This window comes from Copadichromis virginalis, linkage group LG15, assembly GCF_057382275.1.
Source record: "Copadichromis virginalis isolate Kocher_CV1m ecotype Utaka linkage group LG15, C_Virginalis_male_GT1.1, whole genome shotgun sequence".
NCBI classification, from domain to species: domain Eukaryota; kingdom Metazoa; phylum Chordata; class Actinopteri; order Cichliformes; family Cichlidae; genus Copadichromis; species Copadichromis virginalis.
In genome coordinates this window covers 34,807,430-34,935,146 of record NC_140632.1, presented here as the reverse complement: position 1 = coordinate 34,935,146, position 127,717 = coordinate 34,807,430, and the positions used below count along the sequence as shown (strand labels likewise).

General features: G+C 41.1%; 7 protein-coding genes and 2 long non-coding RNA genes across 11 annotated transcripts; 6 read left to right on the top strand and 3 right to left on the bottom strand.

Moving 5' to 3' along the window:
* The first annotated feature begins 19,791 nt into the window (after positions 1–19,791).
* Positions 19,792–38,973, top strand: LOC146692870 (uncharacterized). Its single transcript, XM_085433112.1, has 10 exons — positions 19,792–19,840; positions 19,961–20,110; positions 25,102–25,241; positions 28,177–28,275; positions 28,568–28,699; positions 35,496–35,582; positions 35,675–35,716; positions 35,819–35,881; positions 36,589–36,667; positions 36,781–38,973. Exons 2-10 carry the CDS (start codon positions 20,041–20,043, stop codon positions 37,185–37,187), a joined length of 1,119 nt encoding a protein of 372 aa, XP_085289238.1. The 5' UTR covers positions 19,792–19,840; positions 19,961–20,040; the 3' UTR covers positions 37,188–38,973.
* Positions 38,974–39,515: 542 nt separating this feature from the next.
* Positions 39,516–56,491, top strand: LOC146692869 (uncharacterized). The gene is made up of 16 exons (XM_085433110.1): positions 39,516–39,627; positions 45,238–45,898; positions 46,749–46,863; positions 47,331–47,386; positions 47,536–47,573; positions 47,877–47,911; positions 48,402–48,501; positions 48,618–48,780; positions 50,675–50,822; positions 50,946–50,962; positions 51,317–51,377; positions 51,586–51,628; positions 51,766–51,928; positions 53,628–53,661; positions 55,523–55,560; positions 55,672–56,491. Exons 1-16 carry the CDS (start codon positions 39,625–39,627, stop codon positions 55,695–55,697), a joined length of 1,701 nt encoding a protein of 566 aa, XP_085289236.1. The 5' UTR covers positions 39,516–39,624; the 3' UTR covers positions 55,698–56,491.
* A 3,909-nt stretch (positions 56,492–60,400) lies between these two features.
* On the bottom strand, positions 60,401–62,906 carry LOC146692868 (uncharacterized). Its single transcript, XR_014915304.1, has 4 exons — positions 62,794–62,906; positions 61,723–61,892; positions 60,905–61,386; positions 60,401–60,787 (listed from the first exon to the last, which is right to left on the bottom strand). It is a non-coding gene; the product is annotated as an uncharacterized LOC146692868 (long non-coding RNA).
* Positions 62,907–63,157: 251 nt separating this feature from the next.
* On the top strand, positions 63,158–66,866 carry pex11g (peroxisomal biogenesis factor 11 gamma). The gene is made up of 5 exons (XM_085433111.1): positions 63,158–63,998; positions 64,349–64,546; positions 64,629–64,807; positions 65,363–65,425; positions 65,539–66,866. Exons 1-5 carry the CDS (start codon positions 63,627–63,629, stop codon positions 65,765–65,767), a joined length of 1,041 nt encoding a protein of 346 aa, XP_085289237.1. The 5' UTR covers positions 63,158–63,626; the 3' UTR covers positions 65,768–66,866.
* A 747-nt stretch (positions 66,867–67,613) lies between these two features.
* On the top strand, positions 67,614–77,849 carry LOC146692866 (amyloid-beta A4 precursor protein-binding family A member 3). The gene is made up of 11 exons (XM_085433109.1): positions 67,614–67,906; positions 69,833–70,838; positions 71,184–71,214; positions 71,331–71,476; positions 71,708–71,794; positions 73,384–73,560; positions 74,634–74,813; positions 75,683–75,895; positions 76,555–76,674; positions 76,884–77,024; positions 77,110–77,849. The coding sequence occupies exons 2-11, from the start codon at positions 69,846–69,848 to the stop codon at positions 77,179–77,181; spliced, it is 2,160 nt and encodes a 719-aa protein (XP_085289235.1). The 5' UTR covers positions 67,614–67,906; positions 69,833–69,845; the 3' UTR covers positions 77,182–77,849.
* A 1,649-nt stretch (positions 77,850–79,498) lies between these two features.
* Positions 79,499–108,995, top strand: abca7 (ATP-binding cassette, sub-family A (ABC1), member 7). Its single transcript, XM_085433108.1, has 49 exons — positions 79,499–79,573; positions 81,327–81,418; positions 81,665–81,758; positions 82,981–83,122; positions 83,591–83,715; positions 84,912–85,030; positions 85,472–85,669; positions 85,758–85,850; positions 86,012–86,249; positions 86,437–86,576; positions 86,978–87,094; positions 87,194–87,391; positions 87,525–87,730; positions 87,966–88,142; positions 89,243–89,465; positions 89,660–89,881; positions 90,051–90,255; positions 90,521–90,634; positions 91,030–91,201; positions 91,433–91,564; positions 92,305–92,444; positions 92,553–92,690; positions 93,233–93,471; positions 93,636–93,693; positions 94,234–94,436; positions 95,429–95,555; positions 95,660–95,683; positions 95,892–96,040; positions 96,202–96,326; positions 96,435–96,536; positions 96,904–97,096; positions 97,310–97,404; positions 100,105–100,137; positions 100,269–100,365; positions 100,618–100,692; positions 100,820–100,989; positions 101,186–101,363; positions 102,061–102,321; positions 102,547–102,670; positions 102,747–102,876; positions 103,052–103,178; positions 103,354–103,416; positions 104,001–104,107; positions 104,202–104,343; positions 104,523–104,657; positions 104,781–104,884; positions 104,979–105,071; positions 105,411–105,660; positions 105,925–108,995. Exons 2-49 carry the CDS (start codon positions 81,353–81,355, stop codon positions 106,381–106,383), a joined length of 7,122 nt encoding a protein of 2,373 aa, XP_085289234.1. The 5' UTR covers positions 79,499–79,573; positions 81,327–81,352; the 3' UTR covers positions 106,384–108,995.
* On the bottom strand, positions 96,279–99,747 carry LOC146692865 (uncharacterized). Its single transcript, XR_014915303.1, has 3 exons — positions 99,602–99,747; positions 97,014–97,126; positions 96,279–96,493 (listed from the first exon to the last, which is right to left on the bottom strand). It is a non-coding gene; the product is annotated as an uncharacterized LOC146692865 (long non-coding RNA).
* Positions 108,294–112,171, bottom strand: LOC146692863 (uncharacterized). 2 transcript variants are annotated; one of them, XR_014915302.1, is made up of 4 exons: positions 110,762–112,171; positions 110,179–110,375; positions 109,531–109,942; positions 109,092–109,155 (listed from the first exon to the last, which is right to left on the bottom strand). XR_014915302.1 is itself a non-coding variant. In XM_085433104.1 (3 exons), the coding sequence occupies exons 1-3, from the start codon at positions 111,383–111,385 to the stop codon at positions 109,011–109,013; spliced, it is 966 nt and encodes a 321-aa protein (XP_085289230.1). In that variant the 5' UTR covers positions 111,386–112,171; the 3' UTR covers positions 108,294–109,010. The 2 variants fall into 2 exon arrangements, 1 of the variants encoding a protein (XP_085289230.1); XM_085433104.1 differs by lacking the exon at positions 109,531–109,942 and having other exon boundaries at positions 108,294–109,155.
* Positions 112,172–112,197: 26 nt separating this feature from the next.
* r3hdm4 (R3H domain containing 4) lies at positions 112,198–121,647 on the top strand. 2 transcript variants are annotated; one of them, XM_085433106.1, is made up of 8 exons: positions 112,200–112,389; positions 113,515–113,672; positions 113,971–114,092; positions 114,376–114,493; positions 114,560–114,645; positions 116,284–116,369; positions 116,867–116,922; positions 119,853–121,647. In XM_085433106.1, the coding sequence occupies exons 1-8, from the start codon at positions 112,349–112,351 to the stop codon at positions 119,954–119,956; spliced, it is 771 nt and encodes a 256-aa protein (XP_085289232.1). In that variant the 5' UTR covers positions 112,200–112,348; the 3' UTR covers positions 119,957–121,647. The 2 variants fall into 2 exon arrangements, with proteins under 2 accessions (XP_085289233.1, XP_085289232.1); XM_085433107.1 differs by lacking the exon at positions 116,867–116,922 and having other exon boundaries at positions 112,198–112,389; positions 119,853–119,955.
* The last annotated feature ends 6,070 nt before the right edge of the window (positions 121,648–127,717 follow it).

Here is a 127,717-nt window from a genome sequence, read left to right as displayed (position 1 = left end):
ATAACGTTTCTGTTTGTGTGTGATGCTCTTTCTTTGCTCAGCAGTGGAAGAAATTATATGAGCGGGAACATTACATCAAGTGGAAAAGCTTTTGTCTATCATTTGTTCCATAGGGTTTCTGAGGGTGCTGTTTTCCCAGTGATGAACCTCTGGGTGCAGCACGCACCTCTGTCCCAAACAGAAGTTATTGTAAATGGTAGTGAGGAAGAGCAGAGCCCCGACAGACAGCAAGAACACCCGGGACGTCATTGCACTTAGCCTGCTCCGACTCTCCAGCCGTCACACATTCATTACAGTGTGACTTATGTTTACAGTGAGGAGCAGCGGAGAGGGGGTCTCTGTCAGCAGGCGACCTTAAAAGACAAAACAAAACACCTCTCTGAGAGGTAAACTGCTGCTGCCCATGCCTGCTCATGCAGACAGAAAGGAGCTGGCAGACTGGAAAAACAAAGACACTTAAGAGATGCCAAAGCCTGGAAACTCCAAGAGCAGATGCAATGTTGCTCAGTCTACAGTGAATCACGGGATATTTAAGACGTCAGTGGTTTATAGACTTCTCGAATGCTGTAAAGTTAATGCATTTATTGTAAATGCACTTAAAATGTATTATCTCTGTCTGTGGTCTCAGCTGTGGTCTGGCGCTATAAAAGTGTCTGTGACTTCACCGTGTAAGGAAACAGCACAAAAAAATCCAGCCTTGTGCAAAAGTCTTGAGCCACCACACATTTGTTCATATTTTGCTTCCAACTTTCTTGTATTTAAGAAAAAATAAGACTTTCTGAAGGGTCTTCAAGCTTTTTCTTTGGACATTGGCTGCTTTTTCACTCATTTTCAGTCCAGTCGGTAAGCATGACCATTTCAGAGGAATCACTGTGTTTTTTTAAGCCACTTACAGTTTTTCTCGATTGCTAAAACACATTTCTTGAAACTACGCCTCATATCCTCACAACAGTAAACACAAATCCATAACATCTCACTCAATTTCCCAAACATCCTATTTCCAGGTCAAAATGAAGCTCTACACCCAAAACTATTCACTCCTGCTGAAAAACCAAACTTTGCCCTCAGACATCAAACACAAGCCCTCAAAAACACACACACTACAACAGAGTTTTGCACACTGGTACAATTAATTCAAAACAATAGTTCCAAAACAAATAGGTTGCTTATGGTTCTCCCCTTCAAAACCCTTGTCACATGATAAACACAAAAGACGCAACCAATGTATGTACAGTGGCACATTGTCATTCATGTACTATACAGTACAACACACACCAGAAACATTATCCCACCTCAGCATCTTGTCTTTGGTCTGGGTCAGGCCAGAGAATCTCATCCACATCACAGGCTATATTGGCCCCAGCCAGGCAGCGGGGGTAAAATCCTCTTGCATGCCTGATCCACCCCTGTCATGCATCTACTGATATGTCTAGGCAGGCCTCTTCCATGGCCTGAAGGAGGTGAACACGGACATAAGGTTCTCGGTCATACACTTTCCACCGCCATGCCGAAAATAACTCCTCTATCGGGTTTAGAAAGGGAGAGTATGCAGGCAGAAAGATATTAGAAAACCTTGGGTTATTGGTAAACCAGTCACGAACCAGAGCAGCGCGATGGAAGCTGACGTTATCCCACACAACAACGTAGTGAGGCTGCTCTGGCTGTGCTGGTTCCCTGTAGTCCAGCTGGAACATATGTTGTCTTAAACCATCAAGAAAAGCAAGGAGAAGCATAGTGTTATAGGGTCCTAGTACGGCATGGCGGTGGAGTACCCCTCGTTGGCTGATGGCTGCGCACATAGTGACATTCCCCCCACGCTGACCAAGGACATTTACAATAGCCCGATGGCCAATTATGTTCCTCCCCCTTTTCCTTCTTTTGGTCAGGTTAAAACCTGCCTCATCCACAAAGATTATTTCATGGGGAACAGGCCGTCCTTCAATCTCAAAGATTCTCTGCAAAACACATAACACAGTAGAGTCAATCGGTACCCTGAACCACAGTTCAAGAGTGCTGAAATGGCAGCATAAACTGCCATGCTGTGATGGTACACAATACTTTATACAATATCCAAACTCATACCTGAATATATTCCACACGTTGGTTTTTCACTCTGTCAGAGTTTCGTTCGAAAGGGACTCGGTATGCCTGTTTCATCCGGAATTGATTCTTTCGGAGGATGCGGTCAATTGTGGAGAGGCTGATGGCATTTATGCCTCGAAAAAGATGATCATCCTCAATCACTCTCCTTTGAATCTCTTGCAGGCGGATTACATTATTTGCAATTACCATGTTTACAAGTTCCCTCTCTTGCTCCTCCGACAAAAGCCTTAACCTGCCTCCACCAGGTGGTCGTCTCTGTGTCCTACAAAAATAGAAGCACTCATTACTGTAACTGTCACACATTCATTTTACAGGCAAATAATGGAAACATACTGAAACTCAAGACACATAAGTTCAGTAACTTAAACGTTACTGTACAAAGCAGTCTTACTGCAAGTACACCTACCTGTTTTCCTCCCTGAAGGTTCTGATGATGGAGGCAACAGTGAAGCGACTCAAATTTGGTTGTACTCGTTGCCCAGCCTCCCTCATAGTCATCCCATGGACAAGGACATGGTGAACTAAAGTGGCTCGAATTTCATCCGAGACTGACTGTCTTCTTGCCCTTGCTCTTCCCCTTCCTTGTCGCCGTCGTTCTCCACCTCCACCTCCTTCACCACGTCCTTCTCCTCCTCCACCTCTCCCTCCTCCTCCACCACCTTCCTGTTGTCCTAGACCACCTCCTCCTCCTCTTCCACCACGTCCTCCTCTTTCACCACACCCTCCTCTTTCACCATGTCCTCTTCCTCCACCACGTCCTCCTCCTTCACCACGTCCTCCTCCTTCACCACGTCCTCTTTCTCCACCACGTCCTCTTCCTTTGCATCTCTTTGGATCCATTGTTTCAAACCTGAATGAGCTGACTTTGGCCCTTTTATCTATCTATCGCAGGTTCTGATTGGTGTGTGCTAAATTTTGACTCCTAGTGTTTCCACCTGGTTAATTGTGTGCTAATTGAGCTCAAGCTATGCTGACTTAAGTTAACATTATTGCATGCTAGTGCTTTCTAAATGACTACATGGTGTAAGCACTGTAAAATGTAGGGATTTGTGTGTAGAGTTTTGCAGTAACAGTTCACCAAATTTGAGTCATGTGTCAAAGCAGGGAATAGTGTTTATAGTTCAGGGAAATGGGTGAGCTTTTTGAACAATAGCGTTACGGTTTTGAAATTTTAGTTTAGAGGCCTGGTTATAGTGTTTAAGCAATTGAGAAAAACTGTAATACTGACCTATGAATCATTCCAGCATAAAAAGTCACCTACACTACACACAACACTGGCATGAGGCAGTGTTGTGTCTACAATAACAGACAACTTAACAAAGAACTAGTTGAAATTATATCTTTAGGCACTTTGTTATTAGTAGTCCGTCACATATGCCTGTTTCTTTTGTCGAATCTACAAAAACAAAGATAAGTGTGACAGGAATGAAAATGGTACTTTTATTTCTACAGTGTTGTTCAGGAATATTTCAGCAAGCTTTGGAGTGTGTCCATAAAAGAATGCCCAAAAGCTAGAACAGATGAACAGTATCTTAAAGTTATCTTCTGTTCACCGAAGCTTCATCAGATTTGACTTCATCAGGTATGCCAGATTAAAAACACACCCCAAACGCAATAAAACAGAACAAAAGGCAGCCAACATCCAAAGAACAGCTTTGAAAGTAAAGAACTATTCCTGAAGACTACATCACAAGAAACTGCGAGAAAGCTTGTCTGAGAGAGTTCAGGCTGTGCTGAAGAATAGAGGTGGTGCTGTAATTTCATGTGTGTTTGCACGTTTCATTAAATCGCTGCATTGATTCTTGCTAGCAAAATATAAAGAAATGAGGGTTGGTTCAAGACTTGCACTGTACATAAAAGTCATTATGAAGACATTTTCATGAGATTTTTAGCAGTTTATCAAACACTGAACTTGTGTGGTGGTCATTTGTTGCCATGTTGGTGACATCTGCACATCTACAGCAATACAGGTGTTGATGCACCGAGGACAAACTTAAAGAATCCCAGTCACCTTCTAAGATTACCTATGACCGATGACCTACGCAGACACACAGGACAGGTGTTTTCTTTTTTAATAAATACTCCCTTGAATATGCAAAATAATCAGATTTTAGTATGAACATGTCTCCAAAGTCTGTATTAAAGTCTTGAAATTTTATTCAGTCCACTCAACGGACTAAAGAATAATCCAGAATTAGGCGTCTTTGAGTTCTTTGGATCTTCCTGTTACCGGAATCTGTGTGTTGGATTCAAAACTAACTTCTAACTAACTTTTTTTTTTTTTACATAAGAAAGGTTTTATCCCAAGGTTTTCTTTATTTAAAATTTTTTTTGTTTTTTTTTCTTTTTTTCTCACTTTAGGAGCAGACAGGAAGTGTGCATCTAACTTCAAATTGTTGTTGTCTTATATCTGTTTAGTCTGACCCTTTCTAAATCTGGACCCTCCTCACTCCTACTCCTTTGTGGAGTTTAACAGGCATGAGAACACAGCACTCACCCCACTGTGCCACAGTTAAAAATATGTAGATTTAAGGCAAAAGTTACAGCTGATTATTTGAGATGCCAGCGAGTCTAAACACGACCCACGGGACATTGTGGCTGGTAAACTCACTAACAGCAACAAATGAATTCCAAGTGATAGTTTCATCAAGCCCCACAAAGTATTTGGTGTAAAAGGCGTTTGGGGATTTTATAGGGGAGGGAAACTGAGGAGAATTGGACTCTGCTGTTTCCTGGAAGTGAGTCAAGATTATCTCCTGGGTCCCCGAAAGCACAAAGGAATTCAGAGTTAAGGTCAAGCCTTGCATAAGCATGAGCATAACATAAGCATTAGATTAAGTTAGCCACGGTAACAAAAATAAAAAAAATAAAATAAATATCAGGGAATCAAGGAAAACAAAATCACAGCCCCCACGGACATATGACGTTAGCTGAAGTATTGTGTTCTAAATAAACGATGGAAGAATAACAGGAAAGCAAAGGCATTCATACTCCTAATATGAGCTCATGCAGTGGTGATGTTTAAGCGACCGCCGAGGTATGGCTGTCAGTCTCTACAGGATGTAGGATAAAAAGGAGAGCATTTATTAATATAATATAAAATTCTGTGACTGTAACTGGGGGAAAGCTGCCCATAACGTGGACAGAGTGGTTATCCAGATAGTTACAGTTAGTTTTTTCATTTTCATCTTCGTACACCGCTGCAGTGCATTTTCAGTGAATTAGAAAAAAATAATACAGATGTGACTGAAGTGCAGACTTTCAGCTTTAATTAGAGGGTTTAATAAAAGCATTGCAATACCTTTTTAGGAACATTACATCCAGTTTTTATACACGCTTTCCTGTTTTCAGAGGCTCAGTAAGTAAATTCGACTCTTGACCGGCTACATGAAACATGTTCCTTTGTTATTGCCTGACAAGTTAAGGAGTAAAAAGGAGGGTCTGGCATTGTGTTGAACCTGAATTTGATAGCATTTTACTGAAATTGCCCAAAATAAGGTCCACAGAGATTTTGAAGGATGGTGATAATATTAGGCTGGAAAAACAAAATAAACGTATCAGAGAAACAGAAAACACTTTAGGAGAGCCTCAGCAATCTGAGATGAGTGCACAATGGTGGAACATCCCCGAGCAGATTCGTCCGATCAGACAGCGCTTCACACCGTAAACTGATATTGACCCCAAGAGTACTGATAAGAGTTTCTCAGGGCAAAGAAATAGTCAGTCACCTGATCTGAATCCAATGGAGCAGATTTTCAGTTATTAAATACAAAGCTGGAGGCAGAGAGACCCACAAACAAGCGGCAACTGAAACCAGCTCCAGTGGAGGACTCGCAGAGCTTGTCAAGGGAGGAAACACAACATGTCCAGGGGTGATGTCATGTGCAGAGTCACTGACTGCAAAGGATTTTCATCAAAGTATTAAGAACAGTCATTATATTTTAAATGATCTTAGCTTATTACGTTTCATCCTCTGAAAACATCAGACTTTGTATAAGAATGGTTGTAGCTGCTAAACTGTTAGTTAAACACCCTCTGGTGCAGAAAATACATTTTCCAAAAACGTATTAACCTAACCTTCTAGTCTGAGAGCTGAAATCAGAGCTGAAAGCTGAGCTGAAATCAGATCTCGCAATAGGATAACAATCCCAACAATACAAGTGCACCAGAGCGGAGAGGGGGGGAAACAAATCAAGACGTTGTAATAACCTATTCAAATGAAATGCTGTGCATAAATGAACGTCCCCAATTCTCATGAACTGGAGCGGCTTTATAAAGTCGGTGAAAATTCCTCCACATAGATGTAAGAGACTGCTCAAGTCATACAGAAAACAGTTACTTCAGGTTATTTCCTAGCTTTATAGTGTACACACTTTGTATTACTGCAGTTTGCACTGTTCTCTTACACAATGTCAGTTTTACCTTTACAGTTTGCTTGAAACTAACTTCACTTTTACTTTTTAGCTAAATCCCACAAAACCTGAAACTGCAGTTTTTTCTGTTTTTGTTTCTTTTTAATCAATTAATCAATTATACTATTATATTATTACTTGTTTGCTTGTTAGTGTGAAGTTTCAAAGAAAAAAAAGAAAACCTTTAAGAAATTATGAAAGAAAAAAATCTTCAGAAGAAGAATAGGGGGGTCGTGTTTCTGGGATATATAGTCTTTTGTTTCATTCTCTGTCAGGATGATTCCAGACTTCTTCAACAATGGGGAAGTTTGAGGTCTGGGGAGGCCAATCCACTGCACTGGAAGTGTGTTTGAGATCTTTGTCATGTTGAAAAATGAAGCTGTTGCCAATCACTTGTTTTCCAGATGGTATTGCATCGCGGATCAAAATCTGAAGGTACTTTTTCAGCATTTATAATTCCATAAATTTTGACAAGCTCTGAAACAGCAGTGCCTGAAATACAGCTCCAAACCTCCACCATGTTTTACAGATGGATGTAAACACTCGCTGTTGTACCTCTCTTGACGTCCTTACCTTGTAAGGACACCGTTGCACCTCTCTTGGCGACAGTGAACAGTGGATGGATCAACTGAGGGTCCAGATGAAGGTCTTAACTCCTGTGTCAGGTCTTTGCTGAATTTCTCCCTATTATTAAGAAACATTTAGTCCATCATTTCTTCTTCATACATGATGTGCTATTGTGACAAGGTGCTAGTAACAAAGTGCTTAAAAATATAACTTAAAATGGGCTCTTTGAATAGTAGTGTAGAAGTGTTACGTGGCTTGAATGGTCAGGTACAAGAACTGGACTGAAATGATTAAATAAGCAGAAACAGATCTTCAGAAATCCCGGAGAATGTACTTAATTATTAATTATTAATTAATTATTAATTAATTTAATTATTTATTTCCAAAGACCAATTTTTGAAAAATACTACAAAGTCTGACTCGTTGAAAGCAAAATACACAGAAATGAGGGCAAACTCAGAACTTTTGCACAATACTATAACATTGCAACCAAACGTGTACTTTATCCTGATATGTGCACACCAAATCTATTCAGCTTATCCCCTTAACGCTCATGATTGCTGCAGTGACAGGGGCTGGGTATGTGACCCAGCTTTTTGAGTTTATTTTAGATTTGTGATTTCTTATATTATATTGAAAATATGTTAAGTTCTTGTGTTGTTATTAGTAGTTAGGATTTAGTTGAGTTTTGTTTTAGTTTTCTTTCACCTGTGTCTCCTGGTTTATGAGTCTTTTCCCTGTCCTCTATGTAGTTTGTCTTGTCCTCAGTGTTTTTTCTTTTAGTTATGCCCGTGCCTTCCCTTATCTGTTCTCATGTGTCCCTCCTTGTGTTTCGTGTCTCCCCAGTCTGTCATGTGTTCCATCATTAGCCGTTTCCGGGTCCAAACTAGGCTTCGGGTCCCAAATTCAAACGAACACTGCAGCATCAATGAGAGTTACAAACTGTCTAAATTCCTTCCATCCATCCATCTTCTTCCGCTTATCTGGGGCCGGGTAGCTTCACACTCGGCTTCACACTCAGCTGCGAACCGTTCCAGTGCGAGCTTCATCATCTGATGAAACCAACAGAACCACTTCATCCTCAAAAAGCAGAGATGACATTCTGAGACCACCCAAGTGAAAGCCTTCTGCCACTTGGCCATGCCTAGAATAAATTCTTTCATTTTTAATAAAATGATCAGCGTTGCTGCTCTACCAGGTGTAACAATTAAGTCTAACATCCAGGCATACACGAAAAAGAGTTTATGAAGTTTAATTAGCAGGGAGTTAGCTCGCTAGTTTTTATTTAAATATAATATACCATGTTCTGACTGAGAGATTTCTAAAAAAAAATAAAATAAAAATTAACTACAGCTTTGCTATCACTTCTGACATAAATGAAGACATAAAACTAAACAGCAGTGACATTTGTCGGGTTACTGCAGTTGGGCTAGCTGGTATATAATGATGGCTACCTACACAGCTATGGTTACCATAATATAACCAAAGTGAAGCTAGAGGGTGAACGACAACTTTTTCCACTTGAAAAAAGTTAACGTGAGGGTTCCCGATGGTTAGGAGGTTAGGAACAAATGCAATTGCGTGGCAGGATGCTGTAAATGTACAATCAATCAATTAATCAATATGAGGTTAGTCATTAATATACTGCTGCATGGGCTGGGCTGTAGTTACAGCATAAGGTTTTAAAAACTAAGCTTTAAAACTTGCTGCAGATGAATAGTGGTAACAAAAACCAGGAGAGCTTGAGAGTGATCACTGACTTTTTTAGGGGCTTGTTCAGATGTGTATTTAAGTCCTGTGTCTCCTTGTGTTCCTTGTCGGGTCGTCTTTTTGTTTTCATGTCAAGTCTGAGTTTTTGATTCCCACTGTTCAAGTTTGAATTATTTCATTTTACGTTGTTGCACGTTCCTGTTTAGTTTCATGTTCTTGTCTCTTTTCATTGTCTTCATAGATAGTCATGGTTTTTATGACTATCTATGAAGACTTATGACACCAAACTGACCGCAAACATTACTCCTCTATTCATCAATTCCAATGAAAAACCACCTTGACCCACATGCGAAGCAATTTCAACTGAAAAAAAACCCAACTTTTGCAAAACCACATGTTGTTTCTGTAGCTTTACTCCATCTCGCTTACATTTATATAACAAAGAAAACTCCCTTTTAATCTCTCTGCAGCTCATATTTCTGTCAGCCTCTCTGTGACACATCATCCAGTTATAACCACTATGATGTATTTAATGAACATGATTAATTTCTTCCTTAATCTTTGCATGCTCCGATGAGAGCGACACCACATGAAGACATTCATGATGAACAATGTAGTTAGGAAACATCCACCATAGAGCAGCAGATGAGGATGAGAACATCCGCTGAATCCATAAATGTGGTTCTATTTAATTCTTGTTGGGCTGTTTGAAAGATATTTTTTGAGATGATAGCTTAATCAAAAAAGCAAATCCCTGTTGTCTTTCAATCTCCAGAAAACCCCAGCCAGTTTTCCAGCACATTTCTACTGATGTGATCAACTTTAAAGAATACCACAGAGGTTTTACTGTGTCACTTCCCAGCAATGAGCCAAACAAATGTTTTTTGTGTTTTATTTTTATATAAAGGTCAAGACACAATTCAGAGTATATAAGTCATACCGTGCTCAGTTGGGCATTGTAGCTATGTAATGCGTAACTGTGGCTTGTAATTTAGGCACCAACACACTTTTGTCAATGGAGGGCAGCTCCTACGTCTGTTGAAAAATTTAGACGTCTTCTTTTAATATATGAGATTAAAAACTGTGATCCAGTAGCGAACAAACATGAAGTGATGCAGTCTGCAAGACATAATTACTTAGAGAAACTTTTGTGCTGTCAGACTACTAAGTGTGTTGTTAAGCAGAGCACTGCTTGGTAAAGTCAACATGGCAACACTTTGGCTTTCAGCAGTTATGAATTTGTATTGTTCTCCACATCGGCTTAGTGCGTTTGGTCAAGAAATAGACTGTAGATAAAAAGTGGCAGTAGCCACTGTATTAGTACCCATGGTATAGACTTGATTCTGAAGTTCATCCTCATGTCAATTTACTGGAACCAAAACAGCAAAACCAGAACTTAACTTCCCAAAAATGGAGTAAAAACCTCTGAGGTGTTACACTGTTATGTTGTGTATGTTTTATAGTGCACTGTCAAAAGTGTAAAGAACCTACAATAATACAGAGAAAACTCCCTATGAGCAAACACTTGGCGACAGTGGGAAGGAAAAACCTCCTTTTTAACAGGAAACCTCCAGCAGAACCAGGCTCAGAGGAGGGTTAGCCATTTCCCTCAAACTATCATCATTTCTCGTATGCACAGTGTCACCGATGTTTAACGTGCTGTTGTATTTTTGGAGGACTACAATCACGACTGTATAATGTAAATTCTGCACAGCGTGCAGGTATCGGCATCCTGTGTTAGTAAACTGGTTCCCTGAAGCAGCCACTCCCCTGAAAACTTTATGCCTAAATATAATTTTGCATAAGTGCCTACAGAGACTAAAATTTCACCACACCAAACAGGTGTTAAACAGATGTTTTGATAAATCTCAGTCATATGGCATCATTTTGATTTTGTTATTTTATCAAAGACTCCATTATTAAAATACAGACCCAACTCATTGGATTTTTGCAAATCGGTTGGGAGAAAAAATGCTGGAACTGCTGTTTTTCCGTTCCCTGACAGAGTAACACTGTGCTGTGTCTGGAATTCATTATTCTGACTTTTGTGATAACAAGATTAAGTGTTGGGGCAATAACACTGACTTTAATAGGGCTGCGGTGGTGTGAATAGCAACACTCCTGCAGTATTATGACGTATTTCTGTGCATGCCTTAAGTAAACCAGGTAAGAATGGAGTAATAGAAGGTTTAAGGGAACTTAACCTATATTCATCAGTCCAGCCGCTGACCTTTAATCTGGGAGAGACCATGGCTGTGAGCCAGCAGGAGGTGTAAATCTTTTTGAATTGCACGCACTACCAATTTGGTCACACCTTCTCATTTAATGGATTGTCTTAATTTTTCTGCTGTCTATATTGTAGATACAAACTGAAGACATCAAATATATGAAGCAAGAGGTATGGAATTATGTAGCAAAGAAAAAAATGATGAATAAATCTAAATATGTTTTATATTTTAGATTCCTCAAAGTAGCCACCCTTTGCTTTGGTGACAGCGCTGCAAACCCCTGGCTTTCTCTCAGTGAGCTTCATAATGTAGTCAATTGAAAGTAGTTTTCCCTTCACAGGTGTGCCTCGTCAGGGTTCATTTGGGGAATTTCTTGCCTTCTCAATGGGGTTGGGACCATGAGTTGTGCTGTACAGAAGTCAGGTTGGCACACACCTGACAGCCCAATTAGACTGTTAGAATTCATGTTATAGCAAGAATCAACCAGCTAAGTAAAGAGAAATGACAGTCCATCATTACTTTAAGTACTGACGGTCCATCAGTCAAAAAAAGAAAAAGAAAAAAAAGAACTGAAGGTCAGTCAGTCTGGATAATTGCTTTCAATGTATTCCCAAGTTCAGGCACAAAAACCATCAACCACTGAGCTGGCTCACATGAGGACCACCCCAGGAAAAGAACACCAAGAGTCCCCTCTGCTGCTGAGGATAAATTCATCCGAGTCACCAGCCTCAGAAATTGCACCTCAGATTAGAGCCCAGACAAATGCCACACAGAGTTCCAGTAGCAGACACATCTCTACATCAACTGTTTAGAGGAGATTGATCAGGCATTTATGGTCAAATAGCTGCTAAGAAGCCATGACTAAGGAAAAGAAACAACCGGAGAAGATTTGTTTGGGCCAAGAAACACAAGGAATGGACATTACACCAGTGGAAATCTGTGCTTTGGTCTGATGAGTCCAAATTTGAGATCTTTGGTTCCACCCAATGTGTCTTTGTGCGATGCAGAAAAGGTGAACGGATGGTCTCTCAGTGCATGGTTCCCACCATGAAGCATGGAAAAGGAGGTGTGATGGTGTGGGGGGCTTTACTGTTGACACTGTTGGGGATTTCTTCAGAATTGAAGGCACACGGAATCAGCATGGCTACCACAGCATCCTCCAGTAATATGTAATCCCATTCTGTTTGCGTTTAGTTGGAACATCATTTATTTTTCAACAGGACAATGACCCCAAACACACCACCAGGCTGTGTAAGGGCTCGTTGACCAAGAAGGAGACTGATGGACTGCTGTACCATGGCCTGGCCTCCACAGTCACCTGACCTAAACCCAATGGAGATGGTTTGAGATGAGATGGACCACAGAGTGAAGGCAAAAGGTCCAACAAGTGCTCAGGAACTCTGGGAACTCCTTCAAGACTGTTGGAAAACCATTTCAGGTGACAACCTCATGAAGCTCAGAGAGAGAATGCTAAGAGTGTGCAAAGCAGTAATCAAAGCAAAGGATGGCTATTTTGAAGAACCTAAAACATTAAACATGTTCACTTTTTGTTTACTACATAATTCCAAATGTGTTTATTAATGGTTTTGATGCATTCAGTGAGAATCTACAATGTAAATAGTTATGAAAATAAATAAATATACATGATTTACAAATTTCATAAACCCATATTTTGGTCACGATAGAAAACAGAAAACATATCAAATGTTTAAAATGAGAATATGTACCTTCTCATAAAAAAAATCAGCTAATTTTGAGATTGATGGCAGCAAAACACCTCAAAAAAGCTGCAATGGAGGCAACAAAAGGCTGCAAATCTCGTTTAGTTCAGTGATTAACACTAAAAAGAAACAGCTGGAGGAACATTTTTGTAACTTTTTAGGTTAATTGTCAACAGGGCAGTAACATGACTGGGTATAAAAGAGCATCTTTGAGAGGTAGTCTCTCTGAAATAAAGATTGGCAGAGGTTCAACGATCTGCAAAAACTGCAAATTGTGGAGCAATTTCAGAATAATGTTCCTTTTTTTTTTTTTTTTGGCCTGTCCCATTTGGTTCTTTAGCCATCAGAATTGTTGTCTGAAGACCAACAAGGATACCCAATGGATTTACTTTGCCAAATGGATCATCGTGGCATTGCCGTATTGGTCCATTTGATCGATCTTTGTTTTTATTATTTATTATATTTTATTTTCAGATGTTACAGACGGGACAGACATGAGTGAGGGATAGGAAAGGGAGAAAGAAAGAGGAAGGAAAAGAAAAACAGAAGGGGAGAGGGAAAGTGAGAAAGGGGGGGAGAAAAACAAAATCTCCTGGATCACCTGTTGAGAGAAGAAGAATAGAAAACAAGCAAAAAAACCCCCAAAGCAACATACTAAACACAACACCGTCGCATTAATCTAGCTAAGTGTAAACAGCAGTAAATACTAAATATTCAATGTTGTTGTGCAGCACGCAGGACAGACAGCGCACAATGTGCTTTGAAGTAGCAGCCAAGAAAGGTGTAATTTAAGTCTACGAGCAATGAACACCCGTGTGCATACCTGTGTGGATCAGCGCGCTTGTATTCAAATGGTTTCCACATGTAATGGTCTGCAAGAGGATGTAGCGAGCCATAGCCCCGTCCCCCAGGGCATGAAGCAGGCATGGAGGAGATCCAGGCCCCAGACATCCAGAGGCCCCAGAGTGCGAGAGCCCAAGGAGGACCACCGGAGGGGCATCCGTGCCACCCTCATGGGAAGGGCTGAGGATCCCCAGACAAGGCGTCACCCAGTAGCCACCGAGCAGAAGCTAGAGGTGGCTGCACCGGCATGCCCGCCGGCTCTGCCGGCAGCCAGCTGTGCCAGAGTGAACCGAGCCACAGGCCCAGAGGCCGGAGGCCCGAGGGCCCCCCACACCCCGGAGGAGGCCTAACCGAGCAACAGCCCCGCCAGGTAGCCACCGGGAGTGAGCTGGTACATACCTGAGCGCCCAGCCCCGGACACCAAGAACCACCAATGCACCGACCCCTGAGGGCATCAGTCACCGGCAGGGAGTGTGGTGAGGGGAGATAGGCCTTGGAGGGCCTGGGAGTTCCCAGAGAGGTGGAGTCTAAGACCCGACCTGACATATAGACACAGACAAACAGGCACACACAGACACACACATGTATTCCCACCCTCATGCACACATATACAAACACTCAGCACTCACCCAACGTAAGGATTGACATAAATGGACATGTACACACAATCACACTCCCCAAACATACTCTATACCCCGGGTCCAGGTACCCTCGCCCCCAGAAGGGGAAACAGAACCCAGAATAATGTTCCTAAATGTAAAATAGCAAAGACTCTGAATATCTCCTCATCTACAATAATACCTGATGATATTAAGAGAATCTGGAGAAATCTGTGCAATACTGGATGTCCGTGACCTTCAGGCCCTCTGGCAGCACTGCATTAAAAACACGCATGATTCTGTCATTCGTGGGCACAGAAACACTTCCAGAACTCCCTTTCTGTGAACAGATCACAGGTTAAAGCTCTATATTCCACCACTATAGTCTCTGGACCAAAGTTCATTTAAAATGGACTGAAGCAAAGAGGAAAAGTGTTCTGTGGTCAGACAATTTGAAATCTGAAATTCTTTGTGAAAAACATGAACACCCTGCCCTCTGGACTATAAAAGGATAGGGACAAACACAGGTTGTTAACTGAGATTTTGGAGAGTTCAAATTCCTGCATCTCTGATAGTATGGGTGTGCAGTAATACCCGTTACACATCTGGAAACACATAATCAGGTTTTAGAGCAACATATAGTCCCATCTAGATTAAATCTTTTTCATTGAAGACCTGACATATTTTAGCAAGACACTCCTAAACCACAGAATTTAGCTATCACAGCAGCATGGTTCCATAGTGGAAGAGTCCAGGTGCTGAAGTGAACTTCTTGCAGTCCAGACCTTTGACAAATTGAAACCCTTGGTGGATCATGACATGAAAAATACAAAAAAGAAGACCTAGCACTGTCGAACAGCTGGAATCCTGTATAAGGCAACATTCCTCTCCTAGAAGTTCAGCAGCTGGTGTCCTCAGTTCCCAGACTGTTGCTACAAGAAGAGAGAATGTGCTTTCCCAACGTTTATGAGACATGTTGCTGACATCAAGTTCAAAGTGGGCTAATACTATTCTTAAAATGGTACATTTAAACATACAATCTGTTTGCAGAGTTATATTGCAAATAAAATATGAGTTTTCTAATCATTCCATTTTGATTTTATTTACGTTTTACACAGCGTCCCAGCTGTTTGTTTTTTTTTTCAGATTGAGGTTGTGATACTTGTTGTGCTTGTATGGGCTAAAACTTCACCAAACCTCTGATAATCCACTAAAAAAGCTCTAATCTAATTACTCGACTTTTTTTTTTTAGTTCATCCGGTGAGGTTTTGAATCCATTTCATCTGCTCAAAGGGTCACACTGTTTCCACAAGACACAGAAGAACATGTAATCCTTCAAAGTTTAAGCATGAAACGCACAACTACAGCTGATTTGTGGGATGTGGGAAACACTTGATCGCATTGATCGCAGTAATATGATGGAGACTTATTCAGATCCAGATATCAAAGCTGCTGATGTATTTGCACCATCATTGCTGGCTTATGACGTCACTCTCCATTAATCGGAATGTAATGTTCCTGAATTTGCACTGTACATATGACCATCACCTCAGAGGACAAGCTGAATAAAGAGGACGTAAGTCCCAGCTGACTTTCTTAACCCCTGTGACTCTTGTTGAGGTTTGATGCACTTTTAGCACAGCGATATCAACTGCAAGAAACTTTGGCCTATATATAAAGTTACAATCACATGTGGTCTCAGTTTGGATGAGAATCAGCTCCAGTTAGCAGCACTTAGCCTAAATTAATGACTCACAGGTCTGGCATGACATCAACACCTTGGCATTTTGGTAGCCACTGAAATCATGTCCTCTTTATTTTATTTTAGCTGTTTTATGTGACTTTTGGAAGCTAATGATACATTTAATCAACTAATTTGCTAGGTTTTTTTTTTAGATTGGGTATGCTTAAATATTGCTACTTCTTCTTTAAAACAAGTTCCTCTGTTTAGGTGAGTATAAAGAGCAAAATAGGAAATTAACTTCAAATCAGGCCAAAAAAAACCAACACATTAATAAAACCGTCCCACGCCAAGGTTGAGAATTTGGCAGAGCCCAGCCCAGCATGTGTGTATGTGTGTGTGTACAAATGTTGGGAAATGTCAGCATATGTTATCCCACACTTGTTCTTATTAAAAGGAAACTTGAAACCCCCTCGGTGCTTTGATGACAGCAGTCCACATGACCTTTTTCCTGCTTTTGGTGCTTTCTGCAGAAAGCCTAAATCCTATTAAATCGGGCACTGAATATCCTCCGGTTACTAAAGTCTCTAACATGATGCCAGATCTGCCAGTCCGATCTGAATATTCTGGCCTTTGTTTATGATTTCGGCTTTAAATAAACCCCTCTCATTTAGAAGAGATCTTGGGAAAGACATGTCTAATCTGATATAAAACTCATCCTGTTTTGGGTGGTTTTCAACAAATCAGTCTTGCTCCCTGAGAAAATGTCTGTAGTTGGATTAAAACCTCTTTGCTAACCTAAATATAATAATAAAAGTGCACTAGTTCATAAATATTTATTCAAGAAAGTGCATCACTTGCATTTTGAACCCTTGTAAGAGGCAGAGCTTTCGCTAGAAGAAAAAGCATCATGATTTTTAAAGAATGAAACTGACAGGATGACACAGACTTGTTAAAGCATTGAAGTAAAATCAAATTAATGTTTAATACTGAGGGAATGTTTTCATTTTGAGGAATGATCCCCGCCCTTCGCAGGTCAGCACCTGTTTCTTTTTAAAATGAAATGAAAACTAGAATACCCAGAACTGCTGACTCGCATTCCCGTAGTCTTTCAGACTATTTTCCTCTTTATAAATTTAATTTCAGAAGCATGTGTGAAAGTCGGTGTGTCATCTCCTGATAAACTCGCCCACGAGGGAGTCTGCAGTCAGAGGGGCTTTAACGTAGGACACCGGATATTCAGGTTACTCATCAGGAGCGGTACTCAGCTTTAACAACATTTGAGTAATGAGTGTGACTGAAGGGAGGTCCTCAGTCTGACAAAATAAACATGATGATGATGTCATTGTGATGTCATCACATTTCAGACTGAATGCTTAATGAATGAGTTGAGGGGCCACAGTGTACGTTACATAGTACTGTCACCCCTCGCTGGGTTATATTTGGCTTCCAGGAAGCCAGACTTCCTCTTCTCTTTTAAAGCGGTCTTTAGGAACAGCTCTCTGTGCTTTCTGAAGGACATTGGCCACTTTTTCATACATTTTCTGTCTACTCCATCTATCTGACCTTTTTCAGAGGAATTTGTGGAAATCATCAATCATTCAAGCAAAAAGAAGAAGAAGAAGAAGAAAAAGAAGAAGAAGAAGAAGAAGAAAGTGCTCCTAGCTCAAGAGATGAATCTGTGCTGTCTACTTATAATAGACAACTTAGCAAATAATTACACAAGAACTGGACTGAAAATTAATGCTAACAGTTCACCGACTCCAAATTTGAAATTTTATGATTTGAATGGTTTTTAATATGTATGGCAAAGGTAAGGTGAGACATACAGCAGGTATCTGTAAAATACAGTCAAGAGCAGTGGGCGAAGAGGACTCAATGGCAGAGCTCGGAGAGGTCAACTTAAGTGCATTTATTTACAGTGAAACACCCAGGTGATGTTACAAGTTGTGATGGGGAAACAGGGGCTCCTGGGATGCAAGGATCAGGGGCATCCAAATAATCCAAACTCTCCTCACTCAGCTCAGGCACTCTCTCCAAGCAATCCAGGGAGGGGGAATTCCAGGGAATGTCTGTATACAAAGGAAAGAACAGGGGGCAGGCAAAGAGCACACGCCACACTAAAGAGCTGAGGCTTTACTAACAGCATAGTTGAACAGTCTAGCAAAGAACAAAGCTCAGCCACTCGCCTCCTGATGAGCTCATCTGGAGCAGGTGATTGACTGTTGCAGGTGTGTTCAGCCAGAGGTGGGAACCCGTGATGAGTCCCACCCATGAACACAGACACACAACCACAGAGAGAGGAGAGGGAGACAGAGAGTAAACAAAGCCTGCAGCAGGCAGCTCAGGAGGACTGAGGGACGATGACACGGTGAGACTGTTTGGTTTAGGGCTACATTTCAGCCGGAGCTGTTGGGGATCTTGTCAAAATCCATCTTGAGCAAAAGGCAGCCAACATGGAAAGAAGAGCTTTGAATGTCCTCCAAGGAGTCTGGAGAAATATTTACTTCACCTGCTACCCTCCTGCTGATCGTCCCATAATCACCCCAGTGTGTATAAATAGTCCTGTCTGCCTCCTTGTCCTAGTCATACTGTTTCTATATTGTTGAAATCTAGTACACATTGTCATGCCTCCCTCAGTAAGGTTGTAATGATCATTGCAAATCTACCCGCATCCTCCCAAATAGCAAACACTAGCTTAATGTTGTGCATATGGTAAACATAGAAAAACTCAACAAATATCAGCATGTTAGTATTGCTCTTGTGAACGTGTGTGAGTAGTCTGTTCCCCCAAACTAATAAAAATGCTCAGAGTGCCCCTTTAAAATTAAAAAATGCACGCGAAGCTCTCAATTTACCGGTCGATCTACGTCCCTACCCTCACCTATGGCCACGAGCTGTGGGTAGTGACCGAAAGAACGAGATCGCGGATACAAGCGGCAGAAATGAGCTTCCTCCGAAGGGTGGCTGGCCTCTCCCTTAGAGATAGGGTGAGAAGTTCGGCCATCCGGGAGGGGCTCAGAGTAGAGCTGCTGCTGCTCCACATCGAAAGGAGCCAGCTGAGGAGGCATCCATCTGACAAGGATGCCTCCTGGGCGCCTCCTGGGTGAGGTGTTCAGGGCATGTCCCACCGGGAGGAGGCCCCGGGGCAGACCCAGGACACGCTGGAGAGATTATATCTCTCGGCTGGCCTGGGAACGCCTTGGTGTTCTCCTGGATAAGCTGGAGGAGGTGGCTGGGGAGAGGGAGGTCTGGGCCTCTCTGCTTAGGCTGCTGCCCCCGCGACCCGGCCTCGGATAAAGCGGATGAAGATGGATGGACGCTGAGATACCAGGTATCACATTAAAGCTACATTTAAACCACAAAGCTTTAATCTGCCAAGCCCAACATTGTAATTAAAGCATTTTAATGAGGGGACACTTGGCATAACTGAATGTGTCCATCTTTTTGTTGACCGACTTTCATGAAGTTCATGTTGGTAGTTTTTGCATTGCGATGAGTACAAACAGAATAACAATTTTAAACGAAGGGAATCCTTTTGTGGTATTATGAGGGATTACATAACATCGCAATTAATATTTCATCTACTTATTTCTGAAAACATATCTGTCTGATATGTTTGTAAACTTTTATCCTTATCTTTCCTTTGTTTTCAGCATTTGCTCTTTTCTGGCTTCTCTCAACCACCCTTCCTGCAGAGTTTTTCAGAGAACCTCAGCTGTTATTTTAAGAAAATACCACCCAAATCTGTCCTTGAGGGAAAAGCATGACCTCACATTCATCCCCTGAGAGGGAAATTACCATGAACTGTCTGTCCTTCCTATTAGACCTTCTTCAGTCTACAAGGATTCCCATGTAATTGGGCCTCCCAGCGGATGTTAATATATCACCAGTGAATCTGCAGCCTGACCTTTGACTCTGAGATATTGCAGACAAGCCAAGCAGCAGGGAGAGAGCAGAAACACACTCTGAGCAGGTGAGGTGGATCAAAGGTTTTAGTCTTCTGCTTTTAGATTCAAAAAATCTACAATACTACCAGAAGTACTAGAGGGATTGTTTTACAAAATACCTTTGGTTTTCAAATTCTGTTTTGCAGCCAGCAATTGTGACGGGCTCACTGTTTTCACGGGATCCTCTGTCCTGCTTGCGTTGATTTTCTAAGCAGACGTCATCGTGATGGAGACACAGCAAACGGCTGGAAGTTTTCCTGCGCTGAGCCAAACCACTGTCACAGCAAGTATAACAGGTACAAGTGTTTGGTCTCAGCTGACCGTAAGGTTCAAAGTTAATAATGTCAGTAAAGAGTGCTCCCTCCAGAATGACGCAAAGCTGCATGAAAGGCTAACAGTGCAAAGCGTGGATGTGCTTAGACTGTAAGCAAAGGCATATTTTACTGCTGTTCAGTTGCAGTGTGTGCTAAACGCCTCTGACTGAGTCTGGCTCTGGATCTATTTTCATCCAGGCTCTTCAAACTGTTTCCTCTAATCGCTGCACATTTGAAGCAGATACATAAAGCCTCAGAGACTAACTCAGTTCTCAGAAGTTATCTTCAGCTTTCACATCAGCTGCCCAGGTGAACTCCCTTCTGCTTGCTTATTTTTCCACTGGCATTGCATGTTGTGTGCCACAACATGTGCCACAGAGCTCATTTCCAGCTGGGCTATTTTGGGCTCAGCTGCCAAGATTCTGATCTTTATGGGATTTTAAAACTAAGCACCAGGAATAAACCTTTAAGTAAAATGAAAATCTTATGAGCTTTTAAAAACAGACTAGCAGTTCTGCCAAAGAGCCACTATTTACTTTAAGTTAGTGGGTCTAAATTGCACTTTCCATGCATAATATAAACAGCGCTGACAATATCACAGTATGTTTGGCTGTTAGTCCTAGCACAGTGAGTTTGTTGAGATTTGATGGGAACTGAAAGCTTTTGCAGGTAACGCTTTGTTTTGTTCTTCTGTTATGTCCTGTTCCAGCTGTGGGAGAAACATATGAGCTTACACGGTGGCTGTAAATCATGTGGCACATTTCCAGCTGCAAGAAGCTTTCATGTGAAGCGGATAAATGTCTGTTTATGAGGTGTAAATTTCAACAGTTTAGGCGTTTCCATTTGCAAAGCAGCTGTGTGGTCAGCAAAATGACGGACCGTCAGAGGAACTTTAATCTCCAACAGTAGATATTACATAATCCTTTTTAGAGACGTCTTTGACACATTAACTGCCATCAAGAGCAATCATGATTTTATATGAGAATATGATCACTTTAGACTGTAGCTCTCAAATAAAACCCACAGCCACTTTATAAGGTACACCTCTTTAACTGTTCATTAACACATATCTATTCAGCCAATCACACGGCAGCAGCTCGGTGCATTTTGGCAAGTAGACATGATCAAAATGAACTGCTGAGACTCAAACCGAGCATTAGAATCAAGCAGAAAGGTGACCTATGCGACTTTGAATGTTGGCGCCAGATAGTCTGAATAATTCAGAAACTGCATATCTACTGGGATTTTTCCCATATGGCTTTCTCTGGAAAGGAGAAAATATCCATAGAGCGGCAGTTCTGAGCAAAAGGGTCTTGCTGATGACAGAGGTCAGAGGAGACTGGTCAGATGCAAAGGGAGCCAAAAGCAGACTCCAAAGGCAGGCGGGAATAAAACACAAAGCACTTGAATGATGGCTAGTTTGCGATCCAAAATTAAAATCTGTGAAAGAAAAACAAATGTAATCCAATTTACTGCCAATAAATGGGAGAAGACAACAGAGACTCAAAGACAAAAAGCAAAAGGAAGGCAGCGCAATAAATACACAAAGGGTTCATTTGAGGAAATAGAAACGGGGGAAATGAGACAGCTGAAACCGACATGAATAATGACACAAAGGACGTGAAACTAAACGCAAGGACACAGGAGACAAATGCATACACACAATAACTTTACACTAAAGGAAACACAAGAAACTCTTTTTTTTAACTAAGAGCATGAAAATAACTAACAAATCTTCTAAATAATCACAACATTGGGAAAAAAACTCAAATAAAGAAAGCTTGTTACATAGTTGCATACAGTAGCTACTGTACGCAGAAGAGCTCTGAACTTACAGTAGCAGACCACACCTTGGAGCCAAGAGCAGGAAACTGAACCACAGTTCACACAGGTTCACCAAAAACAGACAACACAAGACTGGAAAAGCATTGCCTGGTTTGATGAGTGTCAGTTTCTGTTGTTCACATGATAGGGTCAACATTTTGCATAAACAACATGAAAACATGGGGCAAACCTGCCTTATATCAACAGTTCAGGCTGCTGAACAGCTCGTTGATGTGATGGTGTGGGGGGGTATTTTCTTGGCACACTTTGGGCCCCTTATTACCAACTGAGCATCGTTAAACAGCCACAGCTTACCTGAGTATTGCTGCTGACCATGTCCATCCCTTTATAACTACAGGGTACAATGATGGATTTATGATCTTAGACTGGTTTCTTGAACACGACAATGAGTTCTTGGTACTCAAATGGGCTCCACAGTCAGCACAACATTGCTACAACTGACCTAAAGCAGCTCTGCATCTTTTGTAGTTAATATTTTCTAGACAAAGTGCTTTACAGTTTCAAATAAAACACAAGGCACAGAAAATCACAAGTTTTAAAGCCATGTGAGTTGCAGCTGATCTGGAACAAAAGCAATTTCTGAATAAATTTGCAATTAAGATTTTCGAGAAATGCAGTCTCAGTGATTCTGACTTTAATCAGAAGAAAACTATGTCTTAAATTAAAGTATTTGCCAAGTTGCGAAATATTCCAAGACTTTCACTCATTCGAAGCATGATTCAAAGCTCTTGGGAAAAGATTCCGGTCTACGTTATCAAACACTGCTTAAGTCAGAAGCGGCTAAGAGCAGAAGAGCAAGTGTGATTAAAAAGATGTCGGACCCTGAAGTGAATATTGGATTTCATGGGCTGTAAAGTCCAAAGCATTCACAGATGTCTGTTATCTGAGCCAACAGAAGCAACATATTTCTAAGTTCTGATCTTATCCAGTTCTCTTTTTTTTAACGATGCTATGACTGCTCAGCACTGGTATTTTCCTACGGTGTAAATCAAAGTACGACAGCTTGTGTTAGCTGGGAAATTGTTACCAAGCACCCCGATGAAGGCCACAAGTTGAAACGGGCTGGTCAAGCAGCAAAGTTTATACCACGAGTGTTGCAGGAGCTTCGACTTCTTTAGAGGACCAAAACTACCAAATTCTCACAAGAAAACTATAAATCAGAACTGATGAGTTCATGAAGTGTGACACAGATTGGTAGTTCAACTTTTATTTGCCAGTGTAGCTATAACATCTAAATGTCATCCACTGTAGCCGTTTATAGCTGGAATGTGTGTCTTCAAATGAACACATAGAAATAAAAAATTAATATAGAAGACTTGCACACAAGCTGGTGAAGTGAAAGCTCCTTATTGATTTGATATGTAAAGAAACCCAACGCACCTTTCCTAGAGGCCTGAGCATGTCAGTGCAGGGGTTGATCTGACCGTGTCAGCAGAAATAGTCCATTGACAACAACAGAGAGGTGAGGCATTTCTATACCAACGGCAGTGAAAGCTACCTGGACAATTCTGCTAACACGCTTCCTGTTTAGTTGTGATGCACTTTGTGATCTTTGTCTCAAAAGGTCATATAGAAATAAAATTTTACTTATTTATATTGCTTAATTTATGTCACCCATAGGGCATGAGTGGAGACTGAGTGGAGAGTCAGTCATGTGCTATGGGCTTCATGGTCACCAAATGTCAGCCCAGCTAGACACTGGGCAGGTTTCTGGGCTGATCTTTTGAGAAAAATATCCTGCAGTCCAGCATCAAATCAAGCCATCAGATAGCTGCGGCTCCCTAAGCCTGGTTCTGCCAGAGGTTAAAAGGGAGTTTTTCCTTCCCACTGTCGCCAAGGGCTTGTTAGAAGGGTCATCAACTGCTTTGGGTTTTCTCTGTATTATTGTCGATTGTTTACTTTAACATATAAAACACATTGAGGCAACTGTTGTTGTGATTTGGAACTATAGAAATAAAACTGAAATGAGCTGAATTGTGTTGATTTCCCTTTAATTTGTTGCCAGTCTGTAGCTTTGTGTCGGTCTGTTTGTGTTCACCTTCGAACTAAACAGTGACTAAAATCCCGTAAAACTGTTACGTGACGCAAATGAAGCCGTTTAGGAGTCGACCTTTGCTACAGTCACACTTTTGCATTATTGCTAAATTACCTGTTTCATGTCGGGAAATGGATTGAAACACTGACTCGGCATCAGTTAGATGCTTGCTCTGCAGTTTGCTTACACACAAGGAATGCCCTGTGTACACATACTCATAGTTTTAGATACATACACACAAATATTTACTCATATAAACCACAAATACTGCAATCTTTGTAAACACATGATTTGAAGGCGTGCGGACATCAAATACACAAATACACATAGGTTTTAGTGAAATTGTGACACACAAACTGTCATGAATCGCTGTGTGGCAGGCAAGCAGGAGTGGTGGACCCAAAATGCAGAACTCAGACACGGAAGTGAAACTTAAGGCGCAGCTTTATTGCTGGGAAAAACCTCGTACAACTAAACTCACCAAAAGAAAACCAAAAGTCAGAACAGCGGAACCAAGGACTGAAACACTGGAAAGAAACACTAAACTGGAGCAGGAGACCAAACACTAGGAACATAGAAGCAGAACACACAGCTAGTTGAGGGTACGACGCGACACTGACACAGAGAAACACAGGGCTTAAATACACAGACGGCAGAATCAAGGGATGAGAGACAGGAGGGGAACACACCTGGGAGAAATCACAGCTGACGAGACAGGGGAAACGTAAACTGAGCACACTCACATATGACACAAACCTTCACAATAAAACAGGAAACTCAGACACATGGAACCAGACAAGACATTGAACTAACCAGACAGATTCACAAACAGATGGGGTGACACCATAGACAGAGACAGACTCAAAGGCAGACCAAATATAACACACAGAACTCAAACAATAATAATCATCATCATCATAAACTAGAAAATGATAACTAAAAGCGCTGGGTCACCGACCCAGGACCATGACACAAACATTATCCTAAATCCGTTAATTAACCAAAATATACACATGTAAGAATTTCTGTGCTCTCACACAAATTCATCCTCATAATAATTTGACCCTTTATGTCCTCTCTTCGTGGTTCCCAGGGGCTACCATGGTATCCATGGATACTATGTCTCGCTTCCACGGGGAAGGAGTTCGCTACAAAGCCAAGCTGATTGGCATGGACCCAGTACCCGACGCCCTCGGAGAAAAGATGTGCAGAGACTCCATGATGAAACTAAAGGTAGTCCACCGCCAAAGTAAACTGACTTCTGTCTGCTCTTGATTAAACTGGTTGATTTCCTGTAAGATCAATCTTCATTTTTTCACTTTATCAGAGAAAAAAATCAAAGATAAACACCAGACGTTTAATATTTCATGACTGCTGAGATTAATGTTATCATTTGGAGGTACTTGTATTTCACAGACCAATATTTTTTTAAGCATCACAGCAAAAGTATTTAAAAGCTACGTCAAGATCTGGGAGGATATATTTTTTCTGTCCTTCTGTCCATTTCGGTCAGCGCTCAGATGTCTCAATATCTAATGGAGGATTTGCATGAAAGTTATCACAGACATTTTTGGTTCCAAGATAAAAATGAAAAATAAGAAAGTCCTTGTTGTCTTGTGGTGACCCTTCCATCTAAAAAGAAAGGAATAAATCTTTAAAGTAAGTTAGGTGACAAGCAACAGAAAAGAAAATCATGTGCTATACTGTACTTAAAGATCCCAATCTTAAGTATTCAGATTCAGTAGTGTTGACAGTTAGAACTTACTTTCTGTCTTCTGTTTTAGTTTTTTAACCATAGACTGTATATAAAAGAAGGCCAAAGCCACTACACCGTTTGGTTTACTGACTCCGTTTTTGACTTGAGCTCTGCAGGTCATTATAAAGATCTGCCTTGCTTTTAAAGTGAAAACAAAACATCACATGTGTTAAGGTTAATTTACACCTCAGAGCCCTACTCTAAAAAACTGTCACAGCGAAAGAAAAGACACTAAACTGGCAGTTCAATTACAACTCAAACATTACATTACATTACATATAACATTACAGCTAACAAAGGCAGCTAGCCAACAAAGAAGAGCCACTCAGTGCTTCAGAGACAGAGAGTGAAAGTGGACAGTGTATCCATTTTTTTGTTTATTAATATAAAACCCATCTGTGAAGCCGGGGGCAGTACAGAAAGGACTCCCTTAGACTGCTTTTTAGTTTCAGTTTCCTTGTTTTCCACTGAGATATCAGTGTTATTAGTTAGCTAAATGTAAGTCTTTTAGCAGCAACACATCTGTACTGGCATGTGACGGTGCTGCACAGGCTCTAAAAACTAACTTTAACCACTTAAATCCAGCTCCATGCAGAGTGTTAAATCTATGGTTATTTTTAGAGGAAGCCTCTGTGATGTAAGTTAACACGTATTGTTTCATGCACATTTTTTATGCACTGTCTATGATATGAGTCATACGTAGGAAAAGCTCCTGATTGCTGTTTGTTTCAGTGGAAGAGCATGCATCAGTGAGTTCAGATCTTAAAGTTTTTCTTTGTGTTTGAGTTTATTTGCTAACTACAAGGTTTTAAATACTCACAGACTGCAGACTGAAAACTGTCAGAAACAGACTCGATGTGTAGTTTTTGGACCTTTGTAGACCTTTCTGATGGCATTTGAATTTGACAAAGCATTATTATTAAATATTTTTTAAAAAGAAACTCTTCCTTAACACAGTTTTAACTCTATGTTTGATGAATGAGCAGTGTCTTTGTTTTTTCAGAAAGAAAATGAGTTGTGGGAACATTCCTGCTGTGGAAAAATGGCTTGTAATGCCTCTGACATCCTGTTGACTCCTGACGTGTTCTTCTAATCTCAAAGGACTTTGCATGATGCAGTGAGAGTTTGTTTGGAGAAGCGCGCCACAGCTTTTGTAAAAAGTCAAAAAAGGGGGGAAACAATAATAAACGATAAAAAGACACGGTCCACGGGGAACGGACAGAGCGAGGTCACAATCACTCAAAATTGTAATCACACTTGTGCGATCTGTCAAGACCGTCAGTGTCAGCATGCATCTAATGTAGTGTGAATAACTTTAAACTGCAATCAGCGATCACACACACACTGCTTTGAATATAAATGTTTATACCATACACAATACATTACAACACAGTTAGAAGAAACACACTACAGCACTGGTGTGAGTCACCGATCGCAGTCACAGGAAGGACATCATAGTAACGAGTATAAAAATACAGACGGCAGGAGCCAAACCACAAATCACTCAGCAAATAGAATCAAAGAGTGAACTTTGTGCAGGTAACTGTGGAGTAGCTCAGGATGTGTTTGACACAGATCTGACTGCTGTGAAGGCCAATTCAGGGTCTCTGGGTGATTGTTTGATAGCAACTGCAGAATCGCAGCTTTGCATATGAATAATGTAAGCTGTGTACAGTACTGTGCAAAGGTCTCGAGCCATGCCTGATGTTTGTCAAGACCAGTTTTAAAAAACCGCGAGAACATCTGGCTGCTTGGAAGTGTGACTCAAGACTTTTGCACGGTATACTTGTTGCATGTTTTGAGACCTATATATTTTATACAATTTAAATATAATAATTTATCAATAAAATGTGTATAATGCTGAGAAGAGGACACCTTTATGAAATATAATATAAAAAGCAACCTGCGAAAACCACCCAAACCACACACTCAGCAATAGCAAAGACAGCTTCCAGTAGGAAAAAGTGCTTAGAAAACCTACCCAGATCGATTGGGACTGAAACAGATCCACTGCCAATGTTTTTGTGGCTGTAAATCATGGATTAAAACAATTTCACAAAGTAAACCATCAAAGAAAGCACTTGCTTTTTTGTTAGCAGCAATGATCTGTACATCCTGGTTTGTAAGAGGTCCTTTCAGCAGACCACTTCTGGCTGCAGATACAATGTTCCCTCCGGCTGTCCCGGCATGCTTACTGGTGGTGTTACATCAATCGTAGACACAATGACTGTGAAATATGTCAGAACTGTTCTGTCGGTTAATTCGTTTAGCTTTACTCCTTAATGTGAGATTCATCTCGCTTTTTATGTGTGCTCTGACTTATCTCATTGGAATATATGTCTGTCATTTCATGTTTACTTCTTATTCAGCTCACCTGTGCTGTGCTGTTGTGTGAATGTGTGTGTGCTAAAGGGCTTTGAGGTAGCAGGAAGGAAACAGGGAATCCACAAGAGGAGAATTTGGTTGAAAATTTCCTCCAGTGGCTTGAAAATTCTGGATGAAAGGACCGGGGTGAGTCAAGCAAGGGATTTCCCAACATGTGTTGTGTTGTCCTCAAATTGTAGCGCCCCCTTTAGGTTGATAGTTAGTCTTAAAATGACTGTGATTCTTCAGTGGACAGTTCATGCTTGGATTGCATAATAAAAGTATTTTATTACACTGCAGTTTATTTTCCAAAACTGGAAAATCTTAAGAGGTGGAGATGATATTTACACAAGTGCTGAGGATCAGTATCATAAAGCTGTTCTTATTTTGGTGGTTAGAGTTTCTTGTATAATAAATAAAAGATAAATCCTCATTTCAGGCTGTTCTTCACGACCATGAGAGGAGCAGGATCAGCTCTTTGACCAAAGATGAGTCTGACCCCAGAGCTCTGGCTTACATCTACCAGCATCAAGACAACTACATCCTCTTCTACATCAAGATGGCTAACCTGGTAACGAAACACAGTACTAAAGCAGAAACAGGTGGTGTTATTAAATACTGCTAATATTAATGCTAATACTGCTAATACTGCCACATAACATATAAACATTTAATAGATTATTATATAAAAATGATTTAATAAGTCATTTATTAGCAAAAATGTTTACTATAACTCCTCCAGTGGGCACATATAGCAAGTATAGTTGTTTAAGCACATAAAAAAATACTGAGCCACCGCAATGCAATTTAATGCTGACATGATTTATCAGCATTATTTAACTTCATTTAACCATCAAACCATCCATTCTCTTCAGCTTATCAGGGTCACAGGGGGGCTGGACCCTATCGCAGCTGTGAGAGGTGGGGTACAGAATGGACCAGTAACCTTCTGATATATTAAAAAAATTAGATGAAATTCAAATGAATTCAATTTTATTTATACAGCGCCAAATCACAACAACAGTCGCCTCAAGGTGCTTTATATTGTAAGGTAGACCCTACAATAATACATACAGAGAAAAACCCAAGAATCATATGACTCCTATGAGCAAGCGCTTTGGCGACAGTGGGAAGGAAAAATTGCCTTTAAACAGGAAGAAACCTCCAGCAGAGCCAGGCTCAATGAAAATATACATTTTCATGCAGGAGGCATTTTTTTGCGAGGAGAGAAACCTCAATTTCTGTGCAGTGTATTTATCTGTGTAGCATTAAAGTTCATTCTAAATAAATACAGTTAGCTTGCTCGAGCAGCATTCTAAACAGCTGGTCCGAAACGGTTTTTATCATTTACGGAATATTTCAAAATTCAGACTAATGGTGTCAAAGCCTGAACTTGAGATGATTATTCATGCTTTTATTTCCTCCTGTTTAGACTACTATAGTTGTGTCTTTTTACTTGTTTTGTTTTTTTCTTTTTTCTTTTTTAGCTTCTCTTTTCTTTTCTCTTTTTTTTCGCAATGGGGCATCACACGCTGAGATTCGTTTTTTCCATGACATGCAAACAAATAGGGTTTGTTTTGGTAAGCCCTCTGAGACTACTGTTCTGCTGTCTGCAGTCAGTCAAAGTCTTTATTGTGTGCAGCAATTTAACCACTAGTTGTGTTTATGTTAATGTTGGGTATTGTATGAAAACATGTCAGTTGATGATGAAATGCTTTAATTTAAGGGAGTTCATTTTGGGGGGATTCAAATTTAAAAGACAAAATGTTAAGAAGCACTAAAGAAATTGTCATGCATATCTACTTGTGATTTCTTCAGTACAGAGAAACCTTTGTGTTCACATGTTGTGGTGCTCAAGGGCAGGGAAAAGAGATAATTTACTGATACATATACATATGTAATACTGTGAAAAACTCTTGAGCCACCCTTGATTTCTTCATATTTTGTTGAAGAAATCAAGGGTGGTTTGGGGCAATAGCTCCTCAGGCTGTAGAAAAGTCTTTTAAAGATTTTCTTTGGACATTGGCTGCTTTTCCACTTATTTGCAGTCCAGCCTGTGTGCCTGAACAATGTCAGATGATTTATTCTGTTTGTTTGTTTGATCATAAGTTATAGAACTTATGTCTACACACAGCAAACAATATAGAAAGTACCGATTTTAATTTTAATTTTTTTTTTATTTAATTTTTTTTTTGCCTGTCCCGTTTGGCTCTTTTGCCATCAGAATTGTTGTCTAAAGGCAAAGAAAGATGCCCAACGGATTTACTTTACCAAATTGACCATCCCAGCCTTGCCGTAATGGTCCATTTGATTCACCTTTTATTGTTTCTTTTATTTTCACTTACTGAATACGGGACAGACTTGACTGGGGGAAAGAAGGGGAGAAAGAAAGAGGGAAAGAGAAACAGCTGAGAAGAGGGACGGGGGAGAAGGGCAAAAGACAAAAACCAACAGAATGGGCAGAGAAGAAAAAAATGCATATATCAATCACCTGGGTCACCTGCTGAGAAAGAAAAAAGAAAACAAGCAGAAGAGAACAAGAGCAACAGAACAAACAACATCACAATGATATATGGGAATATGACAGCAAATACCAAATATTAAACATCATTGTGCAGCACATAAGATCAACAGAACACAGTGTGCTTTGAGGTAGGAGCCAAAAAGGGTGTAGTTTGTGGGTGTGATCACCCGTGTGTACACCTGTGAGCATGGACGCGCTTGTTTTTTGTTTTTTAAAAGGTTCCTTCTTGTAATAATCTGCTAGAGGGTGTGGGGGGGCCACAGCCCCGTCCTCCAGGGCATGAAGCAGGTATGGAGGAGATCAAAACTCCAGACATCCAGAGGCCCCCAGAACACAAGAGACCAAGGAAGACCAACAGAGGGGCAGCCGCGCCACTGTCCCAGAAAGAGCTGAGGAGAGTCCCAGATGAGGGCTCACCCAGCAGCTGCAGAGCAGAAGCCAGGGGGAGTTGCAGTGACGCGCCCGTGAGCTCCGCCGGCAGCCAGCCGCGCCTGAGTGACCGAGTCCCAGGCCGAGAGGCCGGGGGCACCCCACCTCCGAAGTGGCCCGAGCGAGCCCCAGGCTCCAGGCCCCGATAAGCGGCCGCCAAGGAGTGAGCCGGTGTGTACCTGGACGCCCATCCCCGGACACAGAGAACCACCAACGCACCGATGTCTGAGGGGGTCCGCCACTGGCAGGGGAAGTGGTGGTAGGGGGAGATAGGCCTCCAAACCTTGGAGGGCCTGAGATGTCCCCCAGAGAGGTGGCGTCTGATACCCAACCTGACATATAGACACAGACATACAGGCACACACAGATACAAACATCCATTCCCACCCTCATGCTCTCATATGCACTTACTCCACACTCAACCAACGTGGAGACAGACATAAAGAGACCCTGTACACACGATCACACTCCCCAAGCGTACTCTACAAACCGGGTCTAGGTACCCTTGCCCCTGGAGGGGGGAACTGCACCCAGACCCAGGTGGTGTTACCCTTTTCCCTGCGGTGGGGGGAGGCAGACCGCCCCGACTCCGCAGCAGCAGGAAGGCCCCACACTCCAGACCGCAGTCGGACGGCCAACTCCTCCTCCTAGCCCCCCCGCTCCAGCAGGTCGCAGAGAATGGGGGTGGAAGAAGACTCCAAACCTCCCTCCACCCGCTCATTGTAGTGTTGATGCATTTGTGTTCTAAGGTGCATTTAAAACCCAGGAGGGCTTGGAGCTACCTGCCAGAGAGCAGCAGGTAAGCGCATAGTCCCTCCTGATAGCCCTCAATGTCTACATGTATTTAAAATTGAGAGGTGGGCAACGACGCCAGGGGTGGGGTGTACACCCTGATGGTACTTTGGATTCCGTGTATCGTGCCCACCCCCAAGATCCTATATGTATGTGTAATGAGAGTGTGAGTAATGTGAATGTCTAAGTTGTGGGATAAAATTGAGGCGGAGGCAGCCAGAAGGGGACAGGGGGGGGGGGGGGGGGTAGCCTCCTCTGCACCCTGGTGACATACCCCTACTCCAAGGTCCTGCATGTGTGGGTGGTTGTGGTGGAGCGGGAAGAGGGAGGCAGCTGGAGATGGGGAGGGTAGGAAGGGAGGGGCAAGTGACCCCTCCCTAGGGCCAGCTCCCCCGCTGACCCCAGTAGGCACCCCCATACTCCGCGACCCGCCAGGGAAAGGGGGCCCAGGCCCATCCAGACCGGGCCCAGTGCAGCAGCGCCTCCCGGCCCCACAGAGCCTGGGACAGTCCACCCAACCCCACCACAGAGAAAACTGCACCCACCCCACCATCCACTCATCTTCCAGACTACATAAGACAATAAACACCCAGGCTGAGATCTTCCTCCACCTCTCCTGTATCTCCCCCTCCTGCAGAGAGTTCCTGAGGAGAGGAAAGCTCCTGCAAGATGTGACAATCTCCCCCACCAGTTGAAGAGCCCCCCAGGTGGCTCGATGCACCGGCGGCACCCTGCTCCAGGGCTGGGCCCCCATGCACCCACCCGCCCACAACCCCGGCAACACACCAACCAGGACCCAAGCCCCCGAGGCCCGGTCCGGGTCCCAGCCCAGAGACGGAGCGCCCCCAGAACCTCACGCCCATCCCGGACCCACCCAGGGGCAGCCAGGCTACCAGGTCAGTAACCCACGTCCGTCAGCACAGACCCTCCCCTAGCCCCGCTGCACGCAGCCGCGAGGAAACAGTCACCTGAGAGCCAACAGAGCCCCTAACCGGACATGACCGCTACCCCGGGTTGAGCCCCCCAAGGAAGATGCCTCCGGGGAACCCCCCCGACGCCCTAAGCCTGTCCCTACCCCCACACCAATCACAACAGTGAAGGCGGGACCAAACTATGACCCCCTCACCCCCACTAGGTGATGGAGCTGATCAAAGGAGCCCAGAGCAATTGATCTGATGTGGTGGCAGAGGCTGTGTCAAGACTAATGTAATCTAATAGATAATTTCTATATTGGTTAGAATTAAGATTATTTTTATTTTTCCAGTTCATGAGGACTGTTTTCTTGGCTATGCATAGGGCAGTGAAAACCATATGGGCGATATTCTTTTCTGAAGTGACATTATCTAAGCTGCCCAACAAACACACTAAGGGGGAAGTTGGAATGTTACATTTCAGACACTTTGATAAGTCTTCACATATCTCGCGCCAAAACTTCTGAACTGGTGGACAGAACCAAAGAGCGTGGATATAATTGTCCAGTGAATTGGTTTGGCAGTGTGAGCAGTTGTTGGTAGACGTAAAGCCCATCTTGAACATCCGATGACCTGTATAGTGCACTCTATGTAATATTTTGTATTGAATTAATTGAAGACTGGGATTTCTAATTAGATGAAAGGTTTTTAAGCAAATCTGAGACCAGAAGTTTAGGTCTAAGTTAACTGATAAATCCGCTTCCCATTTTGCAATAGGAAGTGATATTGATTCATCTGTTTTAGAAAGCATTCTGTATATTTTGGATAGTAATTTGGGGGTTTTAAGAGTAAGAAATTGAACCACACTTGGTGGTGTTTGTAGTTCAACTTGACCCGGTTTGAATTTCTTTTTTACTATGGATTTAATTTGTTGATATTCTAAAAATCTTTTCTTGTTGATCCCATATTTTGTAACTAGTCCGTCAAATGAAATAAATTCTGTTCCTTCTAGTATATGTTCTAAATATTTGATTCCTTTACCACTCCAATCTGAAAAGTTTATCATATTATTGTTTTGTAATATGTCAGGGTTGTTCCAGATAGGTGTACGTTTGCATGGGATTAATGAAGACGCCGTCAATTTTAGAAACTCCCACCATGCTGTCAGAGAAGAGCTGATGTTGATGCTTTTAAAGCATTCATGTTGTTGGATGTTTGAGCTGATAAATGGTAGGTCTGAGATCTCTAGATTATTGCAAAGTGCCTGTTCTACATCTAGCCAAGGTTCATCTAGGAGGGTATGTTTTAGCCATCCTGAGATAAACTGAAGCCTGTTGGCTAAAAAGTAGTGCTGAAAGTTAGGCAGTTCTAGTCCTCCTTTATCCTTGGTCTTTTGTAGTGTTTTTAAGCTTATACGTGGGGGTTTATTTTTCCAAAGGAATTTGGACATACATGAATCTAGCGATCTGAACCAATCTTGTGGCGGTTTAGTTGGGATCATTGAGAATAAATAATTTATTTTTGGTAAGACCATCATTTTTATAGCGGCAACCCTTCCCATGAGTGATATGGGTAGACATTTCCATCTAGCCAGATCATCTTCTACCTTCTTTAAAAGTGGGATATGGTTTAATTTAGTTAGATCTGCAAGCTTGGGAGAAACATTAATACCTAAATATTTTATATTTCCCGATTGCAGTGGTGTAGAAGAGGAATTATGGAAGGAGCAATTAATCGGTAGGACTGTAGATTTTGACCAGTTAATTGAGTAATCTGATATTCTTGCAAAAGAGTTTATCAATTCAATCAATTCTTTTTACTTGTTTTAACAAATCAGCCTTAAATCGTCTTCAGACTGTGCAGAATGCTGCAGCCCGTCTCTTAACAGACACCAAGAGAAGATCTCATATTACTCCAGTTTTAGCCTCCCTTCACTGGTTGCCTGTAAGTTTTAGGTTTCATTTTAAAATTTTAGTTCTAACCTTTAGGGCCCTACATGGTCAAGCTCCCCAATATTTATCTGACCTGCTGAAACCACATTCATCTTCTCGAGCTTTAAGCTCATTAGATGAGAGACTGCTGGTGGTACCGCGCACTCGTTTTAACCCTCTTGAGGCAGGCGTTGCCGATTTGCAACAGTTAAAAACTAACAACCTGATTACCCCACAAACATATTTTATGAGGTTTTTTTTACTCAGAAGTACCACTGCAGGACTTGGTTGTGCATTAGCAACAAAAAGTTTAATTTGAGCCTGAGAGGGTTAAAACTCGTGGTGATCGTGCCTTTCAGACTTTGGCACCACGGTTGTGGAATTCTCTTCCACTGTCTCTACGCTGCACATACTCCATTGATTCTTTTAAAAAAAAACAGCTTAAGACATTTTTATTTAGAAAAGCATTTGAATAATTTCCTCCTTTGTTTTTTTATTGTTTTATTGTATTACATTGCTGTTTTATTTACTGTTACATTGTTTTATATTTCCATTTCTTGTGTTGTAAAGCACTTTGTGATTTTTATCTGTGAAAAGCGCTATATAAATACATTTTACTTACTTACTTACATTCTCCTCAAAACAGGCATGCAAAGCAAACTTTAAAAAGCCAGCTCATCGTGAACGAGAATGATTGTCACTATAGTTTGTTTTGCATGTGGCTGCATTGGTCTGTTAAGAGTTTGCACAGCAGTAAGATGTTTTATCTGTGTCTCTCAGGCACATCCAGTGTTCCTCGACATCCAGGAAGTTTGTCAGCATGTGGACCGAGAGATCTCGCAGCAGCCTGCAGAGACACCAACACAAGTCAGAAAGAAGTTTTTTTTTTGTCCCTGTGCTTTTGGTTGGTTTATTTGTTAGCTTTCACTCACCACTGTTGGGTTTTTTTTCTGTTTCAGGGCGCTTCTTTACTGGTTCTACACAAGAGCTCAGCAGCAGAGGTTCATTATTTTTAATCATCTTCACTTTTTCTAAATGAAGGTGATCCCAAATTTAAACAAAATATTTCTGTGTTTTTATACATGGACTTGCTTACTTTACAGGAACCAGCTCTTGAAGATCTGTTCAGCCCACGGCCAGATGTGTCATCACAGCAGACAAAGCAGGTATAAAACAACAATACAAGTTTTTATGTGAGATAACAGCCATATTTCACATGAAATAGCTGACAAAAGCAAGTGTCCAAAGTTGGGTTGAAATGGTAGGAGGCTAAGCAGCAGTGTCTCCCAGTTTCTGATTTTTCCCAGGGGATCCTGAAGTTGTCCCAGATTAGATATGCGATCTCTCCAGTTGATTGTGGTTTTACCCTGGGGTCTCCAAACCTCCAAAGGGAGGCTTGTCCGAACTCCTCGTCCCCTCTCTCAGGCTGAGCGCAGCCTGCCTGAGGAGGAAAGTCATTTTAGACACTTGGGTTCATGACCTTACTCTTTTAGTTATTCGTGACTATTTTTAGTTTAGTTTATATTATTTTCACAGTTAGTTTCTTTAATAAATTGTGATTTTATAGTGCTATATGTATACATCTTTCTTGTATACTTGTATATGATATTATTTGTATATTATACTTTTACAGGTGCTCAGTGTGTTTAAGTTTAACTTTTTAACTAAAGTCTAGCTTTGATCCTAATTAATAATTTTTTTCACCCCCAGTGTCACTTATTAGTTTAGTTGTAGCTCATTATAATAGCTTTGGTGCAGCATTATGGAATCTCGCAAAATAAGACGATTGTAATACAACTACACTTCTGTCTCCTCACTTTTAGGTAACATGTAGGTGAGAATTTATATTTTATTCTCTCCTTGTTTCTGCCAGCAGCCCTCATCCACCAATGAGCTGATGGAAGTGTTTTCGACCCCACTGGGGGAGCCTCTGGCACAAACTCAGATCCCAGGTATCAGTAAACATAAGGACGCGTTCCTCTTAAAAACAGCAGATTTGTAATAACAGTACACCTCATAGTGTAGCGCTATTTGAAAAACAAAAACTATTTTTCTCCTCCGTCAGAGCCTCCACAGCAACAGCAAGTGCTCTCCAGCTCGCAGATTCTCTCTATGTTCCCCACACATCCTGTAGGTGGCTCTCCATACTCATCTCCCACATACCCTCCAGCCAGCATGCCTTGGGGCCAGCAGGTGCTTCCAGGAAACCAGTGGGCGGCCCCGTGGCCCACTGCGCCTGGCAACATTTCACCATGGGCACCACCAGGTGTCACAGTAGCCCCTACATTAAGCCAGGCTCCCAGCATGGCCAACCCTGTGCCCGGTTTCATGATGGGAGGAAACGCAGCCCCTACGCCCTCTGGTGTTAACAGCTACTCCACCCCTTTAAACTCCTTAAACTCCACCCCTATAGGAACAACAGCAGCGCCACTGTCAGTGTCCTCACCCTTGGAGAACCCCTCCCTCCTTTGAAATGAGTGTAGAAATATGAATTTATTGAGTTCATGTTTTGTTTTTAGAATTTTTAGTAAAAGAAAACACCACTACACACCTACAATGAAGCTCTAAATTATAGCACCAATATTCTTATATCATTCATTTTCTTATATATTTAACTACTTCAAGGGCTGCCATGAGATGAGAGGTGGAGAGGTTTCAAGTCCTTCACAGGGGCTAACAGAGATAGACAGACAACAGTTCGTGCTCATATCCACACCTACGGCTGATTTAGAGTCACCTGTAAACCTAAACCGACTCTAGAAGCCAGAGAGCCCATAGAGAACCACACAGGCACGACCATGAGCACGCAAACGCTACTCAGAAAGCCCCCAGACTGAGCCTGAATCCTCTTGCTGTGAGCCAACAGTGTTGACTCATTCGCCAATATTGTAAACTGAAGTACAGTTATGGTACAAAGTTTACATCCACTCAGCATGGGCATGAATATTGTGGTAATTTGGAGGTTTTAATCATTTATTTGAACAAGAATTGCGTGCACAAGTTTGAATTTATTTTGGGGGTGGGTTTCAAAAATATACATACACAACCATTAATATTTGGTGAAACGTTCCTTAGCAGGTTGCACCTCAATCAGACCCTTTTGGTAGCCATCATCAAGCATTTGGCATAATTCTGACTGGACATTTAACCATTCTTCTTGGCAGAATTCATAGACTTCAGAGTTCAGTTAATTTTGTTCGTTTCCTGGCATGGATCCACCTGTTGAGTGTAGTCCACATATTTTCAATAGGGTTGAGGTCAGGGCTTTGGGAAGGTCATTTAGCTAGCCTGCTTTATCCATTAGGATCATTGTCCTGTTGGAACATCCAGTTGTGTCCAAGTTTCAAGCATCTAACTGTTGATTAGAGATTAATTTGATGAGCTCAGAGGTAGTGCTTCTCCTTCATTATTCAATCCACTTTGTGTAATGTACCAGTACCATTTGCAGCAAAACAGCCCCAGAGCATGATGCTACCACCACCATGCTTGACAGCTGGTACAGTGTCATTAGGCAAAAAAGCTCAATCTTTGTCTCATTTGACCATAAAACTTTTCTCCAGAAACTGTTTGACTTGTCCATGTGGGCAACTGCAAATTTCAGTTGAGGTTGAAGTTGCCAGTTTTGCAGCAGGAGCTTCTTTCTTGATCAATACCCTCTCAGACAGCAATACTCACTTTACTGTGGACAGTGATGCTGCTGTTCCAGATGTTTGCTTGAGCCTTTTCCTTTCATCTGAGGGTGACAGTTTGGGTCTTCTTTAGACCTTCACAAAGGGATGATCCTGGGATCATCCCTTTGTGAAGGTCTAAAGAAGTTAGAAATGCCCCATTAAACGTCTGGAATAGCCTTCAGAAAGCCCCGACTTTAAACGTCTTGAAAAGTTATGGACTACTCTTAAAATCCAGATCTTTGAACTCTTGTAGCTCAACATGGCAACAGCAAATAAAGAAATAAATATTACAATACTATTACTAACATTAATAAAAGCTTAAACAGACTAACAGACAAACTGTACAATTTTTATTTCTAATGAATATGTAATAAAATGTTTGTGCTGAACAGTGAAATCTGTCAATAAATGCTCAGAACTTCCAACTTTATTTTTTCATACAAATCCTGTAGTCTGTAAATTTATGAGGACTTGATGTTGATCACTTACCATGTTCAGTTTTTTAAACAGGACTTTTTGAAATGGACTGTTTAACCATTTGATTTGTGAAATTTGCTGATATCAAATGAATTCCGACTTTCTGTCTTGTTGAAAGGGATTTTGGGGAAGTTTTTTCTCCTTCTAAATCAGAGTTTGAGGAAGTCTAATTTACACATTATAAAATCTTTTTAAGAAACTTGTGACTTCCTCAGATTTTGGCTATGAAAAGACGGCTGACTACATGACGTGTACAAGATGAATAAATGACATAACGTACGAGGAAACCCCGCTCTTACTTCACTAAAATTCTCGTCCTTTCATGTATTTTTCAACATCTCCTCGTCTTATCTAAATAAGGTTATTTTATTCTTTCCTGCCCTAATTAATTTGCTTTTCTTCACTTCATGCGCTCGCACATAATCAAACACAAAGAGTAGATCAACAAAAACACACAGTGAGATTAATGCCACACTTAGTAAGGCCCGGTTGGATGTTGTTGTGCACATTATGATAAGGCTGACCTTTCAGGGCGAAATGAAACAAAGTGGTGCGCCTATTATTTTCTGCTCTTATTCTTATGTTGTGTCACTATCAGTCACCCTCTTTCCCACACTGAATTGCAGAGCATTTCCTCATTCGCAGTAAGCTCAGTGTGGTTGTGCGTGCAGCAGCACACACAGCTACATCGGCCTGGATACTGGTGTTACTACTAGACATGGAACGTTTTGACCACTAATAAACTATCACTGAAGGAAAAGATGGTAAGGCATTCTTATTTATTCTTTTTTTGAATGTACTAATGATGGACTAATTAGGAAGTCCTCCACTGAAGCTTACACAATCCTCTTCAGGCGCTGTGTGTTTAACTCTGACCATTTCCTCCTGACCACCAAGAGGTTTATGAATAACTAGACTTTTGTAGAAGGAACCTCAGCAGGTATTATTGTAACACTACAGGTCTAACCTCAGTTTCTATGTATCCTCCACTTAGAACAAATGTACTTTTATAACTGAACCATCTTTAAAACGTTCAAGTTTTGTAACACAATATCCACAAAACATGACAAGTACAGTTTGGCACAGTTTTTCTAAACAGCGTTTATTGGATCAGTTTCACAGGGGAAAAAAGGGGAAGTTGAAGAGAGGAAAAAAAGAAATGTTCATGGTCAAGCGGATGAAAGCAAGTTTTATTACAAGGCTGTTGCTGGTTAATGATTCACACTAAACTTTATGGCTACCTATTTTCTAATGTATCCGAATGTTAAGCACCCTAAGGCTTTTTGTTAGACAAAAAAAAAGAGTCATAGTCATAGGTTATGAACTCTTTTAGGAAAGGATTTTATTCTTCCATCACTTTTCTTGTTTCTTTTTTACTCATCAGCAGGGAGTATTAACCCTGGCCACTCTGATTTTACACATTAGTATAATTCTCGGGCTTCATGGGTGACTGAAAAGCTGAACTGGGGATAAAATAAATCAAGACATTTTACTTGTGAATGGTGTGGCCTTTAAACTGGACGTCATTGCAGACAATTGGTAATTATTTTAAAAAAAAACAAAAAAAAAACTTGGTTTTACCCTGACCATAAGAATGAAATTTGCAGTAGCATATGTATTTTTAACTGTCTTGTTTGTTACAGTAGAGTTACAGTAGTACTGTTTTCTCATTAGGACCGGAGTGCAGCACACCTGCACAAGCAGTCTGTGGTTTTTAAAATAATCTAGTTAACTGTGTCAGCCTGTGTTTGCTCTGCAGCAGGCGCGCGCTGACTGAAAGTGTGCGAGCATGTGAGTGTTTCTTTTTTTTTTTTTTGTGGTTTGGAGGGAAAGTTTTTTGTCTGCTTCCTTTGTTCCCTGTAACAAAGGCGATGCTGCCGCCCCGAACTGCGAACGGAGCTTGCAGCTTATTGGTGCAGGAGTGACAGCAGCATGCGTTTCTATGGTAACCGGGTGCAGGATGCTAGCTGAGGTATGGAGGTGTGTGGTTGCGAGCACTTCCTGCTCTTCAGCTACTTTTTGACTTTGCACAGCTCACAGCCTGAACGAGTGACACTGAGTGATGGTGTGATTCGTTTATTGTTTTTATTTTGTCAACAGCTGAGATATTCATTCCTCATGTTTCACAGCTTCCGTTTCGATTGTATCTCCCTTACGGTTCTTTTGATGCTGTGAGCATTTTGAAAGGCCGGGTTACTGGGAAATAAGATTTAAATCTCAATGTGACTTTTCACCTGAATAAATAAAGGATGATAATAATAATAATGATCTCTAAAATGTTTCTCTCTCTATTTCCGCTTCTACCATCCAGCACTACGCAACCTCTCTTGATTTACTTCATAAGGATTCATTTAAAAACCCCAATGTCTACAAAATATTTTAAATATAAGCTTCACAGAGATGCTAATTATTATCCATTGTTTCATCCATATGAAACATTTTTTAAGAATAACATGACTAAACGTAAAATGCATAAAATGCATAAAAATCTTGAGGTTATAGGGGAAAAATAATATATTTATTTTAATTTTCTCATCTGTTTACTTGGAAATATTAATTAAATAATTAATATTAGTTTGCAGTTCTGTCCATTTTCATTTTCAGCCATTTGGAAATATTCAAATGCAGTGGATGTCTAGTTAAAACTGCCAGTATGATAGCAACCAGCTAGCAGCAGTGCGTTGTGGTTCACAGAGCGATCAGACGGGAAATGACCTCTGAAAAGCTGATTAAGCGTTGGGAGATCCGTGCTCAGTCACCAGCAAAGCAAAGCAAAACACCCTGTCATGCACAGATGAAGCGCATGCCAGTAACTTCTAGAAACTCGTGCACCAGGGTCACAGGTGCAAACCTCTCTGTCATCAAGGTGCTTTCCTGCAAGTCATATGATTGTTTTTGTGAGCTCTGGAAAACGTGCCAGTACCTTCCTCCTCTGTCCCTTGGCTTAAGCCTTTTTGCACCCCTACTTGGCTCATAAACATCTTACACAAAAGGTGAGCAACAACATGTCACATGTTGAAGACTGTCTGCCTTGGTGTGAGTGTTCTGTTCACGTAGAAAGAGACAACAGTAAGTACAACGTATTTATGTAGTATCCCAAAGTGCTTTACAGAGGTATCAATAAAAACGAACTTGTGCAAGGTTAACATGAACACACATGTAATGAATGTTTCAATGGCTCTTCAATGGCATGTGTGGCATAATGGTGCAAAGCATAAAAAAGCGGCTCCACCTTAAACAGTTCTGTAAAAAACGAGTAAATAAATAAATAACTTATTGGACAGTTGTAACCAAGATGAACTTGTACCAGAATGATGAGGAAAAGTATGAAGAAAGGGAGAAACAGATCATGATCCAAAGCATTATGTGTCAAACAGAACCATACTCTCTGCTCAGCTTAAGCCAAATGCTGCAGAAGCAATCAGAAAGCACCTCACTGTGAAAATAGATAATGACCCAAACCAAGCAACAAGAGTTTCTTGAGGCCAATTAAAGAATATTCTTCAATGGCCAAGTAAGTCACATGATCTCCACCGAATAGTGCATGCTTTTCTATTATTGAATACAAAACTGAAAGCAGAGAGACCCTCAAACAAGCAGCAGCTAAAGGCAGGTGCAGTAAAGGACTAGTAGAGCAACTCAATGGAAAAAACAGCATTTGGTGAGTTGTTCTTTCATGCAAGCATTCAAAGGAGTATTTTTTATATATATGTTTAAATTGATGTTAGTTCACTAAAATGTGAAGGCTGTGCATAAAAGTGACTGTCAGTCTCAAACAGCTCATGCTAAATTTGTGATCAGTCATCAGTTCAGTGACATCTTTGTTCTTTGATTTATAATCCACTGCAGTGGTGTACAGAAGCTACAACTACAATAAAATGTGTCTTCGTCCCAAATGTCACGGAGAGCGCCGTCCTCCTAGTTCTCAGTCTGGTCCCTTCCTCACTCGCCATGCTGACTTTTAAAATACAAAGACAAAATGAAAGCCTCGGCTAACAGCTTCAAGATGGGGCATTAATCAGTGAGTGATGTTGCAGTGATCAGGCTATGAGTAATGTACTTTTTAATTTTTCTTTTCTTATTGTTGTCAGAGCGATTAACAACATTAGTTTAACGAATAGTTTACACAGCACACGTTTAACTTGCATAAGTTCCCTCAGATCTGCAGATCTTGAGGTACAGTTTCCAAGAAGAAGTAAGCAGCTCCCTTCGTGACTGCCTTTTTCAGTGCAGGTGTCACGCATGACATCACATCCCGTGTTTGTAACGCTAAATGTCTGATTAATGCTTGATAGTACATCAGTGAGATCTACTCACACTCACAAGATCTACTAAAAATGATTGAAAAACAACTTTGGAGAAAGATATTCTGATGTTTACGGGGTTTTTTCTCACTCAGTGGAAGCCCTCACTGGAGTCAGCAGTGTCTTGATATGTCTTGGCTTTACTTTTAGGGAGCAGTGAGGTCATCCACCTTTATAAATAGTCTACTGCCAGCTTGCTAGAGAACATGTGAAATACTCTAAACTGAACTGAATAAAGTGATGCAGCAGAGTAATTTACGATTTCCAACTCATTCCTTTTAAAAATGGACATTCACCAGCACACATAAATAAACGTTTACATTGATACATATATTTGTACATATATTTATTATTATTTTCAGATGTAGCCATTCTTGTATTTTGCTTGTTTACATTATTGTATTTTGCACAACTCTGTTGCTTGTGAAGCTCGCACACAAGAATTTCACTCACATGTGCTGTACCAATGTACCTGCACATGTGATGTGACAATAAAAGTGATTTGATTTGATTTGATCCCCAGCAGGTTATATGAGGTCATGTGGCCCGCTGCATGTGGAGCAGACGAGGCTGAGAACTAAAGCTTTTGGAGTAACGGTGGACTCGCTCCCATTGAACTCCCACTAAAAACTTTGTTGTTGTGAAGCACTTTGCAATATTTATCTTCAGTCATCTTAAGTCATAATTTCATTTGTACTTACTTACTTAGAATAGCTGCAAGATGTGCAGTTTAGATCTCAATACATCAACATTAAAATGACTTTAACCAGTAATGTGTTTGAGGAAGTGTTGATCCAAACAAATCTGCTCGGATTATGCTGCCATGATTGTCATAATAGGTTATTTTGCAGCATTGCAGGGAAACAAACAGATTACAAATATGGACAAAACAAAGCGCTGGTATCAGACTTGGTTTTGGCACTGATAACTTTATTTTAAAATGCACAATTGCAAATTGGTCCACAGTTTTGATGTGAACCAGTCCTATCCTATCTTCAGTCATCCGCAAAACCGCAACAACATTTTTCCAAAGTTTAAGCTTTGGAAAAATGGATTTCAAAAAACAAAAAGTCCTGATCAAAGACAACAGACCGAACGAGGTCTCAGCAGGATTTATACGTGATGAACGACATTTTAAAACGACCTCTAGTTCATGCAGGGAAGCAAGAATATGGGTGATGTGGCGTTTGGCTGCTGCATCTAAACCAACCAGAGGACTTAGAAACACGCATGAACAATGAGTTCAAATAATCGAGATGGGAGAAAATAAAAGTTCCAACTTGTTAAATGACAGCAGAGGTTTGATTTGTGCTTCTTAGATTAAATAAATGAGACTGGGTGAGCTCGGAGATCACGTTCAAAATTTAAATTCTTGTCAAAGATTTCAAGGAGGTGATTTGAGGTCGCCGGAGAAGCTAAACACAGCCAAACACAACAAGGTCAGCTGTGATGGTAAAACTGAGGATTATTAATGGTGAAGCACTGAGGCACTACTGTTTATCTTCAATATAGCTGAAGTACGAATTAATGAGCCTGTTAAGATGACCCAAGGGTAAGAAGTAAAACAGCTGGTCCCAGGGTTGAGCCCTCAGTGCATAACATTGTGTTTTATTAGAAGATGCTTTCATTTAGCATATTTCTCAAGAGTGACAAGATTTTTGTTTTCCCCCTGTGTTTACTTTCACCAAAAATCTCGGCAAACAGGACTTTAGCTCACATGCTTTTTAAAAATGCATTTGTGCTGATCTACTTTTTTTTTTATTATTATTATTATTCTTGACTAACATCTAATAATAATTACTTCTCACATCATTTGGTTCTTTGGTGTTCAGAGTTCACCAAGAAGTTTCAAGTGCTGCAAAGAGAGCTATCAGTTCTGTGAACATCAAAACAAACCAGGAAACAGTGTTGTTGCACGCTGCATTCTCACTTTGTAAAGATAGCGTAGGGGTTTGATGTGTGTGTGTTTGTGTGCGTGGGGGGCATGCCTTGCTCTGTGCTGCGCTGCTAACTTCCTGCTTTACAAGCAGAGCTGCTGCAGTTGAGATTCTGCTCTTGTGTTGTTTTCAGGGGGACAGCGTTGATGTCAAGGCTCTGAGAGCCAAGTTCAACAGCAAATCCAGCACCTCGGATACCAGCAGCCGGGACAGCGGCTCGCCGAAATCTCCTCGACCTGGGTTTGGGAGAGCCATTCTTCCAGTGGCAGAGAGCGAGCTGACACAGAGACTTTCACCCACGATTCCTCCTCATCTGGCTGGCCCAGGCCCGGTGAGACTCCCGAGAATTGAGCCGATGGCGGCTTCGATCCCTCCCAGACCGGGTTCGTTCCCTCGACCGCCTGCCTATGCTGGACTCAGAACCCCCACTCAGCCAACAGATGCTACCAAAGTCAAGCAGACGGGGGAGATGCTACAGAACATGATGCTGAGGCATCAGAAGTCCCCGGTCCCCCCGGTCCCCCAGGTCCCCCAGGTACCCCAGGTACCCCAGGTACCCCGACTAGGAGCTGGAAGCTCAGCTCCTGTTCCACCTCCCACCTCTACCCCTCTTCCACTCAGACAGCAGCCTCGACAGAGGAGCGCGGGGGAAGTGACCCCACTGAGGAGGCCTCTGCCCCCTGAAGGACCGATGCCCGTGAAACCTAAAAGACCTCCGGCTGTCAACTTGGAGCCGTTTCGGAGGAACAGGAGAGGGTTTCCTCCTGCTCTTCCTGCCCCGAGGACAAGTGATGGTAAGTCTGTCTGGTTCAGGTGTTCAAGTCCCTTAATAAGGTGCGCCATCATATTAAGTTAACACAGTAAGTGAGACCATCTTGACTTGTTTGTGTCTGCTGTACTGTGACTGTGGCTGGTGTATAGTTTATGGTAAAATGGTAAATGGCCTGCATTTGTATAGCGCTATACACTACATTCAGTCATTCACCCATTCACACACACATTCACACACTGGTGATGGCAAGCTACATTGTAGCCACAGCTGCCCTGGGGCGCTCCTAACTGAACTCCCAAAAATACAAATAATAAAATGAATGATGACTAACTTCCTTTGAGCTGCTCAGTTAAGTGGACCTGATGTTCTTCACGCTGTCATGTCCTGTCACGGAGATGGACAGAAACATAACCGTGTCTTTAATTTTCTTGCTACAATGGCTGAAAATGTCAGAATTGTCCAAATCAAATCTAAAAGGGACAACAGCAATCTGCGGTGAGGTAAAGCTCCGAACGTAAATCAAGCATTAAGTCTGATTTATTGGAAAATAAATCAGACTCTTAAAAGGAGGAGAGACTTTTAAAAAGAATCTGTTTTCAAATCTTGTAATGAGACAGATTCTGACACTGACAGTCCTCAGTGTGCTTTGTCAGTGACAAAAATGTGCTAAAAACTTGATTTGTTCAACCACTTTAAAGGAAAAAGCAGAACACTCAAACAGAGCACCAAACAGAGCACCAAACATCGCGTGTGTAAAGCAGTAATTTCTGCTGTTTGTGTGATTGCTTTTTGTGGGATTACACTTCTTTCATCCATTTCATTTTGTCGTAACGTCATTGTGCAAAGATTTTTTTCTCTGCTACTCTTTGTAGGCTCAGGAAGCAGAAGGATGTCTTTACCTGTAGCACCACCGGCAGTGGTCAGTCCTCCAAAACCTCCACAACGCTCTGACAAACCCAACAGACTGCAGCGGCAGATTGCCTCTGCGTAAGTATTTGGGTTAACACAACGATGATGTGAAGCCCTGTTATGTCTGGTTTTGAGCCTCTTATGTAAGAGGCCCAGTGCTGCTGAACTGATGCAAAGGAAACTGTGTGAAACTCTTAGTGTTTTAAACCAAGTATTATAGGACACCTTAGTTTCAGCTTTCAAATGACTTCATTTACATCTAGTGCGGGCAAGAGATGCTGAAGAATTACGAAGCAGAGGGTTTACCGCTGCTGCAGTCGTGACCCGAGATTAGAAAATATGTGCAAGGATTCGCCTGTTGCACAGCAACACTGTTTCTCAAAATGCATTTTGAACACACCTAAGTATACTTTCAAAGAAAAACCTTATTGACTGGATGATGGTTTTAACAGTCAAATTAAGCTTTTTCCTACTGAGTCAATACAGATGTAACAAAGCACTTGCTGACCAGTAATCAGAGAAACCTGTCTGATTGTCGATTTCAGGGACCTGGACGAAGACGAACAGGATCCCTATGACGATATCGACATTGACAAAAATGGTGAAGACTTGTTTTGTTCTTGAAGCTTCTCTGACACATTGTCTGAGCTATAGTCACTGCTTGGTATTTTTAACATTGTGTTTTCTATTAGAGGACATGCCCTGTTTTCACATATCGGTTTATAATTTATATTTTGCGTTACTTTACAGAGAACTGCAGCGAACACAGTTCACAGTGTGTTGATGGGGTGAGTAAAGAAAAGCAAAAACGAAAAATTTACCACCGTGGAAGTCTCGCTTTGCAAGAACATAGTGCACATTTCCCTGAATCTGTTAATAGACTAGGTTTAAAACCAACATTGCACTCTTAGAAAATAATAAGGCACAAAAAATAAACAGCTCTGATCATTTTTTGATTTAAGCTTTGAAAATCTACAAAAAGGCACTCTTTTATCAGAAGTAATCAGAAGTGCCGCTTTTATCTAATAATCCCGTACAAGATGACTTGTCTTTGCTCTTTACGGGTACAAATAAAAGCTTTTCTCTTGCAGGATGATGACGACGAGGTGTATGAGATGATTGATGAGTAAGTATGAATGTTCTGTCTTCCCCATTAAACCACTGAGTCTCTATTTAATAGAAATGTGGCTGCAGCTGCATGAACAGAAAGCAGTCTACAGTTTCTATTGTTTCTGTTGCTGCTTCTGTTATTTTTGCAACTCATAAGTGATCTGTGGTGCAGTATTTAAGTTACAGTGCAACAAATGGCACCTTGGTACGATATCTACATCTTTATTTATCGTTTACTATAAAGAGTAAGTCACACTCATTTCCTGTGATTCAACATACAGAATTTCCTGTTAAAGCAAAAACATTGTGACAGAATTCAGGCAACGTCTGTCGAAATGTGGGAAGACTGGAGAACTTGAAAAACTTTTTGTGTAAAACGCTTATGTGTGAAACATTTATCTGCCCAGAAAACGAAAAATAAAGGCACCTAACTCAAAATCTGTGAAGGGGGAATTCTTTTAAAAGGTGGCCGGTCTTCGTTTGTTTATTTGATTCTTCTCTTATAGGGAGCAAGAGAAAGCCACCATGAAAGAAGTTAAGAAGAAACAGGAGAAGGACATGAAAGAGATTCAGAAAAAAATGAGTGAGCTCAAGAAGAAATTTCAGGTAAAGACACGGAGAGAGAAAAGATGACTTTTAAGTTAGCCTGAATGGTTAATGGTTAAGTTATCCTGCTCCGCCTCATCCCTTTGGTGTAAACATTATATCTTTCCCCCGTGCAGTTACAAGGAGAGATAGAGGTTATTCACACCGCCAAAGTCCGGTACGACTGGAATGGGGAAGGGAAACTGGACCTGAGCGTGCACCAGGGGGACAGCGTGGAGATCCTCCGTGTGACGGGTAACCCGGGAGGCAGATGGTTGGCACGCACTATGAATGGAAACTGTAAGTTTACATTTCAGTCAATCACATAAAGAAAGCCTTTGAATAAATTGACTTGTACCAAAATATCAAAAGAAAAAAGAAAGCAAACAAAGTAGAGACTTCTGCATCAAAGTTTTCCATCTGAAACACTGGTTATTGTCGTCGGTGGTGATATTATCGTAGCTGTGGTTCAGGAGATGAAGCAGGGCGTCTACCAATCGGAAGTCTTGATGGTTTGATCTCCGGCTCCTCCAGTCTGCATATCAAAGTATCCTGGTGCAGAGTGTGTGTGTGAGAATTAGGCAATAATTAGGCTTAGAGTGAAGGACTGTATGAAGGTGTGTGTGACTGGGTAAGTGAGTTGCTTGGTGAGGACCTCTTGGCGTCGTATTTTAGCACAAGGTCCCTCTTTCATGTCAGATTTATTCAGTTTCTTCCTACTGGTTTTATTTTTTTTCATTTGTTCATCAAAAAAGCAAAGTAATGCCAGTAACTGACAAATGAAAACTCAAATAATGCAGCTTTCGCACTTTTTCCCCCGAAAGTCGTTAATTACGGTACTTCCTTCTGTAAGATATTTTTTCTGTTCCTTACTTCCTCAAAGGGCTCTGGCAACAACTTTTCACTTTATTTATTTATTTTACTATGTCCTCAAAAATATAAAGTATCTGCAACTGAGCATTTGAGACCATAACGTCTAAAGTATCACAAAGTTACAATGTAAACAAAATGCAGTTAGTGTGACAGAACTTTAGCACATTATGGTGTAAGCGTGCTTATGTAGCAGGAGAGTGATGCTGTTGCTCCCTCTGCACGGATTCATTTAACAATAGTTGAACTCTCATATGGAACTGAGAAACAACTGCTTCCTGTGTTAATGTTAGAAATGCAGACTCTGGATATAAATATACATTCACTGCTCACTTTGTTAGCTACCCCTTTGGATGTGCCTGTGATCTTAGAATATCTTTAATTCTTTGTGAAATTGAGTAGAAATTCAACACGACTCCTTGGAGATTTTGGTGCAGCTGATCCAGATTTGTAGCTGTGCATCTGTAATGTCTCCCATTCAATTACATCCCAAAGGTGCTCTACTGGATTGACATCTACTGACTGTGGAGTCTATCTGAATACAATGAACTAATTGTCATATATTTGAGCTTTGTGACTTGTTCCTGCTGGAAGCACCAAAGAATACTCAGTTGGTACTCAAGATCCCAAACTGTGCCCCCACCATGAAGAGAAGCCTGAGCCATTGATACAATCGATCCATGCTTTCAAGGTGTTTATCCCAAATTCTGATTCTACTACCATAACGTGGCGGCAGAGATCAGGACTCATCATCAGACTAGACTTTTATCCAATCTTCTGTTGTTCAGTTTTGGTGAGCTCGTGTTAATTGTGGCCACAGTTTCCTGTTCTTAGCTGACAGGATTGCCAACCAGTGTGGTCTTCTGCTACTGTACCCCATGTGCTTCAAGGTTTAACATGTTGTGTTGAAAGATGCTCTTCTGCATCCTCTGATTGTCATAAGTGGTTATTTCCATGACTGTTGTGTTTTTATCAGCTCAAAGCAGTCTGGCTATTCCCCTCTGACCTCAATAAGGCATTCTCACCCAGAGGACTGCCATTCACTGGATATTTTCTCTTTTTTGGACCACTATCTGGGAAAATCCTGGCACCAACAACCATGCCATGTTCAAAGACACTTGATTCATCTTTCTTCTAGGATTCTGTGCTGTGGCTATTTAGCATAAATCTAGTTTTATTAAGTAATAAAATAAGTAATAATCATCTAATATACAGATCAGATTCTGGGTATTAGATGATTATGTGTGGCTAATACGTATCGTATAATCATGAAATGTCACAATCAAGCCACAGTGCTTCATTTTGTTGTTGCACTTCTCTGCAGATGGATACATCAACAACTCGTGTGTGGATATTGACTATGAAGCAGTGAAGATCAAACACGGGTACAAAAAATCAAACTCACAAGCGTTACCTCCACCACCCCCGGACCCACCACAGATCTTTAATATGGACTCCGACAACAGAGACAGGTGCAGGATAAGAGATTGCTAATTCTGCTGCAGCTTCACATCTGTTCAGTTGAATTTCATTTTCAGTTTTACTCACGTCTCTTCCAACTAAACCCTTGTTTGTATGTTTCCTCTAACTTGCAGCCTGATTCAAGATGAGGGTAAGTGACTGCAGACCACAGTGAAGTGCAAATAACAATCTATGCCAAGTTAAGATGATATAAAAATACAAAAGGATTTTTCTCTTGTATTTTTCTCTAGTGGAAAAATGTATAGGGATATATTTGGTGCCTAATTTGTCTTTTCTAGAACATTTCTATGAGCTACTTGGCAATCTTGCAGTATGCAAGTGATAGCTATGTACTTTTAAAAATTTTTAGTTTTAATGACAAATATTTGAAACAGTTTCTTTCATCAGATAATATTTATTATTATTTCTTATTATGTAGCATTTATTATTTACTATTATTTATTCCTTTTAGCATCTGTTTTATGGACTTTTTTTTGGTTCTCAGATGACTATGATGATGTCCAACCACTACCTGAAGATTTCCCACCTCCGCCACCTGAAATCAGGTATCAGTTAACCCCCAATTAATTTGAAGAAGGCTGAGATATTGATGACTAAGTATTAGTGAATTTTCATCATAAAAATAACTTTTACGTGTGCAGATCTAGTCACTGGTGACATCAGATGGTGTTAAAGAAAAACTAAATTTAACAATGAGAAAATTGATAATGAATTCATTTGTGATTAACTGTTATACCATATTATATTTTTCAGCATAGACCCCAAAGTGGAGAAGGATTTGAAAAAAAAATTTAAGGTAAACCTTTTTAAAAACTTTGCAGAGTGCCATCTGCATTGCAATCAATTCAGATGTTTGTTTGTTTTTTACTCATGCAATGGGAATCGCCCTTTTCATTTATTTTTTTTAATTCGACCACTGTGACTGTTTCCCAGTATGATGGACCACTCAGGGTGCTGCACACCATGTTAGTGGATCCTAACTCCATCATAAAGAAACCAGGAGCAAAAGATCTGCCTGTAACACAGGGAGAGATTGTGGATGTCATCCAGCTCACCAACAGCAAGAAAGCTCTGTGTCGCAACAGGTTTGGGAAATGTATGTAAAACCATCAGCATCTCATTCACTTTTGTAATTGTAATTTGTAGAATTTGCAGTTCATTGGTTTAAGAAAACATGAAGTACTCTGGGATTTTGTTTGTTTGTCCTTTTTCAAATATATGATGTCATGAGCTTTTCTTACTGTTCTTTTCATATGTCGTTCATTACGGCCTCTGGAAAAAGAAATAAAATTCCTGTAAAAGATGTACGCATCTTCTAAACCTTTCGCAGAAGAGGCTTTATAATTAAAACATTTCAGCCATTTGTATGTTTATGTGTTTGAACATGGCCCAGATGGAGTCAATGGTGACTTAAAGACAATATTAAAAACAAAGATTAGACAAGAAACTGCTGTGAAGATTATAATAATAATAATAATAATAATAATAATAATAATAATAATAATAATAATAATAAGAGCATGCTGGAAAAACAAAACAAAACAGTGCAATCATATTCCCAAAAATATTAATTAACTAAATAAAAAATTACCTCAAATGAAAGCCAAATAAAACATTATTTCTAGTAATAATAAAAGGGGATGTCACACAGTTTTAGTTTATTTCTTTATTATTTATAATTATTATAAAATGACATCTTCTCTCTCTACAGCACAGTATTTGCTGAATATGTTGATCTGCTGCTGCTTGATGAAAGATCAGGCCATTGACATTTCTTCCTATATCCTTTCTTGTTGGTTAAACCTGACCCAAATATTACCATAAAACTTAAGATATTTCAATTAAACACAAATTTGTGCCACAGAAAGATAAAGCCAAGAGAACAACAAAGTTACAAGAATTTACTCCTTTAAAATCACTGATGTTCAATGAAAGTCTTTAAAACATAGTGTCACAGTCACAGCAAAGAGGGATCCAAATGCAGGATATGCAGACAAAGTATAAAAAAAAATAACTGTTAATTAGACTGACGGTAGAAGTCTATGGACAAAAGAAGCAAAATTCACAGTAACACATAAAAACAGCAAACTCTTAAAGAAACACATGAAGCACACAATTATAACAACAACAACAACAAAAGAAAAGACACTGACAATGACTGTAGGGAGACTAGTGATATATATGCACTAATGAGGTAATCAGGGAGAATGGAAACACTAGAGTAACAAAACACAGCTGAAGCTAATCAAGGTAATGACAAAGAAAGAAAAATGAAATATAAGACACGGGAGACAAATGCCTACCAAAATAAAAGAGGAAGCGTTATTACACAGCGACAAGGACTTGACAACATGACACAAGAAGATTAAGATTTGACAGGATACAAGAAGATACAGTACTAGTGAGGATGAACTAACATATGCCAATACATGAATGAACTCCACAGAGAACAATCCCTCTAACCTAAGTAAAGATGTACTGGTGGACTTCACCTTGATTTTGAGGTCACGTCACTGGGATTCGAACTCGTTTGAGATTTTTAGTAGCTACACCTACGCTATATAAATTTGAAACTCCTACGTCGGCTCGGTCTCAAGCTATCACATTCACATCGCCTGCCAGCCCAGCAGGGCAACAACAATACCCATCGGCCTTTTAAGTCTTTATGGAGTAATAAAAACACAACACAGATCATTTTTGTGTAGTAATATCAGACAATAATTCAAAAAGTATTTCAATATTTCAAATGATGATAATAAATAGTGATAATTTCTGTGCTGTCTCCTGTTTCACAGATGGTTATGTGTCCAGATCTCTTCTTCTTCCAATGTAAGTGAATCCTCCTGACTTCATATGTGACTGACTATGTCAATGTACTTCCTTAAAGTGTAAAGAAGTAATAAATCACACTAAATGTGTGTTTTTTGAAGATTGTCAAAGATAAAAGCTTAGTGTATGAAATGTATAATATAAGGGTCATTGATGTGCACATCTGTGTGTCCGAGTGCATGATACTGTTTAAAAAGATCTGTTGAAACTAATTTAATCCGATCATTGCATCTAGGAATTTATTATATAAATTCCCATCTTTGAAATTAAAACTAACACTAATGTAGTAGACAGTGTTAGAGGTTTAAATAACATTAATTTAATTGCATTTTTTTTTTTTGCACTTTTTTCGTGCCTCCTGAGTTTTGCAAATATTTTCATTTTATACAGGCTGTTACTTGAACACCTGTATTGAAGGACAAAAGAATTTGAAATTTTATAACTAAACATATTCCTAGTTTTACATTGGTTGCCCCCCGACCTGGCAAGTATATTTGCATGTATACTAGATGTGTGAGGACACACGCTGTCTGTGTGCATGCGAAGCAATGTGCAAGCTAGGACTGTGTCGTTTTTTCATTACAACATGCAGAACAGGAAGTAGAAACCTTTTAAGTGGAATTCAGGTACACACAAATGTGCATAACCACCTAAAAGTTTGATTTCTTCAACTATTTACTGATTTATATAATTATTAATGTATTGCTAAAAGTGCATTAAACTGCACCTCTCCTTTCTTTAGCTTTATATTATTCTGGGTCCTATTAATAGGTTGAGACAGATTCTTCAACATTAGGCAGTCGATCACAGTAACAAATAAGATTGATAACAGGGGAAAGAATAATATCCTCTGGAAGGGGAAACCTCACTTAAAGTGTAGAGTGCCCGTCTAGATGAGCTGATGTTTCCCTTCCCACAGCTTCAGCAGCTTCCACAATGCTTATTATCCACAGCAGATTTCAGGCATTGTCTTTTTCCCCCGATTCCGGCTCCTCTGAGCTTTCACTTTTCTTCTATTCTTCTTGTTTCTGTGTTTATGAAATAGGAGTACATACGAATGAGGATCATTTTATCACATTAAATCGTTTTGTTATCAAGCAAGAGCCAAGATGAAAAATCATAAATAACCATTAAAAAAAATGTAACAAAAGTTATTACAGTTTTGTATTTTCTAATTTGTTTTTAGCTTTATTTATTTATTTATTTTTTAATTTTAACTTAAAAAAAATTTCAGTCTAGCTTCAGTTCATTTCAGGAGCCAGTTTGCTTGTTTCAGTTTAGTTTCAATTGCTTAAAATGTTTAGTTTTGCTTCAGTTTTTATTAGTTTCAGTGTTCGTTTTAATCCTTTATTTAGTGTTTCTGGAGAACAGAAGCAAGAGACAGGAAACCCAGTAAAACACAAAAATCCAATACACACAAACTGCCCATCAAATCCTCATCAGCCAAATGCTAATAATACGTTTTACAAAATGTACAAGTGCTAAAACTAAAGATACTCGCTTCATGTTTTTGTTTTATTTTAGCTTTGTCTTTTTTCTGAAAGTCTAGTTTTTGTTTTTATTTTAGTTGAATAAAATGTTTTTTTCACATGTAGTCTTTGTGAAACTGTCTTTTACAAATCTTATCTAAATATCCAAACCTTGTTTTTGTCTGGGCCTCAGAAGCATATATTATTATTGGAAATCTATTCATGTATTCATAAACTAACATTAAAACTGAAATTATCCACTCAGTTACAAAAAATATGCACGTCACAGCAATGGCTTGTATATAACCATCTTTTCTGCTTTTAACTAGTTTAGTTTAAACCTTGTTGATGAAGCTTATGGAATATCACAAGTTCCAAATATTCTTTTGCAGGGAACAAGACATTTATGATGACGTCGACTATGCAGATGGTAAGTTTCCGTTTTTATACTCTGCAATAAAATCCAGTCAGACTGAGCTTTTGTCATTTGTAATTGAAGTGCAAGTATAAAGGCGCATTTTCTTTCTCTGTTTTGTTTCAGATGTCTACGACAACGATTCTCTGTAACATGATTATTAAAGTGTATCAAACTAAACATACAAGAGAGAAAAGGAAACAAACAAACCAAACATTTTTTAGCTTTATCGAACTATAACCAAAAACTGGATGCTAGAAAATCAAGTAAAGACAGAATCTGTCTGGATACAGATGCTTTATTTGATTGCACAAACTTCAGAAATGTGTTGAAAAGTCACAGGTTTGTAGAGTTTCTGTAGATTTGTTTGTGCTAAGCTGTATAAAAGTTCAAACTTAATCCAACTGTGTAATTATTCAAACTGACAAAATCAAACGATATATCAAACTTAAATATAAATATAATAATTTATAAGGACTTGGGGTTTTTTTGTCCACAAAAGGTCACTCATAATAAGACTGTGTAAACAAACTTACTGTAAACCTTCACTCACCTGCCACTATATTACCTGCTCAACGTATCAACACGTGATGTCACAGAGCTCACTCTACTCAAATGGCCTCCACAGTCACCAGATCTCGGTCCTGTTCATGGACTCACAGACTCACAACATGGATGTGCAGCCAACAAAATCTGCAGTGACACTTGAATCTCTGCCATAAAGAATTAAAAATGGTTTTAAAAACAAAATGTGGGCTGGAACCTTATATTAGTAATGTATAGCTAATAAAGTGGCTGGTGAGTGTAAGTGCACACAGATTGTCGAAGGTCAACAAACTCATCAGTGTTTGTCAAAGTGCTTGTATAGAAAATAAATACACTATTACTGTTGATGTGTGTATTTTTCACCCTCTGAGATAATTTAAATAAAATAGTTTTTATCTGATGATTGATTGTTTTGTTTTGTTTGTTCCTTAATAAAAAATAAAAACAGAGCTCAACTAGTGAAAATGTTTGATTATGTTTAGTCAAATGGGAGTTAAAGTCCTTTCCTGCTGTGGTAAAGTTTATTTTCTAGAAAGACTGAGAGGTTTGCCATCACTAAGGTGAGGACAGCTACACATTATCTGTCTGGGTAGGTTTACATCAAAGCTGAAATAACTCAGCAGTTCTATTCAATTCAATTTCATTTATACAGCTCCAAATCACAACAACAGTCTCAAGGTGCTTTATATTGTAAGGTAGACCCTACAATAATACATACAGAGAAAAACCGCAAAATCAAATGACCCTCTATAAGCAAGCACTTTGGCAACAGTGGGAAGGAAAAACTCCCTTTTAACAGGAAGAAACCTCCAGCAGAACCAGGCTCAGGGAGGGGCGGCCATCTCCCGGGACCGGTTGGGGTGAGAGAAGGAAGACAGGATAAAAAACATGCTGTGAAAGAGAGACAGAGATTAGTAACAAGTATGATTCAATGCAGAGAGGTCTATTAACACAAAGTGAGTGAGGAAAAAGCGCCCAGTGCATCATGGGAATCCCCCAGCAGCCTACACCTATTGCAGCATAACTAAGGGAGGATTCAGGGTCACCAGATCCAGCCCTAACTATATAACTTAGCAAAAAGGAAAGTTTTAAGCCTAATCTTAAAAGTAGAGATAGTGTCTGTCTCCTGAATCCAAACTGGAAGCTGGTTCCACAGAGGAGGGGCCTGAACACTGAAGGCTCTGCCTCCCATTCTACTTTTAAATACTCCAGGAACAACACACAGGCCTTTGTTTCTGTTTCCATCTTGTGGTGAAACCTCTCACCTGCATCCTGCAGAACACTCGAGAAGCGCTTTGCAGACAGAATGAGGTTTATGTCCATCTCGTCTAAAATTATTTTCCTTTCATCCACAGTCATAAACCATAAATATTTATAGATGTTTGCTTTTTATTAAGAAACTTTTCGTTGTTGTTGTTGTTGTGCTAAGCTAACAGGCAGAATGCTACAAGCATAGCTCTAAAGAATGTAGCATCATGTTCAGTGTAGTCCGTGCTGCTGGGAGAATGGACTGCCATACACGTTATGTGTCTGTGAGCGCTAGGAGGGAGAAAAAGGGGAGTGGAAAGGTACGAGCAGTCATCGAGCAAAAACGCCTCTCTCTGTCTGTCGCAAGAAAAGTTGACCCACACAACAAAGTAGAGCTATTTTTCGGCTACCAGCCGTATTATGCTGGGCTTACACTGTGCGATTTTTTCAGTCGCGCGATTCAGCTCCTGCTCAAACTGTACGATTGACTCGCAGGGGTTAGAAGTTCATAGGTCACGATGCAGGGTCTCACAATATACGGCCCGATGCTCTGATGCGACCTGAGTGCTCACACTGTGCGTCCATAAAAATGAAGGTTATAACAAAAATTCTGTCGCTCGCTCTCCCTCTCCGTCTTTCACTCACACAGACACACCACCACCATCAACTTTGCTAAATTGCTAATGAAAAACATTGGTCAGGCAGCTGTGATTGAGCAGCAGTGTCGATCCAACTATTTTCACGGTTGTTGTGGTCGTGATAATTTTGTGAGGCCACATCGAAAGGGCTCGGATGGTTCTACAGGTTCTACAGGTTGTGCCTCCATCGCTTGTGTCCAGATCACACGCTGCACTGCCGTGCGCGCGCTACGCACCTGGCTGCAGCCACTGTGGAGCTCCACAGTAACCGGAAACACGTGACCTCCACAGTAACCGGAAACACGTAACTTCAGTTAAATCGACTATGACAGCGAAAACTAAATTGCGTTTTTGTTACTATTGATGCTGCTGAGAAATAAAAATGGTTTTAAGTGGGGTTTTTTTTTTAACACTCTGGGTTTGTTCAAAAAAATTCACCATCCCCTAAATTGTTCGTGGCCAAAAGTGACACTTGCTGTTTCGCTGATTTATTAATTTTTTACAGTACATCGCGTTGTGCGTTCTGATTGCTGTAGACCATTGTCAATCAATCTAGTCCAGTGTCTCCTGTACAGGAGCGGTCCCTAATAGGCCCACGGACCGCTCCCGGTCCGTGAGTCTTTTGGTACCGTTCCGCGAGAGTTGATCCTCCGGTGTGAAATGTATGGTTGTAGTTGTGTGTCTTATTTTGAAAGAACTATTTACGCGTTACCATAGCGACCAGAGAGCGTTAAGAAGCAGAGAGGAGAATGTCACTGTCATTGTTGCTGGCGCACAGCTCAAGTCACGTTTATTATTATATTTACAAAATACCACAGTTTCTTTTTTTAAATTCTTTTGTTGTATTTATCCGCGACACCTTAAAGGCCGTTCCCTGAAAATATTGTCTGACATTAAAGTGGTCTGTGGTGCAAAAAGCTTGGGGACTCCTGCTGTACAGTACAGAATGCGTTTAGCTTGTCGAATTTACATAAATCTTCGATCGCTAGCAATGTAACTCTGAAGTGCTGTACTGTATGTTTGTAAGTTTTCTCCCAAACAAACACAACAATGCCGACGAAACGTTTTGCACCCTCAAATGCACCTTTAGGTTTCATTCCATAATCCGGACTTATGTTTCTACGAAGGTTTGAACTCTAAGAGTGTTTAAACAAAAGAGAAAAGTGTGAAAATGTTCATGCCTGTCTGAGAAAAGTGTATAAAGCAAGTAGTGAGGGGTTTTACAGTCTTAACATCTATAATAATTGTAAAAAATAAAGTTGGCTACTTCATGGATTTCACCTACCGCGGGTTATTTTTAGAACGTAACACCAGCGATAAACGAGGGGCTGCTGTATTATTAATAGTAGTGTCTGGGACATCTAATTGATTAACATCAACATTGATTATTATGCACTATTATTTTTGTTCAAGGAGAGCAAAAAATATAAAACTCTCTCTCAGCTTGTTTGTTGCCAAAAATGGCCACTTTTTGTGTATGTTCACAAAATGCTATAAAATGTATATTTCTTAAAACATTTATCTACTTTTGCCGACGTGACTCTTTAAAATAGCACCAGTCCTTTTCATCAAAATCAAAATTGTATCTGAGCATCGGGGAAAAGGCTGTCTTGCAATTGTTGAGGTCACTAGTGTGTGCCCCATTTCTTCCGGGATCACTCTCTTTATAGGTTTTAGTGGACTCCTAGTACTGCGAAGTGGTTTCATGGTACAAAGGGATTGTATTCCAAGATCTGGGAGATTGTAGAAATGAGCAGTGATGCCCTTCCTACCATCTTTCCAGAAAAATATTTGATCTGGAAGCTGTTAGGCTTACTTACAGCAGCAGCACTTTCTGCACCTGCATAAACTCCAGGACACATTTACTAACGGTGTTTGTTGCTGTATGTGCTGCAGCTTTGAATTTTTTAATAATATATATTTTGTTAATATTTTGGCTATGGTGTCTTGTTATGAAATGTACAAGAGTAAAAGTGTTTTTAGCATGTGCTTCAAAGCTAAGTTTGACTGGGAAACTCAAAGCTCAATAGGCTGTATCAACAGAAATTCACTGCAGCCTATGTAATATTTCATGCGTCATAATTTATTCTACTCTATCTTGCAAATACATATTTGTGTGGCAATGTCATGCACAACACACACAACTATTAGATCCTTAAGATCAAACCTGTGTCATTCTTTTGGTCCACTGCAGTGCAGTAGTCAAAAAAAAGAATAAGTGAAGTGTCCACAGATGGCCAGGATAGAGCCCAGAGTGTTAATGTTTAAAATGTATAAAAATATTATTGATTGCAATTCTTTACTGTTAATATCAACAATAAGCTTTTTATTTTGAAATTACAAGTTAAAAAAAAATGCTGTTACATTTAATGCTGTTACACTGTAATCCTTTATTATAAGTATGGACACAGAATAAAGTGAACAGCATTTTGAAATAAGTTTAATTGGAATTTTGTACTACGCAAAAAACAAAACAAAAAAACAACAACAACAACATATTAAACAAACAAACAAACACAGCCAGTGCCTTCATTTGTCCATTACATGTCAAACATAGCACTGACCCTTAGCCCCTGCTCATCAGCACATGCTTTCAAAAAGAGCTCCATGTCCTCTGCAAACTGAAAAACAAAGAGGAACAAGTCCCTTGCTCCAGTGTCTTCTTCCTCTGACATGTCTATTAAGACCCTCTGCTGGTCCCCTTGATTTAAGGACAGATATTTGGGCATTGTTACATGTCCACAGAAAAGTGCCTTATTTTGGACAACCCACTGCACAGCAGGACGCAGATCTTCAACAACTGCTGGCTCCTGTGTCAGGCAAATGGGGATGAAAACAGTTATTTCTCTGTTGCAGAACAGTTTTTTAACAGTTATTCAAATTTCACTAACCATGTAATTACACTACTGTTTAAAGTGAATACTGACTTGACTGACTTCCTGGAACTTGTGCTTTTTCAGTCTGAAAATGGGCACGTGTTGTCCTTCAAGCACAGCTTTGGCTTCCTCTCTCCAGTGTGCAAATAGCTTGCCAGAGCTATGAAGAGTAAGGCCACAGTGAGGGCATGTCATTTTCAAGGACTTTCCATCAGCTGCAGTTTTATTGAACACAGAGGGTAGAGCCAATGAATGTTCTAACAAAGACTCAGAAAATGGTTCAGATACCGAAGACAAAACCTTGGGGGGGAAACGGGGCTCCTCGAAGAGTACTGCCGGAGGAATACGGGTCTCCTCGGAGAGTTCAGCGGGGAGCAGTCCTGATAATGGTGGCTGACTTGGTATTGAAGAATGCTGACAAGACAATAAATGCCTTGCCATATCCCCACGCCGTATGATTGTAATCTTACAGACAGGGCAGTGAAAGTGTCCTGTTGTCCTACAAGGCAGCCTGCACCGGCATATCATTTTATCTGTAAGAGAAAAAAACAAACAAACAAACAGATGTAATTTAAATGTAGTTGTATAGAATGCAATCAATTTGTCTAACAATCAGATTGTACATGTTAACAAAAACATCCAAGCCAACCTCAATAATGAAAGCAAAATGGTATGGATCACAAAACTTATGTCAAGAAAAATTGTGAAAAGTAAATAAAAATATATTTTATAAAAACACTATTTTTGTTGCAGATGAATGCACTGAACTGTACAATATCAACAGCAACTTTTAAGTCAACAAAGATACTGCAGAAGTGCTTAAAAAAGTGCATATTTATAACTATAACGTATATTTAATACAAACATACCTTTGAAAGGCAAAGCATTTTTTTATATGCACACTTAGATGCTCCTCAATCTTTGCCCTGACAGTTGGGCTGAAAGTGGGGCACAGAGGGCAGTGAAAGAGTCCTCTGCAACACGTGTTGCATTCCTGCAATTCTGGCTTTAAGCCCGAATTCCAGATTGATAAGTGCATCTAAAACAGAGAGAGAAACAGATAAACACCATATACACATTTAAGTTAAGGTTTTAGCAGAAATAACAATTTACAGTTGGCATGTAATAGATTTGGGAAGAAAATTCTTGAAAAAAACCCCACAAATATTTTACAAGACACTTTAATTTGTGAGACATGTTTCTATTGACATATAACAGTCAATTGAACAGGGGCTAACTAAAATCTGGGCAATAAAAAAAGCTGTACAGAAAAGAATAACGAATAGAAGTATTGATAAATATATAAATCTGTTTGTGACGAAATTTACAGTGTTGACGCTAACCAAAGGTGTCACAAGTACACACGTTCCTTACTACAGTTTAGATACCTCTGTTTAGAAAGCACTGACTCGACTTTTTAGTCAAGTCGAAGTAAGAAGTACAGGGTCTAAAATATAATTTATGTACAAAATTTTGAAGTAATCTTGCGTCCAAAGCATGCGCGCGGGGGGCTGATTTACAAATGTATGGATTACAAAGTACAGATACGCGTGCTAAAATGTGAGAAGTAGAAGTATAAAGAAGTATACAGTAGGCACAAAAAAGTACAGCAGTAAAGATACCAGAAAATTCTACTTAAGTACAGTATTGAAGTATTCGTTATTTTGCATCTCTGACGCCAACAATAAATCATACTCTAATGCAAAATGTGGTTTTTGCTTCTTCTCGCCCACAGAAGCCATTAATCCAGCTCTCTTACTTAAATCAGGCCCAGGAAAAAGCATATTTGTGTGTTTCTCTGCCATGGAGCACGATGAAAAAACATTAAAATAAATTGTAACGCTAAATAAGTGGCAACATGATCATTGTAAGAAAACTAGACGATTCCTAGAATTATAAAATCACTAACGGCAAATTTATTTAAGAAAGACTTAACCAACCTTTGTGATCAACTTGCAAGACTTCCATGGTATCCATGTGTGTTTACGGCTAGTGTGGAGGTCACGTGTTTCCGGTTAGTGTGGAGGTCACGTGTATCCGGTTACTATGGAGCTCCACAGTGGCTGCAGCCAGACCGTCTTTTTCGCTGACATTTGTGTTTGCGCGTGCGCAGTGTGGCAAACTGCGGTGACACCCTCACGACCAAGCGATTGATGATCGGGAGCTGGTCGTGAGGTGTCAATCGCTTCTCGTTACCCCACGTATACTACACGACGCACGATGAAGGCCAAAATCGGGCCGATCGCCAAAACGATCGCACGACTCAAAAATCGGCTCAAAATGGGCCAAAAATCACACAGTGTGAGCCCAGCATTAGTCAGAGGTCCCTTTACTACAGTTCGGAGTCGCGGACCTTCAGTAATAGTAATAAATCACACAGCAATAGTACATTCACGTTGTTGTAAAAAGCATGATAATATTGTAGCGGGTCAGGGCTGTTCGGGGTTCTGCTTGTACAGTTATGTTTTGTGTATGTTGCCATGGTGACGGGTGACGCCCTCTCGCTGCGACGGTGTGTCCTTCCGGGGTCAGAGGGCGCCCTATGTGTGTTGTGGTTGCCGCGCTGAGCAGTTAGCTAGTGGCAGTGTGTTCTTCTGCAAATGTAATAAACGGCTGTGCTCCCTGGCTAGCTCACGGGAAGCAAGACCAAACGATACCTCCGTCTCCTCCTTGTCTGAACTCGCCACAATATATTAAGTAATCCAAAGTATTCAGAATACGTTACTGTCATTGAGTAACGTAACGGAATAGGTTACAGAATACATTTTGGGGCATGTATTCTGTATTCTGTAATGGAATACATTTTAAAAGTAACCTTCCCAACACTGCAGCCCCACCCCACCACACACACTATTTATTTATTTATTTATTTATTTTTAATCAATTCCAGCTCCTGGCCGGACGAAGGAGACGCTCGATTGAATCGACGATCTTCTACTTGAGTCTGCTTTGGGTGCTTCCTGTTTCAAAGTCCAGCTGGGGGAACAGATCACGAGCAAAAACAGCAAATCTAACTGGAGATGGTGTTGGCCTAATAGACTTTCTTATAAATCTAGCAGCGCTTCGACAGAGCGGAGCAGACATGCAGCGGTGTCTGGAGTCTCTGGTGCAGCTGCTGGAGTCCTACAGAGGCAGAGATAAAGTCGTGAGTATTCACTCGGTCACATTGTATCTGTTTAAAGTGTTTCACTCGGTATAAACCATTAATAAAAACAGTGGTTACACGCTTACGAAGTGGATGCCAAGTGGAGACTGATATGTAAGTACTAGACTGTGGTTCTATAGAAACTGCTCATATTTGGTGTTGTTACATTACTTAAGAGCAATGAGCAAACATGCTCTGTGTTAGTTAAAATTAAAGCATCAGCCTAGTAAAGTATGTCTGCCTGAAGTCCACACATTCACTAAATCTCTGACAATAAAATGTCCTTTCTGATTTTAAATAATAATAATAATAAAAAGCTACCCACAAGTCTCTGTTTGTCTTCTTTGCAGATCAGGACAGTGTGTTATGGATCCCAGCTGGTTGGAGGAGTTCTTTCCCGGAGAGCAGAGGCAGATGTCCGGTCCCAGCGGCTCGGGAAAAGCCTGCTGCTGTTTTCTGCTCAGCTCAGTCACTGCAGGACGGTGCTCAGGTTGTTCGATGACCTCTCCATGCTGGCCTACTCCCACAGCTACGGGTTTGGAAATGGGGTGATTCACACAGCGTATGCACTGCATCACTCTGTGCTAGCCTGTAAATCCCACTGTAACGCTTGTTGCACGTCTTTCCAAGGAGGAGGACGCGGCCGTGCGCTGGATATCCGTGCTGAACAACGTAGCGGACCAGCTGTACTACCCCTGTGAACACATCGCCTGGGCCGCCGACGCTGAGCTCATCAGAGTGAAGTCCGATAAGTGGTGGCTGTTCAGCACAGTGCTGTGGGGAACCTCACTGCTGCTGGGAATCCTCAGGTGAGATCACCTGTTCACATCCATACATTACTTTTCTAATGCTGCCTTTATGGCATGCTTTTCTTATTTTTGTTTTTTAAAGGCCAGAAAGAAGGAGTCTTATGTAGTTTTTCTGCACCTGTAAATGTAACATATGCAGGACATCTGCTGGCCAGAGCTCCTTTAAAGAACATGCATAGACAAGCAGCCCGTATCTGTCTCTCTGTGTTAGCCCTTTTTCTGGTGAATTTGTGCCTTTTTCAAATCCATAAATCTTCAGTGGGAACTGAAAGGGGAGGGGGATGTGAGAGGAAAGTCAGAGAGAGATTAAGTCAAGCACTTCTACGTCCTACTTACATAATGACCAGAAACTCCTTAATTTCATTATCCCATCTCTTTTTTTCCTCAGCTTAGAGCTTTGTTTATTTTCCAGACCCTCTTTCTTTTTTATCTCATCTGTTATTTCATGCAGTTTTTAGAGAAACCTGTGAAGCATGTTTTAAGTCTGAGCACTGAAGCAGACATCAAACCCTTGCAGTGTGAGTTGATGTACGATGTGAATCATTTGTCCTCTAGATCGCTCCGAGTTCTTCTGCTGCTGAGGAAGAAGCTGAAGAAGAGGCACGAAGGCAGAAACAGGTATTTGATTCAGTTTTCTTTCTGTTGTCTCGTGTGTTTCTAAGCACAGTTACAGTAACATAGAGAGGGACTGACCGGTTATGAAAGGTTAAACCACACGTTTTCTCCTGCAGTCGCTCTCAGCTCCGCCGGCAGATGCGAGGGGAGCTGCTGTCCATCCTCAGCAGCATGGCTGACCTCAGTAACGCCATTCACTGGATGCCGCCCGGCTTCCTGTGGGCAGGACGTTTCCCTAACTGGCTGGTGGGGCTGATGGGCACCACGTCCTCTCTGATTGGTTTGATCCAGATGAATGCCGGTAGCGGTGATCAGTCAGACACTACACAGTCTTCACCAGAGTGAGGAAGAGATGGCAACACTAAACGACTGACGGATTTATGGATAATAGTGGAAAATGATTAGACTCCAGTCAGACTGTCTGTGGAGATTAACTGCAGTCCTGTAGCTTGTAGCAACAGGAACATAAATTAAATTGTGGCCTATTACTGCTTTAAAAGCAAAAAAAAGTCACTGCACTTGTGCTTAATTAGGAGTAATTAAAGATCTCTTGATGAATTTGCCAACCCGTATTCAATTTAGTAGCTTTTGATTTACACTTGGACATTTTAGTCATGAGAAATATCATTAAGCTCTACTGTTCATTTCACTACACTAAACATGTTCAGCAGTAAATTCAAGCCCTAACGACCCTGAGGTCAACAAGAGGGAACTTCTGCTGTAAAACTTTTTTCTTTGTCTTTTGTTTTTAATGATTTTGTCTAAAGAATCATCAAAACAGAAGAAAGGTCAGGCAGGTCACAGTTTGATTCTTGAGGAAACACCAGTGGTAACATAGCCTTAAAGTTCCTGTTTAATGGTCAGCTTCACTCTGGAATACGTCCACCCAGCTTCTTAACTGCTTATCCAGCTCAGTTTCACCAGGAGGCTGGAGCCTCTCCCAGTCTGCACTCTGGAATGGGATTGTAAATGATTGCCTTTAAGACACACTCCACGAACCTGGCTTTGAATATAGCATAGAATCATACAAACTGTGAATATAGTATTGCGTGTTATGAATGTGGTGACTGAGCTGTTTCAACTTCAGTCCCGCATTCAGTCATTTTTTAAATCTGTTTTTTTCCAACGCGTTACGTCCTCGAGTTCACACTGTATCAACCAGGTTGGTTAATGAGTTTCCCAGGCATTGAAGAGCTGTCACAGAACTGGAGAAATATCTCAGTTTCATTAAAAAAAACAAAAAACAAAAACATTACCACACAGTTACCACTGAAAGTCCAAATGTTTGAATGTGGTTTTGTCCGCTAACGATGATGTTTGTATGACTGGTGAAATGAAATAGAATGTGTCTGAAATGTGTTGCTAATTTAAATGTAATATAATTTTATATCATGGGAACAAAATTATCTGTTTTTCAAGAAATAAAATAAAATGTTAAATTGTTTGTCTTCTCAGATCATTTAATAAAGTACACAAGTTCTCGTGGGGGTAGATTTTGGGCGAAGTTTCCATCCCTTTATTTTGTGCCACTTAACCAGGATCTGAGAAGTGGCAGCAGTCTAACCCCAAAAGGCCAGGCACTCCTGTAAATACATTTGTATAGAATTTCATTCATTTATGGGCCAAATTGTGTGTGTGTGTGGGGGGGGGGGGATAAGCACTTGAATTCAATAGCTTTTCATGATGTCTCTTATGTGACCGGTTTAAGTAAAATCCGTTTGAAATATAAACTCAAATGCACGTAAAATAATTGTAAGTTTCCTTTTTTCGCGATCAAAAATTCGACGTTTGATTGAGCGGGACTTGAACGTAAATCCCGTTGACGTCAGCGTAGGTGAGCGTTGCTTTCAAGTGCTAAAGAACAATAAAATAAATGAGTTTGTAACTACTACACTCCTACATATAAGATTAATATTTTATTCTGCCACATTAGACCCCAATACTGCATAAACTGTATTTATAAACACATTCATATAATATTCCAATTACTTCTACGTCGTTAGGTTTTTGTAAGTGTCGTGTGTTTAATTTGGTTAAAGTACACGGTTTGTTTGTGATCAGTTGTTTAGAAATTTGACTGTAGCCCTTCGTGGTCCAGTCATTTGTGTAGACTTGCACAATTTGCAAAAGAGGAAGAAGAAACTAAAAGAAGAACAAACTATCTCGTGGCGATGTGAGACGCTGCGGTAGCACGTGAACGCAGCACGACTACAGAGTCAGCCGATAAATAAAAGCTGTCAGTCGGCAACTGACGGAGCAGCAACAATGAGTAGCAAACTCTGCTTTAAACACTAAAAGTGTCTCATCTTCGGAGTATGTGACATTGCTGAATTTAACAGTGTCGGTATTATTAGTATGAAGAATAAAACGAAGCCAGAGTTTTGGAAAACGTTCAAATTCCAAACCACGTCAACTCATCTGTCGTGGCACCTACGGGAGTCTGAGTGTGGACACAAAGAGAGCGACAGAGATTTAAAATATCAGGTGAAAACTTCTCTTTTAGCCGCTTGTACTCTCATATTTTGATTGAAGTGTTGAAATATTAGTACTGCTGCTGTTAAGCAAATGCTAGCTTTGCTGTTAGCCTGAGGCTGCTTCAACTGCTAACTTCGGTTAGCCAAACTCATGTCTTTCTCGCACCCTGAAAATAATTTTCGCTTGTTTGTGTGTTTTACCCTGCTGTCAGTTGTTTGCACTACCGCGCCAGTGTTTTTAATAACATGCCATGATTATCTGATCTAACGGTGGATTATTCACGCCATGAAAGATGCGTCGTCGAAAAGATCTGATCTGTGTGCTTATCTGTACAAGAAGGAGGGATCATAAACTTTTCTTTAATGCACGGCACTGCCAGATGGATCACGTACATGTTAAATATAGTAAAAGACTTAAATATAGTAGCTGACGAGTCCCGAGTCTTGTTTATTAAAAACATTTTACCAGTAAGGACCATAATTAATAAATATGGCATTTATTAAATTAGGTTTGGTGTGTTTTGATATTACCATGGTGCTAATCTTTATGGTGTAATAAATTACATGGTTGTTATTTATAGTTGTTTGATAGTTTTTATTTCTAAGATACATGGATGTGAAGGACTGTGCTCCCTGAGCCTGTTGGATGTTGCACTATAGGCCTGCATGCTCTTCGAGTGCATGATGTTTTCTATAAGCCTGAGACGGATTTTTCTATTTCGGTGTTTGTGGGTAAATGAGGACAAGAGGGTGCATAGATGGTGCATACTTTTTCGCTAAGGCATTCATGCTGATGCAGCCTGGAAACTATAAACACACTGTGTAGATCTGATATTTAATAACGGTGTTTTGGAGGTAGCTCATGTGAATTGTGAGTCTGGTTGAGGCTCGGCATAATTTAATTGTATTGTTAGGCAGAGCTGCTCTGCAGTCATGAGGTATTTTAATGGAGAGAAGCAACAGATAAGCAAGGTACAAAATACAGAAAGCAAGAGCTAATAATAATTTTGAGCACCATGTACCCCACAAAGTAACAACGCTATGATTTGTTCTTCTGAGTGATGGCTTCTGGAACAAAGCTATTTTTAAACATTGTCGTTTTACACAAAACTATCATCAAGAAGGAAGAACGGAAACTTACAATGGAAAGGGTACGATTCGTCAAGAAAAATTAAATCGGCGAACCACTGTAAGTGTCTGGTGTTCAGGGATGCTGTGGTTCACCAGTCAGCATGTTGGACCACTTCTGTCCTTTACAAACCTCGAGCCAAGACAAGGATAAAGCAGATTGCAATAAGAGCACATTAAAAATAAAGTCATAATGATTCTATCAGTGTAGAAATGATAAAGCTTTCTTAATTTGCTTTGAAATTCAGCTACTGTTCAAAGATATTTATAACACTGAACATGTTCCACCATCTGACCCTTAATGGATGTGACCTCTTGTACAGGAGTGCATTTCTTAGAGTCAGTGACATATCTTAGATATGTTTAATTAAAGGTGCGACTTGTCGTCATCCTGGAGCGGACTGACAATAACTGAGTCGTCTGCACTCTCTAAAATGACCCTCATCTTAGATCTGCTTTGATCAATATTTGTGTACAGGATAAAAAGATAAATATGGAGCCAGCCAGACTCTTTAAGTAAAAAAAAAAAAATCAATAATTTAGATTTTTATTGTAATCAAACTGTTCTAAAAGCTTTCTGATTCAAATATGAGGCTCAATTGTATTGAAGGCTGAAGAAAAATCAACAAGCAGTAATCGTGCATGAGCATCTTTTCCCTCCAGCTTTTTAATAACCAGGTTCAACAACGTGCCATTATCCACTCCTGTGTGTGGAAAACTGCATGGGGATAGGCGCTTGCTCAGTTTGGCTTAAAATCTCTGACTTCACCAGTTGTTCAGCTCAGTAATGCCAGTTTTTCTCTGACAGGCTTTCTTACAGAATGGACTCAGACTGCCTCCCTGCATCTACAGACTCCCTGCTGTGTGATCCGGTTCCTGTTCATGGAGCCTCGGGGGTTGAGGTCAGCAGTCTGGCTGCAGTAGCTCTGCCAGGTTCAGAGGCAGAGGATCTGGATTCGTACAACCTGATCGAGCCTCCACCTTTAGACTGGAGGTCAGACACCTCTAGCGAAGCTGGTTCAGCAGACGATCTGGATGATGCCAGCCTTCCCACCTCAGCTGACAGTCTCGACAAGGCAGATCTGGGTGAGTCAGTATCGCTTCCTTTGGTTGAGAAAAACATTTTGACTCCAGTCGACGTGAACCAGCTGGATCTTGTCGGAAACGTTAAACAGCCTGCTGAGGATGTCGAGGCGAAATCGACAGACGAGGCTGAAGCAGGTGCGGGAGTATTGAGGGCTGAGGGCTTTAAGGACGCAGAGGAAGATCAAGCAATGGTGACATTGGGGGATGTTGATCTCCACAAGAACAAGAGAGGTGAAGAGGAGGCTGCTGAAAGGAGATCAAATGATGAAGACCATATGCATATCCACACCCTGCTCAGTCAGCTCCAACTAATGGAGGAAGAGCCGCATCCCAGTCATCGGATGCCATCAAATCATCATTACTCTAGGCGGTCTGAGCTGGAAGCATGTGCTCCTTCTTCAATAAAAGAGGACAGCGCTGAAACCAAAGGGCTGCTCTTCTCTGAAAGCCACCAGAGAGACCTGCTGGGGATGCTGCAGTGCACAGAGATAGGCGCAACACCCCGCCCTACCTCTCTGCCGCACAGAGGGGACGTGGACGCCGTGGTGTCAGTTTCCTACAGCCAGGAGGATGCACAGAGGTTCTGGAGGCATCACGGGAATGGTCAGCAACAACGGCACAGGGATGACTCCCTCACTTCACTGCCTGATGATGAGTATCCCGAGCCAGTGTGGATGAAGCTGGGAGAGCAGCCTCCAGAGGAAGAAGCTACTGCAGAGAGCGAGCAGGTTGGTGCTGTTACTAAAACTAATAATAAGGGTGGAGACGTTTGGTCATCCATCGTTTTTGTTATGATGAGTTAACTAATCCAATATTTGCTTTTTATTTATTTTTTTTCAGCTGATTAATGAAGCTATATAATGTCAAAAATAACACAGTCATCACTGGTTTCCAGAGCTACCACACATCTGTCCTGACTTCAGCTGTCTTTGGTCTCTTAGCAACACTAAAACGATAATCAGAATACTTTTTTTTTCCTACCACCAGCTAACCCATCACTGAACTTATCTGAAGCACGTTCAGTTTTTCATGGACTTAAATTCACTAATTTGCTGTGCGTGCCTTCTTTGCAGAGTGCTGATGACCAGCCTTCATATAAAGATGGTGAGTCACTTATTATTATTATTATTATTATTATTATTATTATTATTATTATTATTATTATTCACTGAAATTTGACATTTGTCAAATATCTAATGTAATATGTGCTAATGTTTTAGTGCCTGGTCCTTGTGATCCTGAAGACCTTTTGGATGGAGTGATTTTTGGTGCCAAGTATCTTGGCTCCACTCAGATCAAATCAGAGAGGAACCCGTCTACAAACGCTCGTATGGCCCAGGCTCAGGAGGCTGTGGACCGAATAAAGGTGCTTTAAAAACAAAATAACCAAATATGCACCTTTTATCATGATCTGGCTGTGCAATGCATTGGTTGATGATGTTAAATCTGGTTTTATAGTTGTAGTGAAGGATTTTTTTTTCTTATTAAACATACCTGTTTTAAAGTAGGTGGGATGTCATTATTAAGTTAAGGATAGACATGTGGTGTACCTGTCCTCTAAGGTTAAATATGAGAGTGTTTTCTGTGGTTCTTTTAGGCTCCAGAAGGAGAGTCCCAACCAATGACAGAAGTGGATCTGTTCATTTCTACTCAAAGAATCAAAGTGCTCACTACTGACACGCAGGTACTGCACTCATCTGACCACATACATTCATTTTCCTCTCTTGTATCTCCTCATATCATAAGACCTCACTTCTCTCTAAGACTGTAGACCTACCTGGGGCCTACCAGGCTCCTGTCCTGTGGAATTAGCACCCAGTTTGGATTCGAGAGACAGAAACAGGCTTTAAACTGTTAAAGCTCATAGTTTGATGATGGATCAGGTGACCCCGAACCATCCCTTAGTTAACGCTGCTGATGCACTGAGCATTTTCCTCTCGCCTCCTGTCACTCCTGTTTATACATCACTACTGCATGCCATTAGTTTTGTCTTCTGTCTCTCTGTTTCGTTCTGGTTTGGCCGCCCCTTCTTGAGCATTGTTCTGTCGGAGGAGGTCTCTTCCTGGTAAAAGGGATTTTTTTCATTCCCAGTGTCGCCAAGGGGGTCATCAGATTGTTGGGGTTCCACCCTAAATCTGCACAGTCTTTAACTTATAGCATAAAGCATTTGGGGAAATGTCTCTGGTAGCACTAAAATCCAATGATGGATTTCAGCAAAAGCTCAGTTGATTCTTGGCTTCATGGAACATGAAGACAAAAACCTAAATGTACTCTGAGAGAATGAACTTTAGCTAAATGTGTTAAAAAGTTGTCAGACTTGAGGTTGTAAACATCTGAAAACATACCCAACACAGCTGGTGACTTTTTATTACACAAAGCAGCATTGCACTCCTTGATGTTCATATTCAAGCTGAGCTCTCGCTGCAGGAATCCTTAATATAGAATTGGGTGGTGATTTAATATGAGGCCTCTAGTAGAAGCTATTTTTTTTTTCTACTGAATTGTTAGGAGAGTAGAAGTAGGTCATCTACTGTCATTGCTCCATTTGCATTTGCTCCATTCTGCAGTGATGGATGTGAAGATGAATGGTTTTCTTATTCAGTGTTTTTACTTCCAAGCGATATATGTTTATTATCCAAAGTTGTCATTTAGGACACAGATGAGGCATAAAAAGTAAAATGAAAATTGCATTTATAAATTACTTTGATGTAAAACAAAGACAAATATTTGTGGAAATTGCACTTCTGATTCACGTAAAGAACGCTCCACTAGCTTCCATGTTAACAAACAACAGTCTTTACTTTCATTTTTTCAGAATTCTCATCCAAGTTAGTTTCGGTCCTGAATTAATCTTAGGCGCCTGGTTTGTGGTTTGCCTTCGGTCTGTATGTTTGTCTGCTAGGTCAGTGGTTTGGTACATTAACTTGATAACATATTTGGCCTGGAGAAATGGTTTTGATGAGGTGAGGGTGCACAGACAATCCTGCTTTGCTTGAAGACACAGAATGAGGAACTTCCTTAATTTCAAATTTACTTTGATAAAGGCCTGGGCTTCCCTTTGGGATGTGCTCTCTCAAACACACCAATCTTTATCATATAATTCCTGTAGTTCTGTAAAAATGTCTTTAACAAGAGAGGCTTCTAAGAGGAAAAATGTTAAGTAATACCTATCTGCAGGAGGTTTAAACTCTATGCTGGTTCCTAACCAGACCTTCTTGCTCGCTCTCCCTGTCTTTGTTTCTTATCTTAACCACCGTCATGTCCTGTTTGCAGGAAGCCATGATGGATCACGCTCTGCAGATGATCTCTTACATCGCTGACATCGACAACATCGTGGTCTTGATGGCACGAAGGAAACGTAAGGGGCAAGATGGTGACACCGACTCAAACTCTTCGTCATCATCTGCAAAGAAGTGCTTGATGATCTGCCATGTGTTCTCCTCTGAGGATGTGAGTCAGTCAACTGGAGGGTTTTATATGGTGTTCATATACTAGAAGTGTGCAATCAGCATGATGCTTTCCTTCTTAGCACTCATATTTTGATTTCTGGATTCCAAGCAGAGCTTTTCAGGAAGCTTGGTTGCTGGCCAAACAGCTCATTTACAAGTCCAGCCAGGCCTCATTGTTATATTGGTCTTTCATTTCTAATTACACAGTTTTGCTGCATGGTTACTGCATGTTTAAACACATTAAGCATGCAGTAAATAAGGTACATGGTGAAATATATGGCATTAAAATGTGTCTAAGATCGCTAAAATTGACATTGGACTCTCCCAGAGCCCCTTTGAACTCTTCCAGATTTCCTAGTCACATACTTTTGCCCACAGACTGGTTACCGCATGTCCTTGCGGAACACCCTCACTCAAACGGCAGCGCAGTATAATGTAAATAGATGTAGCGTTCAGTATCTTGGCATCTCCCGCCCTGCACACTCTTGCATCTCTTATTAAATTGCCAAGTCGGTTGCTGACAGCAGTTTCAGCTTCAGCTTGGCTGGCCTGGTTTCCTTCCTCAGACAACCACTGAGTTCTCCTCAATGTCAAAACCGTCTGGCTCTCGTCCCAGTTTCCCAGTTGGCGACACTGAATGGGAGGAAGAGCTTCCTTTAGAAGCTAATTAGCTCTGGGATGCTGAAGGCTGTGACCGCGTCTGCTCAGAGCTTTTTCAAACTGAGCTTATTTAACGTGTTTAAGATCATTTCAAAATACTTTCATTAACTCATGTTTACAGCAGATGCTATATGTGTGTGTAGCAAGAACTTCTCAGAGAAATTCAGATAAAATGCATTAAAGATAGTGTTTTGTGTTGATGCTCTGGTATCAAGTTGTATGACCCTTTGGCTGCTTGTCTTTACAAACGAACACATTTGCTTTGATTTGTTAGTATTTAAATGGAGGATTAAGGAAAAGTCTAGGGAAAAAATTGTTTAACAAATGCCCCTAGCATTTAAATGTAGAGTAGACATGACTGTAACAACAGTGCTGAACCCTGATTCAGTTTTGTCTGTCTCCTCCTGTTTGCAGGCTCAGATCATAGCCCAGGCTATCGGGCAGGCGTTTGGAGTGGCTTACCAGCAGTTCCTCCAGGCCAACGGTATCAAGGCCAGCGATCTGAGGCCCGGCGAGTACAGCGACTACCTGGAAAGTCAGGAACTCTACAACGGAGACTTGGCCCACTTCTCTGACTCTCAAAACCTCAGAGAAGTAAGCAGGAGGGATTGTGGTTGCAAGGCCACCCACACAAAATACAGCTGACTTATAATTTTGGCTTGTGTAGTTAAAGGACTAACCAAGGCAGCACACAGAGCCAATTAAAGGTCCAGGAGAGAGTGCAGGCAGGGTGGAGCAGGTGGAGACGAGTGTCAGGGCTGATTTTTGACAGGAGGATAGCAGCAAGAGTGAAAGGGAACGTTTACAAGGAGACCTGCTATGATGTATGGTTTTGAGATGGTGGCACTGACTAAAAGGTGGAGCTGAAGGTGCTCAAAGTTTCACTGAGATAGACCAGTGACTAATTAGCCAACGTGTTCAATTTATTCCAAAGCAGGCCCCCCTTTTACTGCAAATCATGTATCAAAATGCCCAAATGTGTCATCATGTTGTCCTAAAGTAGCACAAAGGTAGATTTGGCAAATTTGCAAATACCTGTTTGAACAGGTATTTTCAACACAAGAGTCAGAACCGTGCAAGATGCATTCACAAATCTTTAAAGGTGTGCAGCAGAGTTTTAAAGCAAAGACTGGGTTTGTGGGTGATTATGGTCTGACAGCTTGTGATGGGATCAGCAGGTGTGATCCCATCACAAGATGGTCTGCAGTTTGCTTCAGACTTCACACTTCAAAGTGTGTGTTTTATATATGCACAGCTGTTTGTTATTTATATTATCTGCACCTCATCTATTATTTCCTTATCTCGTCATGTTGTTTAGAAGTGTGCAGGGGCTTTCCTTTAGTGGTTCTAAGTATTAATAGAAGGTGTTGCAGGAGAGAAAAAAAAAACAAGCCAAAAAAAAAAAGAGCTCTGATTAAAACAACCACTGATATATTACAAGTCTCTCTGTGTCTGTGGATCAGGTAATCATGACCAAGGCTCCGGGGGAGATCTTGGGACTGGCGGTGGTTGAGTCGGGCTGGGGCTCTATCCTCCCCACAGTGGTGGTGGCCAACCTCCTCCACGGAGGCCCGGCTGAACGCTGTGGTGAGCTCAGCATCGGAGACCGCATCATGTCCATCAATGGGACAAGCCTCGTGGGTCTGCCCATCACCACCTGCCAGAACATCATCCGCGTAAGTAGGACACACAATGACACAAACTTCAAATTTCAGTGGTCATAATAAAGATGAGAAGAAAGGCATCAACAACAACAAAAGAAACATATTGTGCTGCAGATTAAATGCCTTTATTGTGCTGTATATGCAAGTTAGGATCACCAGGTGGCACTGTAGGTCCACACAGGACCAACATTAGCATCTGTCAACTTAAACTGTTAAAGCAAAACTTGCTGCTGATATTCAGTGTTTCAAACATTTTCGTTGTTTCGAGTTGACAGAAGTTTATACCTTTGAAACACTTAATCAAAGACACAATACGATAGTTACTTAATGCTGTGCAGTTTATCAACTTTAGTTTCCTTTATAATTTTGGCCTCCACTGATCATTAAACTAAAGTAATGAAGATAAAACCCTTATTGTGCTGCAATCCCTGGTTTCACCTTTCTGCACATACTTTTCCTTCAATTTGACCCCAATAAAATGTCCAATGTTAGGTTTGTAATGATGAAAACATGTCGTAAACGTTCACAAAAGTTATTACAAAAAGAAATAACTTTTGGTGAAAAGGTACACTTGGGTGAATAGTTTGCATATTTTCCTCAGTAAAGTTTTACTGCTCTAACTCTGGATCGCGCCTCCCTTTTTGTTGTTTCACCTTTTTTTCCCCACTTAGGATCAGAAAAGCAAGAAGTATGTGAGGCTCAGCATCGTCCACTGTCCTCCCGTCACCATGGCAATTATCAGGAGACCAGATCCGAAATTTCAGCTGGGCTTCAGCGTGGAAGATGGCATTGTACGTCCGCATCCATATTTCACATCTGTCATTATGTGACGTACCCCTTCAGCTTGGCGCTGAGCCTGCAGCAACCAGCAATAGAACAACAGTGTTTTTACCAGATAGCTTTAAGAGATTAACGTGTTTGGATTAAAAGGTCGGTAGCACTCGGTACAAGTAAATTATTCTGAACTATAAACATGCAGTTTTCTGTCCTTGGGTTGCAGATTTGCAGTCTGATGCGGGGTGGTATAGCAGAGAGAGGAGGAATCCGCGTCGGGCACCGCATCATTGAAATCAACGGGCAGAGCGTCGTTGCAACGCCCCATGATAAGATCATCCAGATTCTGACAAACGCTGTAGGGGAGGTGAGACGTAATCTAATGCTTACATTCACAATAACATAATCAAGTTCATTACACTTTAAAATGAGACTTCTCTCTGTCTGTGCAGATCCACCTGAAGACGATGCCAGCTTCAACGTATCGACTGTTAACAGGACAAGAGCAGCCAGTGTTTCTCTGAGCACTTCCTGTTTCACCTGGACAAAAATTCTTCAGTATTCAAACTTCATGAGCTTTTGCCAAACTGAAAATATTATGCAAGTGTGTTACATGCTGTTGTGACACCACTGAAAGCTGCAAACCGGATCAGTTTTGCATGTTTTTAGGACAATAAGAACATCTGAATATGAAAGTGCGATTTTAAAATGACAGGGATAGATAATAGCTCTTCATTTGTATTTATCACATATTTACATTTCAGGCAGTAGCTGAGATGCAGTAATGCTTTTTTTACTTTGCTTACGTACTTAGTGGTGAGCAGCGTCAGAAACACTGTACTTCATTAGTCTTCCAGCCTGTCGTGTGGCACCAGTGTGCCTGAGGTAAATTTGCTTGAAGAGGGGGACCTCGCTGAATCAGGACAAAGGGTCTGTGGCTGTCATTGTGATGTACTTCCAGCCCCTCACATGCACATACATTAGCTTCTCTGACTGTGTCGAACATGAAGCAGATATGCAACATTAAGAGACTGCCTTATTTGATAGAGAGATGCATATATTTTTAAGATTTTACTGTTCTCAACATTCATTAAAATGATCTATAAGAAAATATCTTGATATGCTTTATTGAATCATTGATGGTCAGACGTTTACATAAACTCATCACAGGTATAAATGTTGTGGTAATTTTGGGCTTTGAATTAATTCTTTGCAGTGTTCTTTTTCCAGAGTAGAATGATTGTACTGCTTATATCTCTAATGACTTATTGAATTTTAATTTTCTCTGATCCACAAGGGTCAAATATAAACATACCCACTTAAATCTTTTAAGAAGTGCAGTGTAGGGTTCTACAATGTCTAACAAATTGAGAAGTTCAATACCTATTCTTGTTAGAATTGTGATTAAATACAATTTGGAGTTTCTCTTTGCTAGCCTAAGGATTTGTTTGACAATACTCTGGTTTGATCATCAGTTTAAACAACTCTAAGTACAGGTTGTTTGGCTGTGTCATGGCTTTGCAGAGGTCTGGAAGAAGACCCAAATTGCCACTTTAAGATGAAAGGACACAAAGCCTGCTATGAATTAGAAATGGTTGGAACGCCAGTGTCCACAGTGGCATAAGTTTTATATCACCATGGACAGTTCAAGCTCAACTTAAATTTGAAGTTGCTCACATGGACGAGCCAAATGCCTTCTGGAGAAAATCTTTAAGGTGAGATGAGACAAAGATTGAGCTGTTTGGAGGAGCAAAGGTGAGGCTTTCAAACCTAAGACTACTACCAGTTGTCAAGCGTAGTGGTGGTAACATCATGTTTTGTTGCCAGTGGTACTGGTACATTGCAGAAAGTGGATGGAATAAATTCATCAACTTCAACTCAAATCACCAGCTAGACTGTTGAAACTTGGACACAGCTTGGCGTTCCAGGAGGATAATTATGCTTATTTCCAGAAAACCAACCGTTTTAAACGACCTCTACCAATTCTGCTAGGAGGAGTGATAAGTATCCCACAAGTTGTTTTTATGGCTACCAGAACCGTCTGGTCAAGGTGCAACTCTTTCAAGAAGTCGGCACATACAGACATATGCAGTGGCACAGCCCTCCGAACTAAAGAACTCCTAATGGACTGCAGGAGGCACAAACAGGGTCACTCCCCACTAAACATAAGTGGAGATATTTCTCCATCTTCCGATTTTTGGGCATCCAGCCGTCCGCCAATCGCATCTGGACCCATAACACCAACGCCCTGGTAAAGAAGGCCCAGCAGTAGCTTCACTTCCTCCATGTGAGAAAGAATAACCTGGACCGGAAGCTGCTGCTGCTGGTCTTCTGCCGCTCATCAGTAGAGAGCATGCTCTCCTACTGGGTGTTTCACCTGTTGAACTCTGGTCGGCATGTCAGGTCAATCAGGTCTCACACCTACAGACTCACAAACAGCTACTGATTCCATAAAAATCAATTGGATGCTTATACACTGGTATGCCACTTTAAAAATGTCAGCAGTGCAATGTCTAGTGAAAATGAACTGGTGCCGTTTATGAATTATTAATTGTGATTGTAATGTTTTTAATAATGTCAGGCTAAAGTTATAATGCTTTGTTGCTTGTATTGATAAAATATCCTTCTTTATGAATTACTTCTTGAACACAAGGGAACGGTTCATATTACTTAAAGCCCTGTGAACCTGTCAGTTCTCTTTTTTCCATGTTTCTTCAGTTACGAAATTATAACAGTAACCAATCGGATTCTTAACCGGCTTTTACGGCCACGCCCGTTTGAATGTGTTTGACCAATCCGCTTCATGTGTGGGCGGAACTTTACGCTGCTTACAGCTGCTATCGCAAACACTGGGAAGTCAATGTCAAGCTGTCGGCCGCTGGAGAGGAGCTTTAAAATCATCTTTATTACACAGAGGTAATCATTAACATCTGTTTTACACTGAGATAATCAAATTGGTTTCTTTTCACTGTTTTCGTAAATGAGCTGATGTACACAATAGCAACATCACTGTATAGGATGCTAAGACAAGGAAGCTAATGTTTCTTCAAGCTTTTGTAAGCTATTGCCCTTATATTATAAGTTTACGCTTAACCGCTAAATATTGTTGTTGATAAACTTGTAGTTACAGTGTACTTTTGATTTGATTTGATTTCTCTAACATGTCTACTTTAAGAAAAGAATACCTGATTGAATAACCTAATTTCATTCAAGCAGTGCAAAGTTGTAACTTATGTGGATGCGTAGTTTCTGTGTTATGGGAGCATGAAACGTTACTGTACCTTGTTACATCAACACTGCATTAGCTACCTGCTAATGTTTTCCTGTTCTCAAACAGGAAATAACAACCCCGTGAGAAACCTGGCGGTCAAAATAAAGAAAAATATATTTTTTAAAAAAGCCGGCTTTAATGGTTATAAAAACTACATCCTACACCTGCACTGACATGCGCAGAGATGCAGACTGTTTTGTAAGGTTTGCAAAGGGAATTAGTCAGAGCAGTTCTAGCTTTACTTAAACAGCTTTATGTTGTTTTCTAAATCTAGAAGAGACCATATTCTGGACGAATGGTTGAGCAAAAGTGAATGCCTTACAGTGAGACAGGTAAGCTGTTTGGATCAGGAGGATTTCAGGATCAAGCATGGGATTGTCTGACTTGAGCAGATCAGAGTGAGCAGAGAAGAAAACCTTTACTCTAAACACACATAGTAAGGCTGGCAGGTCTGTAACTTTTTTCTACATAATTTAAGTCCCCACTAGCCTAGACCTATTGCAGCAGAACTAAGGGAGGGTTTATTGTCGACTGATCCTGTACAAACTTTAAGATTTATCAGAAATTACATATTTAAACCTTTTAATCTTAAAAGGCTTAGGCTCTGTCTCACGTTCTACTTTTAAATGTCCTAGGAACCACAAGTAAGACATCAGAGTGAAGTGCACCATTTAGGTGATACGGTACTATGAGGTCTTTAAGATAAGATCTGGGCTGATTATTCAATACCTTGTATGGTCTGTGTTCACTAATAACATTTATCATAGTTATAATTTTTTATCATGATAACTATCAATTTATCATCACCTCGATTTATCGATTTATCATCGCCTCTGTCAGTGCGCCCCAGGGCAGCTGTGGCTACAATGTAGCTTGCCATCACCAGTGTGTGAATGTGTGAATGACTGAATGTAGTGTAAAGCGCTTTGGGGTCCTTAGGGACTAAGTAAAGCGCTATACAAATACAGAGAATATACCATAGTTAACATTAATAATGACACTTCTTTTTCCTTTTAAGAATTTTCTATATCACCCAAAAGGGAAAATACAAAAAGGCATGGAAAGTCCTGACACCAGCTGAAATCAGTCATTAGTAATTTGCCACTTAGTGATAATTAATATCAGGGGCCATAATTTGGAAGTGGAAGGTACATAATTTCACCAGAAACAGGGCATGACCAGGTGCTCCTGCAAAGTTTAGACAAGCCTGTGAAATAAAAGGAGAATACGGTCTGTTCAGGTTACTTAGAACTTTAGTGAAGTATTCAGGACTTATTTTACCTGCTGTGTTTTTGATTGTCAATGATTGCAGTATTGGCTCTGTCTGTCTTTTCTCCTTTGCGTACATTTCATAGTTGCCCTGATGAACTTGTCCTCTTCTCCCCACCGTTTTTCCAGGATCACGTCATGGTCAGGTAGGAGCGATGGGTTTTTTCAGACAACTGTTCCTCCTGCTCTGGAAGAACATCACGTACCGCAGAAGGAACAAGGTGATCACATCTTCACTACTTAGGATAAAAAGCAAGAGATTGTTTGATTCTATAAGGAAGCATAATGAACGAGACACAGACTGCACAGTACATGAGATCATTCTTCAGTTTTCCGGTGTATACATCACCATCTGAAGTATCACAGCACTTATTTGTCAGTTTCATTGCTGGCTATAGTCCTGGCCCGTAAAGGTCACTGATCGTTTGACCTACTGTTAACACCTCTTATGCTCTCCTCTTGTGCAGATCCAGCTCATTATCGAGCTCCTCTGGCCTCTCTTCCTCTTCGTCATCCTTATCTCTGTCCGTCATTCGCACCCTCCTTACAAACAGAGCCAATGTGAGTGATGCTGGGATATTTGTGTCTCTTCACAAACACGCTTATACGTCTTAAAAATGGCCTTTTGCCAACTGGTTAAAGAGGATTAACTCACTCAGAGTGAGTCTTGTGCCACACACGCACATTTGTGTTCTTGACCTGCTTTGATTAGTTCTCTATAAACATGTAGTGACATAACTGGTAACCTAAGAAAACACAGCATGCCAGCTCAGAGTGTAATGGGCAGTTAGTCTGTGCATGATAAAGTTACATCTCACTAACTTTGAGTTTAAGAAGATGTAAACTAGACCAAACTAGACTAGATCTGTATCAAATATGAAACCTACACGAAATGTTTCCAAGTGCCTCCACTGGACCACAATCAGTAAGGCTGAACAAAGTTAAAGTTTTACATATATATACAGCCATGTGAGAAAGGTCGTCACAGGACTTTATGCAGTTCGGTAAAAAACTAAGCCCACCCATGACTCCTTAGCTTGTAGGTCCACATTTAGCAGCAATAACTTGAAGTAATCATTTCTCTTAGGGTTGTGGAGAGATTTTGTCACACTCTTCACAGCATTGCTGTTCATCACCTTTAGCGTCAATAAAGGTGGAGAACTGAACAAATCACCACCTATGAAGTTGAAGTTTGTTCAGATGAAACTTTACAAACCTGAGTTGTTTCACCATCTTCTTTTTATGGAAAAGAGGCTTTCTCGTGGCAACCCTTCCAAAACAAGACAAACTGTTTCAGTCTTTTTTAAATTGCACTAGCATGAACGTTAGCATTTAACACGCTAACTGAGACCTGTACAGTATGAGATGTAGCTCTTGGCTGTTTTGCAGTTTCTCTGAACATTGCATAGTCAGACCTTCCATTCAATTTTATTTATATAGCACTAAATCACAGCAACAGTCACGTCAATGCTCTTTATATTGTAAGGTAGACCCTACAATAATACATATAGAGAAAAACCCAACAATCACATGACCCCCTATGAGAAAGCACTTTGGCGACAGTGGCAAGGAAAAACTCACTTTTAACAGGAAGAAACAGGTGGATTTGCTGGGATGTCCACTAATGGGAAGATTGTGGCACTGTTTTAACACACAGCTGAATCCTAGGATAGGATGTTAGGATTATTGCTCAGTCTAGTACCTGGTGGATGTATTTTAGGTCACTTCTACAGTATTTTCATTGTTTTGTGGCTCAGGCTGATCTCCTTTTCTTTCCTTGTAGGTCACTTTCCAAACAAAGCCCTGCCGTCAGCAGGGACCTTGCCCTGGATTCAGGGCATTATCTGCAACATCAACAACCCTTGCTTCCACAGCCAGACACCAGGAGAGACACCCGGCCAAGTTGGCAACTTTAACAACTCCATGTAGGTAGATCGGAGATTAAAAACATGGCCAACCACCTAGAGTGGTGCAGTTTAGAGTAGGATCATTGCTTTAACGGTACAGTACTAGTATTCTGATTACAAGTGTTCTGAAACAAGAAAAACTGTAAGTAAAAGTATATTTTAGAAATAAAGCAACCTCACCTGCATCTTTCAGCTCATTTGCAAAAATGTGCATACATTGCACGACTTTATATAAACACATCCTATAGGAATAGTTTTAAAATATTTCTGAAGGAAATCAGAACACTTGTCTTCAGGCAATATGACGTAAAAGCTCACAGTTTTGCATTCTTTTACTGTACACAACAGTGTACAGTAAAGTAAGGCAAATTTAGGACTAGCAGGCAATATGATTGAATAGACTTGGTCTGTATACAAACATGAAGTCAGTGTTTGCTGTCATTAAGTATCACACACACTCTCAATCTCACTGTTGTTTTCCTCCAGACTGTCTCGGCTTCTAGTGGATGTCCAGGCCGTTCTGGCCTACAGTGGTAATCAGAGCTTCGCCGGCTTTCAGAAGCTAATGGAGAGCGTCCGGAAGCTGGGACAAAGAAGTGGAGCCCTGCCAAGTACTGCAGCTTGTTTCAATCTGTTGAAGCATTGATCCAAGGAATACATATTAAACTGAGGGCAAACTTTGAAGAGGGGCAGTTTAGAATTTCTTTCTTAAATGGGCACCATTAGCCAGAAAGAGTCATGAATAAGTACAGTCATTGTGGCAGAACATGAAGCTTTACATAAAGTCAATGTTTAGCTGGGGGTTTTTCTTTAGGTTTAGTTGCCATGTAGCTGCGCTTTATTCCCGCTTTTCACACAAATGCAAAAACCTTCTTTGTTTTTAAAAGAAATAGGGGGGAAAAACAAGAATTTATACAAAGAAAGGAATGTTGGATTAACTTTGATGTATCTGAGCAGGCCTTACTCAGTATGTGTACGTGTGGTTTAAGCACAGCTGAATGATTGTGTCTTATTGCTGTTGTGAAAGCAGGACATAGTGATTGCTTAGCTTGCCCTGCCTCGGTCATATTGAGTTACTTCCCCTGTTGAACAAGAGACTGAATGAAAGCAGGTTGTCAGTGTTTTGTTTTTCTACAGCAAGGCAAACATTAACATGTGCTCAGGTCTTAGTTTAAAGAACCTGCTGCACTGTTTCATTTGGGTAACTGTTTGGAAGGATGAAATTAATATTTAGTTAAACCTCACAGGAGACAAGTAGAAGAGAAAAAGAAGGTTATTCTTGGTGAACCAGTTTTAAATTTCTAGATAAGAAAAACAAAAATATAAGGAAGGAAGTTCAAATGATGAAGCCTGTATCGATGAGTTTATGTGAGCAGAAATCATACAAGCAAACAATGGAGAAAGCTGCTGCACTGTTCTGTGACCTGCAAGTCATTAATAATGAACCAGTGACTGGAACCGGGCTGATTCTATTCTGCCTCCCTGTAGCTGGTCGCATTTTAACTTTATGAGTTTGTAATTGTGTTTTTTTACTCTCAGCAGCAGGAAAAATCGTTTTTTTAAAATAGAAAATAAGGCTAAAATCTATCAAACACGTCAGTATGAAAAGGAAGAAACTATCGGACGTCATGTGCTACCTGAAAAAACTACAAATTAACTGTGCTAACTTTAAGTTTAAAGTGTTGATACTGCAAACTCAGCTGCAAGCTCTATTCTAGATGTTAAGTGTTGATTCTAGCTTGGACTTTGATTTGTGGGGCTTTGTGGGGTTTTGGCTGTAATCTTAATCTGTGTATTTCCACTGCAGATCTCCCAGTAAAACAATACCTGAGACCAAATGAGACATTTTCCACCTTCCTCCTGACCAATGCCAGTATGTCACCTGTGAATGTGGACACACTGCTGAATGCTAGACTTAATTTTCAGGTTGGTTACCGGCTTAAATCACAAATAAACCCATTATCTGCTCTGTAGAACTAAAACTCTTTTGGCCTAAGTGGTTAATCCCTTTTAGGATTAAAGATATAAACCAATCTAATGTAAAATTTTACACAGAATAAATAACATTTATTACAGAGAGAAGAAGAAGAAGAAAGATATAATCCAAAATGAAAATAAGATTTCTGTCACTAACAAGTCTTTGAGGTGTTTGCTGCCACCAAAGTTACATTATGTGCTGAAAAGCAGTTACTGTAACTTGTTACAGGAAAGTCATGTAATTTGTGATGATATTTTAATGTAAACTGTTAGTTTTCCCTTTAAGGCATCACTGAATTTTTTTGTTGGGTCAGTAGCAAGCATATTACCTTTGTATTGTTTTTGTCTGATGGCCAAACATCCTTAAAAGAACGTTTTTGTCCACCCCAGACTACACTGGCTGTAGCGGAGATGCAGCTAAAGGACATGGTGTGTAATAGAAGTGTCCTAGAACAGCTGCTGACGGTGGATGGAGGAGAAACCGCCATGACTGATCTTCAGACCCAGATGTGTTACTTACCAGCTGATGTGCTGCAGGAGACCGAGCGCCTTTTCCTGTCTCAGCTCGACTTGACCAAGTTCTTGACGGTAAGCATCGGCTGATGGAGAAACCAGCGCGAAATTTAGTGAATTCAAAGCAGCACGAGTAACATGGGCCACCTCTTGTCCCTGTCAGAGAGACCGTCTAATGGCCAACGCTGGAGAACTCAGGGCCATCAGTCAGGCTGTCACCTCAGTTTCCCAGGAGCTCACTGCCCTCCTGGATGATGTAAGAGCACATTAGATTCAGTCTATATCTCTATCACACTGGACATGATCAGTTCAAGACCATCAGACCTTCATCATTTTTTGTCGTATTTCTCTCTCACCTGTTTTCGCCCTTCATTTCTGCCTCTTCTATGCTTCTTGTTCCTTCTTCACTTCTTTCAGATCTCCTCCCTCTCCAGTTTTGCAGACATGAGCGCAGCTCTTCGTGTCCTGTCTCCAGAAAATCGCACAGCAATGCCCAGAGAAAGTTTCAGAGCTTTTTCAAAGATCGTGTGCGGTCACCATGAACTTGACGGTGAACGCATCCCGTCCCTTAACTGGTATGAAGACAATGACATCAAGTCCTTTTTGGGCAAAAATGGCACAGAGGACGTGAATGTGGAACACAACAACAATACAAGTAAGACGCTGTGCAGTTTCTGTGGCAGGATGTTAATGGCAATATGTGCAGACAAGACCTGGCTTGAGGCCTTGATCCTTCTGTACTTCAGGGTGCACTTGCACCACTTAAATCAACACAACCCCACTGAGAAACACCTGTGTTGTTTAACGATTGTCCTGCTTGGTGGGTTTTTTGCTTCCTGCAGCTCCCTTCTGTAAAAATCTGATCCAGGCGCTGGAGTCCAACCCTTTGTCTCGCATTGTGTGGAGAGGAATCAAACCTTTGTTCATAGGAAAACTCCTCTACACACCCAACACTCCTGCAATCCAGCAAGTTATGAAAGAGGTACAGCAATCTTATACTCACTGTTTTATAAACAGAAGGTGTCTTCAGACCAGGATGTTTTAGGTTTTCATCCACAAAATTCAAACAATTTCCACAGTGGTTTTTTTTGTTCCTGTCTTCCTCCCCCCAACACCAACTACTCAGGGCACGTGGTTGCCCCTCCCTGGAGGTCTCTTCCTGTTAAAAAGGAGTTTTTCCTCTCCACGCTTGCCAAGTGTTTGCTCATAGAGGATTGTCTGATAGTTGGGGTTTTCCTTGTGTTATTTTAAGGTCTTTATCTTACAATATGACATTATATGAAAAAAAATTAAATTAAAAAGGAAACCTTGACTAATATTACCTTCTGTAAGATGTGTCAGACGTGACTTCTTAAGCTAACTTTAAGTTCGGTTCCGCTGAAGGTGAACAAAACATTTGAAGACCTGCAGATTATCCAGGAGCTAAATGAAGCCTGGCTTGAGGTGGGACCACAAATCAAGAGCTACATGGAGACCAGTGTGGAGGTTAAGATGCTACAGGTCAGACTTTCTCTCACTACAAGAGGAAAGAGTGAAATATATAGCATTTTTCAGCATTTTTCAGTCATAATAATGTGTCTGTGTATGTGTTTGCGATAGGATTTGTTAAGGCAGCCAGAGATTGCAGTACTGGTTAACCTGCGTTTGGAAGACACACCCTGGACAGCTTCACGCATCGCACGCTTCCTATCGACACCCTCTCCAGATATCCCACGGAGGCCCGGAGCGCCGCTGACCTGGCTGGACATCTACAATGACATAAACCAAACTATCTCCACTCTTGCACAAGTCACAGAGGTTCTCCTCCTTTGCTGTTATTTATTTTTAAATATTAATAAAATAGAAAAGTGAAGTTTGCTTAAAGCCTAATTCCACCTTCCTTGTGATTGTCTGTTTATATCTTCTGCATGTTTTCCTTCGTCTCCTGCAGTGCTTCTCTCAAAACAAACTGGAGGGGCTGGAAACTGAGGGTCAGCTGATTGAAAGAGCGCTGGAACTACTAGAGGACAGGCAGTTCTGGGCAGGTGTTGTTTTCCTGCTGCCCAACACTTCCTCGTCTGAGCTGCCCCCACATGTCACATACAAGATCCGTATGGACATTGATGATGTGACCCGCACCAGCAAGCTCAAAGACCGGTACTGAGAAGTACTGTTCCTGTTATAGTTCATTACTATCAGCAGTAGCTTATTCCTTTTAACCAACACTTTACAGCAGTTAAACACAGGGCTGCTCCTGCTGTTATTGTTTGTTCTGGATAATGCTGTAATTAAACTAACCATACTGAGACAGCCTCATCATGAAACAAGGAAGACCTTAGGACGGTTTCTCTAGCACTTTAATTCTTGATTTCATGATTTCTTTTAACTTCAGGTTTTGGGATCCGGGTCCAGCTGCTGACCCCTTCAGTGACATGCGTTATATTTGGGGTGGTTTCGTGTATGTTCAAGACCTGGTGGAGAGAGCGGTGAGCCGAGTGCTTACCGGGATTCGACAGACTACCGGCATCTACGTCCAGCAGATGCCCTACCCCTGCTATGTGGACGATGTGTGAGTGGCGTGCAGTTGTAAATGGATGTTGTGAACTTTCTTGATCTATAGTCGAGTTTTTCGTCTAGAGCAGCTGTAGGTGAGGAGAGAGAGTTATGCTGGATCCGAACAGAACTGAGAGGTCTCTGTTTAACCTGTCAGCCCCTGTCTCTGTGTTTCTGAGATAGCTGAATCTGCTGTCCTTGAGGGGAAACATTAAGCCATGACAACGAGGAAAATCTCTTTCATATCTCAAATTTATTCTCTTCCTTTTCAGTCATTCTGTAGATTTTTGCTTGGGATCATAAACTCGTAACTCAATTTGGGCCGAGCTTTAGCTGTAAGCAAATGGCTTCACATCTGACTCTAGAATACTTTGGTGGAGAGATGAGTTCATGGTCAACTCGGTGATTGCAAGGTGGACAGGCACCGTGGCTACCAAAAAAGTGTAAACCACTACTCCACCATCACCATGACCAGTTGGTTTAAGGTGTTAGTGCTGATGTGCTGTGTTTGGTTTTTGCCAGATGTGGTCCTGTGCATCGTGGCCAAACATCTCCGATTTGGTCTTTCCAAAGGACATTGTTCCAGAAGTCTTGTAACTTTGCAAACCAGCTTTGTGCTATCATCCCTTCCAAACAAGCCACACTTGTTCCATCCTTTTCTAATTCTGCTTTTATAAACTAACTTAAGCTAACTTATAAACTAATACTAAATGTATTAGAAAAATCATTAGAAGTAGTAGAACTAGTAGTACCTTTACTAAAGAAACCTGCTGAAGAGAGAAGCTGGAGAATAAACATGGACGAAAAGATAATTATAGGCACGATCCAAACAGAGTTAAAAAAAATGTATAGAAAAAACCCAACTTAATATTTTACAGTGAGCTTGGTTTTTGGAAGCTGAGTATAATATCAGAGTGCAACAAGATCAGCTTCTTGTAATAACAAGTTGGGTGTCTGTGAGTTTCCGAGTTCATTTGATAGGGCTGTTGGAGTGCAGCTCAGGAAAGCCTTCATAATTGTCACATTTTTGCGTTTAACACTTGCTGCTGTAGCCTTCCGTGTATCACTGGTTTAACATCAGCACACGCATTTCGTCTTTGGTTATTTTCCCCACAGTTTTCTTCGAGTGCTAAACCGCTCTCTGCCGCTTTTCATGACACTGGCGTGGATCTACTCTGTGGCCATGATCATCAAAGGTGTGGTGTACGAGAAGGAGGCGAGGCTGAAGGAAACCATGAGGATCATGGGTCTAGGAACTGGGACACTTTGGTTCAGCTGGTTCATCAGCAGCATAGTGCCATTCCTGGTTTCTGCGGCACTGCTCATCGCTCTGCTCAAGGCAAGATGATGATCCGTCATCACACGCACACTACATTGCAACCCTGTAGGCTGAACAGGAAAATGTGAACATCACAAAGTCTGCAGTCATATTTTTTTTAAGTAATGAGAGAATTTTTCTAGTGGAAATGATTTGTGTATTAAAGTGTTTTATAGTTTCTCGTGATGACTAACATGTTTTGGGTTTTTTTGCAGTGGGGCGACATCTTGCCGTACAGCAACCCAGCCGTTATTTTTTTCTTCCTCACAGCTTTTGCCACCGCCACCATCATGCAGTGTTTCCTCATCAGCACCTTCTTTTCAAAGGCCAACCTGTCAGCTGCCTGCGGGGGACTCATCTACTTCGGACTCTACCTGCCTTACGTCCTGTGTGTCGCCTGGAGAGACCACCTCAACAGCACACACCGAATCTTAGCTGTAAGTAAAAAAAATGATAGGGTGCAGTCATCAGAGAACATTTTATAGGGAAAAGGAATCCCTTAATTGTTAAATATGAGCATGGGCCTTATGTGAGAGTGCTTAGTTTTATTTATGAATGTCAGTCAATGATTTAACAGGGTGTAATGTGACTGTCTGTTTCTCTCAGAGTTTCCTTTCTCCTGTGGCCTTTGGCTTTGGTTGTGAGTATTTCTCTCAGTATGAAGAGCAAGGTGTGGGCATTCAGTGGTACAACCTGCACTCCAGCCCTGTGGAGGGAGACCGATACAGCTTCACTGTCTCCATAGTTATGTTGTATGTGGATGCCTTCATCTATGCCATCGCTGCCTGGTACATCGAAGCAGTGTTTCCTGGTATGGATGTTTCCTGCTTTATCTTAGCTATGCTGTAGATATTTTACATCTGTTTATCTGTTAAAAAGTGCGAGACGACCACGGTCTTCTGTCCTGTGTCTCAAACTGGAAGCTTTTGTTTGTGTTTCACTTTATGTGTTTAGTTCAGAGACAAACTAAAGTTGTTCAGTGGCATAACATTGTAGCCACCACTGGCTATCTTTTTAAACACTGTAATGTTATCCTTTGGATGAATGTGTGCATAAGTTTGTGTTTTATACACCAGGTGAGTATGGGATCCCCAGGCCATGGTACTTCATCTTTCAGCTCAACTACTGGGGAGGTGTTCCCCTTGAAGCAGGCATGCCGATCCCCCCTGCACCTACAGAACAGAATGAAGGTACTGTTTCATTTTGCACTGCAGGTTCCCAAAGGAAGGCTCATTACTTATCGTTTATATAAGGTGCTTTTTTATTGGACAGAGTTTTAGTAACCTGTCATCCTGCACCGTGATGACTTTTGAGCTCAGCTCTTTATGCCAGTTTAAAGACATTCCTGGCAAATGAAGTTTTAAGACCATTAAGTACAAATCAAGGTAATGAGATGAGACTATAAGCCAATTAATTAAAACGATTTTAGAAAACAAGGAGACTGAAGTTGAGCCTAGACCCATAATCCTTTTCAATTTGTTTTTTGTGTTCTTGCATTTGTTTTGTTGTTTTAAGGCATAATAATGTGCTGTTTTCCCTTCGCATATTCACAGATTTAATATTGCCTCTTTATACCTGTAATTAGATCACATTGAACCAGAACCCAGTAACATGATTCTGGGCGTAAGCGTCAGAAATCTGGTGAAAATCTACAAGAAGGGGGGGAAACTGGCCGTAAACCACCTGAACCTGAAGTTCTATGAGGGGCAGATCACTTCTTTCCTGGGCCACAATGGAGCCGGCAAAACCACCACCATGTAAGAGCAGCTAGCTGAAAGTTAGACTGTGGATCACAAACATAATTTACATGCAGAATCTTTGGAGCTTCATTAACTGAAATGTGGTTTTACAAACAAAGCTGTGGCTGTGCGGCTTCAAATTTTAAAATCACATTAGAATAAATGGTTAATGAGAGATGTGATTGTAGTTTCATGTAGATGGCACGTTGGGTCAGTATGGTTTTTTTTAATGTGTCTGATGTTTGATAGATCTGTCCTGACCGGTCTGTTCCCACCCACCTCTGGGACCGTGTACATCAAAGGGATGGACATCCGCCATGACATGGACCTCATCAGGAGGACGCTGGGAGTTTGTCCCCAGCACAACGTCCTGTTTGACATGTAAGGCCTGCTCACAAGCTCTGATTGCAACTGATTTTATGTAGCTTGCATGTAGCTTCTTAAGTGGTTATTGTAATTTATTAAATTTATTTTCCTGATTGTTTAATGAAATGAAACACTTTAATTAGGAAAGAAAACTACCAAATTAGCTGTTTTGGCTATTCTTTAGCTTATAAATCGTTTCATGTTAGCTGAAAGTCAAAAAATTGAAATTTAATGAAACTTGTTTTACATCATTTGCACTCAGGTGCCTTTTAGAACTTGTTTTTTCACTTGTGGTTGAACATAATTTAAAAAGAGACAACAATGTACACTTCACTTGGGAAGGAATTGAGCTGTGAAAATTCTCACAGCTCTCTGTAGATGCAGATAAACTGTCAAACTGCATTTACAAGACTCCAAGGGCTATGTTTGTGACACGCGTCGCCTTTCATCACGTCACAATTGTAAACCAAAGTAAACGGCTAACATCATGCTGAAGTGGCCTCTGATTATCTTCGGGTGGCCCAGCCAAAGACTTAATCCCTATACACATTGATGGCAAGACCAGACGATGGCACTTAACAGATGCTTGAAGACATCTGCCAGGAAGAAGAATAAACAGCCTTTATTGAGACATACAAGGCCCGAGCTGCAACGTGTTGAAACAACGTTCAGAATACCTTTTTTTTTTTATAGTGTAGACTGTTTTGATCAGATTTCTATTAAAGAGATATTTTCATATTTTCTCCTTCTTTCAGGCTGACGGTAGAGGAGCATGTGTGGTTTTATGGCTGTATGAAGGGTTTGTCTGAAGCAGAGGTGAAGGCGGAGCTGGACACTTTGCTGGAGGATGTCGGCCTCCTGCACAAGCGACACGAACAGACCAAAAACCTTTCAGGTAAAGTTACTAGTTTAACTCCAGTGTGTTGAGACTTTATGCATGAAAAACAACAGGTTTGTTTTTCAGTCAGTTTTCTTTTCAAGCTTGAAATTTTCCATTTGTCAGGCGGCATGCAGAGGAAGCTGTCTGTGGCGATAGCGTTTGTCGGAGGCTCAAAGGTGGTCGTCCTGGATGAACCTACAGCTGGGGTTGACCCGTACTCCCGCAGAGGGATCTGGGACCTGCTGCTCAAATACCGCAAAGGTGCTGTGAACAGTGTTTTCTGATCAGGGTTTGAGGGTGAGAAGAAAGCACATTTTAGCCAGGAGACTAAACGGTCATTTGTTGGTTCTTTGTTTAAAGATAACATTCTTCTTGTTATGTTTAGTGGGAAACATGAAACCAAAAAGCAGACTAGCAGGCAAACTTAATAAACAGTAAAACTAGCCTTTATTTAGGCGAGACATAAAAATCCAACAAGCAGCAGAAACACAAAGGCTATTGATTCAAGTGGGGTGGAAAACACAGGCAGGCAAAGATGTGATTTAAGTGCACACTAGGGTAGTTGATGGCAATGGAAGACACCAGGGAACACATCTGAAACTAATCAGGGGAAAACAAGACAAAAGAACTAAAACTAAGTACAATGCACACAGGACAGGACAAATAAAACGGGAAGTAATTGAGCAAAGGAACCTTGATCCACATCTCTGTAAAGCCTGGATATGCTTGTCTTTCTTTCGAGATCTTTATTCTGAGACTTATAAGAAAATAAATCCCACTAACGTGCTCTCTTTCCCCCTCAGACCGGACCATCATCCTGTCCACCCACTACATGGACGAGGCAGAGTTGTTAGGTGACCGGATCGCCATCATCTCTCAGGGGAAGCTGTGCTGCTGTGGCTCACCGCTCTTCCTTAAATCCCAGCTGGGGTCTGGCTACTACCTCACTGTGGTGAAGAGGGAAGGACTGGACACCAGCACTCCCAGTAATTTCAGTATTTCCACCAGTACCAGCTCCAACAAGCTCCCTCCTCTCATCAAGGTTTGTTTTCATTTATATTCATCATAAAAATGAAAGCAAATTTAAAGTTTTAATTCTTTATCTATTACCTTGCTGTTATATAGTTTTTATAATTTGCACATAAGTTTAAAGAAAGCACAGAAATGTGGAGTACTGAAAGAACCGTTCTCTGCTCTATGTTTCAGGACAGCGACTCGTCACTGAGTGAAGACACCGGGCTGGGAAGTGAGGATAGCAGCTCATGTGAGTGTAAACTACATTAATTGATCATTAGCAAGGTTGAGCACCAATGTAAAAGCAGACGTTTTGGTGGTTTGTTGGTCTGGAGCAAAGAAACTGCAATTATCATTTGCAGATGAGACCGAAACAAAAATATTAGCGCCACATTTGCGAAAACAAAGCACAACATTTCAGTACAAACACCTCATATCAACTGTCAGCACAGTGGTGGAGGGGTGATGATTTGAGCTTATTTTGAAGCCACGGGATGTGGCCATCACACCAAAAGCCAACACCAACAATTTGAGAGACTGATAAAGTCTTATAGGAAATGGTTATTTCCATTTCTTGCTGTTAAGCTGGTTCTACAAACTATTTAGTCGTGGGCTGTGTCCGTGGACTTCCTCCTGTTTTGCATTAAACCTCTGAAGTTGCATTTTGTCGGGTTTATGTGTAGCTTTAAATATGTAGCTTACAATAGGAGAGACTGAAAATGTTGAGTACATGTTTGAAAACATCTTTAGAAGCAATTTAAAATCACATTCATCATCATCTTCATGGCAGATTTGGCAGCTTTGCTGTCGCTGGTTCAACACCACATCCCTGGCGCCAGACTGGTGCAGGAGTCTAGACGTGAGGCGGTGATCAACCTGCCACAGACGGCCGCCAAAGACAGCAGCCTGGCCATCCTACTGATCGCACTGGACCAGAGACTGACTGAACTGGGAATCAGCAGCTACGGGCTGTCAGACAGCACGCTGGAGGAGGTGAGACAATGTTACAGTTACATTTCCCAGTTACATCACTGGAAAATATGAAACTAGGTCAGTGAGTGCTTGGTTGTGATAAAACTAGTATAAAAATCTCCTATTACACAGTAATCGATATAGTGAATGCACGGTCCACAAGGGTGACGTAAAAGTAAACTGATTGAATGGCGTATTATCCGTCTCTTCAGGAAGGCTGGATATTTGTGGAGCTGCCAGTAACAGGCTTAATATTAGCCTTCGATTAGCACTGATAGCAGATTTGTGGAGCCTGATAAGTCACATTTGCATGATTTACCTTCTCACTCTCTGCTCCTTTGCAAGGTTTCTGGATGCTCCCTTCACTGCCACCTGCTGTCTGCAGCTTACACCGTTAAGGAAATGCCTCAGTTTGAACTTAAAATTGCTTTGGCTGAGTTTTTATAAGAAACTCCTGCAACAGAGTGGAGTATCAAATGTCCTTTAACCCTTGTATGGTGTTCGGGTCTGTGAGACCCGTGTTCAGTTTTTTTCAAAAGAAAAATTAAACAATTAATTATTTTTTCACGTGTAAATGTGTTGTGTCTTTCCACTCACTCCACTTGATTATAACTGATTTATTTATAACATTTTATATAAAAGAAAAACGAGAAGCACATTAATTCATAAATGTGATCTAACAAAGGTAAAGGGAAAAAATTAACCATGTTTGCTGTTCATATGTCTTGTAATTGGGATGAAGTAAACATCTGTTGAGTAATTTAACATAAAATTGTTTGATAGTGTTAAGTTGGAAAGCCAAAACTCTAGCGGGTCCACCAGACCCATGAACACTGGCTGAGTAACAAAAATATGAACACCACACAAGGGTTAAGACATTGTAGATTTCCACTGTTTCCACAAATAAAATGTTGTGGGGTTTATTTATTGTTTCTTTGTTTTCGTTTTCACACTCTTTGAAAGAGTGCCTTATTGTGCATGTACGGAGGATTTAAATTTAAAGTATTTTCCAGATCTTTCTGCGGGTGGCCGAGGAGACAGGTGTGGACACTGAAGCAGAGGTGCAGCCTGAATCACCCCACAGCCAGCAGCCGTCAGGACAGGGAACTGATGGCCATCCTCTAGATGAAGCAGAAACAGGTGTGTGTGTGTGTATACGCACACAATCACACACATATCACATATCATGCACATGTAAGTGTTCTGTTTCCCCTTGTGACTGTTTGTTTCCAAAATGCTGCCAGGAAGGAAAAAGCCTCATAGAAAAGGTACTCTCAGCTCGCAATTGGCTGAAAATAATTATTAGATGAGATTCATTTTTTTCAGTAGAATTTAAGTGAAATGCAAAAAAAGTAGACGTAAATTATGACATTTCAGTTTTTTTCTCTGGTTTATTTGGATGTGTCTAGGTCCAAGTATTTATCAGTTAAATGTACATTAACAGTCCAGGTTCTCACATTGTGTTTTTCTTGTCAGCAGAACCTCAGGAGACAGACCTGCTGAATGGCGATGGCCACGGTGGGGTGCCTGCAACTGGCTGGTGGCTGACATGGCAGCAGCTGAGAGCGCTCTTCATCAAACGCTGGCTTTACGCTCGGAGGAGCCGTCGGGGAATCTTTGCCCAGGTTAGACTATCTGTCAGCAGCTGACTAAAATATCCACCCACTTCTACCGCTATGCCTTTTTCTTTGAAATTAGCTGCTTGTCATTAGCTACATGTTGCAGAATGATAGTTATTCTGAAACATAGACGGATATCTTTAAGGACGTCTCGATTTGTGCCTCAGATCGTTCTCCCTGCTGTATTTGTGCTGATCGCCCTGCTCTTCAGCCTTATTGTTCCTCCTTTTGGGAAGTACCCTGCCCTGCAGTTGCATCCCTGGATGTACGGCGAGCAGTACACCTTCTTCAGGTACCCCACATTGAGTCGTAACTGCCTACAAAAGCTCCCTCGGCATTTTGTTTCTGTTATTGAGCATATTATTGAGGAATTCTTTCATCTGTGTTTTTATATTCACAGCAACGATGATCCTGGAAACCCAGCCATGGAGAATCTGCTTGAAGCTCTCCTTGACCAGCCTGGATTTGGTACCAAGTGCATGGAAAAGGAGGACAACATGACGTAAGATCATCCCATTGAACTGGTTTCAGTGGTATTTATGGAGGCAGTAGTAAAGATAGAAGGACTTGTGGTGCTGAGACATCATGATGTTAAATACAGTGTATTAGGCACCAGAAAATATTTATTTTCCTTACACAGATATTACTGCTGTGGCTAAAATGTATGCACGTTTTCCTCAGGTTTTCAGAAAGTGTCGGTTTTAGTTTGGTTACAGAGTGGTTAGACAATATAAAACCTCCAGTGGCATTCAGCTGAAATTGCATCTCTCTATAAGTAAACATATAGATTTGAGTAAATCTGCGTACTTTTTTTAATATTTTCACTGCACATCGATGACTATGACACCAAAACTGTCTTCTCCCTGCAGGGATCCTCAGTGTGAAGCTGGGCGGGGTGGTTTATTCATGAGGCCACAGTTATCTTACTCTACCTGGGACATATTCAGCAGAGGCAACTGGAGCAGAGACAGACCCTCACCTGAATGTCAGTGCAGCACAGAAGACGTCTACCGAATGCTCCCCGAGTGTCCTGAGGGTGCTGGAGGGCTTCCGCCTCCACAGGTCAGCGCGGGCTCAATCAGGACTGATTTACTGTAACACAGTGATCAGATCTCTGCACCATCAGAAAATATCACCAGTTAACTCATAACAGAACCAACATTATCTGAATTTTTGTCATGAAATGTTTGTTTTCGTTAAATACTGTAGACTATGTCTGTACTGTACTGGACCCCAGTGCTTTCAACTGACCCATTGCAGTTTTTTATTTTTCAGATTAAAAGGCCGACTGGAGACATCCTGCAAAATCTGACAAGTTATAACATCTCAGATTACCTGGTGAAGACCTACTCTCAAATCCTTAAGAAAAGGTACTTCATTAACTCAACACAATAAAAATATACATATAGCTATTAGGGGTGCAACGATACACAAAATTCACAGTTCGGTTCGGTTCGATACTTTGGTGTCACGGTTCGATATTTTTTTCGATACAAAAAAAAGTTCATGCCTTTTTGATTTGTCATTTATTAAAATTATAAATATATATTTTAACTCAAAAGTACAGTTTTTAAATTTAATGTTGCTGAAACAAAAGTAATTAAAAAATCTGATTGAGGAATCACTCATCTTTGGAAAAGAGAGTTTATTACAGAGAAATGGCTCTTTCCAAAATAAAAGTTATACTATACGCTTCTTCTGGGCTATATTCTCAGCAGCATATTGTAGCGGGTCAGGGCTGTTCGGGGTTCTGTTTGTACAGTTATGTTTTGTTTATGTTGCCATAGTGACGGGTGACGCCCTCTCGCTGCGACGGTGTGTCCTTCCGGGGTCAGAGGGCGCCCTGTGTGTTGTTGTTGCTGTGCGGTTGCCGCGCTGAGCAGTTAGCTAGCGGTAGTGTTCTTCTGCAGATGTCAATAAACGGCTGTGCTCCCTGGCTAGCTCACGGGAAGCAAGACCAAACGACACCTCCGTCTCCTCCTTGTCTAAGCTCGCCACATTGGTGTCAGAAGCGGGATGATGGTGGCACCCCATGTTCTGACCCGAGTGACTTTTCCCCCGCGGGTAGTGAAGAAGGCACCTGGACATTTGCAAAGTGAAAGCAAAAAACAAGCGCAAAGTCAAACGCGATTTCAATATGTCACATATTGACAGTGGCTCACCGATGCCAATGACATAACTACCCAGCTACATTTCCGAAAGAATGCAAAAGCATTGACATATATTTTTTCTTCCTACAATAGCCCGACGGGCAGGGCAGAGATAGATTTTGGTAGCCCGACTGGAAAAATCGCTAGCCCCGGGACGTCGGGCTAGCGATTTTGCAAGCCCTGTGTTACAGGCATGGCCCTTTAAGGATGAAGCCTGATGGGAAATGTATTCGGGATGTGTGTTAGCGGGACTGCCTGGTGTGTGTGTGTGTGTGTGTGTGTGTGTGTGTGTGTGTGTGTGTGAGTGAAGAGAGAGAGCGGAGAAGGGGAAAAAGTAACGGTTAGCTACAGAAGGAAAGAAAATAAATAAAAGGAATATAATAACTCCCTCGACAGCCAGAGTTGTGTCGGCGATGCTCGCTGTGAGTAAACTGTTTCAGCCCACTGTACGCGGTGTTCGTGCCTTAGAGAAGAAATAAAGTTCGGTGAAGCAGTTTCCTACGCCTCCTTCGATCTTTTTGCTAGCGGAGTTGACCTGTATAGTAAGCTGTTGCCGGCTACGAGTCAGTTACGGAACCTTCAAGTAACTGCCAGAGGTTTCCTTACTACGGTTCGGGGCCGCGGATCTGGCGCGGTAACACCTGTATCTGATTGAGGAATCACTCATCTTTGGAAAAGAGTTTATTACAGAGAAATGGCTCTTTCCAAAATAAAAGTTATACTATATGCTTCTTCTGGGCTATATTCTCAGCAGCATATTGTAGCGGGTCAGGGCTGTTTGGGGTTCTGTTTGTACGTTATGTTTTGTTTATGTTGCCATAGTGACGGGTGACGCCCTCTCGCTGCGACGGTGTGTCCTTCCGGGGTCAGAGGGCGCCCTGTGTGTTGTTGTTGCTGTGCGGTTGCCGCGCGGTTGCCGCGCTGAGCAGTTAGCTAGCGGCAGTGTTCTTCTGCAGATGTCAATAAACGGCTGTGCTCCCTGGCTAGCTCACGGGAAGCAAGACCAAACGACACCTCCGTCTCCTCTTGTCTGAGCTCGCCACAATATTAAACATATCAGGTCCCCATAAGGAGAATCATGTGCTAACGGCTGTCTAAATGACCCGGGTAAAGTTTGTAGCATGCATGCTTGTTGTTTTTGTCTGCTAACACTTGTCTTTGCACTAGGATGATGTCAGCGTAAATGTGCAGTCATATTCGTTGTGTTCCCACTAGTGCTGTCAGCGTTAATCTCGTTGAAATGACGATAACGCCACAACACGGCAAATCTCCGTTAACGAGCTACCCCTGCATGGGGCTAGACGGCTAACACGTTAACGAGCTAACTGCGCGCTAACACACTAGTTCCCACCCATGTAATTGAGCATTGCGTGGCACATCCAACATACTGTTTTACTTTAGTCCATGACGCGCTTACCTTCAGGGTCATACGTCACATGAAAACCAAAATAATTCCAAACGCCAGATCTGAATGAGGGTGGGGGAGGTTCAATTTGCCATGTTGCAAGGAGAGCTTAACTTCTGTCTCGCTAGCTTGCCCTGCGCTCTTCCTTCTGATGATGCTGTCTGTGTTGAGCGCTCAGTGGATCTGCGCTCGACAGTGCAGCCTAGGCGGAGTAGTCGAACGCAGATTCACTGAGCGCTCAACACAGACAGCATCATCAGAAGGAAAGTTGATAAAATAAATTGCAAATTTTGTATTGTTCGATACATATGCGTACCGAACCGAAAGCACTGTATCGAACGGTTCAATATCAATAAGAGTATCGTTGCACCCCTAATAGCTATCATTAATTTTGATCCCAATTGACCGAACACTTCACAGTATTCATAAATGTCTTTATAAACTTTGACTGATTTGCATTTTTCCATCATGAATATAACTCTGTGATCGCTTCTCTCTCTCTCTGCCTTTAATAGCCTAAAAACCAAGAAGTGGGTGAATGAATTCAGGTAAGCTGTTAAATTACACTAATATACAAAATATCTGCTCTATTTAACTGTGATATTTCTTTAAATGCTTTGAACTGTTTTAAATGAACTCGGTTGAACCACCTTTGTATTATTTCTAAAATGTATCACAGATACGGAGGCTTCTCCCTCGGAGGCAGAGCTGTATCTCAAACCCAATATCTCCAAGACTCGGTCATGGCCATCAGGACTCGTTTCCGAGTCCCACAGGTACAGAGAGCCTTAAGATGAGTGCTTTAATAAGACTAATTTTTTTTTTCTACCTTTACAGAGAGAAAAGCAGGGAAAATGGAAGTAAAATATTTAAAAGGGCTGGAAGTTCTACTGCTGGTGCCAGGAAAAGCTAGTCCTGACCAGAGCACCGGCTAATAACAATAAAAAGCTTCACCCACCATCCCCCACACCACATGATTCCCCATTAAAGCCGTCAACACTGAGAGTCTGCTTTTTGCTTCATCACAGAACAGTTCACTGGGAAACCTGCTGCACAGACTCCCAGAGGTCTTAGGAGGGCTGAACAGTGAAAACAATGTGAAGGTAAATGAGCGTCTTTTTATCTGTCTTTGTGTCTTCTGTTTGTTTTTCCCCAGACTTTAAAGAAAGCGATGTAGGTGATGCGTCCAGATATTTGTGTCTGCTCAAACGCTCTCTTTTCTGTGCTCAGGTGTGGTACAACAACAAAGGCTGGCACGCCATGGTGTCATTTGTCAATGTGATGAACAACGGCCTGCTGAGAGCGAGTCTGCCGCCAGGTCCTGAGAGGAGGAAGCACGGCATCACTGCCTACAATCACCCACTCAACCTCACCAAGGAGCAGCTCACTGAAGTAGCCATGTTAGTTCACTGCTGTGGAGAGTTCAAGTTCACCAGTTTGGCTCTTGTGCTCGTTGTATTAGTTCTGTTTATATGAGGGGGAAGATTAGAGTGGATTTAAACTCTGCACTGTTGTAAAAAAATATTTTATTTTTTTTCTTTTAAAATAAAGAAGTCCACAGTCCTCTGATGTGTTTTTCTCTGCTTTCTCCTTCAGGATGACTACATCGGTGGATGTCCTGGTTTCCATCTGTGTGATCTTTGCCATGTCCTTCGTGCCGGCCAGTTTCGTCCTTTTTCTGATCGAGGAGCGAGTCAGCAAAGCTAAACACCTGCAGTTTGTCAGCGGGGTCAAACCGATTCTCTACTGGCTGGCCAACTTTACCTGGGACATGGTCAGTACATGGTCGAGATAGAAGAAGTTAACTGTCCTCACTCAGACAGATTTGTATGCATCAGTGTAAGTCAGGAAGTTTCATCAATCCATTTACTACTGTAAAGGGTACTGTCACTGTAAAGACCATTACACACAGCATTGAGCAATAATGAGCTGGTCCTGATGTTTCTGAACAAGACAAGGAAGAAACTGAGATTTCACGGTTTGATCCAGGAGTTGCAGCTGTATCACGGTGCTTTCGCACACATTTCAGGATGTCGGTGGGACAGTTTGAGCTCTCGTTGGCTTCCACATCTGAGGAAGCAGAGACATAAGTTCAGAGACCTGATTGACCTGGAGAAGCGTCTAGCTGTGTGTCTGAAGTAAAATAGTATTATTTTACTGTTTGTGGATCCAATACATGTTTTGAGCTACGAGCGCTCTTGTTGCCAAATGCAGTGGTCAGATTGATCAATGCTGTTTATTCAGACCCAAAGAAATCAGAAAATTCAAGCTCAGTATGAAAAAATAAATGTCCAGGGAAATTACTGAGCATGAATAGTTGCATTGAGAATCGTCCCAGAAACATTTTTAACACGAAATATTTGTACAGATTTTACATGTCAGGTGTGTAAAGGCCTTTAGACTATCATCACATACTTGACTAGATAAAAATCCAGGCTCAGGATAGTTTTCCCTTTTTTCTTTGTTTCCAGTTAAACTACACCATTCCTGCTATCATGGTGGTGCTGATTTTCATCAGTTTCCAGCAGCAGTCATACGTTTCTGAGACCAACCTGCCCGCTCTTATCCTGCTCCTCCTGTTCTACGGGTGGTCCATAACCCCTCTTATGTACCCAGCATCCTTTGTGTTCACTGTCCCAAGCACAGCTTATGTATTTTTGACCTCCATCAACCTCTTCATTGGAATCAACGGCAGCATCGCCACCTTCGTCCTGGAGCTGTTTGTAGATGAGGTAAATTTTACGCAGGCGTGAAGTTCAATTACTTCTTCACCTGTGTTCTAGGAATAAGTAAGGCATAAATATATGTAAATAACAGTAACTATGCTTTAACCCTCTTGTTTTACATTTTCTTAACTAAGGAAATGTTCCTTAAAATATTTCTCTGCAGTAGAAACATAATTTTGTTTAATGCACCTTTAACTAATACATCATATGTGAATGATTTTGTCTTTCCAGTATCTGAACGAGGTGAACAGAATCCTGAAGAAGGTGTTTTTAATCTTCCCTCATTTTTGTTTGGGACGAGGACTTATCGACATGGCCAAAAACCAGGCCATGGTGGATGCGTTCAAAAGACTGGGTACATACTAGTCAGCCTCAAAAAGAGTTATTTGCTCTTACAAAGACTAAATATAGATGTAATGTCTCTCCTCCAGGTACCAAACCAAGCCTGGACCCCCTTCAGTGGGACTTTGTAGGAAAGAACCTTTTTGCAATGGCAGTAGAAGGTGTCGTCTTCTTCATCTTTACCATACTCCTTCAGTACAAATTCTTCATCCGCTACAGGTAAAAAAAATAAATAAATAAATCTATTTTTAACGTTCTCTGCACTCGTTTCTCAGGTTGTTTCCCTTTTCCTTCCTCTTATTGCTGCCGTGCAAGTGTGTCAGTTTAATGGATAGAAATTCTAAAATCAAATAAAAGTGGGATCTGTGAGTTGGTTGCTTGTGTGTTTGTTCAGGCCTTGGTGGACTAAGCCTGAGTTGCCTCCTCTTGGTCCAGAGGATGAGGATGTTGCGAGAGAGCGAGAGAGGGTCAAAAGTGGGAAAGCACACTCAGACATCCTCACCATGATCGACCTGAGCAAGGTACAACGTGCAGGAAATGTAAACGCTGAACTTGTTTAGGTCACTAATTAACTCTACTGCAGCTAAATGTTTCTCATTCGAGAGACTCTCACTGATGAGCTGTCCTCCTCCTACACTGACACAGAGTGGTGAATTTCAGCTTAAAAGTGTAACAAATAAGCTTCTTGTTGTTCAGGTTTATAAAGCCGGCAGAAAGCCAGCCGTAGACCGTCTTTGCCTCGGGATTCCTCGCAGCGAGGTGAGGGATCTGCGCACCAGTGATTGTGAAGACACACACACACACACCCCCTTTGGCTGTCAGCTCTGTGTTCTTTATCCATGTAGTTACAGCCACATTATCACAGGGACTGTTTTATGATATTGTAAATGCAACTTGAGGTACTGCTTTTCACCACTGTAACTGCTATTTATACTTTCACATGTAGTCAGAATCAGAAAGGGTTTTATTGCCAAATGTTGAGCAGATTTACAACATTAGGAAATTGCTGCGGTGCTTCAGTGCAAACAAACCGTCATAAATTACGCTTAAATAGACATGAAAATAAAAATAAGAATAAGAATTAAAAGTGCTAAGTAGATAGATATATACATGATATATACATGAGTGCAGGTGGTGATCAGTGCCAAACATGGAATGATGCAGTGAACAGTGTAGTGCTGCAGTATCTAAAAATACCATCGTTACTAGCAATGGACCTACTTTTTCTATAGTTGCTTCTGCTAGTAAAAGCTTCTGTTATCTTATGACTTAATAACTGAGCTGTGTGTATATAAATAGAGATGTTTGTAGTAGCATACTGCTCTTATGTCTCTGCCGTCCAGTGTTTTGGGCTGCTTGGGGTCAACGGAGCTGGGAAGACGTCAACATTTCGGATGCTAACTGGAGATACACCTGTCACTCATGGAGAGGCTTTCCTCAGCCAGCACAGGTACAAAGCGTGTCTGCTGCAGTGACTTCAGCCCCTACAGAACTACTATTGTACCAAACCACAGATATTGCATCAGCTATTTCTCTGCTCTCAGTGTGCTGACAGAAATGGAGCGGGTCCACCAGCTGATGGGTTACTGCCCACAGTTCGATGCCATCAGCGACCTGCTCACAGGTCGGGAACATCTGGAGCTGTACGCCCGCCTGCGGGGGGTGCCAGAGGAGTTCGTCTCTAAGGTGGTGTAAAATTCCCAAGCTAAAGTTTTATGAAGGAAGATATGCTGAAGAGTTGGTGTTTTTATTTAGCTAAATATGTGGCCATTGTAAAAATCTAGGTTTTGTCATTTTTAAATGTTATTTCAAGAGGTGAAGTATCAAGTTTGGCTACAGTCAGCAGTTTCTCTGCTGTTCTCTAGGTGGCACAGTGGGGTGTGAAGAAGCTGGGGCTTACTCAGTATGCCGATCAGGAGGCTGGAGGCTACAGCGGGGGCAACAAGAGGAAGCTCTCCACAGCCATCTCCCTCATCGGGTCTCCACCTGTCATATTCCTGGTGATGATTCAGCTTAATAGAAAAGATGATGCGGTTATTATTGAATGACCTTCATCCTTAAAATATTCCTAACTTATATCTCACTCCGTATCTCCTCTATGCTCCCCCACCACCTTTTGTCAGGATGAGCCTACCACTGGCATGGACCCAAAAGCCAAAAGATTTTTGTGGAACTGCATTCTCAGTGTCACCAAAGAGGGAAGAGCTGTAGTGCTAACCTCACACAGGTACCAGTCAGTTCAGCTTTATTTCATTCCCGATGGAGTTTTGTATTGTAAAGGCAAAATATTTACTGCCGTCTCTAAATGTTTGTATTGTCAGCATGGAGGAGTGCGAGGCACTTTGCACCAGGATGGCCATCATGGTCAACGGCAGGTTTCGGTGTCTTGGGTCTGTGCAGCACCTGAAGAACAGGTAAGCAAACGCTAGTGCTGTGCGATACAGCAAATATAGGCATACGATCCGATACCAGCTAAACAATATCCACTTACCTCTACGAGCCGCTGCACTTCTCCCCGATTTAATGTCTGGTGTGTTGTCTACATTAGACAGGCTGAAAGTGCATCCTGTAGTGTTTTGCATTTCACCCCCAGTTCTGACTTAATACTGAAAAAAAAAAAAAAAGTACTGAAAATAGCCTTGACCCTTTCAAAACAGAATGTGAACAAATTCGTGAAGAGGTCAGGATCAGAGAAGTTTATCTTCTCATGTAACAGTCGTGAATCACGTGCTTCGTTCCTTCCCGTCTTTCAGGTTTGGTGATGGATACACCATCATCCTTCGTTTGGCAGACACCAAATCGGACCCCGACTCGTGTCCCGTCAGCACCTACATGAAGGAGTGTTTTCCTAGTATTGAGCTGAAGGAGCGGCACCAGAATGTGCTGCAGTACCAGCTACCTTCGCACGCCTGCTGCCTCGCTCGAGTCTTCGACGTGCTGGCAAACAACTACGAGGAGCTGGGCATCGTTGATTTCTCCATTTCACAGACCACGCTGGACCAGGTGAGGGCTGTGATGAAGGTTTAAAAACCTCTTTAGTGTTTTGGAAAATGACTATTTCTGCAAAATGGGTGGTGTAAGTCTCATGGCCTATGATCCCATGTAAGTGGAGCCAAGTGATTCTTTCTTAGTGATTTTCTCCACATGTGGCGCTGCGATACCCGATCTGCCAAATCCCACTTTAAAGCTTGGTCATAATTAAACAAGACTTGGGTCAGTAAAGAAAGAATAAGTCTCAGTGATACTAAAGCCCCTTACCTTTTGTAGGTGTTTGTCAACTTTGCCAAGGATCAGACTGATGACGACTGCCTCACAGATGTGGTCGTCAGTAACGGGACAGCACAGCCAAACGCACCCGAGCACAGAGTTAATCCTCCCGTCAATAAACCACAACCACCAATCGTTCCTCCTCAACCAAGCAAAAGTCCACACCTGCCTGGGAAATCATCTGACAGCAAGTCAAAGGCGGGTAAGCCGAAAAAAGAAAAATCTAGCAAAGGCAAATCTGGCTCTGTGGCAATGCGCGCACTACCACATCCAGAGGAAATGGCCCGGGAGGTGGCTACGGTGAGCCGCAGGGCCAGCACTGAATCAGACGGCAGTAACAGCGGTCTTCAGGGAGAATCAGGCAAATCTCGTGGGTCGAAACGCAGAGCAGAGAGTTCCAGCAAAGATCCCTCGGTTCTCTTTATAGTCGGCGGCAACTCAGAGGAGAGCACGCTATGAAGCGGACTGGCACTAAACGAGCGGACCAAAGACAAACAAAAGCTTCATCTTCCCCTCTGTATGTCATTTGAATGCTGCAAAGTCTTCACAGGGACATGAAAAAATGAGCACTTTAAAGTCCATCAGTAAGAAAACGCCAGTGGACAAGTGGACTGAAATGTTACTGTCTGAGAAAAACAGAGTAGAAGCTTTAAAAGAAACAACCGAAGGTCCTTTGTGGTAATGACTTCGGTGCCTTGCTCAGCTCTTTCATCTGTAACTCTTTACCCTCCACAGCGAGTAAAATAAGTACAGAAAGCATCAGTTTTCTGAGTAAATATATTTCTAAAGGTGCTGCTGAAATCCTCACCAGATGACAGTAAAACTATACCATATCAAACAATAGATGTCCACAAATTATGTTTTGTGTTATAATGAGAAATTACACAGGGAAAAAGTGCTGAACACAGTTACTGAAATTGATTTAATACTTTGTTTAAAAAAAAAGGATGCATATAGGCCATCATGGATGAGTGCATCCACATTGTACCTGCTGATTTCAGGTCTTCTTGCAGATCTTGGAGAACTCTTCTGATCATCCTTTTCGCTCCTCTGTCTGGAGTCTTGCAAAGAGCCACTGGTTGTGACTGGTTTGTGGTGAAATTATGTCCTTTCCACTTCACGATTATGGCCCCAACAGTGCTCACTGGAACCGTCAGTAGTTTAAAAATTCTTCTGTAACAATCCCATCAGTATGTTTAGCAACAACAAGCATGTGAAGGTCTTGACAGATCTCATTGGTTTTACCCATCATGAGATGTTTCTTGTATGACAGCTTGGTAATGAGACACATTTTATAGGCCATCAGTTAGAACTGAACCAGCTGATATTCATTTGCACTAAGTGGCAAATTACTAATGACTGATTTCAGCTGATGTCATGACTTTTGCCTTTTGCATCTACTTTTTCCCTGTGTCATTTCTCATTATTACACTTAATTTATTATTAACTTGATTTATTATCATCTGTGGTTTGATTTATTTGCATGTGTGGATTGGATGGGTTGTTACTGACATCTGGTGACGATTTCATGCCGATAGCACCTTTAGAAATAGATTTACTTCAAAAATTGGCGACACGTTCAGAACTTATTTTACCAGCTGTATATGGGTTGATTAGTCTTACACTGTGTTTTCTCTTTCTGTGTCAGTGTCATCACTCCTCATTGGTTTATTTGTCCTGAATGAATGTTATGCAGGGGTCGCTGCTAAACCAGTGAGCAGTGTAGCTCAGGATTCAGTCATTAGACCTATTACAACCTCATCTTTGTTTTACAAAAAGCATTCTTTCAGTCTGAATACTGAAATATTCAGACTGTATGTTTTATGTTAATTCTCAAGGTGGTTTTATAGGTTAGAGGGCATTTGAGTGGCGGGTTGTTTCAGGACTATACAGTATCTCTTTTGAGGAGAGAATTTACCTCTTATTGTTTTGTAAAAAACAACTTTATTATATCTTTTATCTGAATGTTTTTTTATTTATCCAAATTTTTATTATGCAGACTAATCTTATTATTTATGAATTGGGGGGGGGGGTTCTTAACTTTGCTTGCTTTTCCTTAAAAGAGCTGGAAACCTCGTGATAAATGAGATACACGGGTGTCACTGTAGACGTTAAATTCATGTCAAACATGCCAAAAATTCCACGTTCAATCAAAGAAGTAATATTTAACAAAACAGAGCAATCAGTGAGACAAAAACATTGCCTTCAGTCAACAACTGTTTTTATTCTGAACTATGTGTTTGTTTCTTTCTAACAAACGACACACTGGCTGCTGAATGTTACCGTACTGTAATGGCATTTTATTTATATATATATATATATATATATATATATATATATATATATATATATATATATATATATATATATATATATATATATATATATGCATGCATGAGACAAACCTGACGTATCAGAAGGATTTCATTCCAAAATGCAACCTGTTTTTAACAATGTGGGGCAGCTGGATGGGTGAGTGATTAGCACACGTGCACTACATGGATAAAAGTAGTGGAGCAGCCAAGGAAACCAAAGCCATGTTTGGAGTTTGACCATCTGTCATTCTCAAACACTTCCTCCACTTACAGCTGATTGTGGGATATCTATGAGAGAAGAAATGTCACAAACTGCGGCTGTGGCGTCCTGTTACTGCACCAAGCTCAATTTCAGTGAGCTCTCTCCAACAGCACATTCTTTCGGGAATCTTTGTAAAGACAGACGGCATGCTAGCTGCTTTAATTCAACAGTACAGACTTACTCCCAATACTTTTGTCCATGTAGTGTAACCTTAAAGGCTTCTACAGCTGCGTGCTGTAATTTCCCAGCTCCCTCTCTTATATTTCCTGTCTAACTCTGGAAAAAAGGCAGAAAATGTTTAATAAAAGATCAACAATTATACTAAAATGCCCTGAAATACTGCAGAACTGAAACTGTAAGCTGGATGTCTCATTTTGGAATGAATATGCTGTTCTACTTGAATATCAGCTGTAAGATGTACGTTATTTCCTTGAAGTATGGTAGCTTAAAAGAATGTCTGGTGTTCTGAAAAAATTAAAAATATCTGCAAGTTATGTGTGGTTGTTGAGTCACTGCGGCGTCTGAGCAGTCAGGTGGTTTGGCTGCACCATCCTGAGGAAGATGAGAGGCGCTTTGGGTGCAGGATGAAGTGGAGGAAGGCTCATCTGTCTGTTTACCCTGCAGGCACCAGGTGATCTGTCTTTTCCAGCTCGTCTGTTTTAAAGGAGAAAAAAATGTAGAATCAAATTTTACCGTTTATTTGGTGTAGATATTTATGTGTACACACACGAAACCTGCATAAAACTTGCTCTTGTGATAATATTTGTTCAGTTCAGCTTGGAGTATTAACACTAAATTTAACTAACTGACATGATTTTATGTGTCACTGACTGTCAACAGCTCCTGTGGATTACGTACTACTGAAGTCAATAAAAAAAATAATTTTCTTAAAGAAATAATCGACACAAATAAATATCAGCATTTAGAAGACATCATACTTCTTGGGGTAAATAAAGTATATTTAAAAAAAATTAAGGGAATGCTCGATCATCACAGTGTGACACAGAATCAGTTAAACTTCAGGGATACCAGTGTGTCCAGTTAGGAAGCAGAAACCACTGTGAATCCTCCTGGTTTGGTACAAATGAAAGCAACTCCATGAGGATGCCGTGACCTCCTGATGTCCTTCAGCGGGACCTGAAGGAACATCATCCAGCAGTCCCGGGTTTACAGTGGGTCAGTAATGGCCTGAGCAGGCATATCGTTGATGAAGGCCAGTCAAGCTGCAGGGTGCTAGACTGTGAGAACAGGACATCAGGGCCCCGTGGACTGCATTTCTGGCAGTTTGATGAAAAATCTGCCCGTGAACAGCCCACTGGAGGTCATTCTGTGGGGCTGTGGCAGTGCTGTCCCACTTCAGACAATAGTCTGCCCTTCTACTGCCCTGTCCAGCTCTCCTTGTGCGAAGGCCCATCTCCTGGTATTTCCTTCAGTCTTGAAACTGTATTGAGAGAGACAGCAAAACCTCTGACCACATCTTGAAGGAGTTTGACTACATGTGTAGGTACTGTCTCATGCTACCACTAGTGACAAGGACATGAAATTATAAAGTAGAGGAAAAACTAGAGAAAATCCCCTACAAACACATCCCCTTATTGTCTTATTGTTGCTGCTATCTAACTGGACAGACTGCTGTCCCTGAAGATTAATGGAAACTGTAACATCCATCAAACGTACACGCTGCCCCGCTTCCCATCCTGCTGCCCGACACTGCTCTGATCTGTAAAGGCCACGAGGAGCTGATCAGTCCGGTCTTGTCTCCATAGTCCTTCCTCGGCCCCTCTCCTCTTCTTCCTCAGTCTGTATGTGACAGTTTGCAGCAGTGCATTCAGGCTGGACAAGGTGATGTCAGGAAGCTGAACCTCAGCCAATCTCTGCACAGAAAAGAACAAACTCAAAATATGGGACAATCTCTGAAGCTGTGGGGCGGGAGGGACAAAGGATAAAAATGCTGTGCAGTCCCATATAAAGACAGGCATATGCTCATGCTAAATAAGCCCTGACTGGAAGCCTACATTTCCCACAATCCAATCTTTAAGCTGCCAACTTCTTTTAGACATTGTCCCAGCTTGCTACATGCTGCGTTTCTTTTCTGATGCTCAACATCTACTATTTCTACAGGCTCTGAGGTGCTCCCCCTCAACCCTTCACCTGTGCTAAATCAGTAGACTGCCTCTTTAATGTTTAATACACTTCCATCAAGGACAGGAACCACTATGTTCAGAAAATGTCCCAGTGAATGGATCTGAAACTAACTCACACTCTTGGAGAACAGGGGATTGTCTATCCAGGGCCTGATGTCTGAAGCCTGCGCTGTAACTGCTCCACTGCCTCCAAAGCCTTCTGCTCCAAGCTTTGCAGAGCTGGTTGTTGCTTGTTGATGCACAGTGATGGCAGGCAGAGGAGTGAGACAGCCTGAGCTCTGATCAAATGGTTTTGGTTCGCTTATAGGCGGCGGCAGAAATGGAGAAGTCAGTGAGAGTCTTGCTTTGGTTGTTCTCTCTGAGGTTAATCCTGACTGGAGGTCAATTGCGTTTTGTTTCTGTTCCACTAGTTTGCTGACAGATGGGTCTCTGCTGCTGGTTTCTGTTTCCTGTCGACTCATGGAGGTGTTGCTTTCTTCTTTCTCGTCTTCCTCCTCCTGCTCAGTCTCCTTAGCCAAGGTTAAAACCGGCATTAAGTTGACACAAAGCCTCATTATGTTCCCTGATATCTCACATGTAGTCCCGTCCTTATCTGTGGTGGACCTGCTGTCCGATGTGATCTTCTTTATCCTCTTCTTTGACTTCACTGTGCTCATCCTGGGAAATTGCTTCTTTGCTTCTATATTTAGTGGGAAACCTGGTTCTAGTTTTACTATCACTGTGTTGTTCTCTTTCCCCATCTCACTTAATAAATATACATAAAAACACCTTTGACCACTTCCTATGAAATTATTCAGACATATCCCACAAAACTTTATTGCATAAAAAACTTCCCTCTCTGATCTGTCAGGCTGAACTCCTCTCTCTCCAGCAGCAGTGGGAAATACTGAGAACAATTGGAGGTCTCTGTGGCTGGCCCATTAAATCTGCTGTTATGGTAACGAGCACACAAACTGCTGTCACCTGAACTTTAAGAAGAAAGAAACCAAAGTCAAAGCAGGAATAATGCCTGAGCTCAAAGCTCTCCAACATGGAGGGTTTTACAGATGATGGAGGCGCTTACAGAAATTATGACAGGAATTCTTGTTTGCTGAGGTGGAGCAAAGATCGTCTATGAGAAAGATGCAAAACGACCCACTAAGGAGACGTTTAAAAACAACAACAACATCAAACCATTTTCTTAGAAATAAATCTGAAAGCTTTTTTTCAGCTGCTTTCAAATGTCTTTGTTAAGAATCATATGCACTTAAAATTATAACCTTTAGGTTAAAGTGAATGCTTCAGTTTTAAACAGATACTCACTGGACAATGATAAATTTTGCTTATTTCTACACTCTATTGCATCAACGAATGTTTTAGTAATAGTCAAAAATAAAATGTTTCCAAACAAATTCATGGTCCATGTTTTATCATTCATCCTGAAGTCTTGTGTTATGAAGAATTTGTCCTCCAAATGTATTGTATTCATTTATAGTCATGTGAGACTACAAACTATGGACGGAGTGAGTGCTCTCTGTGTTTTCCTCTCTTTGTTTGTGGAAAAGACAACAGCCTACTGTCAAGCTAGCAGTCAGCAGCTAGCTGCTCACCTGATAATCTGTCCGGTTTTTATATTTCTTGTGTCAACTGTATTGATTTACTTTGTTCTCGATCTGTAAAGATACAGACAGTGGGATCTTTCCGCCTATTTTTTCTGGAATAAGATGGTCGTTTTGACAAATAGCAATGAAGAACAGGATTATATGTGAGTAAAAAAAACAAAAATACGAGTCTGTTTCGTTAGCTGGCTGGCTAGTTATTAGCCGGTAAAATAAGTCATATTAACATAAATAGCTAGGTTTATTTTCAGGAGTCGTTGCTTGTATTAGTTGTATTGCAACGTTTCCTGCACATAAAAATTTCAATACACTCTGTAGTTGGTTTTGGTTATTTAAGAGTTAAAGGGCAATTTTAACACTTGTCCTTGTGAGCCTTTTAGCACCTAACTAGCCTTCCTGTAGCGGAGTCTAAAGGTGAGAGGCGGTTCTAATGTTCAAAATCCTGTTTTAAGCCAGAAATCGCAACACCGACCATAATAACTAATACGCGTTTTTAAGGTTGCATTGAAACATGTTTCGTTAGGTCTTACTTATTAAACTAAGGTTTGGATGCCAGAGGGAGAGAATGGGCGAACCTAAGATTACAGATTACATCATATTATGTTGCTAATAACCTGCAGAGCTCAGGCTAAAAATGGCATCAGCATGTTGACAACTGAGCTCACAGGAAGAAGCTCCAGCAGAGGCGGTCCACACAGACACCCACTGACCTACATCTGAAGCTGCTGTGGGATGCTCTGCTCTGTTCTGACCCAGTTACACAGAGAAACCAGAGGAGGGAAAAATCTGCAGCTTTCATGGGTGTATTTTCAGTTTTAGTAGGATAAATGTCATCTATATGCTTTCATCTTAGTTATTCCTCAGATAAGGTGATTACATGGCCATCCATGTAAATATGCGTATTTCAATAGATTTTTACTACAGCTGTTATTACATGTCGTTTCAGGGTGAAATTATTATTGTGCACCTGTACCAGGTGTTGTGCAGGAAAGGCTGTAACACAATAAATAAGTAAATAGTCAGTTATATGTGTTTATCCTGCTAAGGGCTTCTGTGAACCGGGCCTGTTACAGGGTACACCTTGCTTTTACTTTCACATCTGAGCATTTGAATAGGTTTAAATAAAGCAGCTTGAGGAACAAGTAAGCTGACTTGATTCCCTTGAAATTCCAACAACTCAATCAGATTTTGAGATTGGAAGCTGGAAATTCTTCTGAAAGATATATCAACTCAAACTCACTAAACTGATCCACTGTGCTCTGTTTTTCCAGCCTGGTAGAGGAGCGTAAATGCACCTCATTGCCTAGCTCTCCTGCCAAGCGAGTGTCACCCACCAAAAAGAAACAGTTCTATATCAACCAAGCCATCCGCAACTCTGACCTCACACCCAGGGCCAAAGGCAAGAAGAGCCTCCGCCGACAGGAGAACAGTAAGCTCTCATTTTACGTAAATTAAAAGAACGGCGTCAGAGACTGCAGGCTGAGCAATGCTGGGAAAGCATTGAAAGGATTACTTTGGGGAAGAGTCTCTGTGTGCAAGTTCAAAATGTTTTATAGGATGTATTTGAGGCTCCCGAGGCTGCTGGGCAACATTTTTACAAAGAATTCTGACGTTAGTGGCTTCAATACCTTAGAGGATGAGAAAAACGTTTACATTAGTTATAAAGTCATAAACCTGTCATTGCTTTGCTCATTTATCTCTCTCTAATCTTCTCCTTTGAAAATTAGCACGCTACCTTGCTAATCTCCTTGAGAAAGATGAGTGCTCCAAAGACGATCTGGAGGTTTGCAGCAACCCAGCCATCCCATCCATCTTCTATGAAGTCTGCACCAATGGAAACTATGTAGAGGTACACAAATTAGTGGCATTTGTTGCAAAAGTGCGAACGGCTTAAGAAAAGATTTATAATTTCACCGTGTCATGTTCTCAAATTTTATGTACTGTGTGCGCAAATATTTACCTGAGAGGTCCCACAGGAAACTGCCGCTCAAAAACCGTGTTTGTGTGTCCAAAGAAATGTAAACTGTGTGGTTTGGCTTGTGCGAGGTCTCACAGGGCACAGGGTTTTGAAGACCACCTAGAAAGATCAGGAACGCTGACTAATGTCATTTCTTGTCTTGTTGTTGTTTTAGCCGTGGAACGACTTCATGAATTGCTCTGGTGAGGAGCAGGAGAGGCTGCTCTCTCTGTTGGAGCTGGAGGAGGCCAAGAAGAAAAACACCAACCAGCTCCTCAAAGACCAGAGGAATGGTAAGTCTCACCCTTTGAGCCTTTAAAGTGAAGCTGTTTGTCTGACTTTGTCGTCTCTCTCTGCAGTAAATCCTGCCTTCACTGCTCAGGACTGCTTCCAGAGAATTGATCGCAGGTTGCGAGCAACTCTGAGGCGGAAACAAATCCCCATGGTGAGTGTCTTCTCTGCTTCAAATCTCTCACTGTTTGGTCAGTGATTGCATCACTCATGTATTTGAAGTCGTTGTCTTTATAGTAAGTAGGGGTGGGCGGTATAAACGGTATATTAATTTGGCCAACGGTAGAGATTTTGACTATACCGCTCTACCGCGATAGCACATTTTGTTGGTGTCAACAAGCTGCGCCTGTTTTGGTCAGTAAGCACAACCAGAATTCATACATATGGCACACTGTCGATTTTTGAGAAAATTAAAGGATTTTAAGTGTGCCCTATAGTGTGTAAAATACGTTATACAGAAGAAAATAATATATCGTGATATATATCATTACCGCACATGCTTCAAATTATACCGTGATATGGATTTTTAGGCCATATCGCCCAGCCCCAATCCGGTTGTTCAGTGATGACGCAACGAATCCTACTTCCGGGCCTAAAGTAGTCTGTGTTTAATATGGCTTTTGTGTTGTTAACATGTTTAATGTTTTGTATTTTCTTCTATTTAATCTCAAAAAGCTCCTAAAACAGTCAGTGATCACTGTTGACCTCCCTCGGCTTTTATTACCGCTAATTATTTATTTAAGCTCAGTTTTTAAAACCTTAGGATGTAGCTACAGCCCAGCCCATGCAGCAGTATATGAATGACTAACCTCGTATTGTGGATGGATTATCTCAGTTGTTCTCCTGGCTGAAGTTTGGTCCTTTTACAGCATCCTGCCATGCGATTACATTTGTTCCTGACCACCGAGAAAACTCACGTTAACTTTTATCGAGTGGAAAAAAAGTTAGCTTGTTTATATTATGCTAACATAGCTGTGTCGCTAGCGGTCACGTAGCACATCATTATATACCAGCTAGCCAAACTTCAGTAACCCTACAAACGTCACTGCTGTTTAGTTTTCTGTCTTCATTTATGTTGGAAGTGATAACAGAGCTGTACGTTTTAATTTGTTTCCAAAACCCCGCAGTCAGGACATGCTATATTGTATTTCGATAGAAGCTAGCGAGCTAACTCCCTGCTAACTTCTACCTCCGTTAAATGTCATAAATTCCGTTTTCATGGATGCCTGGATGTTAAACTCAATTGTTACACCTGGTAGAGCAGAACGCTGATCATTTTATTAAAGATGAAAGACTTTAGACAGTTTTTCAACTCTCAGTAATGCCATAGTGATCGTTTGATATATGGACCTGCAGCGGAGTTTAGACCCAGACACGGCTAGTGATGTCAGACTGAACAACCGGATAGTAAGTTCAACTCATGTTAGTTTTATGTAGAGCCAGTTATCTCTTAACCACCACTGGCAGGTCCTCTTAATAGACCCATCTGCTTGTGGCTTCGTGCTGCAAGAGTTATTTCCTCATTGATTAATCTTCCTATTTTTTTATGTTTTATATAATGTTTGAAATTTGTGAAAAAGAGGATGTTCATTAGCCTTCTGTTGTATGAATGTGCCCAATGAAACACTGAAGAAAATCAGAAATTATAAGATACTCCTAATCATTATCAGGGACAAAGATGATGCGCAGGGACATGAGAGCAGGACTCCCTGAGATCGCCTGCTGAAGTTTAGTATTTTTCCCAAACACAAACTATGAATTTTGTGAGATCTGTGGTTTCTGCTTCTCTCAGGGAACGCTGGAAGTTCTGGAGGAAAACCTGCTGAGCTTCTTCAACGCTCAACCTCACTCAGTTTACACAATCAACCTCAGCAGCAGGTAGAAATCCTCTTCTTTCAGTTGGTGTGTCTGTGCTTCTTCAAAAGCTTTTCATTCACTTTAGTCTTTAATTGGTTAGACTTTGATAATGGACAGTGGAATTACACCTGTGGGAAGTGGTCTGGAGAGCTCAGTGGAATGTCATTTGTCAAGTAAAATCTGAGCAAATTACAACCTAGTGATCCTCAGTGCATTGCTTTGGCACCTCATTAATGTGTTAATTAATCTCATCTCAACAATGCTGCTGTTTGGATTGTTCTGACAAACATGCAGGTTGAAAACATGCAGGTAAACCTGCTGTATTAGATTGCATCAAGTCTTTATCGTCTGTCACCATAGCGACAGGAACAGGAGAAAATAGCTTACAGCCGGTGGTGAATACACAGTCTCCCTTTGTCGAGATGTGCGGGGAAATTTGTACACTACACAAACGTAGTCAGTTTGAATCAAGTGGGTTAATAACTGTCACATTTCTGTTGTTTGTGTTCGTCAATCAGCTTTGAGAGGCTGCTGCTTCACGCCATCTGCCAGTATATGGACCTCGTCTCTGCAAGTGAGTGGCAATAATGCATAATGGCTCAATCACACTAGGGTAAAGTTAGGATGGTAGATTGCCAACATGTTGCAGTCTGAGTCTGTCTGTGTCGATGAGCACAACTCTTCTGTGGCGTGTCTCTTTGCAGTAAAGGTTCGACTCAGCCGATTAGTTATTTCAGCTCGTTATATTACTGTGTAAGGTCGCTGAGCGCCTGTGTCAACCTATGAGCTTCTCATTCACTCATTTTATTTCTGTCTGATTGCAACAAAGCAAACAGTATTTATATATATATTTATTAGGGGTGCAACGATACTCGTATCGATATTGAACCGTTCGATACAGTGCTTTCGGTTCGGTACGCATATGTATCGAACAATACAAAATTTGTAATTTATTTTATCAACTTTCCTTCTGACGATGCTGTCTGTGTTGAGCGCTCAGTGAATCTGCGCTCGACTGCTCCGCCTAGGCTGCACTGTCGAGCGCAGATCCACTGAATGCTCAACACAGACAGCATCGTCAGAAGGAAGAGCGCAGGGCAAGCTAGCGAGACAGAAGTTAAGCTCTCCTTGCAACATGGCAAATTGAACCTCCCCCACCCTCATTCAGATCTGGCGTTTGGAATTATTTTGGTTTTCATGTGACGTATGACCCTGAAGGTAAGCGCGTCATGGACTAAAGTAAAACAGTATGTTGGATGTGCCACGCAATGCTCAATTACATGGGTGGGAGCTAGTGTGTTAGCGCAGTTAGCTCGTTAACGTGTTGGCCGTCTAGCCCCAGGCACGGGGCGATCAGGGGTAGCTCGTTAACGGAGATTTGCCGTTAAGGTGGCGTTAAGGTCATTTCAACGAGATTAACGCTGACAGCACTAGTGGGAACACAACGAATATGACTGCGCGTTTACGCCGACATCATCCTAGTGCAAAGACAAGTGGAAGCAGACAAAAACAACAAGCATGCATGCTACAAACTTTACTCGAGTCATTTAGACAGCCGTTAGCACATGATTCTCCTTATGGGGACCTGATATGTTTAATATTGTGGCGAGCTCAGACAAGGTGGAGACGGAGGTGTCGTTTAGTCTTGCTTCCCGTGAGCTAGCCAGGGAGCACAGCCGTTTATTGACATCTGCAGAAGAACACTGCCGCTAGCTAACTGCTCAGCGCGGCAACCGCACAGCAACAACAACACACAGGGCGCCCTCTGACCCCGGAAGGACACACCGTCGCAGCGAGAGGTCATCATCCGTCACTATGGCAACATAAACAAAACATAACTGTACAAACAGAACCCCGAACAGCCCTGACCCGCTACAATATGCTGCTGAGAATATAGCCCAGAAAAAGCGGATAGTATAACTTTTATTTTGGAAAGAGCCATTTCTCTGTAATAAACTCTCTTTTCCAAAGATGAGTGATTCCTCAATCAGATACAGGGCTCGCAAAATCGCTAGCCCGACGTGCCGGGGCTAGCGATTTTTCCAGTCAGGCTACCAAAATCTATCTCTGCCCTGCCCATCGGGCTATTGTAGGAAGGAAAAATATATGTCAATGCTTTTGCATTCTTTCGGAAATGTAGCTGGGTAATTATGTAATTGGCATCGGTGAGCCACTGTCAATATGTGACATATTGAAGTCGCGTTTGAATTTGCGCTTGTTTTTTGCTTTCACTTTGCAATCGCGCGAACTGTGTATAGAGAGCGACAGCACTGATCTGTGAGTGATGATAATTTGTGCACCAATTCCTCTGACATCGTCTTATCAATCGTTAGCTTACTATGCAAACATGACAAGTGAAATCTCCCGCAGCTTAAACATGTGAGAGGTTGATCGCGCAGAGAATCGCTGACCGTTATATGTGTGTGTGTGTGTGTGTGTGTGTGTGTGTGTGTAAAAGCAGGATGATATATATTTTAGTTCTGCTGAGCCAAATAAGACAGGTCAGGGTGAAGAAGTGACAGCCAAAGAAAAGCTTACCACAAAATGGAAAAGTTATGACAAATCAGACTATAAGGCGAAAAGAAAGTGCAGCTTTATGGTTTCATGGACAAAATAATTTCTGTGGCTGCAATATGACGAGCTATATAACCGGGGCTGCACATAAGTGGTCCGCTGGTGCGCATTCGCTGTCAAAATAAAAAAAAAAAAACGCGCACAAGATATGAAGTTGCAACGCGTGTTTGCATACATAAGATTTTCTGGAGGAGGACAGACATTTGTTTAGAACTCTTACAGATGTCGAAGAAGCTCCTTTAAGCAATTACTTTGATGTGTTTAAATATATGTGTATATATATATACACAAAAGAAATAAATGAAAAATGTAAACATCTATGTTTAGTGAACTTTGCAGTGTTGCTCTGTGGTGCAGCTACGACACCGTAGCAAAGTTTACACACTATGTCTACTTGATCCACGTCTGACTCCACGAACCCATAATGTTTCCACACCACTGAAGTTTTTTTTTTTTACCTCTCTTTTCAACCAACAGCAGTCACTCTCCTCTCCAAATAACTTCTGCTTAGCTTTCCGAGCTTCCCTCGGGTCCTCTTAATTGTTGTGACGCGTGTTCGAAATGCAGAGAGGTGCGCTCGATTTGCCACACGGAGCAGCGCGAGAGTAAAGCACGAGGGAGGTGCTAATAATCGGCTCAGTCATTTTTAATGATCATTGAAAGCCCAGATCGTAATCGAGATTAAAATTCGATTAATTGAGCAGCCCTAATGCAATGTATTTTTTACAAAAAAAACCCCCAAAACTTACTGGCATGTATCATCTTTTCATCTCATTAAAATTGGAAGATTTTGAGTTGTTATCATTATAAATGCTTCTGTCTTTACATAATCGTACTTATCCAATCCTGGCTGCGCCTGCTAAGCCAGTTTAGTTTGTTTCAATCACATCACAGTGATCAAAATCTATTTCTCGCTTGTTGGGCCTCCAGGCAGCGACTACAATGGCTTACGTCAGACTGAAGTGGTGAACAAGCAAGAAGAGTTCCTGCCTCCTGGACTCCTGCTGTCTGCCTACCTGGAGCAGATGAGTTGAGGACAGGACCACGCCCGTTTCTGGTTCTTCCTGCTGCAGACAGGAGCTCTGAAATGTAGATATGATGTGCAGTCTTCACACGTTGTTTGTAATAACCACCCAGCTCAAATGTCTGCTTCTCTTTCTCTCTGTCAATTTTCCATAAACTAGATCCAAAAACGCAACAGAATCGATCACTGGAGCGTTAGCTAGGTTAGTTCGTGCTTAAAGTTGAATGTTAAACTGTTGGTTGGGTAATATGTAGTGAGTATACAGCTCAGCAAAGCAGGGTCTGAACACAAAGTCGCATCTGAGGCTTACAAACTGATACCTGTTTGAGGTTGGTAACTTGACCTCTCCTGTCACACCGTTACATTTTCTACCCCACAGTGTGTGTACAAGCAGCACAGGAAATCCAGCTGCTGAATTTTACTAACAGTGGACTTAACACTTGACAAAACAGGCACAGTAAATTACAGCAGTAAGTCCTGAAATAGAAAGCATACTGTGTAAGGTCTGTGAGTAGTCTGCAGCGCTGTGTGTGTGAAGGTTTTAGGACCGTTCTTAAATGAAATGCATCACCGCCTGAAACAGTAGCCTGCATGAAGCATGAATTTTAATCTCTTTATTACTCACAAGAAAGAACACCTCTTTCATTGCTACTTGCAAATTATAGTTACTCTCTTTCTATTGTGTGTATTATTTAGAGGCAGATTGAGGCTTTGAGGTGGGTCTGAGAAACCCTTACAGTTCAATCAGAGGCATCTTTTGTGACAGCTGAGTAGCGGCTTTATGAGTTCTGCTTCCAGTGCATGTGTGTGCCATGTGGGCATTAGGTTCAGTTTTCTGCATGTGCAGCAGATCGAGCATAGATGCTGACAGACTGCTGCTGTCACTGCACACTGTCAGTGTTATGTCAGTAATAGCCAACATTTAGGATAAGAAACTATATTATTCTATGTTTTGGTGCATCAACGTACAGAGTGCTCTCTCGGTTTACATGAACACACAGCTTTTAACTGCTAACACAGATTCAATGTATACTGTACCTACAGTAAATGGGGGATAAAACCTGCTGAGCTTTGACTCTCAGGTATGTTAAATCTCAGTATTTGCATCCCTGGAAAATACTTCTGCCTTATGAACACAGTTTCTATGTTTTCTCTGTACAATTTTCTACTTTGTACTGTACTTGGGTTTTGGAAACGTGTATCCAGGTTATTTAAGGAAAAAGAGACTTTATTTCTGTTTTCTTTTTATAATGACGGCAGCAGAGTAACAAAACTTGACCTGTTGGTGCATTTTGTCAACAACCAAAGTGTGCGTGTGAAAATCCAACTTCTCAGGCTTTTGACTTGTCACTCTGAATGTCATGTAGTGCTCATTTCTGTGTACTGTGTAGAGCCCAGCCTGTTTTTGAATAATGTTCACCTCGGGGCCATGTCAAATTTTCCATTACATGTACACATAATTGTGCCAATCATGTTACATTTAATTGACTTGTGCCAACATTTGAATTGAAAATGCCCAAAAAGTTTGAGAGCTTTATACAATAAACTGAAAAATCTTTGTGTATGTGTGCATATTTATAAGTATCGCTGCAACTATTAAATGATTTAAGTTTTTTTTTTCCATTTTCTCATTTTATTATCGTCAGAATGCTGAAAACAAAATCTGTGTGAGTGCTTTAAATAAATGGAAGTTAAAGTGTTCATTCACATTTGTAATATTGACTTAAAATCAGACCTAGTTTTATTCTTGAGATTGTTCTCCTTCTGCTGACCTAACAGCACAGGTATACGCGAAGGCTAACAGCTCTTCTCCAGCATCATTGCTCCAGTTCAACAACCAAATCTGTGTGAGATCAATATCCTTTTTTATCCATGTTTAAACTGAAATATCATCGTGCAACATTATGCCTTTGGACCACTTTTCTAAGGGTAATCATCATAGTATAAAAGTTTTATGTATGTGTTCCTTAATTCCTTCTGGATGAGAAGAGCAATCTTGATGAAACTTTGTATAAAGAAAATTAAATATGTAAATCACATATTAAAAGATTTTATACAAATATATATTTGTACATTTAACAGGTCAGCTGTTCTCCACCACCCCTTTTTCAATCCTGGCCTCTCTAAGAGTTCTCCCTGCACTGACATGAGTAGCACAGGGGGACAAAACCTTGTGGTCTCTCAGCAGCCTTCAAGTTGCAAAAGAGAAAGAACGCAGAAAATCAGTTGCAGTTCCCAAAACTCGGAAGAATTTTCTCAACAAGAATACGTCAACGCATCAGCCAACCCATCCTCCTCTAAAGATGATCTTGAAATATCTAAAGAGACCCTTTTGGGAGATCACTACGAGGTTGAGGGTTTCCTTGGAGAAGGGCGCTTTGGTATTGTAACCAAATGTCGCAATACAAAAACCAACGAAGTTGTTGCTATTAAAGTCAACAAGAGAAACAATGAAATTCTGCAACAGGCAAAAATGGAAATTTTCATCCTGGCGCAGCTACGAGGCTTGGATGCTGATAGATGCAACATTGTTCAATGGAACGAATTTTTTGTTGAAGGTCACCGCATCTGCTTAAATTTTGAACTCCTCGATCAAAGCCTGTGGCAGTACATGCGGGACCGGGGGAACCGGGTTCTCCCAATAGGAGAAATCAGGACAATGTTATTTTGGCTCGCAAATGCTCTGTTCCACCTGGGTTCTTTGGGAATAGTGCATGCTGACCTCAAACCTGGAAACATAATGGTTGTGGACTGCTATGAGTGTCCCATCAAAGTCAAACTTATAGACTTTGGCTTTGCATGTCCCGCATCTACAGTGATTCCTGGTGACTGTGTGGGGATGGTTGGTTATAGAGCACCCGAGGTTATGATTGGTAGTCTATTTAATGAAGCAATAGACATGTGGTCCCTGGGGCTGGTAGCTGTGGAGCTTGCTACAGGGCTTCCTTTCTACCCTGCGAGAAACAATTATGATGTTTTGAAATTCATCATACAGACCCAGGGACAGCCACCAGATCATGTTTTAGACTCTGGCTCATACACTGATAACTAAAGGGAGTGCAGAATTATTAGGCAAGTTGTATTTTTGAGGAATAATTTTATTATTGAACAACAACCATGTTCTCAATGAACCCAAAAAACTCATTAATATCAAAGCTGAATGTTTTTGGAAGTATTTTGTTATTTTCTGTATCACTGTGTTCAGCTTGGACAGGAATTTTATTTTAAGATGGCCAGCTTACAGGTTTCAGTGGGGTATGGAGGTGGAGGTGGATCACTATTTTTATAGGCTGAAACGTGTTAGAGCAGAAGTCAGAACACTATGTACAGTCAGCCTTCATTTCCTTATAGAGCAAGGCTGGAAGACTGAGGCATCGTCCAACTTAATAAGCACAATACTGCTACAAAACACAATACCCTGCATTGCATTTGATCAGCACTAACACCTTTACGGTAATGTTAATATTCACTGACGCTGGTTAAAAAACACAAAACAAAAGAAAGGAACTCTGTTTTTACTGTGTGACATTTGAAAGAAAAGGAATCAGATTCCATTCGTGTTCTTGTTTACGATGACACATCCAGCATTCATCTGCTAATCAAACAATGTCAGCACAACTGAAATTATAGTTTCCGTGTGCAGAGTTCACAGACGTGGGAGCCACCCCTTGTGTCTTCATAATTTGACTTTGACTTCATATTTCATGCCATCTTGGAATTTTTGTACTTAAATTATATTATTATTATTAAATTATATTATTATTAAAGTACAGGGAGTGCAGAATTATTAGGCAAGTTGTATTTTTGAGGAATAATTTTATTATTGAACAACAACCATGTTCTCAATGAACCCAAAAAACTCATTAATATCAAAGCTGAATGTTTTTGGAAGTAGTTTTTAGTTTGTTTTTAGTTTTAGCTATTTTAGGGGGATATCTGTGTGTGCAGGTGACTATTACTGTGCATAATTATTAGGCAACTTAACAAAAAACAAATATATACCCATTTCAATTATTTATTTTTACCAGTGAAACCAATATAACATCTCCACATTCACAAATATACATTTCTGACATTCAAAAACAAAACAAAAACAAATCAGCGACCAATATAGCCACCTTTCTTTGCAAGGACACTCAAAAGCCTGCCATCCATGGATTCTGCCAGTGTTTTGATCTGTTCACCATCAACATTGCGTGCAGCAGCAACCACAGCCTCCCAGACACTGTTCAGAGAGGTGTACTGTTTTCCCTCCTTGTAAATCTCACATTTGATGATGGACCACAGGTTCTCAATGGGTTTCAGATCAGGTGAACAAGGAGGCCATGTCATTAGTTTTTCTTCTTTTATACCCTTTCTTGCCAGCCACGCTGTGGAGTACTTGGACGCGTGTGATGGAGCATTGTCCTGCATGAAAATCATGTTTTTCTTGAAGGATGCAGACTTCTTCCTGTACCACTGCTTGAAGAAGGTGTCTTCCAGAAACTGGCAGTAGGACTGGGAGTTGAGCTTGACTCCATCCTCAACCCGAAAAGGCCCCACAAGCTCATCTTTGATGATACCAGCCCAAACCAGTACTCCACCTCCACCTTGCTGGCGTCTGAGTGGGACTGGAGCTCTCTGCCCTTTACCAATCCAGCCACGGGCCCATCCATCTGGCCCATCAAGACTCACTCTCATTTCATCAGTCCATAAAACCTTAGAAAAACCAGTCTTGAGATATTTCTTGGCCCAGTCTTGACGTTTCAGCTTGTGTGTCTTGTTCAGTGGTGGTCGTCTTTCAGCCTTTCATACTTTGGCCATGTCTCTGAGTATTGCACACCTTGTGCTTTTGGGCACTCCAGTGATGTTGCAGCTCTGAAATATGGCCAAACTGGTGGCAAGTGGCATCTTGGCAGCTGCACGCTTGACTTTTGCGCCTTGGTTTTTCCACACGTTTCTTGCGACCCTGTTGACTATTTTGAATGAAACGCTTGATTGTTTGATGATCACGCTTCAGAAGCTTTGCAATTTTGAGACTCCTGCATCCCTCTGCAAGATATCTCACTATTTTTGACTTTTCTGAGCCTGTCAAGTCCTTCTTTTGACCCATTTTGCCAAAGGAAAGGAAGTTGCCTAATAATTATGCACATCTGATATAGGGTGTTGATGTCATTAGACCACACCCCTTCTCATTACAGAGATGCACATCACCTAATATGCTTAATTGGTAGTAGGCTTTCGAGCCTATACAGCTTGGAGTAAGACAACATGCATGAAGAGGATGATGTGGACAAAATACTCATTTGCCTAATACTTCTGCACTCCCTGTATTTCATAAAAGAAAACTACAACGGACAGCGCTGGACATTTAAGACCGAAAGACAATTTCAAGATGAGACAAATTATCAGTCCAAGGACACTCGATACATAAGACTTAACTGTCTCGGTGAACTCAAACGACTACTGAACGTTAGCTGTCGGGGAAATATCCAACATTTATCTGTCAGCCTAATCAAACAGATGTTGGCCTTGGATCCAAACCAGTGCATAACACCCTCAGAGGTTCTCCACCATCCCTTTTTCAACCCAGGCCTGCACTGAGTATCACAGGAGGACAAAACCTTGTGATCTCTCAGCAGTCTTCAAAACAGAAAGATCACAGAGAATCAATATCCAGGATTGCTTCAACCCCAGACAAAAATGACAAAAACACAAACAGGGATTGGAAAAAGGCATTAACAGCAGATATCATTGCAAGAATTAATTAAGCTGCTCCAATAATGATCACTTTGGCTTTTCTTTCTTTTTTTTTTAATTTTCACTCCCCCACCCCAACCAGTCGCGGCAGATGGCTGTCCCTTTATGAGCCTGGTTCTGTCGAAGGTTTCTTCCTTTTAGAAGGGAGTTTTTCCTTCCCACTGTCGCTCATTGCTTGCTCATAGGGAATCAGTTGATGGGGTGGCCAAAACTCTAGGGCAGGAGCCCCCAATCCCAGTCCACGATGGCCGGTGTCCCTGCAGGTTTTAGATGTGTCCTTGATCAACCACAGCTGATGTAAATGGATAAATTACCTTCTCAACGTGTCTTGAAGTTCTCCAGAGGCCTGGTAATGAACTAATCATGTGATTCAGGTGTGTTGACCCAGGGTGAGATCTAAAACCTGCAAGGACACCGGCCCTCATGGACTGGGATTGGGGACCCCTGCTCCAGGGGAACTAGCAATTCTTGTGAAAATTTAAAAGGAAAAAAAAAAGCCTAAAAAAATAAAAACAACTGATGAATATGTTCTTGAACTGAGGCACAATTTTGCATAAAATCCATTAAGTAATCTCTGTGTCAAGTTCTTAACAATATTCAAAGCGGAGCAGCGTACAACTTACCATTACATCGGTCCTTCAATCAGACCTTATTTGATCCAAATTGGAAATAAACTGGATGTTTATTAAATAAACCAGCTTTAAGCATCATCTAATTGTTGTTTGTAACTCTTTTTAAATATAGTGCAAACCTTTAGCCTCCTAGTAGACATACATGTTTTATAAATGGGAAAATCCTCTTTTCTTTAGAAAAGTTGAGCTCTGACCTTGAAGTCAAGGTCCCTGAGATTTAAACCTTACAGATTTTCAGTAAATGCAACCATGGTATTGATTTAAAAATTCTACATTGTCTCGTTCTTGAGTTATTGCATTCAGAAACTTGGGTGTCCACAGCACCCCGCCATATAACAGACTCAAAAGATTATGAGGTAGGGTTTTTTTGGTTTGTTTGTTTGTTTTCATAAAGACTACAACACAAAAATAACACAATTGGGAATATTATTGTCATTTTTTAAAACACTATTTTAATGTTATCTAATGTAGTGCAAAAAATAAATAACTAAATTGATAACTGGCACTGAGTCTTCTGTGTGCACACAGTCTGCATCAACACACAGGGGAACACTGAGACTTCAGAAGATTTTCACTGTATTTGTCTATTCAGCCACAACTTTCAGATTTTTCACATAACAAGCAGCATGGATTTTGTCCTCATCATTTCAGCTAGAAGTACTTTATAAGGTGGTCTTTCAAGTGAACATTGAACAGGGTTTGTACAGGTGCTTGAAATCCTTGAAAATGCTCATTCAGGATTTAGACATTTTTATATAATCCCCCCATTTTCAAAGGCTCAAATTGAATTGAACAAGCAAGTTTTATGGTTAATAATTGACTGTTTGGAGTGTAGAACTAATAGATATCAAATGTTGTTTCCTCCTTTACTGTATCTGCCTTCAGTTCTGGTTGCTTTTGCACTGTGAAGCTCTATCTGGTCAGCTTATGACTCCCCAAGTCATAAGCTGTCCCCACCCTAACTGACGGACTGAATTGTCGTGAAGCCTCTCTGTTTCCATTCATGAAGATGTCTCTTGATTGTAGTCTATCACAATGACATGGCAGTCTCCTCAAGATATGTTCATACCTTGAGTATTGAAGGGCCTGACTGCATGTGGTTTTGTGTTGTGCAGAAGCTTCAGCTAATGAAGGAGCATTTTGCCCTACAGTAATGTATTTTATGATCATTTACCTTTTACAACTAAATAATTGAACAGCAAAGTTGGGCTCTAATACTTCCCACAAGTGCAGTAACCACAACAAAACTAGTAACAACCACCAGAGAAAATAGAAACTTAAAAACATAACAGATCAAAGAATAACAACTTGATCTCTTTTCAGTGATGCCTTTCTGGAAAAGTATTTGTCAAAGAACAATGAGCACTAGATTTCCACTAGATGGTGTTATAGTAAAACAC

Excerpts from the sequence above, each read along its gene's own strand:
- LOC146692870 (XM_085433112.1), top strand. The coding sequence starts at position 20,041 with ATGGAGACACAGCAAACGGCTGGAAGTTTTCCTGCGCTGAGCCAAACC. Across the intron at positions 28,700-35,495 it reads ACATCAAGATGGCTAACCTG|GCACATCCAGTGTTCCTCGA; the intron begins GTAACGAAACAC and ends TGTGTCTCTCAG. Across the intron at positions 35,717-35,818 it reads ACAAGAGCTCAGCAGCAGAG|GAACCAGCTCTTGAAGATCT; the intron begins GTTCATTATTTT and ends CTTACTTTACAG.
- LOC146692869 (XM_085433110.1), top strand. Across the intron at positions 45,899-46,748 it reads TGCCCCGAGGACAAGTGATG|GCTCAGGAAGCAGAAGGATG; the intron begins GTAAGTCTGTCT and ends TACTCTTTGTAG. Across the intron at positions 46,864-47,330 it reads CAGCGGCAGATTGCCTCTGC|GGACCTGGACGAAGACGAAC; the intron begins GTAAGTATTTGG and ends TGTCGATTTCAG.
- pex11g (XM_085433111.1), top strand. The coding sequence starts at position 63,627 with ATGTATTCTGTATTCTGTAATGGAATACATTTTAAAAGTAACCTTCCC. Across the intron at positions 63,999-64,348 it reads ACAGAGGCAGAGATAAAGTC|ATCAGGACAGTGTGTTATGG; the intron begins GTGAGTATTCAC and ends TCTTCTTTGCAG. Across the intron at positions 64,547-64,628 it reads GCTACGGGTTTGGAAATGGG|GAGGAGGACGCGGCCGTGCG; the intron begins GTGATTCACACA and ends CGTCTTTCCAAG.
- LOC146692866 (XM_085433109.1), top strand. The coding sequence starts at position 69,846 with ATGGACTCAGACTGCCTCCCTGCATCTACAGACTCCCTGCTGTGTGAT. Across the intron at positions 71,477-71,707 it reads AGGCTGTGGACCGAATAAAG|GCTCCAGAAGGAGAGTCCCA; the intron begins GTGCTTTAAAAA and ends TGGTTCTTTTAG. Across the intron at positions 76,675-76,883 it reads TCAGCGTGGAAGATGGCATT|ATTTGCAGTCTGATGCGGGG; the intron begins GTACGTCCGCAT and ends CTTGGGTTGCAG.
- abca7 (XM_085433108.1), top strand. The coding sequence starts at position 81,353 with ATGGGTTTTTTCAGACAACTGTTCCTCCTGCTCTGGAAGAACATCACG. Across the intron at positions 89,466-89,659 it reads TGCTCATCGCTCTGCTCAAG|TGGGGCGACATCTTGCCGTA; the intron begins GCAAGATGATGA and ends GTTTTTTTGCAG. Across the intron at positions 92,691-93,232 it reads GCTGCTCAAATACCGCAAAG|ACCGGACCATCATCCTGTCC; the intron begins GTGCTGTGAACA and ends TTTCCCCCTCAG.
- LOC146692863 (XM_085433104.1), bottom strand. The coding sequence starts at position 111,385 with ATGGGGAAAGAGAACAACACAGTGATAGTAAAACTAGAACCAGGTTTC. Across the intron at positions 110,376-110,761 it reads ATCCCCTGTTCTCCAAGAGT|AGATTGGCTGAGGTTCAGCT; the intron begins GTGAGTTAGTTT and ends TTTTCTGTGCAG. Across the intron at positions 109,156-110,178 it reads GATGGGAAGCGGGGCAGCGT|ACGAGCTGGAAAAGACAGAT; the intron begins GTACGTTTGATG and ends CCTTTAAAACAG.
- r3hdm4 (XM_085433106.1), top strand. The coding sequence starts at position 112,349 with ATGGTCGTTTTGACAAATAGCAATGAAGAACAGGATTATAT. Across the intron at positions 114,494-114,559 it reads CCTCAAAGACCAGAGGAATG|TAAATCCTGCCTTCACTGCT; the intron begins GTAAGTCTCACC and ends CTCTCTCTGCAG. Across the intron at positions 116,923-119,852 it reads TATGGACCTCGTCTCTGCAA|GCAGCGACTACAATGGCTTA; the intron begins GTGAGTGGCAAT and ends TTGGGCCTCCAG.